Below are 144,179 nucleotides of genomic sequence, written 5' to 3'. Positions count from 1 at the left end.
TCTTCTTTGAATGCTGTGCGAAGACCAAGCAAGACTAGGGGTAAGGCTTCTGTCCAGTGTGTGCCACTGTGGCACTTCAGACCTTGTTTGAGAGATCGGTGAAAGCGTTCCACCATGCCATTTCCAGATGGATGGTATGGTGTTGTGCGAATATGGCGAATGCCAAGAAAAGAGGTGAGGGATGCGAACAAGTGACATTGAAATTGTCGGCCTTGGTCAGTAATGATGGTGGTAGGCATGCCAAATCTTGAAAGCCACTGGGCGATGAATGCTCGAGCTACAGCTTCAGCGGATATATTTTCAATAGGAATGGCTTCAGGCCATCTTGTGTACCGATCAATACAAGTGAGGAGGTAAGTGTAACCATTTGAAGGAGGCAATGGGCCAACCAAGTCCAAGTGTACATGATCAAAGCGTCTTGCTGGAAGGTTAAATTGTTGAATGGGGCTGTGAGTGTGACGGGATACTTTACACCGTTGACATCTAATACATGAACGAGTCCATTCTGTGATGTCTTGATTCATCGCTGGCCAGACAAATCTGTCTGCGATCAGCTTTTTGGTGGCACGGATTCCAGGATGTGCCAAATTGTGCAAGGCATTAAACACTTCACGTCTAAAATTGACAGGAATATAGGGACGTATTCTATTGTTCTCTATGTCACAGTAAATTTTAAGCGTTGGATCAATGTGCAGCGGTTGTAACTGAAGGGAGGTTTGTGGATTTGAGATTAGGTTATTGAGTTCCTCATCATGCAATTGAGCTTTTGCAATTTCAGAGAAATCTGGGGTAGTGAGGTTGATATTGTTTACCCGAGACAAGGCATCAGCGACACAATTATCAGTACCAGAGACATATCTGATATCTGTACTAAACTGGGCGACGAAATCCAGATGTCGAAGCTGACGAGGAGAACATGAGTCAGAGTTTTTTCTAAAAGCGAAGGTTAATGGTCGATGATCGGTGAAAATGATGAAGTCGTGTCCTTCCAAGTTGTGCCGGAAGTATTTAACAGCACAGTACACAGCAAGTAGCTCTCTGTCATATGTGCTGTATTTCCTTTCTGCAGTAGTAAGTTTTCTGGATAAGAATGCCATTGGGGAAAGTCCTTTAGTGGTATGGGCTTGAAGCACTGCTCCTATGGCCGTGTCAGATGCATCTACCATTATAGAGAGCTGATCACTAGATGAGTGATAAGAAAGTGTGGCTGCATTTGCCAGATCGTGTTTGCATTGCACGAATGCTGCAGATGCAGATTCAGTCCAAGGGACAACTCGTTGATCGTTTTTTTGCTATTCTTCAGAAACTCATGTAGGCAGGCTTGTGTTTTTGCGGCATTTGGCAGAAAGCGTCGGTAGATATTTAACATTGCTAGAAAACGCTTCAGTTCAGAGATGGTTTTGGGCTGAGGTAGGTCGTTAATTGCTTTGACTCTTTCCGGTAAAGGTTTAACTCCGTTCTGGGTGATAAGACATCCAAGAAAGGAAACTGAGGGTTGACCAAGTACACATTTGGATGGATTTAGTTTTAATCCATGATCTTTAAGGCGAGTGAAAATCTGACGCAGATGTTTAAAATGTTCTTCCGCATCTGTAGATGCAACCAGGATATCATGAAAATATGGGATGCAGAAATCGAGACCAGACAGTACTTGGTGTATGAAACGCTGAAATGTTTGGCCAGCATTGCGAAGGCCAAATGGCATATATAAGTACTCAAAGAGACCAAATGCTGTAGTCACTGCGGTCTTGGGCACATCTTCAGCATGCACTGGGATCTGATGATATGCTCTGGCAAGATCGAGGGTAGAAAATATGTTTGTTCCATGAAAAAGATGGGTACAGTCTTGGATATGTGGGACTGGATACCTGTCAGGGACTGTGACGGCATTAAGTCGACGATAATCTCCACAAGGCCGCCAGTCACCATTAGACTTTTTAACCATGTGAAGTGGACTGGCCCATGGACTTTTAGATGGGCGAATGGTTCCCTGTGCTAGCATGAATTCAAATTCTTTGCGAGCAGCTTTTAGCATCTCTGGAGAAAGACGACGAGGCTTGGAAAATACAGGTGGGCCATGTGTTTCAATGTGATGATACACTTCTGGCTGATGAGTATGCTGCCCTGATTTGGATGGGTTTAAAATGTCAGGGAATTCTGCTAATAACCGATGAAACCGTGTGCTGCCCGATAAAACACTTATGTTGGTAGGTACGTTTGATACGTGAGAAGCTTGGCCCTGTGATGTCAGCTGAGTTGTAGCATCAATTAAGCAATTATTCTTGACATCAACTAGAAGGTGGAAATGTGTCAAGAAGTCGACACCAATAATTGCTTGAGTTACATCAGCAATAATAAAAGGCCAGTTGAAAGTCCGGCGCAAGTTTAAATCAAGTGTCAATAGTTTGGTGCCGTAGGTTGCAATTTGGGTACCATTGGCTGCATACAGTACAAGTTTATTAAGTTGGTGAGCATTTGTTTTAGTTCTCGGGAGCACTGATATGTCAGCTCCAGTATCTACTAGAAAACATAACTGAGTTGAACGATCAGCCAGTACTATTCTGTCGATGTGGCGGACATTTGTTGGCCAGCAGAAGACCGCCCATTTAGTTTCCCGCTTGTACAAAAGTGCATGGAGGGGCACACTTGCGAGCTTGAGAGCCGAAATTCATATGATAAAAACATATGCCACTTGTGGGTTCTTGGTACTGCGTTCGAGTATTATGACGAGATTGACTCCTGCTTCGGGCACGAAATTTATTACGTGGGCCCTGATTTGATCGATTGTATCTCCGTGAAGCATGAAGACTTGTAGAGAGTTCAGATACTTTTTTGGTCAATTCAGCCACTTGTTGTTCGAGGGATGAACTGGAAGGTGCAGCATTAGCAGCACTGATATAAGCTGGAGTAACAAGTTCCTTAATTTGTCAGCCATTGCTGCTAAACAGGTTAGATCTTCATTGGAAGCAGCAAGAATTATTTGTATGTTATTAGGGAGACGCGAAAGCCATAGTGACTTCAACAAGTCGTCACTAAAATGGCTTCCTGCCAGATCACGCATTCGTGACAGCAAGTATGAAGGTCGCTGATCTCCAAGTTCAAGTCCTTGTAGTAAAGTACGTATTTTTGAAGATTCACTTTCTGAATAGATTTCAATGAGCCGCTGTTTCAGTTTGGAGTATTTATCACAATCAGGTGGTTTGAGAATTAAGTCATGCACTGAATTCAGAATATCAGACTCAATTGCTGCAACTACATGGTTGAATTTTGTAGAATCCTCACTAATGCGAGCGATAGAAAATTGTGCTTCGATCTGAGCGAACCACAATGAAGGATTATTTTTCCAGAAAGGCGGTGGCTTCACCGCAACGCGTGTGATTTGTGGCTCTGGTGGAATATCGTCGGGCATACTGATAGATAATTTTCACTTTAATTAATAAACACTTATCAGCACAAATATTGTAGCATGAGGATACACTATTGATGTTTTACCATGATAACAATAAATATTTTAACCATGCAGAAAAAATTTACGTAACGATACACACACAAATAATACAGGGTCAGCAATTACACACACAAATAATATTTTACCGAAATGCGTTTGAAAAGAAACCCTTATTTGAGAAAAAATGATGCGTTAATTTTGTATTGCGCACGCACAAAATCACCACTTCACACTGCTAAGGCACTTTCGAAGGAAAAGGAAATCACTCCTGTAGCACATGGGGAAAAAAATCACTACTTTCGAACACTGAGGGAAGAATTTTGCCGTAGCACGTTGCAGAAAAATTACTGATGTAGCACATTTAGCGAAAATCACTATTGTATCACATTTATCACAAAAGTTGAATGATCGAAGAATTATTGCACGACTGGCGAAGTCAGCGGAACGGAACAGATCACATTGATGATTTGCTGAAGCTCCTTGCGATGATATGCACGACTTTGAAAAAAAAAACACAAGCAATATATATCAATACATCTAGAAATAATTGAAGGGGTACGTTGTAGGATACGTTTAATGTCCATATTCGTTGTTATTTTTAGTCAGTGCTTCAGAATGCCTTGGATGCACGTGGCTTAGGGTCGTTGAAAATCCATTGTCAGTAGCGTGCTCAGTCAAAAGGTCACCACTTTTGGTGGTCGTGTGTGCTTAATGCATGATATAACTAAAGGAAATAAGAGTAGACAATCTCCTATAACAAAAGAATATATTAAATACTAAATTACAATTTAAATTACATTGCAGAGATCAACACAGAGCTCGGAACACAGTTCGTGCTAGCGTCGCGTACCTTGTCCGACGAGAAGTCTGAGTGAGTAAAGATGTCGCTTTGCTGCTCCGATTAAGAACTGGATTTTACACGTGGCGCCATCTCGTGAATAGAAGTTGAAGTATCTGTCGGAACGCCACAACCTCGACTGGAACTCTGCGCAGCTGTACTGCTAGCACAGCTTGTTGCAAAGGTGGTGCCTTTATTGAAATTGGACATCAGTAAAATATGTCTGTGGTGTGACTCAACCATAGTGTTAGCATGGCTTCAGAATCCTCCGCATGTACTAAAACTTTTGTTGCTAATCGAGTGTTGCAGATCCAAGAGCTAACACATACATGCCAGTGGAATTATGTGCGTTCAGAGGAGAACCCAGCAGACCTTATTTCCCGAGGACTGAATTTTGACAAGCTGCATGATGCTGATCTGTGGTGGAAAGGTCCTCCATTCTTGAGTGAGGGTGTCATACCTAACAAGAACATTGACTTTGAACAATTAGAAAAAACAGAGACATTTTCTAATGAACTGAGAAAAAGAACTGACATTGCTTGTTTATGCACTTTGCCTTCAAAATTTATTGATAATGTCCTAGATATCACTAACAATTATTTAAAATTATTACGTGTTGTTAGTTATATTTTCAGGTTCATTTGGAACTCTAGGTGTGCAAAACAGAAAGGAGCACAGAGAAGAACAGGAGGAATAAGTTCAAAGGAGTTAAATGAGGCAGAATCCTTTTTAGTAAGAGAGGTTCAAAAATGTAGTTTTTATTCAGATTACAACTCCCTCAAACAAGGTAAACCCATTAATAATAAAAGTAATTTACTTTCTTTGAACCCTTTTTTGGATGCAAATAATGTAATGAGAGTAGGAGGCCGATTACAAGGGGCCAATGTAATGTTTTCACAAAAACATCAAATAATTTTGCCTGTTAAATGCAAACTAACTAAGCTGATTGCTGAGCATTATCATCGGAAATATTTACACGTAGGTGGTTCGCAAGCATTATTGTGTTTTATGAGACAGAAATTTTGGCCATTACAAGGTAGGAATTTAACTAGAAAGATTACCCATGAATGTATAATTTGTAGTAAAAATAAACCAGTCACTATCGAACAAATTATGGGGTCATTACCTGCAGAGCGCGTAAATCCAAGCTCACCCTTTAATCATGTCGGCACCGATTTTTGTGGTCCATTTTTTATTAGGTACAAGGGACAGAGGAAAGGAACTCTTCATAAGGTATATTTAGCTCTTTTCATTTGCCTTATAACAAAGGCAGTGCATTTCGAACTAGTGAGTGAACTCACCACTGACGCATTTATTGCCACCTTAAAGAGATTTATTGCTAGGCGCGGAAAATGCTCAATCATTTTCTCAGACAATGCAAAAAACTTCGTTGGCGCAAATGCCGAATTGCAAAGAATTAACAATTTAATTAGAAATTCTGACAAAAAATTAGCAGATTATTTAGGTGAAGAAGGAATAGTATGGAAGTTTATTCCCCCACGGACACCTAATTTTGGTGGACTATGGGAATCTGGAATAAAATCCGCGAAATATCACTTAAAGCGGATTGTAGGTAATGCAAGGTTGACTTTCGAGGAGTTATTAACTGTAGTAACTCAGATAGAGTCTGTTTTAAATTCTCGCCCTATTACTCCCTTATCTTCCGATGTAAATGATTTAGAGGCATTAACACCAGGTCATTTTCTCATTGGAAGACCCTTGAATGCTATAGTAGAACCCGAATTAATTGATATACCTGAAAACAGACTCTCAAGATGGAAACGAACTACCAGATTTGTCCAGTTGATATGGAATCGTTGGCATAGGGACTATTTAAACACACCACAACAGCGTTCAAAATGGAAGGTAGAACAAACGAATATTAAAATAGGTCTGCTAGTACTAGTTAAGGAGGATGAGCTTCCTGTCTGTAGATGGATGTTAGGGCGCATTACAAGAATTTTTCCTGGAGTTGACGGTAAGGTTAGAGTAGTAGAAATACAAACAGCAAAGGGCATCATTAAGCGTGGAATTACAAAAATTGCAATTTTACCCCAAGAAGAAGCTTCCTAAGTTAGTTAAGTGTTAGCTTATTATTATAAAACTTGTATTGTACATTGTATTGTGTATAAAATTTTTATTGAAAATTGAATATTATTATATTGAATTAAGAGATGTTATTCGTATTGCATTATTGTATAAGGTAGTAATTGTACAATTTTGTAGGTTATTATGAGTATTATTGCACGAAATTATTGAAGTAACCCTTCAATGCCGGGGGGTATGTTAAGTCATTAAGACTATTTAACTGTAAGATTACGTCATTTTTCCTCTTCTTGGCGCCTTGCATGGCGCAGATGTTCATTACAGCAACCCTGTAAACGCTTACTCAGTTTTTTTTTTTTTATTGCTGCTGTTGTTAGTAGTAAGTCATCGCTTGAAAGATGACACGCATTTGATTAAAGTTGTCGAATAAAATATTTAGTACAGTCCACTTCTAGTTAATTTGAAATTGTTGTATAACAACGCACGCATCGCATAATCACCCCTCTTGGCCTCTTCATGATGAAAGAAAAAGAACGAAGATGAAAAGAACGGAGAAATAGTGCAGAGCAAAAAGACATCTGTGGCTGGTAATTCTTGTTTTATATTAACTTTATTTTCACTAGAAATGCTTGAATGTTATAATTTGTAGGTCACTTTTCACATGTTGCTTTATATTGGAGTTTTACTACTTATTTATTTTACGTGAACGCTTCACATTATGTTTTAATGTTTAGGGTAGCGTCTATGCATTAATTTCTTAGGTTTTGAATTCCATATTGAAGTGTCTGAATTGGTTCTTTCTTTATATTGTATTGTAATATTCAAAGTGAGGTTGAACTGTTAATCACACGATAATTATCAGAAGTCTGAGATTTGTTAGAGTTCTGTTGCTTCTTAGTGGTTTCAAAATTACTGCTGTAGTGTAATTTTTTCCCAAGTGGCCTCCTTTCGCATTACTATAAAATTATGAGGGTACACTTTTAGCTTTTAGAAACTATTTATTTACAATCTTAGAATGTATAATCACAGAGAACTGAAATACCAGCATAGTTCTATTTTTCAAATCTGTATCCAAAGTGTTGCCAATTACAAGTTACTAAATATTAAATGTTACCATTTACAAATTATTAAATATTACATCTTCCGTTTTTTTAAAGAGTTCAAAAGTTTTAACAGTCTAAAATCAGTCCAAATACCTGGCCGGCTTTCTAATCAGTCTCCCACTGCTAGTTCTTACCTCACCGTTCCTTGTTTCTGAGTTAGCAGAGTTTGGTAGTTGATCTTCTAAACTTTGTCCTTGAGAATATCTGGAATCATATCCTTTTACATCTGTTTTCTGTGTATTAACTCTTTGTTCTGTTCCTCTGATATTCTCATCAACAGCTGAACTGTTTTCTCTAATATCTTTTCTATTTCTTCTCAATACTGATCCACCTGATCTAAGTATATATGATGTAGGCGTCTTATGCACTTCTTCTACAACTGCTGGTTTCCAGCGATTATCGTGATATATCCAAACACAATCTCCTTTATTTAGTGATGGTAATGTTTTTGTATGACGATAATAATATGACTTCTGTTTAGTTCTTTCTTGGTTGATTTTTTCTTTTACATTTCTCACAACTTGAGGTTTAAGTAATTCTTCAGATGTAGGAAGAATTGTTCTTGTTCTACTCATAAGTCGTTGAGCTGGTGATCCTAGCATCTCATTTGTAGGAGTGTTCCTATGAGCTAACAAAACTAAATAAGGATCAGCATGATCTGCTTGAGCTTTCTTTAACAATTTCTTCGCCCTTTATTACTGAACGCTCTGCTAATCCGTTCGACTATGGATGGTATGGACTGCTTGTTATATGTTTAAATTGGTATTTCTTTGCAAATTCTGAAAATTCTTTACTTGCAAACTGAGGTCCATTATCAGATATCACTATTAATGGTATACCGTATCTTGCAAAATGAGATTTCATGTAACTGATCACTGTGTGACTTCGAGTATCCGGTAGTTTGGAGATTTCAAAAAAGTTGGAATAGTAATCTACAATTAATAAATATACATCTTTGTTAATCTCAAATAAATCTGTCGCAACTAAGGTAAATTGGGAATTTCATGTGGTATCATAGGCTCTCTTATGTTTTTGTTCTGGTATTCATTACATATAGAACATTTTGAAATTTTATCTTCTATCTGCTTGTTCATAAGTGGCCAAAACGAAACATCTCTAGCTCTTTTCTTACATTTTTCTATACCAAAATGACCCTCATGAATTAAATTTAACATTTCCTTTTGCATAGATAAAGGAATAATTATCCTTCCTCCTTTGAAAAATAAGTCATTTTCCATTGTCAACTCATCTCTGTAGTCCCAAAATACTTTGACTTGAGGTTCTACCTGATGTTTCCTTTCTGGCCAGCCTCTCAGAATATATTTCTTTAAGCACTGTAGTGTAGCATCACATTCACTTTCTTTCTTCAATGCATAAATTTTGTCATCAGATGCTGGAATCAGTGTACAAATTTCTGTATCTTCATCATTATCTTCTGTTGTATTCAAATTTGCTCTACTCAAAGTATCTGCTATTAATAAGTCTTTGCCCTTTTTGTATCGTACATCTAGATCATATTTTTGTAAATTTAACGGCATTCTTTGCAATCGCTGTGGTGCTTTAAAAAGAGGTTTCTTAGTTATGCTTTCTAATGGTCGATGATCAGTTTCAACTGTAATACGTTTGCCATATATATATTGATGAAATTTAGAACATCCAAAAGTAATAGCTAAAAGCTCTTTTTCTATCTGAGCATAATTTTTTTGTTTTTTTGTTAGAGCTCTGGAAGCATAAGCAATTGGCTGGTTTTCTTGTAGTAAAACAGCACCTAATCCTTCAGAACTTGCACCTACTGAAAGAGTTACATCCTTATTAACATCATAGAATTTTAATACGGGTGCTTTTGCAATCAATTCTTTAAGTGTTTCGAAAGCTTTTTGATGCTTTTCAGTCCAGTGCCAGAGGACATTTTTCTCAAGTAACTGTCTTAATGGTGCAGTAATAGTACTTAAGTTAGGAATAAATTTGGCTAAATAATTAATCATTCCCAAAAGTCTTTGTAGCGAAGGCACATCTGTAGGTTCTGGCATTTTAACAATTGCTTCCACTTTAGAAAAATCAGGTTTTAGTCCATTTTCACCTAACTCGTGCCCTATATAATTCACACGATTAACTTTTATTTTACATTTAGCCTTATTGAACTTTAAATTATTTTCTCATGCTCTCTGGAGTACTTTTTTAAGTCGTAGCTCATGTTCCTTTTCATTAGATCCCCATATTATGATATCATGTATAATACATTCAACGCCTTCTAGACCTTCTATTATTTGGCTTAATTTTCTTTGGCAAATTTCTGTTGCTGAGCATATGCCAAAAGGTAATCTTTTAAATTTGTATCTGCCAAAAGGTGTATTGAATGTACACAAATTACTACTTTCTTCGTCAAGCTGGATTTGCCAAAAAGCACTATTAGCATCTAAAACAGGAAATATTTTTGCATTAGGCATTCTAGTGACAACTTCGTCAATGGTTAACATCGGATAATGTTCTCGTTTTATAGCTTTATTTAAATCTAGGATCTAAACATATTCTTATTTTGTTTGGTTTGACAACTGTGACCATTGAATTTACCCATTCAGTTGGTTCTCTTACTTTCTCAATAACATTTAAATTTTCCATTCTTTGTAATTCTTTCTTAACTTTATCACGTATAGCTATGGGTATTTTTCTTGGAGGATGAATGACTGGTGTTACATCTTGTTTTAACTGGATTTTATATTTTCTATTCAAACAACCTAAGCGTTCAAATACATCTTTGTATTCCTCCAGTAAGTCTTCAGTGTAAACAGACATTACTTTCTGAATCAAACCTAGTTGCAAACATGATTTTAATCCTAATATAGAAGGCACTTCTTTGTCAATAACTTGGAATTCCACAACATAATTATTTTTTCCATATTGGCAGTTAAGTACTACTTTTCCTAAAGTATCCATTTTATTCCCACAGAATGTAACTAATCTTTTCATTTCAGACTTCTGTATCGGAACATTTAGCAATTTCACTTTGGTTTTATAAATAACATTGCGCATTGCTCCAGTATCTAACTGCAAATTTAGTTTACTTTTATTTACATTAACGTCAACAGTCCATTTCTCTTCCTTGTTATCTGAATTAAGGTTTAATGTGCGAACATAAAATTCTAACTCTTCCTCAGAGTCATGATTTATTAATTTAATTTGTCTATCTTTTTTGTTTACCTTGACTGCTTCATTTTTTATTATATTGCTTTTACACTGACTCGCGAAATGATTTGCCTTTTTACATTTATGACAGATTTTTCCATATGCTGGACACATTCGATACTCATGAGATGTTCCACATTTAGAACAAATTTTTGTCTATTGTTTATCGGTATTTACCTCTTTGTAAGTATTCTTATTATGTTTACTTAGTTTCTTTTTCACTAAGTTTACAGCAGTTTCCTCATCTTTTATGATTTTCATTTGATGTGCACTTATTTCAGCAGATCTGCATATATCAAGAGCTTTTTCTAATGTTAATTCTGTTTCATGTAACAATCTTGCTGTCACTGTATCATCTTTAGTAACACAAACAATTTTATCCTTTATTAAACTATCCGTTAATTGTGCAAACTCGCATGTTCTAGCTTTATTTCGTAGGTCAGTTACGTATTCATCTATGGTTTCTGACGCGGTTTGATTTCTAGTAAAGAATAAATGTCTTTCATATGTAATATTTTTCGGTTGATCTTTACATTATGGTAACTTGGCGATTTTTTGCTGAAAATTTGGCAACCAATTCTCCTACAGCAACCCTCTATTTTTTTTCCCCGCCGCCATTTTGTCTTCACGAAGTAAAGACATGTTTCTTTTCTTTTTATCTACTGAACACTTCTTCCAACAATCTACTAGCCGAATTACACTTATGCTAGAAATTTTATCAAACAAAACTGCTTAATCATGACAAATATTCACTGCAAAATTGGGAAAAAGTGCACAATACCATACTCCTTATGCGTTTTTCAAAATAACACATACACATAAACCATGTACACGCCGACTTATTTTTACTTAAAAAAAATCCCAGAATTGCACAAAAATGGCATTGCGCACACTCTTCACTATATCCATGTACACTGCTTTTTTCTCATAAATTAGAAAAATTTCACGAAAATACATGACAATTTTCTCAATCTTTAAACCCGGTAAAAAGAACATATATGAAATTACATGATCGCGAAAAAGTATTTACCCTTTACAAATATGAACATTTCCTCATATAAAATAAATGAAATATCCAGAAACTTTTACCTCTAAATCATCTATTACATTATACACGTCACCAACGAATTCATACCGCACGCGTTACAAATACTTAGTATCAAATATTTAAATTATTTCCATGCACGTTTATTTCAACTTAAACGTATACCAAATTCCTACAAACATAAAATTCACAAAATAACTATCATTTAATTAAAATATCACTAAACCATGTACACGTCGACTTATTTTTACTTAAAAAAACATCCCAGAATTGCACAAAAATGGCATTGTGCACACTCTTTACTATATCCATGTACACTGCTTTTTTCTCATAAATTAGAAAAATTTCACGAAAATACATGACAATTTTCAAAATCTTTAAACCCAGTAAAAAGAACATATATGAAATTACCTGATCGCGAAAAAGTATTTACCCTTTACAAATATGAACATTTCCACATATAAAATAAATAAAATATCCAAAAACTTTTACCTCTAGATCATCTATTACATTATACACGTCACCAACGAATTCATACCGCAAGCATTACAAATACTTAGTATCAAATATTTAAATTATTTCCAACGTGTACCAAATTCCTACAAACATAAAATTCACAAAATAACTATCATTTCATTAAAATATAATTAAATTCAAAAACACTACTTAAAATATAAATGAGCACATACATTAAATTAATAAAAATTACCTTACAATCCTAATTACTTTAAACTAAATCATTGCTAATAACAATTTTCCCAATAATACCAAATTCCTTTCCAACTTACATTTAGAACAATGCATAAAAATAATATCCTCAAATAATTAAAAATACTAACTTACCTAATCTTCTTCAGAATCTTGATTATGTAGCGGATACACTTTTCTAATTCATTCAATAAAATTATTGAAAGATTTTTTCTGTGAATTTTTCCTCCATACTTCCTCCGCTAAATAAAAAGCAAACTTCTCTTTATCACAATGCCTAAATACCCATTTCGAATTCACTTTAGTTAGGGCCATGGGATCCAAAAATTAACAAACACTGTTTCACACAACACAGAATAAAGCCAAATACAAAATTTCCAGATTTTTTCCCGATTTCCCCCCTTTCCCAATTAAAGAACCGTAATTCGTCCATTAATATCACATGACATATCCCATGATCTCTCATTTCCCTCACACAAAATAATGCGTAATTGGAACTGAGTACTGCTCACATTATTACCAAAGTCCCAGGTAGTAACCTTTATCGCCTCCAAAATGTCGCCAAACTACCAGTTACCATATTGTAAAGATCAAACTATTTTTCTTAGGAATACAATATTCCGTAAATTTTGTTTTAATTTCACTTAATTTAATTTCTTTACCCTCTTCTATAGGAAATGTATTATATATTTCAAGACTACAAATTCCTATTACATGAAGAAAAGTATTAACTCTTACCTTCTCTTCATTATTATGTAATTCACTAGCTACTTCATATATTTCAAATGATTGCAGCCATCTCTGCCAATTCCAAGCTAGATTTCCATCAAATTTCATCGGCTCTGGTGGTTTTAAACTTTCCATTTTGAAAGCAAAACACTCTTGACACCATATAAAATTATGAGGGTACACTTTTAGCTTTTAGAAACTATTTATTTACAATCTTAGAATGTATAATCACAGAGAACTGCAATACCAGCATAGTTCTATTTTTCAAATCTGTATCCAAAGTGTTGTTAATTACAAGTTACTAAATATTAAATGTTACCATTTACAAATTATTAAATATTACAATTACGAGGAGGAGGCTAAGCATTTTCCTCTCTGTCTCGCCTAATATTTTCCTTGCCTAATGGGGTCTTCTCTTCCCAACAGGTCAGTGTAATTGCACTGCCTGTGTATAAACCAATTTTGTTTCAGTTTTTTCCGAATTTAGAGTCTGTCTATGGAGTGCTGTTTCTCTTAAAACCATTGAAAGTTAAATGTTGAACAAAAAAGAAATGTAAATAAAAATTTAATGAGTACTCATAAAGAAAGTTAGTGGGGCCAAATTGTCTTCTGTTAAGGCTGCTCAGAATGTGTTTTTATTAGTTGTTTTAAGCATACTTTATTATATTTTCCCCTTAATATCAACTATTTTGGCATATTGTGAAATTTTATGAACCTATTTGCGAAGATCTATTTAAAATTGATACCACAAATAAAAATTCGTTTTGAAATCAAATCAGAGATGTTTTATTATTATCGAAGTAAAATTCTGCAGGTTAACTTTCAACTTTGTTTTGCAAAGCACTCTGAAAGTTTCTTTTGGACTTATATTCCGTTGTCTTGGCAAATGCATGACAGAATTATTTTTTGAGAAAGCTGATGTCTTTTGCTTATAAGAATGATTGATGCAACTGTATGCGTGTCGCTGTAAAGAGCACATGTTTCCCAGTGTCCTGTTTCTTCCTTAATTGGGTCATTCTCCGCTAGATCAGACATTGCTTTTGTGTTATTTAACAATTCCTTCATCTTATCTTCAGTTAAAAGCTCTTCTTCATAATGAGCACTTTTATTATCAAGGGGTTTTATAAGACCCCAATACTTCTTTTGTAATTTTCTGATTCATTGTTTGAATTCTCTGTCTTCCATATGTGAAAATTCTTTGGCATCGTTTCCTTTTGAGATTTGTAAGAATTTTGGGACTTCATTTTCAGTCGATGGAAATTGTTTAAAGTAGCAGATAAATTCTTTCCGGTGTTGATGGATGAATGTAGCACCACGTATGAATGAAATTCTAGCTGTGGATAAATTAAATGGGATCCTTTAAGGTACTGCTATACGCGAAATGACGCTTTACAATTCTGCGCTCAGTAAGTACCGGCGGTATTAAAAATGATAGACTACGAAACATGAGTTGAAGAATCGTATGAGTTATGTGGAATGCAGATTGGGAGTTTAGTCGTGATAGGTAAACAGTCTATATAGATGACCAGAAATAATAAAAATTTAGATGGGTGTACTATAATGTATATTACTCCTGGACCATGGATTAGTCATAAACAGTACTTGTGTAAAAACAGATTAAAGTATATGAATTCCCTGTTTAAGAAGGGAATTTCTCTATGACAGTATGCAGTCTGTATCATAGCTGGAATAGCGAGGTGTTGTGTCTTCAGGGAAACAAAATCTGTTATTCTGTAATTTTTCCTGAAAATGTGTGTTTAAATTTTGTTACCTAGGTAACCTATTTTTAACTCATTCTATATGAAAATGAAACCAAATACAGACAAAGAAATAAAATTGCATTCCTTCCCTTGGTGCAGTTATTAACAACTTTAACTGAATGGGAGCCAATTTTAAGTTTATAAAATTTTGGCTAGCTGCAATTATATATTGCACTTTTAATATTTCAGTTATAAGTGCATTACACAAAGTATAAAAATGTGTGGTATAATATCTTAAAGAAAAGGTATACTCTTTGTATTATTTACAAAAAAATTCAGCAAGATGAAAATTAAATACAGGGAAATCATATTTTAATGTGAAATTTAACATTGCATTTCTTCTGAGAGGTTTTTTTTTCTCCCTCTGGTACATGCGATGTTATTGCTAAATCCATGCAGTCGTCCGGATGTTTGTTTGTTATTCTGTATCTGAACATTGATTTTAACAAGTTTGTTGTTGAAAATCCTCTTTCACATTTTTAAGTAGATCGAAAGCAGAAATTTATCTTTTTAAAAGTTTAACAGTTCATGATTTTTCTGATCTAGGACTATTCAAATGGCTTTTTGTGATATTCTTCATCTTAATTAGGATGAAAACCAGTTATTTCTATTTCTAGATCAGTAGAATTGTTAACATATTTGCAATCTTTTACCATTTTTCTTAAACACTAGTCTTATGTAATGGGTTTGAAGTTAACGTAGTAGTTGGCCTAATTTTAAATACACACAAAACATCTAATTTAGAAACTAATTTAAGCTCGATGAGATTTTCCAAATGTTTGTTTCAGTTTTCTTATATTTCATGCTTTAGTTCTCCAGATTTTCAAAGTGGCCAAATGTATATTGCATTATGGTAAAAATGTATATTCCTTATATTTGTGTAATATTTTTACAAAATTAATTCTGATTTAAAATTAATTTAAAATACCCTTAAATTCAAAAACTTTAGTTTAGTTCTCCCCCCCCCTCAAGTTTAAGATTTTAGTTATTATGTCTGTAAGAATGACTAAATCATGGAACCAATAATGGACAATAATTTCTTCATAAGTTTCGTTTCTAGATTTTTAAAATTGTTCTATGAAACTTTTGTAACAGAAGTTGGGATGGAACCCAGGCAGCCAGACAGAATGTCCCTTCCCTGAGTGAAAATTTCTATCATTTCACTGACATTATAATATTTCAGAATAAACCCTAGTAACACTAATAAATGTATGTAGATTTTTTTTTTTTTAATGTTTATATAATGCGTGTTTGGTTCTTACAACATTTTGAGCTATTATATTACTAATTCTGTATGTGAGCTAAGACAGTTTAATATAGAACATCTGCTTCAAGACTAAAAGTAAAGTATTTGAATTGTGTTTTACCTTTCGTGTGTTTTGAGAGGTATGTTCTAATCTACAATTTATGGAATTTCTCGGTATTGGACATCTCACATAGCTGACAAAATTTTATTCCTATGTTTAGGTTTTATAGTACAATAAGTTGAGCATCCCTCCATTAGTATATCACTTTGATTCCTTCGAAAGAAAAAAAGAGTATCTTAGTTTTGTTGAATTTTTGGTCAAAATTTTAGTATATAGGTAATTGCAATAGCTCATTCACGAAATTTTATTTAAATTTTTTGCAACATTTAAAAATGGTATATCATTCAATGGCATTTGATGTGTTTTGGCTTGCTGTATTAAAGCTGGGCTCGAACCCGGGCAGCTGGACAATATGTTCTTTAACTGAGTGAAATATTGCTATAATTTCATTAAAGTGACGTGGTAATATTACAGGATAATTTCTTGTACATTGGACTAAGCTGTCCTCTCTCATGGATGAGTGTACCTAAGTAAAGAACTTAAAATTAGAAACGGTTCTTGCGTTAAAATTCTGAATGAAATATTTATTTTATGGTTTATGACTTTTGTTTCCAAGATGTTTTTCGAAATCTAATTTTAGAATGGTGTTTTTGGAGCCCTTTCTAAAAAAAAAAAAAAAAAAAAAAAAAAAAAAAGCTATAAAAGTATATATGTATAGCTCTTTTAATGTCAATATATTGCGAGTTTGATTCTTACTCTTTTTTGATCTGTTATGTCACTAATTCTGTGTGTGAATTAAGATAGTTTTATATATAACACCTGCTTCAAAGCTAACAGTAAAATTTATTTTGTTTATTTGTCATTTAAAATTACCTGCTTATTGACTTTCGGTGCCATTTTTGTACCTGCGCTAAAATTATTTACTTTTCTCAAAGATCATTTTCCCTTTTATTCTGTGTATCTGTAATAACTGTATAATTTTTTTTTTCTTTCATTGTTCATGTTGTACCCATACATTAAAAACCTCTTTCGCTTACTGTACTTCTGTCGTATAAGGAAAATCATTTGCTTTTCTATCGACTGCAATCATGATTTTAGTAACAATGTAGCACATTGCTGGAATTTAAAACAAAGAAGGCTACTTTCGAAGTTTTATATATTAAGAAACAATATTAGATATTTCTCTTTGTGTATAGATATTCTTTAATTTCAAAGTAGTTAAAATCTAATGATTCCTTCCCCCATCCTTGGCCTCTTCTAGTGTAATTTGTCATCATTTTTGTGCACTCTTGGATTGCAGAACATATCATGAAAGAAAAAGAATGGAGAAATAGTGCAGAGCAAAAAGACATCTGTGTCTGGTAATTCTTGTTTTATATTAACTTTATTTTCACTACAAATGCTTGAATGTTATAATTTGTAGGTCCCTTTTCGCATGTTGCTTTATATTGGAGTTTTACTACTTATTTATTTTACGTGAACGCTTCACATTATGTTTTAATGTTTAGGGTAGCGTCTATGCATTAATTTCTTAGGTTTTGATTTCCATATTGAAGTGTCTGAATTGGTTCTTTCTTTATATTGTATTGTAATATTCGAAGTGAGGTTGAACTGTGAATCACACTATAATTATCAGAAGTCTGAAATTTGTTAAGAGTTCTGTTGCTTCTTAGTGGTTTGAAAATTACTGCTGTAGTGTAATTTTTTCCCAAGTGGCCTCCTTTCGCATTACGAGGAGGAGGCTAAGCATTTTCCTCTCTGTCTGGCCTAATATTTTCCTTGTCCAACGGGGTCTGCTCTTCCCAACAGGTCAGCATAATTACTCTGCCTGTGTATAAACCAATTTTGTTTCAGTTTTTTCCGAATTTAGAGTCTGTCTATCAAGTGCCGTTTCTCTTAAAACCATTGAAAGTTAAATGTTGAACAAAAAAGAAATGTAAATAAAAATTTAATGAGTATTCGTAATGAAAGTTAGTGGGGCCAAATTGTCTTCTGTTAAGGCTGCTCAAAATGTGCTTTTTATTAGTTGTTTCAAGCATACATTATTATATTTTTCCCTTAATCTGAACTATTTTGGCATATTGTGAAGTTTTATGAACCTATTTGCGAAGATCTACAGATTAAAGTATATGCATTCCCTGTGTAAGAAAGAACTTTCTCTATGACTGTATGCAGTCTGTATAATAGCTGGAATAGTGAGGTGTTGCGTCTTCAGGGAAACAAAATCAGTTATTCTGTAATTTTTACTGAAAATGTGTGTTTAAATTTTGTTGCCTAGATAACCTATTTTAACTCTTTCTATATGAAATTGAAACCAAATACAGGCAAAGAAATAAAATTGCATTCCTTCCCTTGGTGCAGTTATGCGCAATTTTAACTTAATGGGAGCCAATTTTAAGTTTATAAAATTTTGGTAAGCTTCAGTTATATATTGCACTTTTAATATTTCATTTATGAGTGCATTACACAATGCATAAAAATGTGTGGTATAATATGTTAAAGAAAATGTATACTCTTTGTATTATTAACAGAACATTCAGCAAAATGAAAAATAAATACCTGAACGAAAGCAGGAATTTATCTTTTTAAAAGTTTAACATTTCAATGATTTTTCTGATCTAGGACTATTCAAATGCCTTTTTGTGATATTCTTGATCTTAATTAAGGTGAAAATGAGTAATTTCCATTTCTAGATCAGTAAAATTGTTAACATGTTTGCAATCTTTTACCATTTTTCTTAAATACTAGTCTTATGTAATGGGTTTGAAGTGAAGGAAGTTCTTTGGCTTAATTTTAAACACACTCAAAACATCTAATTGAGAAACTAATTTAAGCTCGATGAGATTTTCCAATGTGTGTTGTAGTTTTCTTTTATTTCGCGCTTTAGTTTTCCACATTTTCAAAGTGACAAATCGAAGATTAGACTATAGTAAAAATGTATATTCCTTCAATTTGTGTAATATTTTCACAAAATTAATTTTGTTTTAAAATGAGTTTATAATACCCTTTACCCCGTTCAGTACAGGCGTGTGATCATATGTGCATCAGCAGCAAACATTACCTCAATGCCGGGTATGTTATATTTGAATCGCCATTTAATTCACTGTATCGACCGGGTGTACCACATTTGATATTTAGCCGCTAGATGTAGCTGTATGCCTGTTATGGGGAAATATATGGAAAGTTAAGTATGGTTACCTTCATTCCTATGCAATGATTTTTATTTTTGGTATTTTGTTTCCGAATGCGAGTGAGATTTGTGGGTGGGTGTTGAGCAATGTAATGTCTCTTAAACAGGCTTTCCCTGGATTGAGGTACCATTTTTATTTTTGGGATATAGTGAGGTAGAGGTTCTATCATTAGAGTATTTTTTTATTATTATTACTCTGATATTTTTCCTCCCTTGTTTTTATTTATTTTATTACTCTTAGATTTTTGGTGCTTTGTGATGAATATTTTTAATCCTCAGCGAAACATACAGGGGTTGGACAAAAATATGGAAACACCTTTAAGAAAACATGTTTCTTTGCTTAATATGGTGTAGGAAACTCGTTGGCATCAAAAACAGCTTGCAGTCTTCTCGGAATGGATAAATACAGTTCCTGTATGTTTGCCAAGGGAATATTATACCATTCTTCCTGCAAAACGGTCGCAAGTTCAGATAACGATGTTGGCGGTGGATAACGAGAACGCACTTTCCGTTCCAATGTAGACCACAAAGGTTTGATAATATTCAGGTCTGGTGACTGTGGTGGCCAGGGGAGATGGGACAACTCATCCTCGTGCTCAGAAAACCAGTCCTGGACAATGTGAGCTGTGTGAACAGGGGCTTTGTCGTCTTGGAAGACACCATCACCATCGGGAAACAAAGTTTGTACCATGGAATGAACTTGATCGGCCAAAATGTTCACATATGTCTTGGCAGTCATGTGCCCTGACACAGTTATCATGGGGCAAGCAGAGAACCACGATATGACTGCGCAAACCATAACAGAACCCTGCCATGCTTCACTCTTGGCAACAAGCAGTCTGTATTTTAGGCTTGAGATGGCGTTCTTCAAACGTAAACTCGGCCAGAAGTGGGAAACAATGTGAAAGAAAACTCGTCAGACCATATTACTCGCTTCCACTGCTCTATAGTCCAGGCTTAATGACTTAAACACCACCTTTTCATGTTACGGGCATTAGCATCACCGATGAGTGGCTTCTCAATCGCAGCACGGCCAGCAATTCCCTGTTTATGAAGCTCCCTTCTAATTGTTTTGGTATCACAGGGTTCAGTAACACAACATTCATTTCAGCAGTAACTTTTGCAGCTGTGGTCTTCTTATTTTTCGTCACAATTGCCCTTAATGATCGTCTGTCACGATCACTCAGGACACACTTTCGTCTGCGCTGTGATTTAGCAGATGATGTTTTTCAGCTTTTCAAATATGCGGAATAAATCTTCGATACAGTACCTCTTGAAACACTAAACACCTCGGCTACCTTGCTTACGGAAGCACCTACCATACGTGCTCCAACAATTTGCCCACGTTCGAAGTCTGTTAACTCTGACATAATGCAATGACAACCTCACATAACAGTACTTCGACAACAACTGAACTGTTTAGCACATTTACGAAGTTGTATAGGTGGCGTCAGTAGTGAAAAACGCCAGCGCCACCTACATATTTCATTAAAATCAATCTTTCTTTTCAAACATGCATTTCACAAGGTGTTTCCATATTTTTGTCCATCCACTGTATATCTTTTTTTAATGGCAAACGAAAGCAATCTAAACTAAATGTGTAGAATATACACAATCACTAACTGTTGAGTAATGTAATGGGTCATTTTATATAAACAAATGAATGTAGAATTTATTTTCAAAACATGAGGAGAGCACGGATATTGCATTATTAAAAGCTTTATTTTACTAATAAGAAATATATAAAAGTAATAAAGGTAAGTCAAGTAAAAATTAATATTGCAGGTGATGTCATGATAGTTAAACTCAGTCCTCAGGATTCATGTAATGATGAACATTTCAGTCCTATACACACGCAACATCCACAGCTATTTTATATAATATGATCAGCTTGGCTACATGGAACTTAAACATCAAAGGAAACCGTCTGTTTCCACCAACTCTTGGAGAATTTACAAGCCATCTGATTGCCTCCGCTCGTCCCCCCGTCTAGACGCTATCTCGCATTGGTCTCGACTGCTCCGCACTGTGCTAAGCTGGGATGACGTCACCTCCCTAGGTATTCTAAGTCCGCATTGGTCGTCGATGATTTCTACATGAATATGTTCTGGATGCTCTGGAATACTTTTAATTTAATTTATTAATTTGTCTTATTTTTATTATCGGTTATAGTAAAGTAGATGTTCAATTATTAAAGACATTTTTATTACTCTTTGAGTTTTCCGGCATTGAGAGGAATATTTTGTATCGCTTAGTGAAAGTTTTTTTTAATGGCGATATGAAAGCTCTATCTGACCGTATAACATATACAAATGCTAAATGAGTCAAATTGCTGAGTAAAATATCAGCAGATATTATATTCCTGTGACTAATGCAAGGTTGGACTTTGTGTACACCTATGTTTCAAAGAATATCATACACTGTCTCATTTTGAAACATTGCTTACTTTTCGTTGTTTGCTCATTGAATTTTTATGAAACATGGTTTTAATATTTTTTAATTGTGTGTTGTGTTAAATAAAATTTGCGATTGTTTGGATATTTTTCCATGTATATTTATTTGTGGGAAAAGGGCAAAATTATATTATTTTAGAAGGAGTATTTTATAAAATCTTTAAGGAAAATATAATAATAAAGGTTTAGAATTAATTCTGACGACTACCTGAATGCTCTTCTCATAATGTAACTAAAATTAGAAGACGAATTTCATTTATCCTTTTTTTTTTTTTTTTAAGTTAGGCTTAGCATAGTAAATTGCCCATCGTGAACGGGTTAATTCAAAGACTTTAGTTCTCCCCCTTCCTTGAAGTTTAAGATTTAGTTATTATGTCTGTAAGAATGGCTAAATCATAGAACCAGGTATGTTCAATAATTTCTTCGTAAGTTTCTTTCCTAGAATTTTAAAATTCTACTATGACTATATTTTTTAAAGACTAAATTCTACTATGAAACTTATGTTACAGAAGCTGGGATGGAACACGGGCAGCCAGAGAGAATGTCCCTTCCCCGAGTGAAATGTTTCTATCATTTCTTTGAAAGTGACCGTATAATATTTCAGGATCAATCCTCGTACACTAATAAATGTATATAGATTTTTTTAATGTTAATCCGGAATGATTTATAATCCGGACCTCAAAGCTACAAACTTTCTGCGCATGTGTTGTGCGTACGGCAACGCAATTGATAAACAGACGGCGCGCAATGAACTGTAAGTTTATCTGTCAGCATAATCCTTATCTTCAGGGCAGATGTTTTTATTTTATTCGGCTTATAATGTAGATTTCATCTCGATGTACTCAGTCTTTGATATGATTTAAATCAAATTCCTCGTCATTATAAATATCACGAATACAAATCAAATAGTTTTCTGGTTGCAATTTTCTACTTTCGACTATGCGTAATGTATGCTTTACGCATGCGCGCGTTGAAAGAAATGTTTAATAAAGTAAACAAATAAATATTAAGCTTTTTTTTTTTTTTTTTTTTTTTTTGTAAATTTTGATACCCTTTAGATCATAATTGCTCTTTATTTCATAAATTACGGTTACATATTTTTCATTTTATAATTTCTGCATGCCATCTTACCAGATTTAAACTGATGATCTATAATCCGTAAAAATCGATAATTCGGAATCGCCGAAGTCCCGACGAGTCCGGATTAAAGACTTTAGACTGTATAATGCGTGTTTGATTCTTACAATATTTTGAGCTATTATATCACTAATTCTGTATGTGACAGTTTAATATAGAACACCTGCTTCCAGGCTAAAAGTAAAGTATTTGAATTTTGTTTTACCTGTCGTCTGTTTTCAGACGCAGGTTCTATTCTACAATATATAGAATTTCTAGGTATTGGACATCTCAGATAGCTGACATAATTTCATTCTTATGTTTAGGTTTTATAGTACAATAAGTTGAGCATCCCTATATTAGTATACGACTTTTGTTCATTGGAAAGAAAAGGGGGTATCTTTGTTTTCTTGAATTTTTGGTCAAAGTTTTAGTAGGTAGGTAATTGCAATAGCTCTTCCACAAAATTGCATTTAAAATTTTTGCAACATTTTAAAATGCTGTATCATTCAATTGTATTTGATGTGTTTTGGCTTTCTGTATTAAAGCTGGGCTGAAACCCGGGCAGCTAGACAACATGTTCTTTCCCTGAGTAAAAATTAATTCTGTTAAAAATACATTTATGTCATTAAATGAAGAGGTTAGATGAAATATTCAAATCGTCTAGCTTCTACATTTAGTTTGACAGTAAAAAGTCTGAAAATAATATTAATTCTTTGGTGAAAAATATCTTTATTTATACCAAGTGTTGCAAATCAATCTTAGGTTATTTCTCAGAATAATATATAAAAACTGTTACCCTCTAGCTACATTCCTGAAAGTAAGCATTAAGTATTTAACAAATAGATTTGATCATATTTTATGCATCATGCAGACTATATTTCCAGCTCTTTCATTAAAGTGCAATTTATTTTCAGTGTATGAACATGAAATATCTTCTGAAATACTGTACAAGCCCAGTCACTTATTCGAAATTTAATTCAGTTTTCATATAAGAATTAAAATTTGCCAGACAATTGTTTTGTTAACAGTTGTAATTTAATGTTTCAGAAATTTGCTAAATCGAGTTTATCTTTGTGTGACCTTGCATCAAAGGCACCGATAATAAATTTGTTTTGGCATTCACTGGTTAAATTTTTAAAGAAAACTTATCGATGTAAAAGAAGGAACAAATAATACTTATCTTGGTAGTATGTCTTATGATATTGTCTTAAGTTATCGCGTCTTATGGTTATTTATGGTGTCTCATGATATTGCAGTAACTTAAAGTGCATTTCATAGAACTTGTTGTTTCTTAAGTTGCATAACCTATTTTCATAACTTCTTGTGATCTTTATGTTTTACTGTTCCATGTTATCAAATATATATAAAAGGTAAATTTCTAATTAAATATTCTTCCATTCACAGCACAGTGATATAATGTGTGTTCGCATTTATTATACAGTTATGATCATTATTCATTATAGAGTTTTATATATTTATTATATGTATTTAATTTATATCATTATATATTATATAATTTTGCTTTTAGAATACAGTAAGACCCCGCTTAACGTTGTTTCGGTTTAGTGCTCTTTTATTTCAACCCGGGGATTCCACGAAATCGCTCGCAACATACGGGGATTCCCGGAAATATTATGCAGCGATAGGTTTCAAATACATATCCGAAAGAGTGTACTTGTATTTCTTGTTTGGTGCGGTATTGTACAGACATATTTTGAAGGGGTAAATGTGGAAGATGTCGAAGAAATAATTCAAGAAGCAGCGGCTAGTCTTTCTAATGATGAGCTCAAGGAATTAACTGAACAAGAAGAAAACAAAAATGTTGACAGCAGTGATTCAGAAGAAGAGCGAAAAGAACTTTCGATGGCATTTGTAAAATGGACTTTGTCTACCATAACTGAAATAATGGATCAATTCATTGAAAATGATCCGAATTTTGACAGGAGCTCAAAAGTAAGGCGTGGTGTTAGAGATGCTCTATCCGTTTATGAAGAACTTTTAAGAGAACAACGCAAAAGAAAAAGGCAAACAACATTAGATGCTTTTGTCACAAAAAGGCAGAACACTGAAAACGCGGAAGGCTAACTAAATATGACTGACTTAGAAATTTATTTGTTTTTTTTTTAAGAATATTCGTTTTGTTTTTATTTTTGCAAGAAATAATAATGTGGTATTAATTTGGGCTTTAAGAAATAAATGTTTGGTTTTATTTTTATTAAAAAAACATACTTTTTAAATTTAATACCTAACCAATTTCCTAGCCATCTTCCCCTAACCCCAATATTTACATGTAAAGATAGCCTCGTTTAGCGCTGTTTCGCATAAGCTCTATTTTGATGGAACGTATTCCCTGCGTTAAGCGGGGTCTTACTGTATATCACAATATATAATTTGAATTGCTTATAGAACTATTATGTTTTTCATGTGTTAATGAGATCTGTGTGTCTTTTAGGTTAATTATTTTCATAAAGGAATTAAAATAAAATCATACCCTTTTAATTCAATTCACATTTTACTATAAAAAAAAAAGAATTTTTTAAAGTCACATTTGATAACAATATAAAAAATGTTGACAGAAACTTTAAAATTATTCCTATTTTTATTGGCAAGTTTAAATATTCTTCACAAAATTCCATTTCTCAGCACACACCATCACAATTAATTTAATCAGTTCACAAATAAAAATTAAATTCAGTATGTCGCAGAGTAAGTACCAGAAGTAGAACTGCATGAAACACACAAGAACATATCCATATTTAGCCAATCACTATTCATTTCTAACTGTTAATGATTCAATAAAAGAAAATACAAGTATAAAATTCTATGAATAAAAGAACAGTTACACTAAAGAAATTTTTTTTAATATATATTACATCTTAATTCTATATAATTATTCTTTTGTTTTTCACTTGCTCTTGACATTAGTTGATGACAGCTGATTCGTGTCAGAAATATTGTTCCTTATAAAAAAATACACACATAAATTTTATGTTTTATTATATAGAAAAATCTATGTACTCTTCTGTTATAGGGACTGGATTCAGAAATGTATGTATGTGTGTATGCACTTTTATATGTGTGTTTATATACAAACATACATGCATACGTACATATATACGTGCATATGTGAACGCATTCATACATACATTTCTGAATTCGGTCCTGATAACAGAAGTGTACCAAATTTTGCCGCAGTTGTTAAATGAATAGTCTAAGGTAAAATGGTTATGGTTTATTTGATTACAGTAAAGCTTGCTCAGGCTCATCTATACCTAAGGGTGTAGATGATGCCCTTGTATAGTGCTTTCGATTGAAAACTGGCACACATTAATATTACATGTGTATAATCAGCTATGAAATATGCACCAAGAAACTGAAATTGTCAACAGTAATTTAGTATACTTTATTCTGTGTTACATACGAATAGTACATTGTTTTTGGACAAAGCTATATAAAGCATTCAAATACTAAATATTTAAGTCCAACCCCTAGTTTCAGTATTTTATAAAAGTGTTAGGTTTTTTTTTTTTTATGCATTCCTGCTACACATGCGACCAAAGACAGTGCATACAAATGGTTATATTATACAAATGGTTATGATTTTATAGTTAACCGTTATTTTGCTGGCAAATGCCTTTTTTATTATAATTATTAGAATTCTGGAGTCTATGTACTTAAAAGAAAGAAAGCGTTGTCTTTCTTTAAAAATACAATGTTTTCCGTAAGAATAAAGAATAAAAAATGTGCATTATATGAAATTGTACTTTTTAAATGATCAAATTTCTACCAAAGTGCTTTTAATATTCTGTGATGAATGGAATTCTCTTATGAAAATTATGTTATGGTACTTGAAATGGTTTCTTGTTTGCTTAAGAATTTTAACCAGATAATGAAGCTCTTACAACAAATTTTATCTGATTAATGTAATTTATGCCTTTTTTTTAAATGAAATGGCTGTTGTATATAATGATTGTAGTTGTTTATCTAAGAGGTGTGTTATATTTTCCCATGAAACTGTTATGGCATACTAAAATTCATTTGATAATTTTTTTTTTTTTTTTTGTTTGTTGGGTATTATATTTCTGTTGCAAAGATATTAAGGTATATTGATGATTATCTTCAAACTCCTAATATTTTTACTCAACCTTCGACCATTTTGGGCAAACATAAACTGATAACAATGTATGTTAGCCTCAATAATGGATAAACATGATATCGAAACATACTCATAAATTCTCGTTGGTTTCTTATAGCACTGAGAAATTTTTAATAAACCACTTTTACCTCTTGATTATCGAACCAAATAAATTTCCCTAAATTTCCACAAGTTTCAATATATAATTTTTCAAAGTTTTTTATACGCTATAGCTGTATAGTTTCTGTTGATCATGTAACTCAAAAAGAAATATATGTTTCTCCAAATATATGTCAGAATAATTTTTGTAAGAACAATATTTCCATCAATCTTCTTGACTGACAGGAAAACACATGTGTAGATAATGTGTGAAGTTATTATAGCATAAAGACATGGCACCAATTTTACAACAAATCTGAAATTGTTTTTTGTGTGTCTTTGGTTACTCTAAATGCTATAATTTATTCAGGAAATTTAAATAATTCTTTGGCATAATGTAATTTATATCATCTATGTTGCTACAATTCTGTTTCAGTACAAGACCATTATGTCAGTGTAAGATTTCGTAAGTGGAGACTTGGTTTCTAATCTTTGTGTAATATAATATGGAGAAGCTCTTACTGTGAATTTTGATATGTATAATTTATTCTTGTATTAGATTGAAATGGACTCGGTGTTTTCATTTAGGATGTTTCATATTCAAAGAGTTAGTTCAGTGTTTCATATTCAAAGATGATGAAGTTCATACAATGTTATTAATTAATAGACTTATCACACAGACCTTTTTAATAGACTTATTCTTAAATTTTTTGTTCAGACATAATGTTACTAATTAAAAACAGCATAAGAAAAGCAAATCTGGTTAAAAGAAAGCTTCAGTTATTTTTAAAATTGATATTTTATATTTAAATGCTTTTGTTAATATAAAAACAACAATAAATGCATTTCTAAATAATAAGGTTATTAAGAATCCTTAAGAAAATTTGGAACATTTATAAAGGTTTGCAAGGTGAAAACATCGATTTTGTTATCAATCACATGGATTTGACGTTTTGAGTATGCTCCTGCTGGATTGGTAGAAGCTTGGTGATCCTGTTATGAACAAATCTTAACAGATAAAGATATAACATGTGAATATGGAATCTAAAGGAAAGGTAAGGTTAGATTAGGGTCTTTGAATATGACTAAGCACATTGGTTATCAGCCTGAAGAAGAATTCTTTATGAAGAATATTATAGGGGAAACTCGCTTGTATTCGAAAAAAAAAAAAAACTGCACTGCTTGTTCACCCGGATTTGAGCTGAGATTGAACTATCAGTTTTAACCACTCGTAGGACAAATCTAATGTAATATTATGCAATCAAAAATTAACTACACGTTATATGGCAGGATTGCTTTATAGTACTGAGTACTGAGGTAGAAAATACTTAATCTGCTTTTTTTTTTTTTTTTTTTTTTTTTTTTGAAGTGTTTGGTAATGGTATTATTCATTTCATGTATTTTCTATAATACATATAGAACACTAATATTTCTTTTACAAGTGTCTTTTTTTCATTTTTAAGTGCTTTGCTTGTTGATATTCTCAAAATTGCATCTGATAAGTAGTGCTATTATGTATATAATAGCCAGTGCTTAAATTGCATCAGAGCCCAGCTCCGGTACTTCTCAATTTTTAAAATAAATTACAATTCTAGCTGGAGCGCACCGGAGCCCTAACTAAGATGAGGTCCGGTACTTCATTTTACAAAACTGAACTACAATTTCAAGGGGAAAAAAGTAGAATTCCTAACGTTTTAGTTTAACAATAAGCAGATCTTGCAATACTCAATTTTCCTAGAAATGCGAACTAATGAGAACATGAGACGTTCAAATAAAGTCCCCTCACTGATATTCGGAAACCTTTCCCTTTAGGAATGGCAATAAATTTGGGGGACTTGAGTAGGAACGCGTAAATTTCTCGCCATGCTATCGTATCTAGTGTATTGTTATCGATGGTTAGAGTTAGTTATCCTCGCAGGAAGGAAAATTTGTGTTCTTAAATGTGCGTAAAGTGACAACGAGTACAATAAGAGTGAAATACTGCAATAAATGGCTCATTGCTTCTATACATCGTCTTGTCACAGTATCCACAAGTGTAACCAAATACGGGGAGCGAAAATGGTAACCAGTAACTTTACATTCATCCTTAGGATTCAGATTGAGGACTCATTTTACCCGTGACATACATCCGTTTAATGGCTATAATTATATCAACAAAGAGCCGCGGTCAAAGAAAACATTCTCTCTCACCAAGATTTCCCTCATTTTTTGTTTCCACCCTCTCATACTGCACATAAGGATGCTGCACTTGTAATTGAATATTGTAATTGCAGCTTTTATGTAATTGAATAACAATTTCAGTAGGAATTCTATCTTGAAAATTTTATTTTCAGCAATAAATTTATATTAAAAATCGCTTATTAAATTGAAATTTATCTGTTTACATTTAATTTAATTTTAAATATTTAATTACTTTAATCTTTAATTATTAAATCTTTCAATAAATAATTAACTAATTATCTAAAAGCTATCAATTAAATTGTAATCAATTATATATAATTATTGATTAAATAGCATTTAATATACAATAATTAAGTAGATATTAATTAATTTGATAATAATTGACTATTGAATTTTAAAATTATTAATTAGTTTAATAGTCGTTTTATTTATTTACTCTTGTTCCCTATTTGCTGGCGGTCTTCCATAGGGCTCCGGCACTTCTAATTTTAGAAATTAAGCTAAATAGCTATATATTATGTATAAATTATAATATAATGTATAACATATAATGCTATGTATTATGTGTGCTATTATGTATGTATAAATACAATAAACGCATATATAGATCAATATATTTTTAGTATATAATGATTCAAAATAAATTTTATGGAAAAAAAACACACTTTTAACAGCAAAGAATTTCTGGACATCCAAAGTTAAATACATATGAAATCATTTGCTTACATTCAGTGAACGTTAAAATCAAAACAGCGACACAATGCTTACAACAGCCAGCAATTCCTCGTTTACATGAACAAGAAATGTTTTTTAAAAAAAATTAATTATTTTTCCTTTTCCAACAATGAAATGTCCGTCGATTTCATGCGATTATTACACTATAGAACTTACCCTTCAATAGGAAGTCAAAATTTGTACATTGGGTTTTTCAAGTAAAATTCCGTGCTTTACCAAATGATGCGCTTTTTAAAATTCTCTCTGCTTCAGTAATATAGCGAGAATTTACGCCTCCTTGAACAAAATCAAACATTTCGCAAAAGCTAAGCAACTCCATTTTTGGATGGACGAAGTCAGATCACAAATCAAAATACCGGTTTTTATCCGCCATACCTAGATGCGAATTTAATCGCGGATAAAAAGATAAGGAAAAGTAGTAGAAAATATCATATCTAGAGCTTTAGCAACTTTCCACACAGAATGGTCTGTGTGCGAAAGACTTTCAATGAAGTTATCCCAGCAATTGTTTCTGTACTCTTGGATAAGTTTTCTGAGGTTCCGATTGGCAGCATTAAATCTTCTTTTGTTTTGGGTGGAGTGAGAACGTTGATAAATTTTTCTTAGTCTATTTTTCTCTGTAATTTTCTGTCTAATATTCTGTGGGACCGTATAATTAGTCTGTTTTGGAATAAATTTGGCGTGGTTGATGGCTTCGTTGATTTTACTGCTAAGATAGACTGTGGCATCATGAATTTCGCTTTTATTAGTCATTTACGTGGTAGCAGATATGTTTTCTTCAAGGTGTTAAGCATAGTTTTCCCAATTAATGCGGCACCTTTATAGGCGGAAGACCATGCTTTAAGCCATACAAAGTGAAGCGTACTGGTAGGTGATCTGAAGAAAGTTCATTATCCACTTGGAGAAAAGTTATTTGAGGAACATTGAAGGTAATTAAGATGTCTAATACATCAGAAGTATTTGAGATTTGATGAAGATGCGTAGGTTCATCTGGACCATAAATGTTGATATCAGGGTTGTTGATGATGTAATTATTAAGAATAATTCCGTCTGGATTATTTCGCCTGGAGTTCGAGTTACCGTCCTTACAATTTAGGTCCCCCGCAATAATAGTTGGATAACTTGAGAATATAGTCAAGATCTTGAGTGTTGAGGCTATTGTTGGGTGGCTTATAAACAGCAATGATGAGATATTCTTTATTATCACTGTTCAAAATAGATACACTTGCTTCAAAGCTCATAAGGGGAAGAGGAAAGATGGTACTGTTCAGACATTTTTTCATGAGAATAGCTGTACCGCCACCACGATTATGAAGACGGTCAGATCTATAGATGTTGTAGTTGGGAATTTTAAATTTGTCATTTGATTTGAGGTGGGTTTCACTTCATAAAATTACATCCAGACTGTGCTGGTTGATGTAGTTTTGAATTTCAATTTTTTGATTTTTAATACCATTACTATTATAAAACATAAACTTGGCATAATTAATATGTTGCATGGTATTTGGATTAGCCGTATGGGCGTAATTATTGGCCGGTGCTATTCGCACCACCGGTGCGATTAGCGGCTTAAGCTATCCGCACCAACATTAACCCCGCATGCGCATTGAGTTGTAAAAGGCACGTTTCTACCATGGCGTAGTTTATCATTTTTTAAGCGTTGGCGACTTTCAAACGTTTAGAATGGAAAATGGGTTCCTTTTCTTATAAAAAGAAGGAACACATTTCCTTTTATTAAAGTATATATAAAAAAGGCAGATTTTTATGTTCGCAATGTATATCCTTTTCCTGAACGGTTTGAATAGTTTAAATGACTGATTTAAAGGGGGGGGAAATCGTGCTGACATTTTTTATACTTCTTAGAATACATTTAGCTTTAAAGATGTGTTTTGCTCAATCAAGCCTTTAATTCATTCAACTTTCAAAAATTTCGTCCGATAAAAGATACTAAAAATTAGACAGCGGATTTCTGTGTAAAATATTTAGACATGAAATAAGTTAAAAGCGATTATATGAAATATTAAATGAATTATTCTGTATGCCTGCTTATTTTTTTTATGGAATTCCTTGGCATTTTCAGGACACAAAAAGCACTTCAAAGAACTTTGAAATATTAGTACAAACACATTAATGAATTAAATTGAAATAAATAATGGGATGTAATTTAAAAGACAGAAAAAAATTGTAAGTAAATGTAAGAGATTTAGATTTAAATATTTGCACACAGAAATGATTTATCAGATTGTATAAGGTTTTATTTCATAAATAACTTTGATTTTGAAATATGGCATTTGAACCTATAAACATCAGTGGATACTGAAAAAATGATGAATATATAAGAATATTATCATCTTCAGTCAGTTTTCTTATTGAATAATAAATTTTGACAGTCCTATGCTATAAGAATAGGTCTAAGTTTGCATAAAAATTCCTCTGTTAAATAAAAGAATTTAAGTAATTTTTGTAGCCTTTTTGTCAAGACACTAAAGACTTTTTTAACTAATTACTTGTCCTCGCTTGCAATCAGAACCATCATTAAATCCCTATTTTATCTAATCATTTCCTGAACATTATTATGTATATAGATTGACTTCGTCTTTGTAACTGATAATTATTACTTGCAAATTATTCTCTTGCTGGTGAACTACTAACAAACCTTTCTATTGCTGAGTTAGGGTTAACAACCTTCGCTCTCACTACCGCCTGCTTTACGGAAATCGGCGTAAAATGCGGCCGATGCTATCCGCACCAGCGGCGCGTTTAGCTGCTTAAGCTATTCGCACCACCATTGACCACGCATGTGCATTGAACTGTTAGATCCATAACGGATTCGACGTACGCGAACTGCCTAAGAGTTGTAGTGAGCCTTTTTTTTTTTTTTTTTTTTTTTTTTGAAGGCGGGTTACTACCTTATCGTAGTTTATCATTTTTTAAGCGTTGGAGACTCTAAACTTTTAGAACCATTTTGCTTTCTAAAATGGGTTTCTTTTCTTATAAAAAGAAGGAACACACATTTCCTTTTATTAAAGTACATATAAAAAAGGGTAGATTGTTCGCAATGTTTATCGTTTTCCTGAACGGTTGAAATAGTTTAAATGACTGATTGGGGGGGGCAAAATCTTGTTGACATTTTTTTGATTTTCTTAGAATACATTTAGCTTCAAAGATGTGTTTTGCGCAATCAAGACTTTAATTCATTCCTCTTTGAAAATCTTCGTCCGTGGAAAGATAATAAAAATTAGACAGAGGTTTTCTGTGTAGAAAATTTAGACATGAAATAAGCGATTAAATCAACTATTAAATGACTAATTAATCACATAATACTGGTTAATAACAAATCTGTATGCCTGTTTATTTTTTTATGGAAATATTTGGCATTTTCATGACACATAAAGTACTTCAAAGAACTTTGAAGTATTAGTTCAAGCACATTAATAAACTAAATTGAAATAAATAATGGGATGTAATTTAAAAGACAGAAAAAATTAATGTAAGTGATTTAGATTTAAAAATTTGCACACAGAAATGATTTATCAGATTGTATAAGTTTTTATTTCATAAATAACTTTGATTTTGAAATATGGCATTTGAACTTATAAACATGAGTGGATACTGAAAAAATGATGAATATATAAGAATATTATAATTTTTAGTAAGTTTTCTTATTGAATAATAAATTCTGACAGTCCTATGCTATAAGACGTCTAAGTTTGCATAAAAATTCCTCTCTTAAGGGGACTCATACACCTTAAAACCCATAAAATGTTCGAATAGGTGACTGTTGCAAGAATCTGGATAACTTATTTATTTTACAAGCAATTACTACCAACGTTTTACAGCTGACTACATAATATAGCTGCTTTCTGAAACAGTAATAATCAGAAAGTTTGTGTTGCCACAAATATTTTTATAATTTATTCCGCTTTGTGACTACATTTTTCGTCATGTTTCCGCCATACCTACATGCGAATTTAATCGCGGATAAAAACATAAGGAAAAGTAGTAGATAATATCCTAAAAATATTATTGTGTCCATGGGTGTAGTCAAAAGGAGAGAAAGCTGTGTTCTTATTGAATAATAAATTCTGACAGTCCTATGCTATAAGACGTCAAAGTTTGCATAAAAATTCCTCTCTTAAGGGGACTCATACACCTTAAAACCCATAAAATGTTCGAATAGGTGACTGTTGCAAGAATCTGCATAACTTATTTATTTTACAAGCAATTACTACCAACGTTTTACAGCTGACTACATAATATAGCTGCTTTCTGAAACAGTAATAATCAGAAAGTTTGTGTTGCCACAAATATTTTTATAATTTATTCCGCTTTGTGACTACATTTTTCGTCATGTTTCCGCCATACCTACATGCGAATTTAATCGCGGATAAAAAGATAAGGAAAAGTAGTAGATAATATCCTAAAAATATTATTGTGTCCATGGGTGTAGTCAAAAGGAGAGGAAGCTGTGATCATTTGCAATAAATAGTGTCTCACACTGAGTATGTTTGCTAAGGCTGAATAGATGTGATGATGGGGGGGAAAGGTTAGTGTTGAGATGCTTCGTATTCATGGTATTGAACATGGAATACAAGGCAATATGTATGCTTTCATCCTGAGACACACAGCAAAAGACCCATAACATCAGACAAAAATATATATTACTGTAACTAAAATAACTAAAGACAATAAACATAGATCGGTGGTATTTATTAATATATTTATCATAATTTATTACAAGTTTATTTATTGTCAGTTTGCTATTATAATTTATTACTTGTTAATTAATGCTAGTTTAACACATTGAAGAAAACAGTATTTATAATATCTCATAATTCTAAGAATTTATTTAAGGCAATGAAGAAAAAGACATTAAACAGATAGCAAACAACAGGTTGAGAAAAAAAAATCGATGAGGTATAATATTTAAAGGCAAAAAAATATTTAAGCGATATCAGGAAAAAAAAAAAAAAAAAAAAAAAAAAAAAAAAAAAAAAAAAGGAGATCGGAGAGCGAAGTAGCGCATAGCGCAACCTAATATACACGTCGCTCCGCAAAACCTCCATTTTCCCTCTCTGGAAACTGGAAATACCTCAAAACAAGACAGGACTAAGGCCTTATACTAGTAGATAGGACTTAACCTATATAGTAGGGCGGGCTCAGAAGGCAGAATTGTTGACAAACGAGAACTGATAACGAAGTTAGCGCCTGTTTGGAATTGTTACCACAAAAAGAGACGCAAGCAATGAGCAATTTCAAGCATTATTTAACGCTAAAAACTGGTGAACAATTATATTAATAAATTTAAATACACTTAGATTTGATTTAGTTTAGATGAAAGAAGGATACTTATCTATAAATTCCATGGTTTCTTCGTGTATTCTCCCAGTGTCCACTCTATCACTCTCATTAACATCGGAGCTAAATTAGGGAAAGAAGAGTTTAAAGCTTTCGTTGCGGAGTTAGATCTAACCGTTGCGAAAGATGTGAAAATTGTTATTTTAAAAACTTTTATAAAGAAATAATAAAGTTTTGAAAACTTATCAAGAGTTGGTAAAAGCGTAGTTGATTACGCGCTTAAGCAAGGGGAAAAAACTCAAAGCCAAAAACAAGTCACAAATTGCGTTACAAAAACTTGAAAACGAAACAAAGGTAGAGTTAGATCAAATCAAACTAGCGCAGTTGGAGAAAGAACTTCAAATCGCGAATATCAAATCGAGTTGTCCCAAAATACGCCGTCTTCCACAGTAAAGCCATCAAAAGACAGCCATCAAAGACCTAATCCCTGATATCTTAGTTGATGAATTTGAGAATGCTGAAAAGACACTTTGTAGGTTTGGAACAGAAAGAATCATTTACATGCATAAAAGACTCTACTGTTCGTGCTTTGAGACTAATCGTAGACGAAATGGAATTTTCAGAGCGAAAACGGACGTCCTACAGCGTTAAGATGAAGAAAATTTCCAATATCCTCTCATTTTACCTTTAAAACACCCTCTTGTTTAGAGACTAATTTATGAGACACATGTAGAACTCCAGCATGCTGTTGTCAGCATTTTAATGGCAAATTTTAGAGAAAAATTTTGGATATAAAATCCAGAAAAACTGTTCAAAATATTATCAAATATTATCAGGAAATGTGTAAGATGTAAAAGATTTGCTACACAAAGAGTAGTAGTCGAGCCAGGATTTCCACCCGAATTCAAACTTAGAGAAAGGGCCGTTTTTGAAGTCGTCGATGTAGATCTAGCAGATCCTCTCTATCTCCATGATGGATCTAAAGCTTGGATAGTCTAGATTCATTGCTAGAAGAGGTAGACCTTATGCAATATATTCCAACAACGGAACTAATTTGGTACGGACTAACAGTGTTCTTAAGAAAGTGAAGTAGAACGCCATATGTTCAGCTGTTTCTATTTAAAGGACACGATGAAAATTCAAACCTCCGACTGCTACCTGGCGGGAGAGGCTTGTGCGAATGATGAAAGAAAATTTTTAAGAAGAATATAAGGCCGAACTTTCTTAAATTACGAAGAGTTATATATTATATTATGTGACTGTGAACAAATGATTAATACACGACATATCACATACGTATCAGAAGATAATCAAGATCCTTCACCGTTGACCCCTGTGATGTTCCTCCATGAATTGGCGTCATCAGGAGTTCCTGATATTGACTGCGTAGACTACCAAGAACTAAACCGCTGATCCAAATATCGACAGAGAATAAGACGTGGTCTAAGAAACAGATTTCGTAGTGAATATCTTGGTCAGTTGAGACAACATGCGATAAAGAGGGGAAAATATCAACAGTGTCAAGTAGGCGATGTCGTTCTGTTGGAAGATAGCCAGAGACGCCGCACTCATTAGTGTTTAGCCAACATAATCGAGCTTTTTCCCAGTATAGACGGAAAAGTTAGACTAACGAGGGTCAAGATAAGAAATGAACTCTGCTTCCTCCAGTGGCCCGGCTTTCCCCGTCGGAGATCTCTATTCCCGAATCTGCTGGTCCTCTGTTCCACGGCAGAACATCTCGAGATAGAAACAACCCTACGACTGGTCAGGCTGATTGTGTTTCAGAACCTGCTTCAAGTCCTCACGTGATAACCAGAGCTGGAAGAGTTGTTGGTCTCCCTCATCGACTGGACCTGTGTGTATTGAGTTCCTCCGTACCGTCGGACCTCAATGGTGGGAGGAGATGTTACATCTAAACTCTGGACTGTCAGCGCCGTTACATCTAAAATCTAGAATAATCAAAACAAAAACGTACATAGAACTCTGATTTGCATTTAGCTAGAACCAGAACAAGAACTAGAAAGATTGTATGAAGGAAAGAGCGTAATGTTCATCTAAACGTAGTCTATTAATTGTGTATAAATATAATCTATTTATGTTTCACAGAAGTCTAAGTGTTAATATTTTGAAGAATCTTTGAATTTAGATAGTTCAACGATCAGTGTTAAGTTTAGGATTATATATCTTTAGATTGCCAATGTTCGTCTTTGGTGTTCGTGAATAAACGTTGTGTAGTATAACGCTCCTCTGTTTATTAGATATTTACACATATTTTGTTTATGGTGCCTGCAAACCGGGATTATTACGAATCAGAAAATCGACAGACTGAATAGTTCGAAAATGGAGGGCGTTCTTGAAAATTTGAAAAAGAAACGATCGGTTATAAGACAATTAACTACGAAACTGATAACCAAAGTCGAAACGAATTTAGGAAATAATATTCCGCTAAATGAGAAAATTGAGATAATCGAGGATTTATATGAACAGTTAATTGAGAAAATCAACGAACTGAAAAGTTTAGATTAAGAAATCGAAACGAAAGTAACTTCGGAGGAGATTGAAAATGAAGTTACCTTAAGCCAAGAATACCAGGATAAAACTGTTATATGGAGAGGAAGAATGCAAAGATTTTTGAAGAAGAATTCGGAATCTTCTAGAACAGTTCATCAGAACGAAACGGCTAATGTTGCACTTCCAGTTGAAGCGAAAACAGTGAAGTTGCCACGTCTGCAAATCGGAACTTATTACGGAGATTCGTGTAAATGGTTAGACTTTTGGAACCAATTCGAAAATACAATTCATAATCATAGTGGATTGAGAAAAACTGAAAAATTTGCGTACCTAAAATCCTTACTTGGAGGTAATGCTTTAGCTGCCATTTCCGGTTTCGCTTTAAGTGACCAGAATTATGATTCCGCAGTAGAAATATTGAAAGAACGTTTTGGAAGACAAGATGTTGTTATCACCTCGCATATGAATAAATTATTATCCCTTGAACCAGTGGGAAACATTTCAAATGTTAAAGCACTGCATAAGCTGTACGATGAATGCGAAGTCAACATTCGAAGTTTAGGATCGTTAAACGTTACTTCTGGAAGTTATGGAAATATTCTCTGTCCTATCATTTTGCAGAAATTTCCAGAGGAATTAAATTTGGAATTTAATCGAAGTCGAAATATGGAAGCAGGATTTGATATAAAGGAACTTATAGAATTCTTAAAAAAAGAAGTTAACTGTCAAGAAGCTGCAAGTTTAATGAACTCTGCGAAAACGAATCAGAAACCATACTTTCGTCAAAATGAACAACGCACGAAAGTTTATCCGAATTATAAACCGAAAGTTCCGACTGCTTCAGCTTTATCAACAATTGGATACAAATGTATATTTTGTGATAAAGAAGACCATACGAGATATAAATGTACTGAGGTGAACTCTGAAGAGAAACGCAACATTTTGAAACGTACAGGAAAATGTTTTCTGTGTTTTGGATGTAAACATTTAGCTATCAACTGTAAGAACAAACAGTTTTCCTGCAAAAAGTGCCGCGGTAAACATCATGAAAGTGTGTGTGTAAATCCCACATCAGCTGTCTCCAGTGTAAAAAATAAGGAAACCGAAACATCGGCAGAAATTGTTGAAAATTCTTCTGCCAAAACTGGATCCAATATTATGCTTCAAACGGAGTATGCTGTGGCTGAGGGCAGAAATAAGAATTGTATTGTGAGATGTCTTCTTGACGGCGGTAGCCAAATCTCTGCAATTCGAGATTTATCAAGAAAATTACAGTTACCAGTGAAAGGAGAAACTGTTTTAAATCTGCATACCTTCGGTGAAAAGAACGGAAAATATTGGCGTCGAAAGAAAGTTGAACTTACTCTCCGCAATATTAATGACCCTGAAAAATCCATAAATCTCGAAGTCACTGAAGTACCAGTCATAACAAATGCCGATATACGGGTACCAGATGTAGAAATGAAATCCAAACTCCAGGCATTCGGCGTCACTTTGACAGACTGCGGCGGCGCCGATGGAATGAGTCATATTTCTGTTTTAATCGGCGTGGACATTATGTGGAAAATAGCAAGCGAAGAAATAAAAAGGATAAACAGAAATGCCGTAGCGATGAAAACCTTGTTTGGGTGGTGTATACAAGGCAGATTTTCTTCATCAGACTTTGAAATCCATGATGCGTGTTTAAACGTAATTGTAGAAGAGAAACTTCTAAAAAGCGTCGAATCGTTTTGGGATATTGAATCTATAGGAATTAAAAATATTTCTGACGAAGAAAAAAATGAAATGGCCTTGCAAATATTTAACAACTCGATTACAGAAAAGGGTGATAGATACGAAGTTAGACTTCCATGGAAAGATCAGAATGTGACTGTAAGAGACAATTTTAAGAATGCTGAAAGACGATTTTTAAATCTGATCGAACAATTTAAATCAAACTTGAACTTTTATGCGCAATATAAAGAAGTGATTGACTATCAGCTTAAGGAAGAAATCATAGAAAAGGTCGATCTTGGTACTCCATCTGGGAGACGAACTTGCTACATACCTCACCGTGCTGTCATCCGTGAAGATAATAATTCTACAAAACTTCGCATTGTTTATGATGCTTTTTCAAAGGAAAAAAAATCATGAATCTCTAAATGATAATTTACTACAAGGACCAAATCTTCTTCCTGAACTTTTGAAAGTTCTAATAAATTTTCGACTTCATCGAATTGCATTTACGTCAGATATTGAAAAAGCGTTTTGCAAATTTCTGTTGCACCTGAAGATCGGGATTCAATGCGATTTTTGTGGATTGATGAGAATTCAAGTTTGAGCAATCCGAGAATTCAAGTTTATCGGATGTGTCGTGTAATGTTTGGAGCAAAATCAAGTCCATTTTTGCTGGGTGCTTGCATTAAGCATCATTTAAAGAAATTTGATGACATACATCCCAGAACTGTAGAAATGTTAGAAAACTTCATGTATGTTGACGATTTTATTTGTGGATCAGATACGGAGGAAGCTATACAGATATATTACGAAGCCAATGATATAATGAAAAAGGCATCAATGACTTTGACCAAATGGAATTCTAATTCGGATACTGTAAAAAACCAGTATAAATCAAGTGACAACTTCGTTAGCTTTAAATTGCTTGACTGTGATTCCCCCTCAAAGATTCTTGGACTTCAATGGGATACAATTAAGGATATCTTCTGTTTTAATGCACAAGACGTTATTGATTTCATCCAGTCAAATGACCAAACAAAACGTTGTGTTTTAAAAGCTGCTTCAAAAATCTTCGATCCTATTGGGTTTCTTGCTCCATATGTTATTCAAGCAAAAGTTCTGTTTCAGGATTTATGGCTGAAAGGTGTTGATTGGGATGAAATTATCCCACCAGAATTGCAAGACTAGTGGAGCAAATGGTACAGGCAACTATGTGATCTACCTAATATCCAGATACCTCGGTGGTATTTTCGTGATGCTGATGAAACACCTGAAACTCTAGAACTACATTGTTTTTGTGATTCATCTCAAAGTGCTTACGGAGCAGCAGTGTACGTGAAATTCCGTAGCTTAAAATATTGTGGAACAAGTTTAGTGATAGCCAAGAGCAGAGTGACACCCCTGAAAAAATTATCTTTACCAAGACTCGAGCTCATGGCAGCAGTGTTAGGTGCAAGACTTGTAACTACAGTCCGTGTGTATTTTCCTCAAGCTAAGATTCATTTATGGACAGATTCTCTTATTGTGCTTCCTTCGATAAAGAACTCACCAAGGCGATGGAAAACATTCGTACAAAATCGAGTGTCTGAAATTCAAGACAAAACATCCCCGAGCATGTGGCATCATTGTCCTGGCTCAGATAATCCGGCCGATAAAATCACACGTGGTGTTAAAGTGAGTGATCTTGTAGTAGATCAAGTGTGGTGGCATGGACCTCCATGTCTTCATCAAGATGAAATAAATTGGCCTAAAGTGAACAAGCATTGTAACATAGTAGATAGTGTTGAAGAAAGAGTTGTGACTCAAGTTACTAGCAGTGTTCAACCTTTACAACCTGTGTTAAAAATGGAAAACTTTAGTGACTTAGGTAAACTTTTAAGAGTCACGTCATATGTATTTAGATTCATTAATAATTTAAAGTCACAGAATAGAAATATGTAATGCTATGTGTTATTGGATTATCTTATCACAAGGTGAGTATTTTTTTGAAGAGTTGAATGATGTTAAATGTAAAAAACCATTGTCTCATAATTCCAAATTGTTTGGGTTAAATCCAGTAATGGATGAAAAGAGTTGTTTAAGAGTTGGAAGTAGATTAGTGAAACCATCATTAGATGTCGATGAAATTCAGCCTATAATATTACCATATAATTATTTTTCTCGTTTAATTATTTTGAATTGTCCCGAAAAGGTACTTCATAGTGGTGTAAATGAAACTTTAGTGCAAGTAAGAGGGAAATTTTGGATTTTAAAAGCTAGACGTTTTGTAAAATCTGTGTTACATGATTGCAGATTTTGTAAAAAGTATAATGCTAAAGCTGGACACGAGATATCGGCTCCTCTTCCAGCTGACCGAGTGGAGAAAGCTCAACCATTTGAGAAAAGTTGCATAGATTTCGCTGGCCCTTTGTATTTAAAGGATGGTACAAAAGTGTATATTTCATTGTTTACCTGTGCAGTGACTCGAGGAGTCCATTTAGAATTGTTATCAAATTTAAGTGCAGAGTGTTTCATTCAAGCCTTACGTAGATTTTTTGCACGTAGGGGTATTTGTAGAGTTATATATTCTAATAATGCTAAAACCTTTAAAACTGCTGATCGTGAATTAAAATATTTGTATAAATTATGTAAAGATGAAAAGGTTCTAAATTTCCTTGGTAAAAATGGGTTTGAATGGAAATTTATTGTAGAAGATGCTCCTTGGTGGGGCGGATTCTGGGAACGTTTGGTAAGATCTTTAAAAACTTGTTTAAAACATATCCTAGGTAAAGCTTCTTTATATTATGAAGAACTGTATACTGTCTTAGTTGAAGTTGAAGCTGTTATTAATTCTAGACCTATAAAGTATGTATACAATGAACCAAATGAACCTGATCCTCTTTCACCATCTCATTTTATAACTAGATCTAGATTAACTGTTTTACCTTCACCTGAATATAAACTAGAATCTACAAGATCTCAGTTGATTAAAAAATGGAAGCATAGGCAATTAATATTAGAGCATTTTTGGAAAAGGTTTTATAAAGAATATTTGTTAGAATTAAGATAAGTCATGTTTCCAAAAACTCCAAAGAATTCTCCCGTGTTTAAAATTAATGATGTTGTACTTGTACGAGAAGATAATGTGAAACGCTGTAACTGGAAGATAGGTAGGATTAAGGAATTATTTCACGGAAGAGGTGATAGAATTAGATCTTGTGATATTCAGTTAGATAAGGGTGTTGTTAGAAGACCAAATGAAAGACTTTATAATCTTGAAGTTCAATAAAATTGATGCATTCGTTTACGGATACATGGCCGGGGGAGTGTTAAGTTTAGGATTATATATCTTTAGATGGCGGTAGTGTTTGTTTGTAAAAAGAAACTGTGATGTCAATTATGTATATGTTTCTGTTCGTCTTTGGTGTTCGTGAATAAACGTTGTGTGGTATAACGCTCCTCTGTTTATTAGAGATTTACACATATTTTGTTTAATCAGAATGGATGTTTCCTCGGCCATCCGGAAAATAGAAAAGATAAGATCATTTTTTTTTTGCCTTTATAGAGAATTTAGAAATATTAATTTTGAGTGAGAATCTAGAATTTCGTTTCCACTAGAAGGTTTCATAAATACATTATATTTACTTTTACATTTACCCTTTGAAGTTAAATAAATATCACAATCTGGACCTAGTTTTTGCGGTTTAAAACATGATTCTTCTTGTTTAATTGCAATATGTGTCATCAATTCTCAATCAAATAAACCGAATATTTCATCTGATGCAATTAATTCACATAATAATTTAAAATCACTCACTTAGCGCATCTGACAATAATACTCAAATGTAGCATTTCATCTTGACGCAAATTAAACATAGCTTTCTGTAATCTTTTTTTTTTTTTGTAATCTTTTACTTCTTTTTGTAATTTTTACGCTTTTTGAAAACTGTATAACACTCTTGTGGCGTTGTCTGAAATTCTTTCAACACTATTGTTCTAAGCTTATCATAATTCCGCATGTCTTCTTCAGTCAAATAAACTATTAAATTATTCGCTCTCACCCAGAATATTCAAAATAATTTCCGATTTTAGCTCATCTGGTTTAAACGCTTTCTCAAGGGACTGGAAAAAACGATTAAATGACTTTACTCTCGAAGGTACTGGCAAAGAATATGTATTATTAAGAACAAGGTGGTTAGAAATGAACAAGAAGGAGGCTATTCTAACCTCCTTGGTTAAGAAGGAAAACTTCTTCGTAGCAAAAGTGGCTCGGTTGCCCATGAGCGAAATATCTGTCTCCACAGCGCAAAAGTTCGAAGCCGGCGTCGAAGTTCGAAGGTCACGTTTATCAAGAGTCCATAAAACGAATATCGTTATAATTTTCTTTAACCTTTGAAGGAAAAGAAAATATTTTTTCGCGCAAGTAAATTAAATTTATAGGTTAGTTATTTTGAGTCCACCCCCCCCCCAAAGAAAAAGTGCAAGAATCTGAGTCTAAATTATTACAAAAAGTAAAAGAAGAAACGTTTTGTCGGAGAGATCGGAGATCATCATTCGTTAAGTGGTGTTTGATTAACATGAAATTTGAATGTTAACTTCTGGTCGAGATTAACACCTAGATATTTTACTTGGTGGTCACGTGACACGATTTGTCCGTCCATCGTAATTTCTTCTCAGTCTTGAGGGATATTTCCTTTTTTAAAGTAAATCACTTTTGATTTTTCGGGGTTAATTTTAATTTTCCATCCTTTAAACCAGGATGAAATGTAATTAATGGCATTCTGTAGTTTATTTCTTGCATGATACGGATTAAGTGAGTGACATAAAAGTGCCGTGTCATCGGCATAGCATGCAGTGAGAATATTTTTAATATTAGGAAGATCATTAGTATATAAATTATAGAGAAGCGGGGAAATTACCGACCCCTGTGGTAAACCCGCGTGAATTTTTCTTGTGGTGGAATAGTTATCTTGAATCTTAACTTGAAAAGTTCTGTTCTTTAAAAAATCAGCGATTAGATGGATGATGGCAGGTGGGAAATTATAGTTCATCAGCTTAATCATAAGACCGTGATACCAAATTTTATTGAAGGCTTTCTCTATCTATTAAAATTTTCACCTATGAATTCTACGATTCGGGCGATCTGCTGAGTCGTTGAGAATCCCTGGCGAAATCCAATTTGATGGTCTTTGATGATGTTATTTTCATTAATAAAAGTGGTGAGTCGATACTCGATAAGCTTTTCGAAAGGTTTGGCAATTGCAGGCAGAAGACTGATCGATCTAAAGTTACTTGTGAGATTTCCAGCTTTGCCAGGCATTTTAATGACAGTTAGAATGGTGTGTTTCCAATTTTTTTGGGAATATATTAAGTCTTAAACATGCGTTAAAAATATTCGTAATAAGGATGATGCCTTTCCTTGGGAGGTATTGCAGGGCCTTATTAGTGATATTGTCATATCCAGATGCTTTCTTTGGATTAAGTTTCTTTATAATTTTCTGTATTTCTTTGGGAGAAGTCGGGTTGTTTTGATTTTCAGGATCTTTGCAGAGGAAATTGGTCACGTGATTTATAATATTAATATCATTCGGGTGTGGGGAACTATTTATATTAAACTGTTGTTCATAGTTATCAGCGAAAAGGTTGACAATTTTCTTATGATCGTAAATTTTGGTATTATTATCATCCAGAATCGGTCCAATATTGGAGGGAGTGCTTCGGAGAGCTTTAGCAACTTTCCACACAGAATGGTCGGTGTGCGAAAGACTTTCAATGAAGTTATCCCAGCAATTGTTTCTGTACTCTTGGATAAGTTTTCTGAGGTTTCGATTGGCAGCATTAAATCTTCTTTTGTCTTGGGTGGAGTGAGAACGTTGATAAATTTTTCTTAGTCTATTTTTCTCTGTAATTTTCTGTCTAATATTCTGTGGGACCGTATAATTAGTCTGTTTTGGAATAAATTTGGGGTGGTTGATGGCTTCGTTGATTTTACTGCTAAGATAGACTGTGGCATCATGAATTTCGCTTTTATTAGTCATTTTAGTGGTAGCAGATATGTTTTCTTCAAGGTGTTAAGCATAGTTTATCAGGTTCAATATTCCTTCTTTACCTTCTTCGGGAACATACAAGGACCTGACTAGGAACAGAGAGCTTACTAAAGCTATGTTCACTAATTTGTAGTAAGTAGACAGGATACAGACGAAGGGTACACAAAAACCCTTTATTTTTCTCTATATACAATAACTTCCGTACTTCGGAATACAATGACCCGCCACTCGGGGTCTAACGTAAAAGTATAAAAATAAAACTAAACTCTAATTTAACTCTAGAATAATACACGTGGAAGATTGGCCTTATAATAACAGGAAGCGTATGTAGCACAGAGACTGTGAACACTACAATACTTTTAATTTATCAAGAGGATTAAAACCTCTGGCCTGGAAGGCAAACAGCAACTGCGTAACTTCTAAGGTAAGCGGCCTGCGTTGACTCACTGCTTCCTCTCTCTCTTGCTTGGCAAAAAGGCCACACTTAAATACTTGGCGTTCGCCAGACAAACTTTGCATAAAAACCTTCACGCTTATAATTCTGGCCGGAAGTAGAAAATAAGAAGTGATAGTAAAGATTTAAAATAAAATAAACGTTAGTAAAACTTAAGATCCTTACATACTTCCCGCCAGAGTTAATTAGTTTGAAACTGAGGTCTAAAACGACCTTGTTGAAAACTTTTAGCTCTAGAATCTAACGCGAGGCCAACCTTTTACAAACACACTTCGCTAGAAACTAGAAATTTAAAAGAAAGAAATTTGTTACAATAGCAGCTCCCAGGATATACAACAATCTTTTTTTCATCTGTACTGCATCTAAACAGGAGCTTTTATTCAATTCTGGTTCCTTCCAGAGATCTGGAAGGAAAACTAGTTTAATGAAATGTTACACAATGACATGGCAAGTAACATATACAATTATACTGCTCTTTAACATTCTTATTTCATTCATGACTATTTTAATTATCTCTCCCCGTGCTCTCTGACATGTGTTGTAAAAGAACACCAAACACGAATGTGTTTCTGTCTACGTGTGCCACACTTCCTCCTACAATCAAAACACTAACGTGTTAAAATTCAACATAACGAGACCTCTTAACACACCCTAATTTCAACTCTAAACCCTGAGGTACTATTCTAAAAGTGGCTAACTCTAAAGTGTAGCGTCAGAGAGCCTAACTACATCATTCAACCTTTAACACATATTCGCCATGATTTAGTCTTTACAGTCACACAAATAAAAAAAAATTTTAACATTACTTTCACTTTTACCATATTACGGTATTTCTTAACATTTAAAATAACAGTTCACATTGTATATAAGAACATATTAACATGCCGTTAATTTTACACATTTGAAAACATACATTAGTAGTACATTGTTAACTTCTATTCTTTTCAAAGCAAGTGCCAATTCTTTCTACATTGAAATAATACATTTCAAAAAGTCTTTCAGACTGAAACTTCTCTCTTGTATAGAATGTTTAAATAAAATTTATACAATAACTTTTTACAATATTTAAGTTTTTACACAACGCTATTATACATCAACTTTAGTTTTACGCGCGAGTAATTGAAAACATAATAAGAAAATCGGTCACAACTCATTTCTCGCCCTTTTGGCGATAAAGGTAGACCTCGCATGAGGTAAAACTTCTTGAAATCTGCCACTTGCAGTAAGAATGAAAGATTAACTTAAGTTTGTAAAGTAACATAAAATTTTACTTATCTTTGTAATATTCGGACATCCTTTTCTGGGCCCAGTCTTTAAAGGTACTGCAGATAGTAGCTTGATTTATCCTCCTTCTTGTACGGGCTCGCCCTTCAGTGCTTTCCTCTGGAAGCTTCCGTTTTTCACCAGTTCGGCCACCCTTGAACACCTTCCTTTTCTCCTCTGCTTGTGGTCTTGGCCGTTTGAAGGCAGCTGGTCTTGGCGGAACCGGGAAACTTCTGTCGTGATCCTGCTTGGACCTCGTTGTTGGCCGTTCAAATTTTCCTTATACTTTTTCCTCCGCCGCTGATGGCCCTTCCGCAGTTCGGCGACTTTTGCTGCGGAGAGTTCTGTCGGATGAGTAGATCTTCCGTTTTAAAGCCGGGTTATAGTTGCCGTCATTTCTCCTGGTCCTCTTCACATACGTCGTCCTTCTCCCTTCTTCATTCTGGGGGTGTTCGTGAACTCTGTTTTCTGGACGGTGGAACGGCTTCTTTTTCTTGTTACCTTCAATTTTTCCGCGGGGCAATTTTCTTTTCACTGGCTCCTGCCTCTTATTGGCTTGCCTTTGTACTTGTCGTTTTCCCACCTCTGGAACTTGTACCTGCGGTGTCTGCCGTGCCGGATCCTGCAAAAGATCTGAAAAGATTTGCATTTTATTACGATCGAAGTAGGGCTTAATTTGATCAATGTTTGCGGAAAAGGTTTCACCATTTCTGGCTTTTAACACTACAATAGCGTGAGTTATTTTTTCTATAACATATGGTCCTTCAAATCGTGGAAAAAATTTGGCAGTTTTATCTTCTGGTGCTGAAGAAAGTAAATGCTTAATTTTTAAAACTTCATCCCCTACTTTATAAGTTACTCCCCGTCGTTTCAAATCATAATATAGCTTCTGGTTTCTTTGTGCTACTTCCGTATTCTTTTTTGCTTCTTTTATTAGTTTTTCTATATCACTCATTTAAATTCTGGGGCTCTTTGTTGCACATAAAATAATTTATCTAACGGTGTTATAATCTTTCTGCCTAGAAATAACTCAGCAGGAGTTTTTCCCGTTGTATCATGTTTTGCGAAAGGGCGAAAGCAAATTCATTGACATAGTTATCCCAGCTTTTATGAAAATTTTTAACATAACTACGGATAATTTTCACTATATTTCTGTTGACCCGTTCCGCTATATTTGATTGCGGCCGATACGGGACCATTTTTAAATGACGTATGCCCAGTTTTTGGCACATGTCTTCAAATACATTACTTACAAATTGAGGACCATTATCCGATATAACTTTTAGGGGCGCCCCGTATTTTAAAATATATTTATTTAAAATAGAATCGGTAACTAATTTCGCGGAGGCTCGTTTTAAGGGAACAATTTCGGTCCATTTACTAAAATGATCAACCATAACAAGGAGATAGCGACTTTTATTTAACTGACTTTTTGGGAAAGGGCCCAATAAATCGATGCCAATTATTTCATTTGGAAATTCGGATTTAATACTATTTAGAAACCCGGCCGGGCGGAAATTAATATAATTAACTGCTTGACATGTTGGGCAGGACTGGACATACGCCCTTGTTAACTTTTGCAGTTCAGGAAAGTAGACTGCCTCGCGTACGCGTTGGATAGTTTTTCGAATACCAGCATGAGAAGCTAAAGGGCTGTCATGGAGCTCCTGCAGGATATTTAATCTAAGACGAGCTGGGATAACAGGTCGAAATTCGTTGTTGGAATTCGTAGTTTTTGTATAGAATAATAGACCATCTATTAGTTCGTAATGGGCCGCCCTATTTCTTATCGCCACAATATCTTGGTGGCTAAAATTTTCAGGATCCTTCAAATACTCATAAATACTTCCAAACTCAGGATCCTTACCCAGTTCGGTTATTACAGTTTCTCGGGAATTTATTGTACACGCTGTAAGCATTGCCATCTTTACGGTATTGCCTTGTTCGTCTATTTTAATCCTTGATAGGGCATCTGCTACGATATTTTCCTTTCCAGGGGTATGCTTGATTACCAGATTATATTCTTGCAGCTTGAGTGCCCATCTTATTAACCTTGGGGATAAATTTTTCCCTGAGTACAATCTAGTTACCGCCGCATGATCAGAGTACACTGTTATCGGCGCCTTTCCAAAATAGACTCGAAACTTTTGCACTGCTAACAGAACTGCAAGTGCCTCTCTCTCGGTCGCGGAATAGTTTCTTTGTGTTTGATTTAAAGTTCGGCTAAAAAATGCCACGGGCTGCTGATTTTGCGAAAGTACCGCTCCTACCGCATAATCTGAAGCATCCGCTGAAATTTCTAAATTCTCATCCTTTTCAGGAAATTTCAACACAGGGGCTTGCGTTAATGCTTGTTTTAATTTTTCGAAAGCACTATTGGCTTCGGCCGTCCACGAGAATCTTGCCTTTTTTCTTTTTAATTTTAACAATGGCTCCGCGATAGCCGCAAAATCTTTTATAAAGGACCTATAATATGAACAAAGTCCTAGAAAAGAAGAGAGCTTCTTTGCCGTGTTTGGAGTCGGATACTTTTGTACAGCGATTATTTTTGATTCATCTGTCTCGATCCCTTTTTGAGATATTTTGTAACCTAAATATTTTAATTCAGGGGCTGCAAATTTTCACTTTTCGACATTAACTTTTAGACCGGCCTCATTTAATAAAGAAAACACCTGTCTTAAATCCTGTACATGTTGGTCCAGATTATCACTAGTAATAATGATATCGTCTAAATAGATAAATGTGGAGTTTCCAAGAACAGGTCTTAACACAATGTCCATGCATCGCTGAAATGTTGCTGGGGCCCCTGAAAGGCCAAATGGCATACGCAAAAATGCATAAGTGCCAGACTTGGTTATAAAAGCAGTCTTAGGCACGTCCTCAGGCCTCACCCCTATTTGAAAATAACCAGTCGTTAAGTCTAAAGTGGTCATAAATTTGGTTGATTTTATGTTCCTTAAAATTTCTTCTATGATCGGTAACGGATATACCGGATATTTCGTTATGGAATTTAATTTACGGTAATCAATAGCGAATCTCCACCTTTTTGGATGCTGCAAAGGATAATCATTATTTTTCTTACATAAAACCACCGGGCTAGCATAACTACTTGAGATGGGCGTTATGATCTTTTTACGTAGCATATCGGTAATATGCCATTCTATAATTTTTTCCTTATTCTTATCATACCGGTATGGTTTTTGACGAACTGGCAATGCATCTCCGGTGTCAATACTATGGTTAGTAACCTGAGTAAATCCTGGAATATCACTAAATAACGAAGCAAATTCACTTACCACTTGTCGGATTCTATCTTGCTCGTCATTAGGCAGGTGGTCAAGATTTAACCTTGGCGGTTCAGCCTTTTCTACACGCACTGGTTTCATTGTCAGCTTAAGGGACGCTTCATTAAAATCCAGTGTAGCTTGTGCGTCTGAAAGAAAATCTATCCCCAAGATTAAATGTGCTTGCAGATTCTTTACTATAAAAAACATCACCTTTATTTGTTCGTCCTTGATATATACAAAGGTACTTTACCTACGCACTTACATTTTTCTCCTTGCGCCGCTAATACTGTCGTATTATCCGCATTATATATGCGGTATTTGCGAAAATACTTCCTAAAAAACTGTTCTGCCACACAGGAACACTGCGCGCCGGTATCCAGGAGTGCGGTGGCTGGGATATTATTCACCAAGACTTCAATCTTCGGAAGAGTCAAATTTTTCACCATTACTGTATTTAACTTGTAGGAAGAGGGGTTTTCGTGGCCTTCGGATTTCCGCACCCTCTCGTCAGCAGAAATCCGTTTTAGTTTAAATTATTTTTCCTTTCCGTGCTTTCCTTCTTTTTCCCCTGGCCTTGAGACTTTTTTCCTGGGTTGCTATTGAACTGTCGACGTTCGCCGGCTGTTTTTGAATGCTCGGGTTTCCTTGCCCACTGATTCGCTTTTTCTCCGTAGCCATGTGCTTGAGTTTGCTGTAGTCTTGGCGTACCAAATTGGTTTCGCTGTTGATATTGGCGTCTTCTTTCGACGTCCGCCGTTCTTCTACTTTCAAACTGGATTGCTAGCTCAAATAACTTTTCCAGGGTAGTCGGATTTCTTAATTCAATAAAGTCTTGCACTTGGGGCAGTAACCTCGGCAAAATCACTTGAATTATTTCAGGATCCGGACGGTTTCCATACAAGAGCTTGAAAACGTGAATTTTTCTTAAAATAAAGCTCGAGAGGTTTTCGATTCTTTGTTGATATATACTGAAAAGTTCCGTTTCTAATTTCGCACGATCCCTTACAACAGGGAAGGCTTTTAGTAGGGCAGTCTTGAAATTTTCGTAAGTATAGGTGGGATTTCCTGCTTGACCCAGGAGACTTCTGCCTATACATTTGAACCAGTTAAGCGCTTGGCCCCTCAAAGCGCTGGTAGCTAAGGTAACTTTTTGAAACTCGTGCACGGGGTAGAGCATGAAGTGGTCATCCAATTTTTCCAAAAATCTGGTTACCGGTGATTTTCCATTAAACGTTGCTTCTGGTTTCATCGAAGCGCGCATGGTCTGGACGATGTAACCGAATCCTTCCAGGGCGGCAGCTGGCATTTCTGGATTCTGAGCCGTTTCTGCAGGCAGCACAGGTTCTTCTTGAAACTCCGCCATGGTTATTCTTCTTCGTTGGGCGCCACTATCAGGTTCAATATTCCTTCTTTACCTTCTTCGGGAACATACAAGGACCTGACTAGGAACAGAGAGCTTACTAAAGCTATGTTCACTAATTTGTAGTAAGTATACAGGATACAGACGAAGGGTATACAAAAACCCTTTATTTTTCTCTATATACAATAACTTCCGTACTTCGGAATACAATGACCCGCCACTCGGGGTCTAACGTAAAAGTATAAAAATAAAACTAAACTCTAATTTAACTCTAGAATAATACACGTGGAAGATTGGCCTTATAATAACAGGAAGCGTATGTAGCACAGAGACTGTGAACACTACAATACTTTTAATTTATCAAGAGGATTAAAACCTCTGGCCTGGAAGGCAAACAGCAACTGCGTAACTTCTAAGGTAAGCGGCCTGCGTTGACTCACTGCTTCCTCTCTCTCTTGCTTGGCAAAAAGGCCACACTTAAATACTTGGCGTTCGCCAGACAAACTTTGCATAAAAACCTTCACGCCTATAATTCTGGCCGGAAGTAGAAAATAAGAAGTGATAGTAAAGATTTAAAATAAAATAAACGTTAGTAAAACTTAAGATCCTTACAAGCTCATTCTTTAAAAAAATTCTTCAGATTTATTTACTTAATCTTTATGTTTAGTTTCTGAGGTACTTTTCAGTTTCACTGGCACAAATCTCGCCAAGCAGACTTTGTTGACGACAACACACAATATACAAATAAAAAATGTTAACAGACGTTAGTTCTAAGAATTTTTTATTTTGAAGGCACAAACATTTTAATATCTTTTAAAATTTTATAAAAAGCCAATAAATAGAGATAATAAATTTGTTAAAATACATTAAGAATTTACTATGTTTTCATGGTTCAACATCCTGATTCTCCGGTTCGTATCACGTAACATCATGTGATCTCATCTCACGTAAACTACGCTACAAAGATCTAATTCTCTCAGTAATTATCTACATTAATTTCAAGTTAAATCTTAATTTGGAATACAAGTTTAAATGCAAGAATTATTTCAATTCGTACAAATAGTACAAATAGTACAGTATTCGTACAAATCCCTGTGGTGGCACTTGTATCTATGTGAAGCGTTCGTTAAAGCACCACATGATACCGTCCCCTGATTTAAATTTTTTGGAAGCGACAATCATCAAAATTTTCCTTCAAAATTCCTCCCCGCTGACAATAGTCTCAGCTTATCTACCTCCACTGTCTAGAGCACGTGGAAGGCCAGCTTTTCCTGTCAATGATTTTGATAAACTTTTGAATATTTCAAATCACCTAATAATTGCTGGTGATCTAAATTCACGCCATACCGCATGGTTTTGTTCTAATAGGAACAGGTATGGTATTAGTCTAAATTCAGAGTGCCAGAGTAACCATGTACAGATCATAGCTCCTACCCTCCCGACTTTTTACCGTGTTAGAGGGTCCCCTGCAGTTCTTGATCTGGCTGCCTTTTATAATATATTTTTTCGGCATGAGATAAAAGTCATTCAGGAATTGGACTCTTATCACTACCCCGTTTTGATAACCCTAGATATTCAAAATCGATACTCAAAATTAGAGGAGCAAGTCTCAACAAATTGGGACGACTTTAGATTTATTTTGGAAATAACTTCACTCCCTCCCATCAAAATTTCCAGCAATTCGGACTTTGACAGGTATATCAAAAGTCTGGAGTCTTTACTGAAAGAAGCGAGAGCTGCGGCTTCAAAACCACGCAAACACTCAGGTGCTAGGCTCCCACCTGAGACTAAATTCAAAATTAAACAGCGAAATTACTTGGGAAGAATTTGGCAAAGGTCACGAGATCCCAATATCCGTGCCCAATTTCGCAAGATACAGAACGAGATAAGGACCGAAACCCGCTTATTAAAACAAGCGGAGTGGAAAACATACATTGAGTCCCTAACGACTGAAGACAAATCGATTTGGCGCGCAGCCGCCCGATTACGCAAACATAAAACACACATTCCGCCCCTTCAAACGGCCGATGGCGCACAGATGGCCTACACTGACTCAGAAAAGGCGATTATTTTTTATTTTGCCTGCATTATTGTGCATAATGCAATCGCGCAGTGCATACCAACCATTATGCTACATAAATTTAATTATATTTGAGAGGAAAAAAAAAACAAGAAACGAATGAGTTTCCACAGTCGCGCACAAGCTTACATTCAGCTTAAATCAATGCAAAAATCTATGTTGATCTGAGGAGAGAAAACTTCAATGACGTCACAGCCAATAGGCAGCGAGAACGCATTTTCGTTTGTTTACCCCAAGTGAGCTAACCTGTTCTTTCTACGGACCTTGGGTGCGATTAGCCACTGCGGTAAAATGCTGGTACCTGGGCTGCTTGTGCGCATGCGCGAAAGTAGGTGGTGTGAATAGCCTGTTAGCTATTAGCACCTTCGGTGCAATTAGCCACTGCGGTAATTATTCATGCTCGTTCTGGATGAATATCTTTAGTGCGCGCCATTGCAATCTTGAGCCTGGAGTCGGGGTTAGAAGCCTGCTTGTATTGCTGGTAAATTTGGTAAATTTCAGTAATGAACTCGGTGAATTCTTCAAAGGATTGTTTTTCTATGTCTCTGTTTACTGATTTTCGTTTATTTTTGGAGGATTGGTCTTCTTTATAGTTATTATAGATTTCTTATTCATAGATTTCTTGAGGAATTTCCTGTAGTTAACCGTGTTTGGATTGCTCTTGGTAATCGCCCCATATGATTGGTTGTACGGGGCAGTGCCCAAATTACGTGATTGGCTGAGAGTAGAGTGAGTCTGTTGATTTTGCATATTTGGGGAATTTTTTGGTGTATCTTCATTAATTTTTTCAATATCTATATTTCCTCGTGTTTTGGGGCATTCCTTACTACAAGATGCATGTCCTCCTCCACAGAGGATACATTTCGCAGAAATTCTTTACCTGTTTGATGTCGCTGGAAGGATTTGAGATTCTCGGCGCATCTGACGTTTTGTCAACGAACGTTTCTTCTTAATACGTGACATAGCTAAAGCCTTTGACAGGGTTTGGCATGACGGACTTATTTACAAGCTCATGCGACTTGGGTTTCCGGCTCACATCATTAAAATTATTAGCTCGTACTTAGCCGGACGAAGCTTCCGCGTACGAGTTAACCACGAACTCTCCACTCCCCGCCCGATCCATGCTGGATGTCCTCAGGGCAGTCTTGTCTCACCTCTGCTCTTCAATATCTATATCAACGCAGTGCCTAAGGCACCTAGTATCGATTTAGCTTTATATGCAGACGATACGGCCATCCTAACTCAACATAACAACATCACCACGGTAATCTCTACATTACAGAGTTACCTTTCAGCCTTAGAACTCTGGCTCGGACTGTATAAAATCAAAATTAATGTCGCTAAATTTGATGCCACTTTATTCATCCGAAGAAACACCTCTCGTTTAGATAATCTAATTTTCTTCGGTGAACCTATTCCCTGGGTTACTACTTACAAATACCTTGGTGTTTTACTAGACTCAAAATTAACTTGGCAACTTCACATTCAAAAAATTATTGCGAATGCGGAAGCTGTCAAAGCCAACCTGCGCCCCTTTTTCGCTAAAAATAGCGACCTGTCACTTGATAACAAGATCTTGCTTTAGAAATCTATCATAAGGCCTATTCTCACTTACGCGAGTCCCATCTGGGGCTCAGCTGCTCTGACTAACCGTAAACACGTCCAAAGTTTTCAATCAAAATTTTTACGGCAGATATTAAACGCTCCATGGTTCATAAGGAACGGTGACATTCATAACGACCTCAAAATTATGCCCATTAATCGCTTTATACAGCGACTTTCGGAAAGATTGTTCAAAAACATCCATCTTGTTGGAAATCCAGTATTACATACCCTGCCGTTATATGATCCTGCGGTTGCCTCTTCTAAAAAGCGACCCAGAGCAATCTTACAAGCTGATTATGCTCAACTACCTTTTAAACGGCGTCGGTATTGGAATACAGACGCCCAAGTGGATGCTTTCCTCTCGTTCCTAAACCCCAACCGCCCCCGCGTTAACAATGCGTAAGGGCATTGACCGGGGGAACCTTGTTCTTTAACTCTTTAAGAAGAGTCTTCTAACGTTTCTTTAACAAGGGACAACTTATCTCCGCAGCCGCACGCGACTGCACTTAATTTCTCAATAGCTTCTTAAAAGCTTCTTTTCCACCCGCTAAACGGGTTGCTTTCGACCCCCTAAGGGGACCTTTTAACGTCGCACTAAATAGCGACCAATAATTTTCTTCTCCTGCTTCAGTGTATCACACTGAACTGCTACTAGAACCCGCCCAACGGGTTTCGCCCCCAGCCCTTTTTGCCCAACTCTCCGGATTGTCCTAAGGATTTTATTTTGCTGTTGATATCAAGAATCAAGGAAATGTATTGCACCTTTTTATTCTTTTCAAAACTTTTTGAATGTTGACTCCTCTTTCAAAATTTATTCCTGGCCCTTTTTAAACACAAAATTTAATTTAAAGACTTTCTAAGAGTTTTCCTTTTTTCTCATGCGGAAGGCATTATCTGAAAAGCTTTTATTTTTATAATTAGGCTTCAAAATTTTCCCTTATTAGATGAACCCCTCTTTTGATGTAATTATTCTATCTCTGATGATGCGGAGTTAAAGGCCTAGCCTAGCGCATTCCGTAAATTAACTTCCTTGATCTTTGATTACGTGATTGGCTGAGAGTAGAGTGAGTCTGGTGATTTTGCATATTTGGGGAATTGTTTGGTGTTTCTTCATTAATTTTTTCAATATCTATATTTCCTGGTCTTTTGGGGCATTCCTTACTACAAGATGCATGTCCTCCTCCACAGAGGACACATTTCGCAGGAAATTCTTTACCTGTTTGAGGGCACTGGAAGGATTTGAGATTCCAGAGGATGAGAAAGACTGAAAAATGGTCACTATCTCTCTTTGAATTGGGACGCCATTTTGAGAAAAGCGGACGACATCACCTTGGAGAACGGATATGACCCAAGGAGGTTAGAATATAAGGAGGAGGGTTCGCAGTTTCCTCCACTATCGGGAAATGAAACTCCACTGAACAAGCGGCGTCCATGTTTGTAACTTCAAAAAATTGCATTGCGTCAGTGAAAAGTACGTGTTTTTAAGCTGTTCCGTGCATGTATTTTCCACTAAATATATGTAAAATTTATAATGAAATTTTACATATTTTATATATGATATCTTATAAAGATGATAATACCCGTAATTTACTACGTACAGAAAATCATTAAGAAATAGTTCGAAATCTAAATGCATGTGCATAACATTAAAGCCTTTAAAAATAGAATTTGTTTAGGTTTTATTAGCAACTTGTGGGTGTACTTTCCAGTTTTTCCTTTAAGAAATGATATTTCTGATTTATTCACAGTATTGTAAAATTTTAAAGAATCATTTAAAATATATTTAACCTGAAATTAATAGCAGATAATTATCTAAAAAAATAGTCACAGGTTGCATTTTTTTTTAAATGAAAGTTTTAAACTCTTTTCACAACTAACAATCTTATAACAACAAGAATATAAATATTAATAAAATAAAACAGATTCATGTGAATTATGTGATTTCAGTTTATACGCGTTTCATATTTAAGAATCTGAAAGAAATTGCCTTGAATTAAGCTAAATTAGAGAAATATACCTATACTTTTGGATACATCTTTACACATGTTCAGTTGTGTAAATATTTTACTTACTTTTATTGCTATACTGCCCACAAATTTGTAAATTTATGCAAAAACATTTTAACAACAGAAAAGTTAGTTTATCTTGATCAAATGCACAAATTATATTCTTAACAGTTCAAAAATTTTAAATTGAATAATAATTAATACATAAAGAAAAGCATTACTTTATTTAATACCTTTAAAAACCATAAAACTAGTAACAATTGGTGTCTAATTTTTAATGAAAATTATCAAACGAATTACCTAAAACGTTCAAATTATACAGTTTAAATCCTAGCATACATCATTGTGTGTTAAGGAACAAAGATTCCAGCTATAAACAGAAACATTAAAATGTATTTAACATATTTTGATTATTATTAAGTCCCTTTTTTACATCTGGAAAAAAAAAACAACATGACATTGTGATATTTTTTTACCATAGTTATCAAATTACATAAAAAAAAAAGAAAATCAATACTTACGCGTGAAAAGTAATCCCAGGAATCTTTTTCAAAAATCTTTTTGTGCATCCATATACAACACAAGATGACATGCTTCAAAAAGAAAAGAAAAGAAAAAAATATTCCAATTACAGACTTCCTTGCACAAGTCACAGCGATAACAGGAACATGGCCGCCAAGCCTCACCGTTTGAGTTGAACCTTCCCTCCTTCTATTCTAACCTCCTTGATATGACCAAAGAATATGTATTGTTTTTGCATAGACATTCTTTGATATGACCGCTCACTACGCCCAAAGAATCTCCATATGTATTCTTCTGTGAAATAGTTGTTAAAAGCACCGCAGTTCTTTCGAATTTGGCAAATTTCTGTTGCTGAGCATATGCCAAAAGGTAATCTTTTAAATTTGTATCTGCCAAAAGGTGTATTGAATGTACACAAATTACTACTTTCTTCGTCAAGCTGGATTTGCCAAAAAGCACTATTAGCATCTAAAACAGGAAATATTTTTGCATTAGGCATTCTAGTGACAACTTCGTCAATGGTTAACATCGGATAATGTTCTCGTTTTATAGCTTTATTTAAATCTCTAGGATCTAAACATATTCTTATTTTGTTCGGTTTGACAACTGTGACCATTGAATTTACCCATTCAGTTGGTTCTCTTACTTTCTCAATAACATTTAAATTTTCCATTCTTTGTAATTCTTTCTTAACTTTATCACGTATAGCTATGGGTATTTTTCTTGGAGGATGAATGACTGGTGTTACATCTTGTTTTAACTGGATTTTATATTTTCTATTCAAACAACCTAAGCGTTCAAATACATCTTTGTATTCCTCCAGTAAGTCTTCAGTGTAAACAGACATTACTTTCTGAATCAAACCTAGTTGCAAACATGATTTTAATCCTAATATAGAAGGCACTTCTTTGTCAATAACTTGGAATTCCACAACATAATTATTTTTTCCATATTGGCAGTTAAGTACTACTTTTCCTAAAGTATCCATTTTATTCCCACAGAATGTAACTAATCTTTTCATTTCAGACTTCTGTATCGGAACATTTAGCAATTTCACTTTGGTTTTTTAAATAACATTGCGCATTGCTCCAGTATCTAACTGCAAATTTAGTTTACTTTTATTTACATTAACGTCAACAGTCCATTTCTCTTCCTTGTTATCTGAATTAAGGTTTAATGTGCCAACATAAAATTCTAACTCTTCCTCAGAGTCATGATTTATTAATTTAATTTGTCTATCTTTTTTGTTTACCTTGACTGCTTCATTTTTTAATATATTGCTTTTACACTGACTCGCGAAATGATTTGCCTTTTTACATTTATGACAGATTTTTCCATATGCTGGACACATTCGATACTCATGAGATGTTCCACATTTAGAACAAATTTTTGTCTATTGTTTATCGGTATTTACCTCTTTGTAAGTATTCTTATTATGTTTACTTAGTTTCTTTTTCACTAAGTTTACAGCAGTTTCCTCATCTTTTATGATTTTCATTTGATGTGCATTTATTTTAGCAGATCTGCATATATCAAGAGCTTTTTCTAATGTTAATTCTGTTTCATGTAACAATCTTGCTCTCACTATATCATCTTTAATACCACAAACAATTTTATCCTTTATTAAACTATCCGTTAATTGTGCAAACTCGCATGTTCTAGCTTTATTTCGAAGGTCAGTTACGTATTCATCTATGGTTTCTGACGCGGTTTGATTTCTAGTAAAGAATAAATGTCTTTCATATGTAATATTTTTCTTAGGAATACAATATTCCATAAATTTTGTTTTAATTTCACTTAATTTAATTTCTTTACCCTCTTCTATAGGAAATGTATTATATATTTAGAGACTACAAATTCCTATTACATGAAGAAAAGTATCAACTCTTACCTTCTCTTCATTATTATGTAATTCACTAGCTACTTCATATATTTCAAATGATTGCAGCCATCTCTGCCAATTCCAAGCTAGATTTCCATCAAATTTCATCGGCTCTGGTGGTTTTAAACTTTCCATTTTGAAAGCAAAACACTCCTGACACCATATAAAATTAATCAATTAAAGGGTACACTTTTAGCTTTTAGAAACTATTTATTTACAATCTTAGAATGTATATCACAGAGAACTGCAATACCAGCATAGTTCTATTTTTCAAATCTGTATCCAAAGTGTTGTTAATTACAAGTTACTAAATATTAAATGTTACCATTTACAAATTATTAAATATTACAATTACGAGGAGGAGGCTAAGCATTTTCCTCTCTGTCTGGCCTAATATTTTCCTTGCCTAATGGGGTCTTCTCTTCCCAACAGGTCAGTGTAATTGCACTTCCTGTGTATAAACCAATTTTGTTTCAGTTTTTTCCGAATTTAGATTCTCTCTATGAAGTGCTGTTTCTCTTAAAACCATTGAAAGTTAAATGTTGAACAAAAAAGAAATGTAAATAAAAATTTAATGAGTACTCATAAAGAAAGTTAGTGGGGCCAAATTGTCTTCTGTTAAGGCTGCTCAAAATGTGTTTTTATTAGTTGTTTTAAGCATACTTTATTATATTTTTCCCTTAATCTCAACTATTTTGGCATATTGGGAAGTTTTATGAACCTATTTGCGAAGATCTATTTAAAATTGATTCCACAAATAAAAATTCGTTTTGAAATAAAATCAGAGATGTTTTATTATTATCGAAGTAAAATTCTGCAGATTAACTTTCCACTTTGTTTTGCAAAGCATTCTCAAAGTTTCTTTTGGACTTCTTTCCGTTCTCTTGGCATATGCATGACAGAATTATTTTTTGAGAAAGCTGATGTCTTTTGCTTATAAGAATGATTGATGCAACTGTATGCGTGCCGCTGTAAAGAGCACATGTTTTTTCTTTAAGTGGGTAATTCTTCGTTAGAAGATCAGACATTGCGTTTTGTGTTATTTAACAATTTCTTCATCTTATCTTCAGTTAAAAGCTCTTCTTCATAATGAGCACTTTTATTATCAAGGGGTTTTATAAGACCCCAATTCTTCTTTTGTAATTTTCTGATTCATTGTTTGACTTCTCTGTCTTCCATATGTGAAAATTCTTTGGCATCGTTTCCTTTTGAGATTTGTAAGAATTTTTGGACTTCATTTTCAGTCGATGGAAATTGTTTAAAGTAGCAGATAAATTCTTTCCGGTGTTGATGGATGAATGTAGCACCACGTATGAATGAAATTCTAGCAGTGGACAAATTAAATGGGATCCTTTAAGGTACTGCTATACGCGAAATGACGCTTTACAATTCTGCACTCAGTAAGTACCGGCGGTATTAAAAATGATAGACTACGAAACATGAGTTGAAGAATCGTATGAGTTATGTGGAATGCAGATTGGGAGTTTAGTCATGATAGGTAAACAGTCTATATAGATGACCAGAAATAATAAAAATTTAGATGGGTGTACTATAATGTATATTACTCCTGGACCATGGATTAGTCATAAACAGTACTTGTGTAAAAACAGATTAAAGTATATGAATTCCCTGTTTAAGAAGGGAATTTCTCTATGACAGTATGCAGTCTGTATCATAGCTGGAATAGCGAGGTGTTGTGTCTTCAGGGAAACAAAATCTGTTATTCTGTAATTTTTCCTGAAAATGTGTGTTTAAATTTTGTTACCTAGGTAACCTATTTTTAACTCTTTCTATATGAAAATGAAACCAAATACAGACAAAGAAATAAAATTGCATTCCTTCCCTTGGTGCAGTTATTAACAACTTTAACTGAATGGGAGCCAATTTTAAGTTTATAAAATTTTGGCTAGCTGCAATTATATATTGCACTTTTAATATTTCAGTTATAAGTGCATTACACAAAGTATAAAAATGTGTGGTATAATATCTTAAAGAAAAGGTATACTCTTTGTATTATTTACAAAAAAATTCAGCAAGATGAAAACTAAATACAGGGAAATCATATTTTAATGTGAAATTTAACATTGCATTTCTACTGAGTTTTTTTTTTTTCTCCCTCTGGTACATGCGATGTTATTGCTAAATCCATGCAGTCGTCCAGATGTTTGTTTGTTATTCTGTATCTGAACATTGATTTTAACAAGATTGTTGTTGAAAATCCTCTTTCACATTTTTAGGTAGATCGAAAGCAGGAATTTATCTTTTTAAAAGTTTAACAGTTCATGATTTTTCTGATCTAGGACTATTCAAATGGCTTTTTGTGATATTCTTCATCTTAATTAGGATGAAAACCAGTTATTTCTATTTCTAGATCAGTAGAATTGTTAACATATTTGCAATCTTTTACCATTTTTCTTAAACACTAGTCTTATGTAATGGGTTTGAAGTGAACGTAGTAGTTGGCCTAATTTTAAATACACTCAAAACATCTAATTTAGAAACTAATTTAAGCTCGATGAGATTTTCGAAATGTTTGTTTCAGTTTTCTTGTATTTCACGCTTTAGTTCTCCAGATTTTCAAAGTGGCAAAACGACATTGCACTATGGTAAAAATGTATATTCCTTATATTTGTGTAATATTTTTACAAAATTAATTTTGATTTAAAATGAATTTAAAATAACATTAAATTCAAACACTTTAGTTCTCTTCCCTGCTCAAGTTTAAGATATTAGTTATTATGTCTGTAAGAATGACTAAATCGTAGAACCAATTATGGTCAATAATTTCTTGATGAGTTTCGTTTCTGGATTCTTAAAATTCTTCTATCAAACTTTTGTAACAGAAGCTGGAATGGAACCCAGGCAGCCAGACAGAATGTCCCTTCCCTGAGTGAAAATTTCTATCATTTCACTGAAAGTGACATTATAATATTTCAGAATAAACCCTCGTAACACTAATAAATATATGTAGATTTTTTTTTAATGTTGATATAATGCATGTTTGGTTCTTACAATTATTTGAGCTATTATATTACTAATTCTGTATGTGAGTTAAAACAGTTTAATATAGAACACCTGCTTCAAGCCTAAAAGTAAAGTATTTGAATAGTGTTTTACCTTTCGTGTGTTTTGAGACGTGCGTTCTATTCTACAATATACGGAATTTCTCGGTACTGGACATCTCACATAGCTGACAAAATTTCATTCCTATGTTTCGGTTTCATAGTACAATAAGTTGAGCATCCCTCCATTAGTATATGACTTTGATTCCTTCGAAAGAAAAAAAGAGTATCTTAGTTTTGTTGAATTTTTGGTCAAAATTTTAGTATATAGGTAATTGCAATAGCTCATTCACGAAATTTTATTTAAATTTTTTTGCAACATTTCAAAATGGTATATCATTCAATGGCGTTTGATGTGTTTTGGCTTGCTGTATTAAAGCTGGGCTCAAACCCGGGCAGCTAGACAATATGTTTTTTTCCTGAGTGAAATATTGCTATAATTTCATTAAAGTGACGTGGTAATATTACAGGATAATTTCTTGTACATTGGACTGAGCTGTCCTCTCTCATGGATGAGTGTACCTAAGTAAAGAACTTAAAATTAGAAAGGGTTCTTGCGTTAAAATTCTGAATGAAATATTTATTTTATGGTTTATGACTTTTGTTTCCAAGATGTTTTTCGAAATCTGTTTTTAGAATGGTGTTTTTGAGCCCTTTCTAAAAAAAAAAAAAAAAAAAAAAAAAAAAGCTATAAAAGTATATATGTATAGCTCTTTTAATGTCAATATATTGCGAGTTTGATTCTTACTCTTTTTTGATCTGTTATGTCACTAATTCTGTGTGTGAATTAAGATAGTTTTATATATAACACCTGCTTCAAAGCTAACAGTAAAGTTTATTTTGTTTATTTGTCATTTAAAATTACCTGCTTATTGACTTTCGGTGCCATTTTTGTACCTGCGCTAAAATTATTTACTTTTCTCAAAGATCATTTTCCCTTTTATTCTGTGTATCTGTAATAACTGTATAATTTTTTTTTTCTTTCATTGTTCATGTTGTACCCATACATTAAAAACCTCTTTCGCTTACTGTACTTCTGTCGTATAAGGAAAATCATTTGCTTTTCTATCGACTGCAATCATGATTTTAGTAACAATGGAGCACATTGCTGGAATTTAAAACAAAGAAGGCTACTTTCGAAATTTTATATATTAAGAAACAATATTAGATATTTCTCTTTGTGTATAGATATTCTTTAATTTCAAAGTAGTTAAAATCTAATGATTCCTTCCCCCATCCTTGGCCTCTTCTAGTGTAATTTGTCATCATTTTTGTGCACTCTTGGATTGCAGAACATATCATGAAAGAAAAAGAATGGAGAAATAGGGCAGAGCAAAAAGACATGTGTGGGTGGTAATTCTTGTTTTATATTAACTTTATTTTCACTAGAAATGCTTGAATGTTATAATTTGTAGGTCCCTTTTCACATGTTGCTTTATATTGGAGTTTTACTACTTGTTTATTTTACGTGAACGCTTCACATTATGTTTTAATGTTTAGGGTAGCGTCTATGCATTAATTTCTTAGGTTTTGAATTCCATATTGAAGTGTCTGAATTGGTTCTTTCTTTATATTGTATTGTAATATTCGAAGTGAGGTTGAACTGTTAATCACACTATAATTATCAGAAGTCTGAGATTTGTTAGAGTTCTGTTGCTTCTTAGTGGTTTCAAAATTACTGCTGTAGTGTAATTTTTTCCCAAGTGGCCTCCTTGCGCATTACGAGGAGGAGGCTAAGCATTTTCCTCTCTGTCGGGCCTAATATTTTCCTTGTCCAACGGGGTCTTCTCTTCCCAACAGGTCAGCGTAATTACTCTGCCTGTGTATAAACCAATTTTGTTTCAGTTTTTTCCGAATTTAGAGTCTGTCTATCAAGTGCCGTTTCTCTTAAAACCATTGAAAGTTAAATGTTGAACAAAAAAGAAATGTAAATAAAAATTTAATGAGTATTCGTAATGAAAGTTAGTGGGGCCAAATTGTCTTCTGTTAAGGCTGCTCAAAATGTGCTTTTTATTAGTTGTTTCAAGCATACATTATTATATTTTCCCCTTAATCTGAACTATTTTGGCATATTGTGAAGTTTTATGAACCTATTTGCGAAGATCTACAGATTAAAGTATATGCATTCCCTGTGTAAGAAAGAACTTTCTCTATGACTGTATGCAGTCTGTATAATAGCTGGAATAGTGAGGTGTTGCGTCTTCAGGGAAACAAAATCAGTTATTCTGTAATTTTTACTGAAAATGTGTGTTTAAATTTTGTTACCTAGGTAACCTATTTTTAACTCTTTCTATATGAAAATGAAACCAAATACAGACAAAGAAATAAAATTGCATTCCTTCCCTTGGTGCAGTTATTAACAACTTTAACTGAATGGGAGCCAATTTTAAGTTTATAAAATTTTGGCTAGCTGCAATTATATATTGCACTTTTAATATTTCAGTTATAAGTGCATTACACAAAGTATAAAAATGTGTGGTATAATATCTTAAAGAAAAGGTATACTCTTTGTATTATTTACAAAAAAATTCAGCAGGATGAAAATTAAATACAGGGAAATCATATTTTAATGTGAAATTTAACATTGCATTTCTACTGAGTTTTTTTTTTTTCTCCCTCTGGTACATGCGATGTTATTGCTAAATCCATGCAGTCGTCCAGATGTTTGTTTGTTATTCTGTATCTGAACATTGATTTTAACAAGATTGTTGTTGAAAATCCTCTTTCACATTTTTAGGTAGATCGAAAGCAGGAATTTATCTTTTTAAAAGTTTAACAGTTCATGATTTTTCTGATCTAGGACTATTCAAATGGCTTTTTGTGATATTCTTCATCTTAATTAGGATGAAAACCAGTTATTTCTATTTCTAGATCAGTAGAATTGTTAACATATTTGCAATCTTTTACCATTTTTCTTAAACACTAGTCTTATGTAATGGGTTTGAAGTGAACGTAGTAGTTGGCCTAATTTTAAATACACTCAAAACATCTAATTTAGAAACTAATTTAAGCTCGATGAGATTTTCGAAATGTTTGTTTCAGTTTTCTTGTATTTCACGCTTTAGTTCTCCAGATTTTCAAAGTGGCAAAACGACATTGCACTATGGTAAAAATGTATATTCCTTATATTTGTGTAATATTTTTACAAAATTAATTTTGATTTAAAATGAATTTAAAATAACATTAAATTCAAACACTTTAGTTCTCTTCCCTGCTCAAGTTTAAGATATTAGTTATTATGTCTGTAAGAATGACTAAATCGTAGAACCAATTATGGTCAATAATTTCTTGATGAGTTTCGTTTCTGGATTCTTAAAATTCTTCTATCAAACTTTTGTAACAGAAGCTGGAATGGAACCCAGGCAGCCAGACAGAATGTCCCTTCCCTGAGTGAAAATTTCTATCATTTCACTGAAAGTGACATTATAATATTTCAGAATAAACCCTCGTAACACTAATAAATATATGTAGATTTTTTTTTAATGTTGATATAATGCATGTTTGGTTCTTACAATTATTTGAGCTATTATATTACTAATTCTGTATGTGAGTTAAAACAGTTTAATATAGAACACCTGCTTCAAGCCTAAAAGTAAAGTATTTGAATAGTGTTTTACCTTTCGTGTGTTTTGAGACGTGCGTTCTATTCTACAATATACGGAATTTCTCGGTACTGGACATCTCACATAGCTGACAAAATTTCATTCCTATGTTTCGGTTTCATAGTACAATAAGTTGAGCATCCCTCCATTAGTATATGACTTTGATTCCTTCGAAAGAAAAAAAGAGTATCTTAGTTTTGTTGAATTTTTGGTCAAAATTTTAGTATATAGGTAATTGCAATAGCTCATTCACGAAATTTTATTTAAATTTTTTTGCAACATTTCAAAATGGTATATCATTCAATGGCATTTGATGTGTTTTGGCTTGCTGTATTAAAGCTGGGCTCAAACCCGGGCAGCTAGACAATATGTTTTTTTCCTGAGTGAAATATTGCTATAATTTCATTAAAGTGACGTGGTAATATTACAGGATAATTTCTTGTACATTGGACTAAGCTGTCCTCTCTCATGGATGAGTGTACCTAAGTAAAGAACTTAAAATTAGAAAGGGTTCTTGCGTTAAAATTCTGAATGAAATATTTATTTTATGGTTTATGACTTTTGTTTCCAAGATGTTTTTCGAAATCTGTTTTTAGAATGGTGTTTTTGAGCCCTTTCTAAAAAAAAAAAAAAGCTATAAAAGTATATATGTATAGCTCTTTTAATGTCAATATATTGCGAGTTTGATTCTTACTCTTTTTTGATCTGTTATGTCACTAATTCTGTGTGTGAATTAAGATAGTTTTATATATAACACCTGCTTCAAAGCTAACAGTAAAGTTTATTTTGTTTATTTGTCATTTAAAATTACCTGCTTATTGACTTTCGGTGCCATTTTTGTACCTGCGCTAAAATTATTTACTTTTCTCAAAGATCATTTTCCCTTTTATTCTGTGTATCTGTAATAACTGTATAATTTTTTTTTTCTTTCATTGTTCATGTTGTACCCATACATTAAAAACCTCTTTCGCTTACTGTACTTCTGTCGTATAAGGAAAATCATTTGCTTTTCTATCGACTGCAATCATGATTTTAGTAACAATGGAGCACATTGCTGGAATTTAAAACAAAGAAGGCTACTTTCGAAATTTTATATATTAAGAAACAATATTAGATATTTCTCTTTGTGTATAGATATTCTTTAATTTCAAAGTAGTTAAAATCTAATGATTCCTTCCCCCATCCTTGGCCTCTTCTAGTGTAATTTGTCATCATTTTTGTGCACTCTTGGATTGCAGAACATATCATGAAAGAAAAAGAATGGAGAAATAGGGCAGAGCAAAAAGACATGTGTGGGTGGTAATTCTTGTTTTATATTAACTTTATTTTCACTAGAAATGCTTGAATGTTATAATTTGTAGGTCCCTTTTCACATGTTGCTTTATATTGGAGTTTTACTACTTGTTTATTTTACGTGAACGCTTCACATTATGTTTTAATGTTTAGGGTAGCGTCTATGCATTAATTTCTTAGGTTTTGAATTCCATATTGAAGTGTCTGAATTGGTTCTTTCTTTATATTGTATTGTAATATTCGAAGTGAGGTTGAACTGTTAATCACACTATAATTATCAGAAGTCTGAGATTTGTTAGAGTTCTGTTGCTTCTTAGTGGTTTCAAAATTACTGCTGTAGTGTAATTTTTTCCCAAGTGGCCTCCTTTCGCATTACGAGGAGGAGGCTAAGCATTTTCCTCTCTGTCTGGCCTAATACTTTCCTTGTCTAACGGGGTCTTCTCTTCCCAACAGGTCAGTGTAATTACTCTGCCTGTGTATAAACCAATTTTGTTTCAGTTTTTTCCGAATTTAGAGTCTGTCTATCAAGTGCTGTTTCTCTTAAAACCATTGAAAGTTAAATGTTGAACAAAAAAGAAATGTAAATAAAAATTTAATGAGTACTCGTAATGAAAGTTAGTGGGGCCAAATTGTCTTCTGTTAAGGCTGCTCAAAATGTGCTTTTTATTAGTTGTTTTAAGCATACTTTATTAAATTTTTCCCTTAATCTGAACTATTTTGGCATATTGGGAGGTTTTATGAACCTATTTGCGAAGATCTATTTAAAATTGATTTCACAAATAAAAATTCGTTTTGAAATCAAATCAGAGATGTTTTATTATTATCGAAGTAAAATTCTGCAGAATAACTTTCCACTTTGTTTTGCAAAGCACTCTGAAAGTTTCTTTTGGACTTCTTTCCGTTCTCTTGTGGCAAATGCATGACAGAAATATTTTTTGAGAAAGCTGATGTCTTTTGCTTATAAGAATGATTGATGCAACTGTATGCGTGCCGCTGTAAAGAGCACATGTTTTTTCTTTAATTGGGTAATTCTTCGCTAGAAGATCAGACATTGCTTTTTGTGTTATTTAACAATTTCTTCATCTTATCTTCAGTTAAAAGCTCTTCTTCATAATGAGCGCTTTTATTATCAAGGGGTTTTATAAGACCCCAATTCTTCTTTTGTAATTTTCTGATTCATTGTTTGACTTCTCTGTATTTCATATGTGAAAATTCTTCGGCATCGATTGCTTTTGAAATTTGTAAGATGTTTCGGACTTCATTTTCAGTCGATGGAAATTGTTTAATGTAGCAGATAAATTCTTTCCGGTGTTGATGGATGAATGTTGCACCACGTATGAATGAAATTCTAGCAGTGGACAAATAAAATGGGATCTTTTAAGGTACTGCTATACGCGAAATCATGCTTTACAAGTCTGCGCTCAGCAAGTACCTGCGGTATTAAAAATGATAGACTATGAAATATGACTTGAAGAATTGTATGAGTTATTTGGAATGCAGATTGGGAGTTTAGTCGTGATAGGTAAACAGTCTATACAGATGACCGGAAATAAGAAAAATTTAGATGGGTGTACTATAAAGTATTTTACTCCTGGACCATGGATTAGTCATAAACAGTACTTGTGTAAAAACAGATTAAAGTATATGAATTCCCTGTTTAAGAAAGGAATTTCTCTATGACAGTATGCAGTCTGTATCATAGCTGGAATAGCGAGGTGTTGTGTCTTCAGGGAAACAAAATCTGTTATTCTGTAATTTTTCCTGAAAATGTGTGTTTAAATTTTGTTACCTAGGTAACCTATTTTTAACTCTTTCTATATGAAAATGAAACCAAATACAGACAAAGAAATAAAATTGCATTCCTTCCCTTGGTGCAGTTATTAACAACTTTAACTTAATGGGAGCCAATTTTAAGTTTATTAAATTTTGGCTAGCTGCAATTATATATTGCACTTTTAATATTTCAGTTATAAGTGCATTACACAAAGTATAAAAATGTGTGGTATAATATCTTAAAGAAAAGGTATACTCTTTGTATTATTTACAAAAAAATTCTGCAAGATGAAAATTAAATACAGGGAAATCATATTTTAATGTGAAATTTAACATTGCATTTCTTCTGAGAGTTTTTTTTTTCTCCCTCTGGTACATGCGATGTTATTGCTAAATCCATGCAGTCGTCCAGATGTTTGTTTGGTATTCTGTATCTGAACATTGATTTTAACAATATTGTTGTTGAAAATCCTCTTTCACATTTTTAGGTAGATCGAAAGCAGGAATTTATCTTTTTAAAAGTTTAACAGTTCATGATTTTTCTGATCTAGGACTATTCAAATGGCTTTTTGTGATATTCTTCATCTTAATTAGGATGAAAACCAGTTATTTCTATTTCTAGATCAGTAGAATTGTTAACATATTTGCAATCTTTTACCATTTTTCTTAAACACTAGTCTTATGTAATGGGTTTGAAGTGAACGTAGTAGTTGGCCTAATTTTAAATACACTCAAAACATCTAATTTAGAAACTAATTTAAGCTCGATGAGATTTTCCAAATGTTTGTTTCAGTTTTCTTATATTTCACGCTTTAGTTCTCCAGATTTTCAAAGTGGCAAAATGTACATTGCATTATGGTAAAAATGTATATTCCTTATATTTGTGTAATATTTTTACAAAATTAATTCTGATTTAAAATTAATTTAAAATACCCTTAAATTCAAAAACTTTAGTTTAGTTCTCCCTCCCCCCTCAAGTTTAAGATTTTAGTTATTATGTCTGTAAGAATGACTAAATCATAGAACCAATTATGGTCAATAATTTCTTCGTAAGTTTCGTTTCTAGATTTTTAAAATTCTTCTATGAAACTTTTGTAACAGAAGCTGGGATGGAACCCAGGCAGCCAGACAGAATGTCCCTTCCCTGAGTGAAAATTTCTATCATTTCACTGCAAGTGATATTATAATATTTCAGAATAAACCCTCGTAACACTAATAAATGTATGTAGATTTTTTTTTTTTAATGTTTATATAATGCGTGTTTGGTTCTTACAACATTTTGAGCTATTATATTACTAATTCTGTATGTGAGCTAAGACAGTTTAATATAGAATATCTGCTTCAAGACTAAAAGTAAAGTATTTGAATTGTGTTTTACCTTTCGTGTGTTTTGAGAGGTACGTTCTAATCTACAATTTATGGAATTTCTCGGTATTGGACATCTCACATAGCTGACAAAATTTCATTCCTATGTTTAGGTTTTATAGTACAATAAGTTGAGCATCCCTACATTAGTATATGACTTTGATTCCTTCGAAAGAAAAAAAGAGTATCTTAGTTTTGTTGAATTTTTGGTCAAAATTTTAGTATATAGGTAATTGCATTAGCTCATTCACGAAATTTTATTTAAATTTTTTGCAACATTTCAAAATGGTATATCATTCAATGGCATTTGATGTGTTTTGGCTTGCTGTATTAAAGCGGGGCTCGATCCCGGGCAGCTAGACAATATGTTCTTTCCCTGAGTGAAATATTGCTATAATTTCATTAAAGTGACGTGGTTAATATTACAGGATAATTTCTTGTACATTGGACTAAGCTGTCCTCTCTCATGGATGAGTGTACCTAAGTAAAGAACTTAAAATTAGAAAGGGTTCTTGCGTTAAAATTCTGAATGAAATATTTATTTTATGGTTTATGACTTTTGTTTCCAAGATGTTTTTCGAAATCTGTTTTTAGAATGGTATTTTTGAGCCCTTTCTAAAAAAAAAAAAAAAAAAAAAAAAAAGCCATAAATGTATATATGTATAGCTCTTTTAATGTCAATATATTGCGAGTTTGATTCTTACTCTTTTTTGATCTGTTATGTCACTAATTCTGTGTGTGAATTAAGATAGTTTTATATATAACACCTGCTTCAAAGCTAACAGTAAAGTTTATTTTGTTTATTTGTCATTTAAAATTACCTGCTTATTGACTTTCGGTGCCATTTTTGTACCTGCGCTAAAATTATTTACTTTTCTCGAAGATCATTTTCCCTTTTATTCTGTGTATCTGTAATAACTGTATAATTTTTTTTTTTCTTTCATTGTTCATGTTGTACCCATACATTAAAAACCTCTTTCGCTTACTGTACTTCTGTTGTATAAGGAAAATCATTTGCTTTTCTATCGACTGCAATCATGATTTTAGTAACAATGTAGCACATTGCTGGAATTTAAAACAAAGAAGGCTACTTTCGAAGTTTTATATATTAAGAAACAATATTAGATATTTCTCTTTGTGTATAGATATTCTTTAATTTCAAAGTAGTTAAAATCTAATGATTCCTTCCCCCATCCTTGGCCTCTTCTAGTGTAATTTGTCATCATTTTTGTGCACTCTTGGATTGCAGAACATATCATGAAAGAAAAAGAATGGAGAAATAGTGCAGAGCAAAAAGACATCTGTGGCTGGTAATTCTTGTTTTATATTAACTTTATTTTCACTAGAAATGCTTGAATGTTATAATTTGTAGGTCCCTTTTCACATGTTGCTTTATATTGGAGTTTTACTACTTGTTTATTTTACGTGAACGCTTCACATTATGTTTTAATGTTTAGGGTAGCGTCTATGCATTAATTTCTTAGGTTTTGAATTCCATATTGAAGTGTCTGAATTGGTTCTTTCTTTATATTGTATTGTAATATTCGAAGTGAGGTTGAACTGTTAATCACACTATAATTATCAGAAGTCTGAGATTTGTTAGAGTTCTGTTGCTTCTTAGTGATTTCAAAATTACTGCTGTAGTGTAATTTTTTCCCAAGTGGCCTCCTTTCGCATTACGAGGAGGAGGCTAAGCATTTTCCTCTCTGTCTGGCCTAATATTTTCCTTGTCTAACGGGGTCTTCTCTTCCCAACAGGTCAGTGTAATTACTCTGCCTGTGTATAAACCAATTTTGTTTCAGTTTTTTTCCGAATTTAGAGTGCGTCTATCAAGTGCTGTTTCTCTTAAAACCATTGAAAGTTAAATGTTGAACAAAAAAGAAATGTAAATAAAAATTTAATGAGTACTCGTAATGAAAGTTAGTGGGGCCAAATTGTCTTCTGTTAAGGCTGCTCAAAATGTGCTTTTTATTAGTTGTTTTAAGCATACTTTATTAAATTTTTCCCTTAATCTGAACTATTTTGGCATATTGGGAGGTTTTATGAACCTATTTGCGAAGATCTATTTAAAATTGATTTCACAAATAAAAATTTGTTTTGAAATCAAATCAGAGATGTTTTATTATTATCGAAGTAAAATTCTGCAGAATAACTTTCCACTTTGTTTTGCAAAGCACTCTGAAAGTTTCTTTTGGACTTCTTTCCGTTCTCTTGTGGCAAATGCATGACAGAAATATTTTTTGAGAAAGCTGATGTCTTTTGCTTATAAGAATGATTGATGCAACTGTATGCGTGCCGCTGTAAAGAGCACATGTTTTTTCCTTAATTGGGTAATTCTTCGCTAGAAGATCAGACATTGCTTTTTGTGTTATTTAACAATTTCTTCATCTTATCTTCAGTTAAAAGCTCTTCTTCATAATGAGCGCTTTTATTATCAAGGGGTTTTATAAGACCCCAATTCTTCTTTTGTAATTTTCTGATTCATTGTTTGACTTCTCTGTATTTCATATGTGAAAATTCTTCGGCATCGATTGCTTTTGAAATTTGTAAGATTTTTCGGACTTCATTTTCAGTCGATGGAAATTGTTTAATGTAGCAGATAAATTCTTTCCGGTGTTGATGGATGAATGTTGCACCACGTATGAATGAAATTCTAGCAGTGGACAAATAAAATGGGATCTTTTAAGGTACTGCTATACGCGAAATCATGCTTTACAAGTCTGCGCTCAGCAAGTACCTGCGGTATTAAAAATGATAGACTATGAAATATGACTTTAAGAATTGTATGAGTTATTTGGAATGCAGATTGGGAGTTTAGTCGTGGTAGGTAAACAGTCTATACAGATGACCGGAAATAAGAAAAATTTAGATGGGTGTACTATAAAGTATTTTACTCCTGGACCATGGATTAGTCATAAACAGTACTTGTGTAAAAACAGATTAAAGTATATGAATTCCCTGTTTAAGAAAGGAATTTCTCTATGACAGTATGCAGTCTGTATCATAGCTGGAATAGCGAGGTGTTGTGTCTTCAGGGAAACAAAATCTGTTATTCTGTAATTTTTCCTGAAAATGTGTGTTTAAATTTTGTTACCTAGGTAACCTATTTTTAACTCTTTCTATATGAAAATGAAACCAAATACAGACAAAGAAATAAAATTGCATTCCTTCCCTTGGTGCAGTTATTAACAACTTTAACTTAATGGGAGCCAATTTTAAGTTTATAAAATTTTGGCTAGCTGCAATTATATATTGCACTTTTAATATTTCAGTTATAAGTGCATTACACAAAGTATAAAAATGTGTGGTATAATATCTTAAAGAAAAGGTATACTCTTTGTATTATTTACAAAAAAATTCTGCAAGATGAAAATTAAATACAGGGAAATCATATTTTAATGTGAAATTTAACATTGCATTTCTTCTGAGAGTTTTTTTTTTCTCCCTCTGGTACATGCGATGTTATTGCTAAATCCATGCAGTCGTCCAGATGTTTGTTTGGTATTCTGTATCTGAACATTGATTTTAACAATATTGTTGTTGAAAATCCTCTTTCACATTTTTAGGTAGATCGAAAGCAGGAATTTATCTTTTTAAAAGTTTAACAGTTCATGATTTTTCTGATCTAGGACTATTCAAATGGCTTTTTGTGATATTCTTCATCTTAATTAGGATGAAAACCAGTTATTTCTATTTCTAGATCAGTAGAATTGTTAACATATTTGCAATCTTTTACCATTTTTCTTAAACACTAGTCTTATGTAATGGGTTTGAAGTGAACGTAGTAGTTGGCCTAATTTTAAATACACTCAAAACATCTAATTTAGAAACTAATTTAAGCTCGATGAGATTTTCCAAATGTTTGTTTCAGTTTTCTTATATTTCACGCTTTAGTTCTCCAGATTTTCAAAGTGGCAAAATGTACATTGCATTATGGTAAAATTGTATATTCCTTATATTTGTGTAATATTTTTACAAAATTAATTCTGATTTAAAATTAATTTAAAATACCCTTAAATTCAAAAACTTTAGTTTAGTTCTCCCTCCCCCCTCAAGTTTAAGATTTTAGTTATTATGTCTGTAAGAATGACTAAATCATAGAACCAATTATGGTCAATAATTTCTTCGTAAGTTTCGTTTCTAGATTTTTAAAATTCTTCTATGAAACTTTTGTAACAGAAGCTGGGATGGAACCCAGGCAGCCAGACAGAATGTCCCTTCCCTGAGTGAAAATTTCTATCATTTCACTGCAAGTGATATTATAATATTTCAGAATAAACCCTCGTAACACTAATAAATGTATGTAGATTTTTTTTTTTTTAATGTTTATATAATGCGTGTTTGGTTCTTACAACATTTTGAGCTATTATATTACTAATTCTGTATGTGAGCTAAGACAGTTTAATATAGAATATCTGCTTCAAGACTAAAAGTAAAGTATTTGAATTGTGTTTTACCTTTCGTGTGTTTTGAGAGGTACGTTCTAATCTACAATTTATGGAATTTCTCGGTATTGGACATCTCACATAGCTGACAAAATTTCATTCCTATGTTTAGGTTTTATAGTACAATAAGTTGAGCATCCCTACATTAGTATATGACTTTGATTCCTTCGAAAGAAAAAAAGAGTATCTTAGTTTTGTTGAATTTTTGGTCAAAATTTTAGTATATAGGTAATTGCATTAGCTCATTCACGAAATTTTATTTAAATTTTTTGCAACATTTCAAAATGGTATATCATTCAATGGCATTTGATGTGTTTTGGCTTGCTGTATTAAAGCGGGGCTCGATCCCGGGCAGCTAGACAATATGTTCTTTCCCTGAGTGAAATATTGCTATAATTTCATTAAAGTGACGTGGTTAATATTACAGGATAATTTCTTGTACATTGGACTAAGCTGTCCTCTCTCATGGATGAGTGTACCTAAGTAAAGAACTTAAAATTAGAAAGGGTTCTTGCGTTAAAATTCTGAATGAAATATTTATTTTATGGTTTATGACTTTTGTTTCCAAGATGTTTTTCGAAATCTGTTTTTAGAATGGTGTTTTTGAGCCCTTTCTAAAAAAAAAAAAAAAAAAAAAAGCCGTAAATGTATATATGTATAGCTCTTTTAATGTCAATATATTGCGAGTTTGATTCTTACTCTTTTTTGATCTGTTATGTCAGTAATTCTGTGTGTGAATTAAGATAGTTTTATATATAACACCTGCTTCAAAGCTAACAGTAAAGTTTATTTTGTTTATTTGTCATTTAAAATTACCTGCTTATTGACTTTCGGTGCCATTTTTGTACCTGCGCTAAAATTATTTACTTTTCTCGAAGATCATTTTCCCTTTTATTCTGTGTATCTGTAATAACTGTATAATTTTTTTTTTCTTTCATTGTTCATGTTGTACCCATACATTAAAAACCTCTTTCGCTTACTGTACTTCTGTCGTATAAGGAAAATCATTTGCTTTTCTATCGACTGCAATCATGATTTTAGTAACAATGTAGCACATTGCTGGAATTTAAAACAAAGAAGGCTACTTTCGAAATTTTATATATTAAGAAACAATATTAGATATTTCTCTTTGTGTATAGATATTCTTTAATTTCAAAGTAGTTAAAATCTCATGATTCCTTCCCCCATCTTTGGCCTCTTCTAGTGTAATTTGTCATCATTTTTGTGCACTCTTGGATTGCGGAACATATCATGAAAGAAAAAGAATGGAGAAATAGTGCAGAGCAAAAAGACATCTGTGGCTGGTAATTCTTGTTTTATATTAACTTTATTTTCACTAGAAATGCTTGAATGTTATAATTTGTAGGTCCCTTTTCACATGTTGCTTTATATTGGAGTTTTACTACTTATTTATTTTACGTGAACGCTTCACATTATGTTTTAATGTTTAGGGTAGCGTCTATGCATTAATTTCTTAGGTTTTGAATTCCATATTGAAGTGTCTGAATTGGTTCTTTCTTTATATTGTATTGTAATATTCGAAGTGAGGTTGAACTGTTAATCACACTATAATTATCAGAAGTCTGAGATTTGTTAGAGTTCTGTTGCTTCTTAGTGGTTTCAAAATTACTGCTGTAGTGTAATTTTTTCCCAAGTGGCCTCCTTTCGCATTACGAGGAGGAGGCTAAGCATTTTCCTCTCTGTCTGGCCTAATATTTTCCTTGTCTAACGGGGTCTTCTCTTCCCAACAGGTCAGTGTAATTACTCTGCCTGTGTATAAACCAATTTTGTTTCAGTTTTTTTCCGAATTTAGAGTGCGTCTATCAAGTGCTGTTTCTCTTAAAACCATTGAAAGTTAAATGTTGAACAAAAAAGAAATGTAAATAAAAATTTAATGAGTACTCGTAATGAAAGTTAGTGGGGCCAAATTGTCTTCTGTTAAGGCTGCTCAAAATGTGCTTTTTATTAGTTGTTTTAAGCATACTTTATTAAATTTTTCCCTTAATCTGAACTATTTTGGCATATTGGGAGGTTTTATGAACCTATTTGCGAAGATCTATTTAAAATTGATTTCACAAATAAAAATTTGTTTTGAAATCAAATCAGAGATGTTTTATTATTATCGAAGTAAAATTCTGCAGAATAACTTTCCACTTTGTTTTGCAAAGCACTCTGAAAGTTTCTTTTGGACTTCTTTCCGTTCTCTTGTGGCAAATGCATGACAGAAATATTTTTTGAGAAAGCTGATGTCTTTTGCTTATAAGAATGATTGATGCAACTGTATGCGTGCCGCTGTAAAGAGCACATGTTTTTTCTTTAATTGGGTAATTCTTCGCTAGAAGATCAGACATTGCTTTTTGTGTTATTTAACAATTTCTTCATCTTATCTTCAGTTAAAAGCTCTTCTTCATAATGAGCGCTTTTATTATCAAGGGGTTTTATAAGACCCCAATTCTTCTTTTGTAATTTTCTGATTCATTGTTTGACTTCTCTGTCTTTCATATGTGAAAATTCTTCGGCATCGATTGCTTTTGAAATTTGTAAGATTTTTCGGATTTCATTTTCAGTCGATGGAAATTGTTTAATGTAGCAGATAAATTCTTTCCGGTGTTGATGGATGAATGTTGCACCACGTATGAATGAAATTCTAGCAGTGGACAAATAAAATGGGATCTTTTAAGGTACTGCTATACGCGAAATCATGCTTTACAAGTCTGCGCTCAGCAAGTACCTGCGGTATTAAAAATGTTAGACTATGAAATATGACTTGAAGAATTGTATGAGTTATTTGGAATGCAGATTGGGAGTTTAGTCGTGATAGGTAAACAGTCTATACAGATGACCGGAAATAATAAAAATTTAGATGGGTGTACTATAAAGTATTTTACTCCTGGATCATGGATTAGTCATAAACAGTACTTGTGTAAAAACAGATTAAAGTATATGAATTCCCTGTTTAAGAAAGGAATTTCTCTATGACAGTATGCAGTCTGTATCATAGCTGGAATAGCGAGGTGTTGTGTCTTCAGGGAAACAAAATCTGTTATTCTGTAATTTTTCCTGAAAATGTGTGTTAAAATTTTGTTACCTAGGTAACCTATTTTTAACTCTTTCTATATGAAAATGAAACTAAATACAGACAAAGAAATAAAATTGCATTCCTTCCCTTGGTGCAGTTATTAACAACTTTAACTTAATGGGAGCCAATTTTAAGTTTATAAAATTTTGGCTAGCTGCAATTATATATTGCACTTTTAATATTTCAGTTATAAGTGCATTACACAAAGTATAAAAATGTGTGGTATAATATCTTAAAGAAAAGGTATACTCTTTGTATTATTTACAAAAAAATTCAGCAAGATGAAAATTAAATACAGGGAAATCATATTTTAATGTGAAATTTAACATTGCATTTCTTCTGAGAGTTTTTTTTCTCCCTCTGGTACATGCGATGTTATTGCTAAATCCATGCAGTCGTCCAGATGTTTGTTTGTTATTCTGTATCTGAACATTGATTTTAACAAGATTGTTGTTGAAAATCCTCTTTCACATTTTTAGGTAGATCAAAAGCAGGAATTTATCTTTTTAAAAGTTTAACAGTTCATGATTTTTCTGATCTAGGACTATTCAAATGGCTTTTTGTGATATTCTTCATCTTAATTAGGATGAAAACCAGTTATTTCTATTTCTAGATCAGTAGAATTGTTAACATATTTGCAATCTTTTACCATTTTTCTTAAACACTAGTCTTATGTAATGGGTTTGAAGTGAACGTAGTAGTTGGCCTAATTTTAAATACACTCAAAACATCTAATTTAGAAACTAATTTAAGCTCGATGAGATTTTCCAAATGTTTGTTTCAGTTTTCTTATATTTCACGCTTTAGTTCTCCAGATTTTCAAAGTGGCAAAATGTACATTGCATTATGGTAAAAATGTATATTCCTTATATTTGTGTAATATTTTTACAAAATTAATTCTGATTTAAAATTAATTTAAAATACCCTTAAATTCAAAAACTTTAGTTTAGTTCTCCCTCCCCCCTCAAGTTTAAGATTTTAGTTATTATGTCTGTAAGAATGACTAAATCATAGAACCAATTATGGTCAATAATTTCTTCGTAAGTTTCGTTTCTAGATTTTTAAAATTCTTCTATGAAACTTTTGTAACAGAAGCTGGGATGGAACCCAGGCAGCCAGACAGAATGTCCCTTCCCTGAGTGAAAATTTCTATCATTTCACTGCAAGTGATATTATAATATTTCAGAATAAACCCTCGTAACACTAATAAATGTATGTAGATTTTTTTTTTTTAATGTTTATATAATGCGTGTTTGGTTCTTACAACATTTTGAGCTATTATATTACTAATTCTGTATGTGAGCTAAGACAGTTTAATATAGAATATCTGCTTCAAGACTAAAAGTAAAGTATTTGAATTGTGTTTTACCTTTCGTGTGTTTTGAGAGGTACGTTCTAATCTACAATTTATGGAATTTCTCGGTATTGGACATCTCACATAGCTGACAAAATTTCATTCCTATGTTTAGGTTTTATAGTACAATAAGTTGAGCATCCCTACATTAGTATATGACTTTGATTCCTTCGAAAGAAAAAAAGAGTATCTTAGTTTTGTTGAATTTTTGGTCAAAATTTTAGTATATAGGTAATTGCATTAGCTCATTCACGAAATTTTATTTAAATTTTTTGCAACATTTCAAAATGGTATATCATTCAATGGCATTTGATGTGTTTTGGCTTGCTGTATTAAAGCGGGGCTCGATCCCGGGCAGCTAGACAATATGTTCTTTCCCTGAGTGAAATATTGCTATAATTTCATTAAAGTGACGTGGTTAATATTACAGGATAATTTCTTGTACATTGGACTAAGCTGTCCTCTCTCATGGATGAGAGTACCTAAGTAAAGAACTTAAAATTAGAAAGGGTTCTTGCGTTAAAATTCTGAATGAAATATTTATTTTATGGTTTATGACTTTTGTTTCCAAGATGTTTTTCGAAATCTGTTTTTAGAATGGTGTTTTTGAGCCCTTTCTAAAAAAAAAAAAAAGCCATAAAAGTATATATGTATAGCTCTTTTAATGTCAATATATTGCGAGTTTGATTCTTACTCTTTTTTGATCTGTTATGTCACTAATTCTGTGTGTGAATTAAGATAGTTTTATATATAACACCTGCTTCAAAGCTAACAGTAAAGTTTATTTTGTTTATTTGTCATTTAAAATTACCTGCTTATTGACTTTCGGTGCCATTTTTGTACCTGCGCTAAAATTATTTACTTTTCTCAAAGATCATTTTCCCTTTTATTCTGTGTATCTGTAATAACTGTATAATTTTTTTTTTCTTTCATTGTTCATGTTGTACCCATACATTAAAAACCTCTTTCGCTTACTGTACTTCTGTCGTATAAGGAAAATCATTTGCTTTTCTATCGACTGCAATCATGATTTTAGTAACAATGTAGCACATTGCTGGAATTTAAAACAAAGAAGGCTACTTTCGAAGTTTTATATATTAAGAAACAATATTAGATATTTCTCTTTGTGTATAGATATTCTTTAATTTCAAAGTAGTTAAAATCTAATGATTCCTTCCCCCATCCTTGGCCTCTTCTAGTGTAATTTGTCATCATTTTTGTGCACTCTTGGATTGCAGAACATATCATGAAAGAAAAAGAATGGAGAAATAGTGCAGACCAAAAAGACATCTGTGGCTGGTAATTCTTGTTTTATATTAACTTTATTTTCACCAGAAATGCTTGAATGTTATAATTTGTAGGTCCCTTTTCACATGTTGCTTTATATTGGAGTTTTACTACTTATTTATTTTACGTGAACGCTTCACATTATGTTTTAATGTTTAGGGTAGCGTCTATGCATTAATTTCTTAGGTTTTGAATTCCATATTGAAGTGTCTGAATTGGTTCTTTCTTTATATTGTATTGTAATATTCGAAGTGAGGTTGAACTGTTAATCACACTATAATTATCAGAAGTCTGAGATTTGTTAGAGTTCTGTTGCTTCTTAGTGGTTTCAAAATTACTGCTGTAGTGTAATTTTTTCCCAAGTGGCCTCCTTTCGCATTACGAGGAGGAAGCTAAGCATTTTCCTCTCTGTCTGGCCTAATATTTTCCTTGTCTAACGGGGTCTTCTCTTCCCAACAGGTCAGTGTAATTACTCTGCCTGTGTATAAACCAATTTTGTTTCAGTTTTTTTCCGAATTTAGAGTCTATCAAGTGCTGTTTCTCTTAAAACCATTGAAAGTTAAATGTTGAACAAAAAAGAAATGTAAATAAAAATTTAATGAGTACTCGTAATGAAAGTTAGTGGGGCCAAATTGTCTTCTGTTAAGGCTGCTCAAAATGTGCTTTTTATTAGTTGTTTTAAGCATACTTTATTAAATTTTTCCCTTAATCTGAACTATTTTGGCATATTGGGAGGTTTTATGAACCTATTTGCGAAGATCTATTTAAAATTGATTTCACAAATAAAAATTCGTTTTGAAATCAAATCAGAGATGTTTTATTATTATCGAAGTAAAATTCTGCAGAATAACTTTCCACTTTGTTTTGCAAAGCACTCTGAAAGTTTCTTTTGGACTTCTTTCCGTTCTCTTGTGGCAAATGCATGACAGAAATATTTTTTGAGAAAGCTGATGTCTTTTGCTTATAAGAATGATTGATGCAACTGTATGCGTGCCGCTGTAAAGAGCACATGTTTTTTCTTTAATTGGGTAATTCTTCGCTAGAAGATCAGACATTGCTTTTTGTGTTATTTAACAATTTCTTCATCTTATCTTCAGTTAAAAGCTCTTCTTCATAATGAGCGCTTTTATTATCAAGGGGTTTTATAAGACCCCAATTCTTCTTTTGTAATTTTCTGATTCATTGTTTGACTTCTCTGTATTTCATATGTGAAAATTCTTCGGCATCGATTGCTTTTGAAATTTGTAAGATTTTTCGGACTTCATTTTCAGTCGATGGAAATTGTTTAATGTAGCAGATAAATTCTTTCCGGTGTTGATGGATGAATGTTGCACCACGTATGAATGAAATTCTAGCAGTGGACAAATAAAATGGGATCTTTTAAGGTACTGCTATACGCGAAATCATGCTTTACAAGTCTGCGCTCAGCAAGTACCTGCGGTATTAAAAATGATAGACTATGAAATATGACTTTGAAGAATTGTATGAGTTATTTGGAATGCAGATTGGGAGTTTAGTCGTGATAGGTAAACAGTCTATACAGATGACCGGAAATAAGAAAAATTTAGATGGGTGTACTATAAAGTATTTTACTCCTGGACCATGGATTAGTCATAAACAGTACTTGTGTAAAAACAGATTAAAGTATATGAATTCCCTGTTTAAGAAAGGAATTTCTCTATGACAGTATGCAGTCTGTATCATAGCTGGAATAGCGAGGTGTTGTGTCTTCAGGGAAACAAAATCTGTTATTCTGTAATTTTTCCTGAAAATGTGTGTTTAAATTTTGTTACCTAGGTAACCTATTTTTAACTCTTTCTATATGAAAATGAAACTAAATACAGACAAAGAAATAAAATTGCATTCCTTCCCTTGGTGCAGTTATTAACAACTTTAACTTAATGGGAGCCAATTTTAAGTTTATAAAATTTTGGCTAGCTGCAATTATATATTGCACTTTTAATATTTCAGTTATAAGTGCATTACACAAAGTATAAAAATGTGTGGTATAATATCTTAAAGAAAAGGTATACTCTTTGTATTATTTACAAAAAAATTCAGCAAGATGAAAATTAAATACAGGGAAATCATATTTTAATGTGAAATTTAACATTGCATTTCTTCTGAGAGTTTTTTTTCTCCCTCTGGTACATGCGATGTTATTGCTAAATCCATGCAGTCGTCCAGATGTTTGTTTGTTATTCTGTATCTGAACATTGATTTTAACAAGATTGTTGTTGAAAATGCTCTTTCACATTTTTAGGTAGATCAAAAGCAGGAATTTATCTTTTTAAAAGTTTAACAGTTCATGATTTTTCTGATCTAGGACTATTCAAATGGCTTTTTGTGATATTCTTCATCTTAATTAGGATGAAAACCAGTTATTTCTATTTCTAGATCAGTAGAATTGTTAACATATTTGCAATCTTTTACCATTTTTCTTAAACACTAGTCTTATGTAATGGGTTTGAAGTGAACGTAGTAGTTGGCCTAATTTTAAATACACTCAAAACATCTAATTTAGAAACTAATTTAAGCTCGATGAGATTTTCCAAATGTTTGTTTCAGTTTTCTTATATTTCACGCTTTAGTTCTCCAGATTTTCAAAGTGGCAAAATGTACATTGCATTATGGTAAAAATGTATATTCCTTATATTTGTGTAATATTTTTACAAAATTAATTCTGATTTAAAATTAATTTAAAATACCCTTAAATTCAAAAACTTTAGTTTAGTTCTCCCTCCCCCCTCAAGTTTAAGATTTTAGTTATTATGTCTGTAAGAATGACTAAATCATAGAACCAATTATGGTCAATAATTTCTTCGTAAGTTTCGTTTCTAGATTTTTAAAATTCTTCTATGAAACTTTTGTAACAGAAGCTGGGATGGAACCCAGGCAGCCAGACAGAATGTCCCTTCCCTGAGTGAAAATTTCTATCATTTCACTGCAAGTGACATTATAATATTTCAGAATAAACCCTCGTAACACTAATAAATGTATGTAGATTTTTTTTTAATGTTTATATAATGCGTGTTTGGTTCTTACAACATTTTGAGCTATTATATTACTAATTCTGTATGTGAGCTAAGACAGTTTAATATAGAACATTTGCTTCAAGACTAAAAGTAAAGTATTTGAATTGTGTTTTACCTTTCGTGTGTTTTGAGAGGTACGTTCTAATCTACAATTTATGGAATTTCTCGGTATTGGACATCTCACATAGCTGACAAAATTTCATTCCTATGTTTAGGTTTTATAGTACAATAAGTTGAGCATCCCTACATTAGTATATGACTTTGATTCCTTCGAAAGAAAAAAAGAGTATCTTAGTTTTGTTGAATTTTTGGTCAAAATTTTAGTATATAGGTAATTGCATTAGCTCATTCACGAAATTTTATTTAAATTTTTTGCAACATTTCAAAATGGTATATCATTCAATGGCATTTGATGTGTTTTGGCTTGCTGTATTAAAGCGGGGCTCGATCCCGGGCAGCTAGACAATATGTTCTTTCCCTGAGTGAAATATTGCTATAATTTCATTAAAGTGACGTGGTTAATATTACAGGATAATTTCTTGTACATTGGACTAAGCTGTCCTCTCTCATGGATGAGTGTACCTAAGTAAAGAACTTAAAATTAGAAAGAGTTCTTGCATTAAAATTCTGAATGAAATATTTATTTTATGGTTTATGACTTTTGTTTCCAAGATGTTTTTCGAAATCTGTTTTTAGAATGGTGTTTTTGAGCCCTTTCTAAAAAAAAAAAAAAAAAAAAAAAAAAAAAAAAAAAAAAAAGCCATAAAAGTATATATGTATAGCTCTTTTAATGTCAATATATTGCGAGTTTGATTCTTACTCTTTTTTGATCTGTTATGTCACTAATTCTGTGTGTGAATTAAGATAGTTTTATATATAACACCTGCTTCAAAGCTAACAGTAAAGTTTATTTTGTTTATTTGTCATTTAAAATTACCTGCTTATTGACTTTCGGTGCCATTTTTGTACCTGCGCTAAAATTATTTACTTTTCTCGAAGATCATTTTCCCTTTTATTCTGTGTATCTGTAATAACTGTATAATTTTTTTTTTCTTTCATTGTTCATGTTGTACCCATACATTAAAAACCTCTTTCGCTTACTGTACTTCTGTCGTATAAGGAAAATCATTTGCTTTTCTATCGACTGCAATCATGATTTTAGTAACAATGTAGCACATTGCTGGAATTTAGAACAAAGAAGGCTACTTTCGAAGTTTTATATATTAAGAAACAATATTAGATATTTCTCTTTGTGTATAGATATTCTTTAATTTCAAAGTAGTTAAAATCTAATGATTCCTTCCCCCATCCTTGGCCTCTTCTAGTGTAATTTGTCATCATTTTTGTGCACTCTTGGATTGCAGAACATATCATGAAAGAAAAAGAATGGAGAAATAGTGCAGAGCGAAAAGACATCTGTGGCTGGTAATTCTTGTTTTATATTAACTTTATTTTCACTAGAAATGCTTGAATGTTATAATTTGTAGGTCCCTTTTCACATGTTGCTTTATATTGGAGTTTTACTACTTATTTATTTTACGTGAACGCTTCACATTATGTTTTAATGTTTAGGGTAGCGTCTATGCATTAATTTCTTAGGTTTTGAATTCCATATTGAAGTGTCTGAATTGGTTCTTTCTTTATATTGTATTGTAATATTCGAAGTGAGGTTGAACTGTTAATCACACTATAATTATCAGAAGTCTGAGATTTGTTAGAGTTCTGTTGCTTCTTAGTGGTTTCAAAATTACTGCTGTAGTGTAATTTTTTCCCAAGTGGCCTCCTTTCGCATTACGAGGAGGAAGCTAAGCATTTTCCTCTCTGTCTGGCCTAATATTTTCCTTGTCTAACGGGGTCTTCTCTTCCCAACAGGTCAGTGTAATTACTCTGCCTGTGTATAAACCAATTTTGTTTCAGTTTTTTTCCGAATTTAGAGTCTATCAAGTGCTGTTTCTCTTAAAACCATTGAAAGTTAAATGTTGAACAAAAAAGAAATGTAAATAAAAATTTAATGAGTACTCGTAATGAAAGTTAGTGGGGCCAAATTGTCTTCTGTTAAGGCTGCTCAAAATGTGCTTTTTATTAGTTGTTTTAAGCATACTTTATTAAATTTTTCCCTTAATCTGAACTATTTTGGCATATTGGGAGGTTTTATGAACCTATTTGCGAAGATCTATTTAAAATTGATTTCACAAATAAAAATTCGTTTTGAAATCAAATCAGAGATGTTTTATTATTATCGAAGTAAAATTCTGCAGAATAACTTTCCACTTTGTTTTGCAAAGCACTCTGAAAGTTTCTTTTGGACTTCTTTCCGTTCTCTTGTGGCAAATGCATGACAGAAATATTTTTTGAGAAAGCTGATGTCTTTTGCTTATAAGAATGATTGATGCAACTGTATGCGTGCCGCTGTAAAGAGCACATGTTTTTTCTTTAATTGGGTAATTCTTCGCTAGAAGATCAGACATTGCTTTTTGTGTTATTTAACAATTTCTTCATCTTATCTTCAGTTAAAAGCTCTTCTTCATAATGAGCGCTTTTATTATCAAGGGGTTTTATAAGACCCCAATTCTTCTTTTGTAATTTTCTGATTCATTGTTTGACTTCTCTGTCTTTCATATGTGAAAATTCTTCGGCATCGATTGCTTTTGAAATTTGTAAGATTTTTCGGACTTCATTTTCAGTCGATGGAAATTGTTTAAAGTAGCAGATAAATTCTTTCCGGTGTTGATGGATGAATGTTGCACCACGTATGAATGAAATTCTAGCAGTGGACAAATAAAATGGGATCTTTTAAGGTACTGCTATACGCGAAATCATGCTTTACAAGTCTGCGCTCAGCAAGTACCTGCGGTATTAAAAATGATAGACTATGAAATATGACTTGAAGAATTGTATGAGTTATTTGGAATGCAGATTGGGAGTTTAGTCGTGATAGGTAAACAGTCTATACAGATGACCGGAAATAATAAAAATTTAGATGGGTGTACTATAAAGTATTTTACTCCTGGACCATGGATTAGTCATAAACAGTACTTGTGTAAAAACAGATTAAAGTATATGAATTCCCTGTTTAAGAAAGGAATTTCTCTATGACAGTATGCAGTCTGTATCATAGCTGGAATAGCGAGGTGTTGTGTCTTCAGGGAAACAAAATCTGTTATTCTGTAATTTTTCCTGAAAATGTGTGTTTAAATTTTGTTACCTAGGTAACCTATTTTTAACTCTTTCTATATGAAAATGAAACCAAATACAGACAAAGAAATAAAATTGCATTCCTTCCCTTGGTGCAGTTATTAACAACTTTAACTTAATGGGAGCCAATTTTAAGTTTATAAAATTTTGGCTAGCTGCAATTATATATTGCACTTTTAATATTTCAGTTATAAGTGCATTACACAAAGTTTAAAAATGTGTGGTATAATATCTTAAAGAAAAGGTGTACTCTTTGTATTATTTACAAAAAAATTCAGCAAGATGAAAATTAAATACAGGGAAATCATATTTTAATGTGAAATTTAACATTGCATTTCTTCTGAGAGTTTTTTTTCTCCCTCTGGTACATGCGATGTTATTGCTAAATCCATGCAGTCGTCCAGATGTTTGTTTGTTATTCTGTATCTGAACATTGATTTTAACAAGATTGTTGTTGAAAATCCTCTTTCACATTTTTAGGTAGATCAAAAGCAGGAATTTATCTTTTTAAAAGTTTAACAGTTCATGATTTTTCTGATCTAGGACTATTCAAATGGCTTTTTGTGATATTCTTCATCTTAATTAGGATGAAAACCAGTTATTTCTATTTCTAGATCAGTAGAATTGTTAACATATTTGCAATCTTTTACCATTTTTCTTAAACACTAGTCTTATGTAATGGGTTTGAAGTGAACGTAGTAGTTGGCCTAATTTTAAATACACTCAAAACATCTAATTTAGAAACTAATTTAAGCTCGATGAGATTTTCCAAATGTTTGTTTCAGTTTTCTTATATTTCACGCTTTAGTTCTCCAGATTTTCAAAGTGGCAAAATGTACATTGCATTATGGTAAAAATGTATATTCCTTATATTTGTGTAATATTTTTACAAAATTAATTTAAAATACCCTTAAATTCAAAAACTTTAGTTTAGTTCTCCCTCCCCCCTCAAGTTTAAGATTTTAGTTATTATGTCTGTAAGAATGACTAAATCATAGAACCAATTATGGTCAATAATTTCTTCATAAGTTTTGTTTCTAGATTTTTAAAATTCTTCTATGAAACTTTTGTAACAGAAGCTGGGATGGAACCCAGGCAGCCAGACAGAATGTCCCTTCCCTGAGTGAAAATTTCTATCATTTCACTGCAAGTGACATTATAATATTTCAGAATAAACCCTCGTAACACTAATAAATGTATGTAGATTTTTTTTTTTTTTTTAATGTTTATATAATGCGTGTTTGGTTCTTACAACATTTTGAGCTATTATATTACTAATTCTGTATGTGAGCTAAGACAGTTTAATATAGAACATCTGCTTCAAGACTAAAAGTAAAGTATTTGAATTGTGTTTTGAGAGGTACGTTCTAATCTACAATTTATGGAATTTCTCGGTATTGGACATCTCACATAGCTGACAAAATTTCATTCCTATGTTTAGGTTTTATAGTACAATAAGTTGAGCATCCCTACATTAGTATATGACTTTGATTCCTTCGAAAGAAAAAAGGAGTATCTTAGTTTTGTTGAATTTTTGGTCAAAATTTTAGTATATAGGTAATTGCATTAGCTCATTCACGAAATTTTATTTAAATTTTTTGCAACATTTCAAAATGGTATATCATTCAATGGCATTTGATGTGTTTTGGCTTGCTGTATTAAAGCGGGGCTCGATCCCGGGCAGCTAGACAATATGTTCTTTCCCTGAGTGAAATATTGCTATAATTTCATTAAAGTGACGTGGTAATATTACAGGATAATTTCTTGTACATTAGACTAAGCTGTCCTCTCTCATGGATGAGTGTACCTAAGTAAAGAACTTAAAATTAGAAAGGGTTCTTGCATTAAAATTCTGAATGAAATATTTGTTTCCAAGATGTTTTTCGAAATCTGTTTTTAGAATGGTGTTTTTGAGCCCTTTCTTAAAAAAAAAAAAAAAAAAAAAAAAAAAAAAAGCTATAAAAATATATATGTATAGCTCTTTTAATGTCAATATATTGCGAGTTTGATTCTTACTCTTCTTTGATCTGTTATGTCACTAATTCTGTGTGTGAATTAAGATAGTTTTATATATAACACCTGCTTCAAAGCTAACAGTAAAGTTTATTTTGTTTATTTGTCATTTAAAATTACTTGCTTATTGACTTTCGGTGCCATTTTTGTACCTGCTCTAAAATTATTTACTTTTCTCGAAGATCATTTTCCCTTTTTATTCTGTGTATCTGTAATAACTGTATAATTTTTTTTTTCTTTCATTGTTCATGTTGTACCCATACATTAAAAACCTCTTTCGCTTACTGTACTTCTGTCGTAAAACGAAAATCATTTGCTTTTCTATCGACTGTAATCATGATTTTAGTAACAATGTAGCACATTGCTGGAATTTAAAACAAAGAAGGCTACTTTCGAAATTTTATATATTAAGAAACAATATTAGATATTTCTCTTTGTGTATAGATATTCTTTAATTTCAAAGTAGTTAAAATCTAATGATTCCTTCCCCCATCCTTGGCCTCTTCTAGTGTAATTTGTCATCATTTTTGTGCACTCTTGGATTGCAGAACATATCATGAAAGAAAAAGAATGGAGAAATAGTGCAGAGCAAAAAGACAATGGCTGGTAATTCTTGTTTTATATTAACTTTATTTTCACTAGAAATGCTTGAATGTTATAATTTGTAGGTCCCTTTTCACATGTTGCTTTATATTGGAGTTTTACTACTTATTTATTTTACGTGAACGCTTCACATTATGTTTTAATGTTTAGGGTAGCGTCTATGCATTAATTTCTTAGGTTTTGAATTCCATATTGAAGTGTCTGAATTGGTTCTTTCTTTATATTGTATTGTAATATTCGAAGTGAGGTTGAACTGTTAATCACACTATAATTATCAGAAGTCTGAGATTTGTTAGAGTTCTGTTGCTTCTTAGTGGTTTCAAAATTACTGCTGTAGTGTAATTTTTTCCCAAGTGGCCTCCTTTCGCATTACGAGGAGGAAGCTAAGCATTTTCCTCTCTGTCTGGCCTAATATTTTCCTTGTCTAACGGGGTCTTCTCTTCCCAACAGGTCAGTGTAATTACTCTGCCTGTGTATAAACCAATTTTGTTTCAGTTTTTTTCCGAATTTAGAGTCTATCAAGTGCTGTTTCTCTTAAAACCATTGAAAGTTAAATGTTGAACAAAAAAGAAATGTAAATAAAAATTTAATGAGTACTCGTAATGAAAGTTAGTGGGGCCAAATTGTCTTCTGTTAAGGCTGCTCAAAATGTGCTTTTTATTAGTTGTTTTAAGCATACTTTATTAAATTTTTCCCTTAATCTGAACTATTTTGGCATATTGGGAGGTTTTATGAACCTATTTGCGAAGATCTATTTAAAATTGATTTCACAAATAAAAATTCGTTTTGAAATCAAATCAGAGATGTTTTATTATTATCGAAGTAAAATTCTGCAGAATAACTTTCCACTTTGTTTTGCAAAGCACTCTGAAAGTTTCTTTTGGACTTCTTTCCGTTCTCTTGTGGCAAATGCATGACAGAAATATTTTTTGAGAAAGCTGATGTCTTTTGCTTATAAGAATGATTGATGCAACTGTATGCGTGCCGCTGTAAAGAGCACATGTTTTTTCCTTAATTGGGTAATTCTTCGCTAGAAGATCAGACATTGCTTTTTGTGTTATTTAACAATTTCTTCATCTTATCTTCAGTTAAAAGCTCTTCTTCATAATGAGCGCTTTTATTATCAAGGGGTTTTATAAGACCCCAATTCTTCTTTTGTAATTTTCAGATTCATTGTTTGACTTCTCTGTCTTTCATATGTGAAAATTCTTCGGCATCGATTGCTTTTGAAATTTGTAAGATTTTTCGGACTTCATTTTCAGTCGATGGAAATTGTTTAAAGTAGCAGATAAATTCTTTCCGGTGTTGATGGATGAATGTTGCACCACGTATGAATGAAATTCTAGCAGTGGACAAATAAAATGGGATCTTTTAAGGTACTGCTATACGCGAAATCATGCTTTACAAGTCTGCGCTCAGCAAGTACCTGCGGTATTAAAAATGATAGACTATGAAATATGACTTGAAGAATTGTATGAGTTATTTGGAATGCAGATTGGGAGTTTAGTCGTGATAGGTAAACAGTCTATACAGATGACCGGAAATAAGAAAAATTTAGATGGGTGTACTATAAAGTATTTTACTCCTGGACCATGGATTAGTCATAAACAGTACTTGTGTAAAAACAGATTAAAGTATATGAATTCCCTGTTTAAGAAAGGAATTTCTCTATGACAGTATGCAGTCTGTATCATAGCTGGAATAGCGAGGTGTTGTGTCTTCAGGGAAACAAAATCTGTTATTCTGTAATTTTTCCTGAAAATGTGTGTTTAAATTTTGTTACCTAGATAACCTATTTTTAAATCTTTCTATATGAAAATGAAACCAAATACAGACAAAGAAATAAAATTGCATTCCTTCCCTTGGTGCAGTTATTAACAACTTTAACTTAATGGGAGCCAATTTTAAGTTTATAAAATTTTGGCTAGCTGCAATTATATATTGCACTTTTAATATTTCAGTTATAAGTGCATTACACAAAGTATAAAAATGTGTGGTATAATATCTTAAAGAAAAGGTATACTCTTTGTATTATTTACAAAAAAATTCAGCAAGATGAAAATTAAATACAGGGAAATCATATTTTAATGTGAAATTTAACATTGCATTTCTTCTGAGAGTTTTTTTTCTCCCTCTGGTACATGCGATGTTATTGCTAAATCCATGCAGTCGTCCAGATGTTTGTTTGTTATTCTGTATCTGAACATTGATTTTAACAAGATTGTTGTTGAAAATCCTCTTTCAAATTTTTAGGTAGATCAAAAGCAGGAATTTATCTTTTTAAAAGTTTAACAGTTCATGATTTTTCTGATCTAGGACTATTCAAATGGCTTTTTGTGATATTCTTCATCTTAATTAGGATGAAAACCAGTTATTTCTATTTCTAGATCAGTAGAATTGTTAACATATTTGCAATCTTTTACCATTTTTCTTAAATACTAGTCTTATGTAATGGGTTTGAAGTGAACGTAGTAGTTGGCCTAATTTTAAATACACTCAAAACATCTAATTTAGAAACTAATTTAAGCTCGATGAGATTTTCCAAATGTTTGTTTCAGTTTTCTTATATTTCACGCTTTAGTTCTCCAGATTTTCAAAGTGGCAAAATGTACATTGCATTATGGTAAAAATGTATATTCCTTATATTTGTGTAATATTTTTACAAAATTAATTCTGATTTAAAATTAATTTAAAATACCCTTAAATTCAAAAACTTTAGTTTAGTTCTCCCTCCCCCCTCAAGTTTAAGATTTTAGTTATTATGTCTGTAAGAATGACTAAATCATAGAACCAATTATGGTCAATAATTTCTTCATAAGTTTCGTTTCTAGATTTTTAAAATTCTTCTATGAAACTTTTGTAACAGAAGCTGGGATGAAACCCAGGCAGCCAGACAGAATGTCCCTTCCCTGAGTGAAAATTTCTATCATTTCACTGCAAGTGACATTATAATATTTCAGAATAAACCCTCGTAACACTAATAAATGTATGTAGATTTTTTTTTTTTTTAATGTTTATATAATGCGTGTTTGGTTCTTACAACATTTTGAGCTATTATATTACTAATTCTGTATGTGAGCTAAGACAGTTTAATATAGAACATCTGCTTCAAGACTAAAAGTAAAGTATTTGAATTGTGTTTTGAGAGGTACGTTCTAATCTACAATTTATGGAATTTCTCGGTATTGGACATCTCACATAGGTGACAAAATTTCATTCCTATGTTTAGGTTTTATAGTACAATAAGTTGAGCATCCCTACATTAGTATATGACTTTGATTCCTTCGAAAGAAAAAAAGAGTATCTTAGTTTTGTTGAATTTTTGGTCAAAATTTTAGTATATAGGTAATTGCATTAGCTCATTCACGAAATTTTATTTAAATTTTTTGCAACATTTCAAAATGGTATATCATTCAATGGCATTTGATGTGTTTTGGCTTGCTGTATTAAAGCGGGGCTCGATCCCGGGCAGCTAGACAATATGTTCTTTCCCTGAGTGAAATATTGCTATAATTTCATTAAAGTGACGTGGTAATATTACAGGATAATTTCTTGTACATTAGACTAAGCTGTCCTCTCTCATGGATGAGTGTACCTAAGTAAAGAACTTAAAATTAGAAAGGGTTCTTGCATTAAAATTCTGAATGAAATATTTATTTGATGGTTTATGACTTTTGTTTCCAAGATGTTTTTCGAAATCTGTTTTTAGAATGGTGTTTTTGAGCCCTTTCTTAAAAAAAAAAAAAAAAAGCTATAAAAGTATATATGTATAGCTCTTTTAATGTCAATATATTGCGAGTTTGATTCTTACTCTTTTTTGATCTGTTATGTCACTAATTCTGTGTGTGAATTAAGATAGTTTTATATATAACACCTGCTTCAAAGCTAACAGTAAAGTTTATTTTGTTTATTTGTCATTTAAAATTACCTGCTTATTGACTTTCGGTGCCATTTTTGTACCTGCTCTAAAATTATTTACTTTTCTCGAAGATCATTTTCCCTTTTTATTCTGTGTATCTGTAATAACTGTATAATTTTTTTTTTCTTTCATTGTTCATGTTGTACCCATACATTAAAAACCTCTTTCGCTTACTGTACTTCTGTCGTAGAACGAAAATCATTTGCTTTTCTATCGACTGCAATCATGATTTTAGTAACAATGTAGCACATTGCTGGAATTTAAAACAAAGAAGGCTACTTTCGAAATTTTATATATTAAGAAACAATATTAGATATTTCTCTTTGTGTATAGATATTCTTTAATTTCAAAGTAGTTAAAATCTAATGATTTCTTCCCCCATCCTTGGCCTCTTCTAGTGTAATTTGTCATCATTTTTGTGCACTCTTGGATTGCAGAACATATCATGAAAGAAAAAGAATGGAGAAATAGTGCAGAGCAAAAAGACATCTGTGGCTGGTAATTCTTGTTTTATATTCACTTTATTTTCACTAGAAATGCTTGAATGTTATAATTTGTAGGTCCCTTTTCACATGTTGCTTTATATTGGAGTTTTACTACTTATTTATTTTACGTGAACGCTTCACATTATGTTTTAATGTTTAGGGTAGCGTCTATGCATTAATTTCTTAGGTTTTGAATTCCATATTGAAGTGTCTGAATTGGTTCTTTCTTTATATTGTATTGTAATATTCGAAGTGAGGTTGAACTGTTAATCACACTATAATTATCAGAAGTCTGAGATTTGTTAGAGTTCTGTTGCTTCTTAGTGGTTTCAAAATTACTGCTGTAGTGTAATTTTTTCCCAAGTGGCCTCCTTTCGCATTACGAGGAGGAGGCTAAGCATTTTCCTCTCTGTCTGGCCTAATATTTTCCTTGTCTAACGGGGTCTTCTCTTCCCAACAGGTCAGTGTAATTACTCTGCCTGTGTATAAACCAATTTTGTTTCAGTTTTTTTCCGAATTTAGAGTCTGTCTATCAAGTGCTGTTTCTCTTAAAACCATTGAAAGTTAAATGTTGAACAAAAAAGAAATGTAAATAAAAATTTAATGAGTACTCGTAATGAAAGTTAGTGGGGCCAAATTGTCTTCTGTTAAGGCTGCTCAAAATGTGCTTTTTATTAGTTGTTTTAAGCATACTTTATTAAATTTTTCCCTTAATCTGAACTATTTTGCCATATTGAGAGGTTTTATGAGCCTATTTGCGAATATCTATTTAAAATTGATTTCACAAATAAAAATTCGTTTTGAAATCAAATCAGAGATGTTTTATTATTATCGAAGTAAAATTCTGCAGAATAACTTTCCAAAGCACTCTGAAAGTTTCTTTTGGACTTCTTTCCGTTCTCTTGTGGCAAATGCATGACAGAAATATTTTTTGAGAAAGCTGATGTCTTTTGCTTATAAGAATGATTGATGCAACTGTATGCGTGCCGCTGTAAAGAGCACATGTTTTTTCTTTAATTGGGTAATTCTTCGCTAGAAGATCAGACATTGCTTTTTGTGTTATTTAACAATTTCTTCATCTTATCTTCAGTTAAAAGCTCTTCTTCATAATGAGCGCTTTTATTATCAAGGGGTTTTATAAAACCCCAATTCTTCTTTTGTAATTTTCTGATTCATTGTTTGACTTCTCTGTCTTTCATATGTGAAAATTCTTCGGCATCGATTGCTTTTGAAATTTGTAAGATTTTTCGGACTTCATTTTCAGTCGATGGAAATTGTTTAAAGTAGCAGATAAATTCTTTCCGGTGTTGATGGATGAATGTTGCACCACGTATGAATGAAATTCTAGCAGTGGACAAATAAAATGGGATCTTTTAAGGTACTGCTATACACGAAATCATGCTTTACAAGTCTGCGCTCAGCAAGTACCTGCGGTATTAAAAATGATAGACTATGAAATATGACTTGAAGAATTGTATGAGTTATTTGGAATGCAGATTGGGAGTTTAGTCGGGATAGGTAAACAGTCTATACAGATGACCGGAAATAAGAAAAATTTAGATGGGTGTACTATAAAGTATTTTACTCCTGGACCATGGATTAGTCATAAACAGTACTTGTGTAAAAACAGATTAAAGTATATGAATTCCCTGTTTAAGAAAGGAATTTCTCTATGACAGTATGCAGTCTGTATCATAGCTGGAATAGCGAGGTGTTGTGTCTTCAGGGAAACAAAATCTGTTATTCTGTAATTTTTCCTGAAAATGTGTGTTTAAATTTTGTTACCTAGATAACCTATTTTTAAATCTTTCTATATGAAAATGAAACCAAATACAGACAAAGAAATAAAATTGCATTCCTTCCCTTGGTGCAGTTATTAACAACTTTAACTTAATGGGAGCCAATTTTAAGTTTATAAAATTTTGGCTAGCTGCAATTATATATTGCACTTTTAATATTTCAGTTATAAGTGCATTACACAAAGTATAAAAATGTGTGGTATAATATCTTAAAGAAAAGGTATACTCTTTGTATTATTTACAAAAAAATTCAGCAAGATGAAAATTAAATACAGGGAAATCATATTTTAATGTGAAATTTAACATTGCATTTCTTCTGAGAGTTTTTTTTCTCCCTCTGGTACATGCGATGTTATTGCTAAATCCATGCAGTCGTCCAGATGTTTGTTTGTTATTCTGTATCTGAACATTGATTTTAACAAGATTGTTGTTGAAAATCCTCTTTCAAATTTTTAGGTAGATCAAAAGCAGGAATTTATCTTTTTAAAAGTTTAACAGTTCATGATTTTTCTGATCTAGGACTATTCAAATGGCTTTTTGTGATATTCTTCATCTTAATTAGGATGAAAACCAGTTATTTCTATTTCTAGATCAGTAGAATTGTTAACATATTTGCAATCTTTTACCATTTTTCTTAAATACTAGTCTTATGTAATGGGTTTGAAGTGAACGTAGTAGTTGGCCTAATTTTAAATACACTCAAAACATCTAATTTAGAAACTAATTTAAGCTCGATGAGATTTTCCAAATGTTTGTTTCAGTTTTCTTATATTTCACGCTTTAGTTCTCCAGATTTTCAAAGTGGCAAAATGTACATTGCATTATGGTAAAAATGTATATTCCTTATATTTGTGTAATATTTTTACAAAATTAATTCTGATTTAAAATTAATTTAAAATACCCTTAAATTCAAAAACTTTAGTTTAGTTCTCCCTCCCCCCTCAAGTTTAAGATTTTAGTTATTATGTCTGTAAGAATGACTAAATCATAGAACCAATTATGGTCAATAATTTCTTCATAAGTTTCGTTTCTAGATTTTTAAAATTCTTCTATGAAACTTTTGTAACAGAAGCTGGGATGGAACCCAGGCAGCCAGACAGAATGTCCCTTCCCTGAGTGAAAATTTCTATCATTTCACTGCAAGTGACATTATAATATTTCAGAATAAACCCTCGTAACACTAATAAATGTATGTAGATTTTTTTTTTTTTTTTAATGTTTATATAATGCGTGTTTGGTTCTTACAACATTTTGAGCTATTATATTACTAATTCTGTATGTGAGCTAAGACAATTTAATATAGAACATCTGCTTCAAGACTAAAAGTAAAGTATTTGAATTGTGTTTTGAGAGGTACGTTCTAATCTACAATTTATGGAATTTCTCGGTATTGGACATCTCACATAGCTGACAAAATTTCATTCCTATGTTTAGGTTTTATAGTACAATAAGTTGAGCATCCCTACATTAGTATATGACTTTGATTCCTTCGAAAGAAAAAAAGAGTATCTTAGTTTTGTTGAATTTTTGGTCAAAATTTTAGTATATAGGTAATTGCATTAGCTCATTCACGAAATTTTATTTAAATTTTTTGCAACATTTCAAAATGGTATATCATTCAATGGCATTTGATGTGTTTTGGCTTGCTGTATTAAAGCGGGGCTCGATCCCGGGCAGCTAGACAATATGTTCTTTCCCTGAGTGAAATATTGCTATAATTTCATTAAAGTGACGTGGTAATATTACAGGATAATTTCTTGTACATTAGACTAAGCTGTCCTCTCTCGTGGATGAGTGTACCTAAGTAAAGAACTTAAAATTAGAAAGGGTTCTTGCATTAAAATTCTGAATGAAATATTTATTTGATGGTTTATGACTTTTGTTTCCAAGATGTTTTTCGAAATCTGTTTTTAGAATGGTGTTTTTGAGCCCTTTCTTAAAAAAAAAAAAAAAAAGCTATAAAAGTATATATGTATAGCTCTTTTAATGTCAATATATTGCGAGTTTGATTCTTACTCTTTTTTGATCTGTTATGTCACTAATTCTATGTGTGAATTAAGATAGTTTTATATATAACACCTGCTTCAAAGCTAACAGTAAAGTTTATTTTGTTTATTTGTCATTTAAAAATACCTGCTTATTGACTTTCGGTGCCATTTTTGTACCTGCTCTAAAATTATTTACTTTTCTCGAAGATCATTTTCCCTTTTTATTCTGTGTATCTGTAATAACTGTATAATTTTTTTTTTCTTTCATTGTTCATGTTGTACCCATACATTAAAAACCTCTTTCGCTTACTGTACTTCTGTCGTAGAACGAAAATCATTTGCTTTTCTATCGACTGCAATCATGATTTTAGTAACAATGTAGCACATTGCTGGAATTTAAAACAAAGAAGGCTACTTTCGAAGTTTTATATATTAAGAAACAATATTAGATATTTCTCTTTGTGTATAGATATTCTTTAATTTCAAAGTAGTTAAAATCTAATGATTCCTTCCCCCATCCTTGGCCTCTTCTAGTGTAATTTGTCATCATTTTTGTGCACTCTTGGATTGCAGAACATATCATGAAAGAAAAAGAATGGAGAAATAGTGCAGAGCAAAAAGACATCTGTGGCTGGTAATTCTTGTTTTATATTCACTTTATTTTCACTAGAAATGCTTGAATGTTATAATTTGTAGGTCCCTTTTCACATGTTGCTTTATATTGGAGTTTTACTACTTATTTATTTTACGTGAACGCTTCACATTATGTTTTAATGTTTAGGGTAGCGTCTATGCATTAATTTCTTAGGTTTTGAATTCCATATTGAAGTGTCTGAATTGGTTCTTTCTTTATATTGTATTGTAATATTCGAAGTGAGGTTGAACTGTTAATCACACTATAATTATCAGAAGTCTGAGATTTGTTAGAGTTCTGTTGCTTCTTAGTGGTTTCAAAATTACTGCTGTAGTGTAATTTTTTCCCAAGTGGCCTCCTTTCGCATTACGAGGAGGAGGCTAAGCATTTTCCTCTCTGTCTGGCCTAATATTTTCCTTGTCTAACGGGGTCTTCTCTTCCCAACAGGTCAGTGTAATTACTCTGCCTGTGTATAAACCAATTTTGTTTCAGTTTTTTTCCGAATTTAGAGTCTGTCTATCAAGTGCTGTTTCTCTTAAAACCATTGAAAGTTAAATGTTGAACAAAAAAGAAATGTAAATAAAAATTTAATGAGTACTCGTAATGAAAGTTAGTGGGACCAAATTGTCTTCTGTTAAGGCTGCTCAAAATGTGCTTTTTATTAGTTGTTTTAAGCATACTTTATTAAATTTTTCCCTTAATCTGAACTATTTTGCCATATTGAGAGGTTTTATGAGCCTATTTGCGAATATCTATTTAAAATTGATTTCACAAATAAAAATTCGTTTTGAAATCAAATCAGAGATGTTTTATTATTATCGAAGTAAAATTCTGCAGAATAACTTTCCAAAGCACTCTGAAAGTTTCTTTTGGACTTCTTTCCGTTCTCTTGTGGCAAATGCATGACAGAAATATTTTTTGAGAAAGCTGATGTCTTTTGCTTATAAGAATGATTGATGCAACTGTATGCGTGCCGCTGTAAAGAGCACATGTTTTTTCTTTAATTGGGTAATTCTTCGCTAGAAGATCAGACATTGCTTTTTGTGTTATTTAACAATTTCTTCATCTTATCTTCAGTTAAAAGCTCTTCTTCATAATGAGCGCTTTTATTATCAAGGGGTTTTATAAAACCCCAATTCTTCTTTTGTAATTTTCTGATTCATTGTTTGACTTCTCTGTCTTTCATATGTGAAAATTCTTCGGCATCGATTGCTTTTGAAATTTGTAAGATTTTTCGGACTTCATTTTCAGTCGATGGAAATTGTTTAAAGTAGCAGATAAATTCTTTCCGGTGTTGATGGATGAATGTTGCACCACGTATGAATGAAATTCTAGCAGTGGACAAATAAAATGGGATCTTTTAAGGTACTGCTATACGCGAAATCATGCTTTACAAGTCTGCGCTCAGCAAGTACCTGCGGTATTAAAAATGATAGACTATGAAATATGACTTGAAGAATTGTATGAGTTATTTGGAATGCAGATTGGGAGTTTAGTCGTGATAGGTAAACAGTCTATACAGATGACCGGAAATAAGAAAAATTTAGATGGGTGTACTATAAAGTATTTTACTCCTGGGCCATGGATTAGTCATAAACAGTACTTGTGTAAAAACAGATTAAAGTATATGAATTCCCTGTTTAAGAAAGGAATTTCTCTATGACAGTATGCAGTCTGTATCATAGCTGGAATAGCGAGGTGTTGTGTCTTCAGGGAAACAAAATCTGTTATTCTGTAATTTTTCCTGAAAATGTGTGTTTAAATTTTGTTACCTAGATAACCTATTTTTAAATCTTTCTATATGAAAATGAAACCAAATACAGACAAAGAAATAAAATTGCATTCCTTCCCTTGGTGCAGTTATTAACAACTTTAACTTAATGGGAGCCAATTTTAAGTTTATAAAATTTTGGCTAGCTGCAATTATATATTGCACTTTTAATATTTCAGTTATAAGTGCATTACACAAAGTATAAAAATGTGTGGTATAATATCTTAAAGAAAAGGTATACTCTTTGTATTATTTACAAAAAAATTCAGCAAGATGAAAATTAAATACAGGGAAATCATATTTTAATGTGAAATTTAACATTGCATTTCTTCTGAGAGTTTTTTTTCTCCCTCTGGTACATGCGATGTTATTGCTAAATCCATGCAGTCGTCCAGATGTTTGTTTGTTATTCTGTATCTGAACATTGATTTTAACAAGATTGTTGTTGAAAATCCTCTTTCAAATTTTTAGGTAGATCAAAAGCAGGAATTTATCTTTTTAAAAGTTTAACAGTTCATGATTTTTCTGATCTAGGACTATTCAAATGGCTTTTTGTGATATTCTTCATCTTAATTAGGATGAAAACCAGTTATTTCTATTTCTAGATCAGTAGAATTGTTAACATATTTGCAATCTTTTACCATTTTTCTTAAATACTAGTCTTATGTAATGGGTTTGAAGTGAACGTAGTAGTTGGCCTAATTTTAAATACACTCAAAACATCTAATTTAGAAACTAATTTAAGCTCGATGAGATTTTCCAAATGTTTGTTTCAGTTTTCTTATATTTCACGCTTTAGTTCTCCAGATTTTCAAAGTGGCAAAATGTACATTGCATTATGGTAAAAATGTATATTCCTTATATTTGTGTAATATTTTTACAAAATTAATTCTGATTTAAAATTAATTTAAAATACCCTTAAATTCAAAAACTTTAGTTTAGTTCTCCCTCCCCCCTCAAGTTTAAGATTTTAGTTATTATGTCTGTAAGAATGACTAAATCATAGAACCAATTATGGTCAATAATTTCTTCATAAGTTTCGTTTCTAGATTTTTAAAATTCTTCTATGAAACTTTTGTAACAGAAGCTGGGATGGAACCCAGGCAGCCAGACAGAATGTCCCTTCCCTGAGTGAAAATTTCTATCATTTCACTGCAAGTGACATTATAATATTTCAGAATAAACCCTCGTAACACTAATAAATGTATGTAGATTTTTTTTTTTTTTTTAATGTTTATATAATGCGTGTTTGGTTCTTACAACATTTTGAGCTATTATATTACTAATTCTGTATGTGAGCTAAGACAGTTTAATATAGAACATCTGCTTCAAGACTAAAAGTAAAGTATTTGAATTGTGTTTTGAGAGGTACGTTCTAATCTACAATTTATGGAATTTCTCGGTATTGGACATCTCACATAGCTGACAAAATTTCATTCCTATGTTTAGGTTTTATAGTACAATAAGTTGAGCATCCCTACATTAGTATATGACTTTGATTCCTTCGAAAGAAAAAAAGAGTATCTTAGTTTTGTTGAATTTTTGGTCAAAATTTTAGTATATAGGTAATTGCATTAGCTCATTCACGAAATTTTATTTAAATTTTTTGCAACATTTCAAAATGGTATATCATTCAATGGCATTTGATGTGTTTTGGCTTGCTGTATTAAAGCGGGGCTCGATCCCGGGCAGCTAGACAATATGTTCTTTCCCTGAGTGAAATATTGCTATAATTTCATTAAAGTGACGTGGTAATATTACAGGATAATTTCTTGTACATTAGACTAAGCTGTCCTCTCTCGTGGATGAGTGTACCTAAGTAAAGAACTTAAAATTAGAAAGGGTTCTTGCATTAAAATTCTGAATGAAATATTTATTTGATGGTTTATGACTTTTGTTTCCAAGATGTTTTTCGAAATCTGTTTTTAGAATGGTGTTTTTGAGCCCTTTCTTAAAAAAAAAAAAAAAAAAAGCTATAAAAGTATATATGTATAGCTCTTTTAATGTCAATATATTGCGAGTTTGATTCTTACTCTTTTTTGATCTGTTATGTCACTAATTCTATGTGTGAATTAAGATAGTTTTATATATAACACCTGCTTCAAAGCTAACAGTAAAGTTTATTTTGTTTATTTGTCATTTAAAATTACCTGCTTATTGACTTTCGGTGCCATTTTTGTACCTGCTCTAAAATTATTTACTTTTCTCGAAGATCATTTTCCCTTTTTATTCTGTGTATCTGTAATAACTGTATAATTTTTTTTTTCTTTCATTGTTCATGTTGTACCCATACATTAAAAACCTCTTTCGCTTACTGTACTTCTGTCGTAGAACGAAAATCATTTGCTTTTCTATCGACTGCAATCATGATTTTAGTAACAATGTAGCACATTGCTGGAATTTAAAACAAAGAAGGCTACTTTCGAAGTTTTATATATTAAGAAACAATATTAGATATTTCTCTTTGTGTATAGATATTCTTTAATTTCAAAGTAGTTAAAATCTAATGATTCCTTCCCCCATCCTTGGCCTCTTCTAGTGTAATTTGTCATCATTTTTGTGCACTCTTGGATTGCAGAACATATCATGAAAGAAAAAGAATGGAGAAATAGTGCAGAGCAAAAAGACATCTGTGGCTGGTAATTCTTGTTTTATATTCACTTTATTTTCACTAGAAATGCTTGAATGTTATAATTTGTAGGTCCCTTTTCACATGTTGCTTTATATTGGAGTTTTACTACTTATTTATTTTACGTGAACGCTTCACATTATGTTTGAATGTTTAGGGTAGCGTCTATGCATTAATTTCTTAGGTTTTGAATTCCATATTGAAGTGTCTGAATTGGTTCTTTCTTTATATTGTATTGTAATATTCGAAGTGAGGTTGAACTGTTAATCACACTATAATTATCAGAAGTCTGAGATTTGTTAGAGTTCTGTTGCTTCTTAGTGGTTTCAAAATTACTGCTGTAGTGTAATTTTTTCCCAAGTGGCCTCCTTTCGCATTACGAGGAGGAGGCTAAGCATTTTCCTCTCTGTCTGGCCTAATATTTTCCTTGTCTAACGGGGTCTTCTCTTCCCAACAGGTCAGTGTAATTACTCTGCCTGTGTATAAACCAATTTTGTTTCAGTTTTTTTCCGAATTTAGAGTCTGTCTATCAAGTGCTGTTTCTCTTAAAACCATTGAAAGTTAAATGTTGAACAAAAAAGAAATGTAAATAAAAATTTAATGAGTACTCGTAATGAAAGTTAGTGGGGCCAAATTGTCTTCTGTTAAGGCTGCTCAAAATGTGCTTTTTATTAGTTGTTTTAAGCATACTTTATTAAATTTTTCCCTTAATCTGAACTATTTTGCCATATTGAGAGGTTTTATGAGCCTATTTGCGAATATCTATTTAAAATTGATTTCACAAATAAAAATTCGTTTTGAAATCAAATCAGAGATGTTTTATTATTATCGAAGTAAAATTCTGCAGAATAACTTTCCAAAGCACTCTGAAAGTTTCTTTTGGACTTCTTTCCGTTCTCTTGTGGCAAATGCATGACAGAAATATTTTTTGAGAAAGCTGATGTCTTTTGCTTATAAGAATGATTGATGCAACTGTATGCGTGCCGCTGTAAAGAGCACATGTTTTTTCTTTAATTGGGTAATTCTTCGCTAGAAGATCAGACATTGCTTTTTGTGTTATTTAACAATTTCTTCATCTTATCTTCAGTTAAAAGCTCTTCTTCATAATGAGCGCTTTTATTATCAAGGGGTTTTATAAAACCCCAATTCTTCTTTTGTAATTTTCTGATTCATTGTTTGACTTCTCTGTCTTTCATATGTGAAAATTCTTCGGCATCGATTGCTTTTGAAATTTGTAAGATTTTTCGGACTTCATTTTCAGTCGATGGAAATTGTTTAAAGTAGCAGATAAATTCTTTCCGGTGTTGATGGATGAATGTTGCACCACGTATGAATGAAATTCTAGCAGTGGACAAATAAAATGGGATCTTTTAAGGTACTGCTATACGCGAAATCATGCTTTACAAGTCTGCGCTCAGCAAGTACCTGCGGTATTAAAAATGATAGACTATGAAATATGACTTGAAGAATTGTATGAGTTATTTGGAATGCAGATTGGGAGTTTAGTCGTGATAGGTAAACAGTCTATACAGATGACCGGAAATAAGAAAAATTTAGATGGGTGTACTATAAAGTATTTTACTCCTGGACCATGGATTAGTCATAAACAGTACTTGTGTAAAAACAGATTAAAGTATATGAATTCCCTGTTTAAGAAAGGAATTTCTCTATGACAGTATGCAGTCTGTATCATAGCTGGAATAGCGAGGTGTTGTGTCTTCAGGGAAACAAAATCTGTTATTCTGTAATTTTTCCTGAAAATGTGTGTTTAAATTTTGTAACCTAGATAACCTATTTTTAAATCTTTCTATATGAAAATGAAACCAAATACAGACAAAGAAATAAAATTGCATTCCTTCCCTTGGTGCAGTTATTAACAACTTTAACTTAATGGGAGCCAATTTTAAGTTTATAAAATTTTGGCTAGCTGCAATTATATATTGCACTTTTAATATTTCAGTTATAAGTGCATTACACAAAGTATAAAAATGTGTGGTATAATATCTTAAAGAAAAGGTATACTCTTTGTATTATTTACAAAAAAATTCAGCAAGATGAAAATTAAATACAGGGAAATCATATTTTAATGTGAAATTTAACATTGCATTTCTTCTGAGAGTTTTTTTTCTCCCTCTGGTACATGCGATGTTATTGCTAAATCCATGCAGTCGTCCAGATGTTTGTTTGTTATTCTGTATCTGAACATTGATTTTAACAAGATTGTTGTTGAAAATCCTCTTTCACATTTTTAGGTAGATCAAAAGCAGGAATTTATCTTTTTAAAAGTTTAACAGTTCATGATTTTTCTGATCTAGGACTATTCAAATGGCTTTTTGTGATATTCTTCATCTTAATTAGGATGAAAACCAGTTATTTCTATTTCTAGATCAGTAGAATTGTTAACATATTTGCAATCTTTTACCATTTTTCTTAAATACTAGTCTTATGTAATGGGTTTGAAGTGAACGTAGTAGTTGGCCTAATTTTAAATACACTCAAAACATCTAATTTAGAAACTAATTTAAGCTCGATGAGATTTTCCAAATGTTTGTTTCAGTTTTCTTATATTTCACGCTTTAGTTCTCCAGATTTTCAAAGTGGCAAAATGTACATTGCATTATGGTAAAAATGTATATTCCTTATATTTGTGTAATATTTTTACAAAATTAATTCTGATTTAAAATTAATTTAAAATACCCTTAAATTCAAAAACTTTAGTTTAGTTCTCCCTCCCCCCTCAAGTTTAAGATTTTAGTTATTATGTCTGTAAGAATGACTAAATCATAGAACCAATTATGGTCAATAATTTCTTCATAAGTTTCGTTTCTAGATTTTTAAAATTCTTCTATGAAACTTTTGTAACAGAAGCTGGGATGGAACCCAGGCAGCCAGACAGAATGTCCCTTCCCTGAGTGAAAATTTCTATCATTTCACTGCAAGTGACATTATAATATTTCAGAATAAACTCTCGTAACACTAATAAATGTATGTAGATTTTTTTTTTTTTTTTAATGTTTATATAATGCGTGTTTGGTTCTTACAACATTTTGAGCTATTATATTACTAATTCTGTATGTGAGCTAAGACAGTTTAATATAGAACATCTGCTTCAAGACTAAAAGTAAAGTATTTGAATTGTGTTTTGAGAGGTACGTTCTAATCTACAATTTATGGAATTTCTCGGTATTGGACATCTCACATAGCTGACAAAATTTCATTCCTATGTTTAGGTTTTATAGTACAATAAGTTGAGCATCCCTACATTAGTATATGACTTTGATTCCTTCGAAAGAAAAAAAGAGTATCTTAGTTTTGTTGAATTTTTGGTCAAAATTTTAGTATATAGGTAATTGCATTAGCTCATTCACGAAATTTTATTTAAATTTTTTGCAACATTTCAAAATGGTATATCATTCAATGGCATTTGATGTGTTTTGGCTTGCTGTATTAAAGCGGGGCTCGATCCCGGGCAGCTAGACAATATGTTCTTTCCCTGAGTGAAATATTGCTATAATTTCATTAAAGTGACGTGGTAATATTACAGGATAATTTCTTGTACATTAGACTAAGCTGTCCTCTCTCGTGGATGAGTGTACCTAAGTAAAGAACTTAAAATTAGAAAGGGTTCTTGCATTAAAATTCTGAATGAAATATTTATTTGATGGTTTATGACTTTTGTTTCCAAGATGTTTTTCGAAATCTGTTTTTAGAATGGTGTTTTTGAGCCCTTTCTTAAAAAAAAAAAAAAAAAAAAAAAAAAAAAAGCTATAAAAGTATATATGTATAGCTCTTTTAATGTCAATATATTGCGAGTTTGATTCTTACTCTTTTTTGATCTGTTATGTCACTAATTCTATGTGTGAATTAAGATAGTTTTATATATAACACCTGCTTCAAAGCTAACAGTAAAGTTTATTTTGTTTATTTGTCATTTAAAATTACCTGCTTATTGACTTTCGGTGCCATTTTTGTACCTGCTCTAAAATTATTTACTTTTCTCGAAGATCATTTTCCCTTTTTATTCTGTGTATCTGTAATAACTGTATAATTTTTTTTTTCTTTCATTGTTCATGTTGTACCCATACATTAAAAACCTCTTTCGCTTACTGTACTTCTGTCGTAGAACGAAAATCATTTGCTTTTCTATCGACTGCAATCATGATTTTAGTAACAATGTAGCACATTGCTGGAGTTTAAAACAAAGAAGGCTACTTTCGAAGTTTTATATATTAAGAAACAATATTAGATATTTCTCTTTGTGTATAGATATTCTTTAATTTCAAAGTAGTTAAAATCTAATGATTCCTTCCCCCATCCTTGGCCTCTTCTAGTGTAATTTGTCATCATTTTTGTGCACTCTTGGATTGCAGAACATATCATGAAAGAAAAAGAATGGAGAAATAGTGCAGAGCAAAAAGACATCTGTGGCTGGTAATTCTTGTTTTATATTCACTTTATTTTCACTAGAAATGCTTGAATGTTATAATTTGTAGGTCCCTTTTCACATGTTGCTTTATATTGGAGTTTTACTACTTATTTATTTTACGTGAACGCTTCACATTATGTTTGAATGTTTAGGGTAGCGTCTATGCATTAATTTCTTAGGTTTTGAATTCCATATTGAAGTGTCTGAATTGGTTCTTTCTTTATATTGTATTGTAATATTCGAAGTGAGGTTGAACTGTTAATCACACTATAATTATCAGAAGTCTGAGATTTGTTAGAGTTCTGTTGCTTCTTAGTGGTTTCAAAATTACTGCTGTAGTGTAATTTTTTCCCAAGTGGCCTCCTTTCGCATTACGAGGAGGAGGCTAAGCATTTTCCTCTCTGTCTGGCCTAATATTTTCCTTGTCTAACGGGGTCTTCTCTTCCCAACAGGTCAGTGTAATTACTCTGCCTGTGTATAAACCAATTTTGTTTCAGTTTTTTTCCGAATTTAGAGTCTGTCTATCAAGTGCTGTTTCTCTTAAAACCATTGAAAGTTAAATGTTGAACAAAAAAGAAATGTAAATAAAAATTTAATGAGTACTCGTAATGAAAGTTAGTGGGGCCAAATTGTCTTCTGTTAAGGCTGCTCAAAATGTGCTTTTTATTAGTTGTTTTAAGCATACTTTATTAAATTTTTCCCTTAATCTGAACTATTTTGCCATATTGAGAGGTTTTATGAGCCTATTTGCGAATATCTATTTAAAATTGATTTCACAAATAAAAATTCGTTTTGAAATCAAATCAGAGATGTTTTATTATTATCGAAGTAAAATTCTGCAGAATAACTTTCCAAAGCACTCTGAAAGTTTCTTTTGGACTTCTTTCCGTTCTCTTGTGGCAAATGCATGACAGAAATATTTTTTGAGAAAGCTGATGTCTTTTGCTTATAAGAATGATTGATGCAACTGTATGCGTGCCGCTGTAAAGAGCACATGTTTTTTCTTTAATTGGGTAATTCTTCGCTAGAAGATCAGACATTGCTTTTTGTGTTATTTAACAATTTCTTCATCTTATCTTCAGTTAAAAGCTCTTCTTCATAATGAGCGCTTTTATTATCAAGGGGTTTTATAAAACCCCAATTCTTCTTTTGTAATTTTCTGATTCATTGTTTGACTTCTCTGTCTTTCATATGTGAAAATTCTTCGGCATCGATTGCTTTTGAAATTTGTTAGATTTTTCGGACTTCATTTTCAGTCGATGGAAATTGTTTAAAGTAGCAGATAAATTCTTTCCGGTGTTGATGGATGAATGTTGCACCACGTATGAATGAAATTCTAGCAGTGGACAAATAAAATGGGATCTTTTAAGGTACTGCTATACGCGAAATCATGCTTTACAAGTCTGCGCTCAGCAAGTACCTGCGGTATTAAAAATGATAGACTATGAAATATGACTTGAAGAATTGTATGAGTTATTTGGAATGCAGATTGGGAGTTTAGTCGTGATAGGTAAACAGTCTATACAGATGACCGGAAATAAGAAAAATTTAGATGGGTGTACTATAAAGTATTTTACTCCTGGACCATGGATTAGTCATAAACAGTACTTGTGTAAAAACAGATTAAAGTATATGAATTCCCTGTTTAAGAAAGGAATTTCTCTATGACAGTATGCAGTCTGTATCATAGCTGGAATAGCGAGGTGTTGTGTCTTCAGGGAAACAAAATCTGTTATTCTGTAATTTTTCCTGAAAATGTGTGTTTAAATTTTGTTACCTAGATAACCTATTTTTAAATCTTTCTATATGAAAATGAAACCAAATACAGACAAAGAAATAAAATTGCATTCCTTCCCTTGGTGCAGTTATTAACAACTTTAACTTAATGGGAGCCAATTTTAAGTTTATAAAATTTTGGCTAGCTGCAATTATATATTGCACTTTTAATATTTCAGTTATAAGTGCATTACACAAAGTATAAAAATGTGTGGTATAATATCTTAAAGAAAAGGTATACTCTTTGTATTATTTACAAAAAAATTCAGCAAGATGAAAATTAAATACAGGGAAATCATATTTTAATGTGAAATTTAACATTGCATTTCTTCTGAGAGTTTTTTTTCTCCCTCTGGTACATGCGATGTTATTGCTAAATCCATGCAGTCGTCCAGATGTTTGTTTGTTATTCTGTATCTGAACATTGATTTTAACAAGATTGTTGTTGAAAATCCTCTTTCAAATTTTTAGGTAGATCAAAAGCAGGAATTTATCTTTTTAAAAGTTTAACAGTTCATGATTTTTCTGATCTAGGACTATTCAAATGGCTTTTTGTGATATTCTTCATCTTAATTAGGATGAAAACCAGTTATTTCTATTTCTAGATCAGTAGAATTGTTAACATATTTGCAATCTTTTACCATTTTTCTTAAACACTAGTCTTATGTAATGGGTTTGAAGTGAACGTAGTAGTTGGCCTAATTTTAAATACACTCAAAACATCTAATTTAGAAACTAATTTAAGCTCGATGAGATTTTCCAAATGTTTGTTTCAGTTTTCTTATATTTCACGCTTTAGTTCTCCAGATTTTCAAAGTGGCAAAATGTACATTGCATTATGGTAAAAATGTATATTCCTTATATTTGTGTAATATTTTTACAAAATTAATTCTGATTTAAAATTAATTTAAAATACCCTTAAATTCAAAAACTTTAGTTTAGTTCTCCCTCCCCCCTCAAGTTTAAGATTTTAGTTATTATGTCTGTAAGAATGACTAAATCATAGAACCAATTATGGTCAATAATTTCTTCATAAGTTTCGTTTCTAGATTTTTAAAATTCTTCTATGAAACTTTTGTAACAGAAGCTGGGATGGAACCCAGGCAGCCAGACAGAATATCCCTTCCCTGAGTGAAAATTTCTATCATTTCACTGCAAGTGACATTATAATATTTCAGAATAAACCCTCGTAACACTAATAAATGTATGTAGATTTTTTTTTTTTTTTAATGTTTATATAATGCGTGTTTGGTTCTTACAACATTTTGAGCTATTATATTACTAATTCTGTATGTGAGCTAAGACAGTTTAATATAGAACATCTGCTTCAAGACTAAAAGTAAAGTATTTGAATTGTGTTTTGAGAGGTACGTTCTAATCTACAATTTATGGAATTTCTCGGTATTGGACATCTCACATAGCTGACAAAATTTCATTCCTATGTTTAGGTTTTATAGTACAATAAGTTGAGCATCCCTACATTAGTATATGACTTTGATTCCTTCGAAAGAAAAACAGAGTATCTTAGTTTTGTTGAATTTTTGGTCAAAATTTTAGTATATAGGTAATTGCATTAGCTCATTCACGAAATTTTATTTAAATTTTTTGCAACATTTCAAAATGGTATATCATTCAATGGCATTTGATGTGTTTTGGCTTGCTGTATTAAAGCGGGGCTCGATCCCGGGCAGCTAGACAATATGTTCTTTCCCTGAGTGAAATATTGCTATAATTTCATTAAAGTGACGTGGTAATATTACAGGATAATTTCTTGTACATTAGACTAAGCTGTCCTCTCTCGTGGATGAGTGTACCTAAGTAAAGAACTTAAAATTAGAAAGGGTTCTTGCATTAAAATTCTGAATGAAATATTTATTTGATGGTTTATGACTTTTGTTTCCAAGATGTTTTTCGAAATCTGTTTTTAGAATGGTGTTTTTGAGCCCTTTCTTAAAAAAAAAAAAAAAAAAAAGCTATAATAGTATATATGTATAGCTCTTTTAATGTCAATATATTGCGAGTTTGATTCTTACTCTTTTTTGATCTGTTATGTCACTAATTCTGTGTGTGAATTAAGATAGTTTTATATATAACACCTGCTTCAAAGCTAACAGTAAAGTTTATTTTGTTTATTTGTCATTTAAAATTACCTGCTTATTGACTTTCGGTGCCATTTTTGTACCTGCTCTAAAATTATTTACTTTTCTCGAAGATCATTTTCCCTTTTTATTCTGTGTATCTGTAATAACTGTATAATTTTTTTTTTCTTTCATTGTTCATGTTGTACCCATACATTAAAAACCTCTTTCGCTTACTGTACTTCTGTCGTAGAACGAAAATCATTTGCTTTTCTATCGACTGCAATCATGATTTTAGTAACAATGTAGCACATTGCTGGAATTTAAAACAAAGAAGGCTACTTTCGAAGTTTTATATATTAAGAAACAATATTAGATATTTCTCTTTGTGTATAGATATTCTTTAATTTCAAAGTAGTTAAAATCTAATGATTCCTTCCCCCATCCTTGGCCTCTTCTAGTGTAATTTGTCATCATTTTTGTGCACTCTTGGATTGCAGAACATATCATGAAAGAAAAAGAATGGAGAAATAGTGCAGAGCAAAAAGACATCTGTGGCTGGTAATTCTTGTTTTATATTCACTTTATTTTCACTAGAAATGCTTGAATGTTATAATTTGTAGGTCCCTTTTCACATGTTGCTTTATATTGGAGTTTTACTACTTATTTATTTTACGTGAACGCTTCACATTATGTTTGAATGTTTAGGGTAGCGTCTATGCATTAATTTCTTAGGTTTTGAATTCCATATTGAAGTGTCTGAATTGGTTCTTTCTTTATATTGTATTGTAATATTCGAAGTGAGGTTGAACTGTTAATCACACTATAATTATCAGAAGTCTGAGATTTGTTAGAGTTCTGTTGCTTCTTAGTGGTTTCAAAATTACTGCTGTAGTGTAATTTTTTCCCAAGTGGCCTCCTTTCGCATTACGAGGAGGAGGCTAAGCATTTTCCTCTCTGTCTGGCCTAATATTTTCCTTGTCTAACGGGGTCTTCTCTTCCCAACAGGTCAGTGTAATTACTCTGCCTGTGTATAAACCAATTTTGTTTCAGTTTTTTTCCGAATTTAGAGTCTGTCTATCAAGTGCTGTTTCTCTTAAAACCATTGAAAGTTAAATGTTGAACAAAAAAGAAATGTAAATAAAAATTTAATGAGTACTCGTAATGAAAGTTAGTGGGGCCAAATTGTCTTCTGTTAAGGCTGCTCAAAATGTGCTTTTTATTAGTTGTTTTAAGCATACTTTATTAAATTTTTCCCTTAATCTGAACTATTTTGCCATATTGAGAGGTTTTATGAGCCTATTTGCGAATATCTATTTAAAATTGATTTCACAAATAAAAATTCGTTTTGAAATCAAATCAGAGATGTTTTATTATTATCGAAGTAAAATTCTGCAGAATAACTTTCCACTTTGTTTTGCAAAGCACTCTGAAAGTTTCTTTTGGACTTCTTTCCGTTCTCTTGTGGCAAATGCATGACAGAAATATTTTTTGAGAAAGCTGATGTCTTTTGCTTATAAGAATGATTGATGCAACTGTATGCGTGCCGCTGTAAAGAGCACATGTTTTTTCTTTAATTGGGTAATTCTTCGCTAGAAGATCAGACATTGCTTTTTGTGTTATTTAACAATTTCTTCATCTTATCTTCAGTTAAAAGCTCTTCTTCATAATGAGCGCTTTTATTATCAAGGGGTTTTATAAAACCCCAATTCTTCTTTTGTAATTTTCTGATTCATTGTTTGACTTCTCTGTCTTTCATATGTGAAAATTCTTCGGCATCGATTGCTTTTGAAATTTGTAAGATTTTTCGGACTTCATTTTCAGTCGATGGAAATTGTTTAAAGTAGCAGATAAATTCTTTCCGGTGTTGATGGATGAATGTTGCACCACGTATGAATGAAATTCTAGCAGTGGACAAATAAAATGGGATCTTTTAAGGTACTGCTATACGCGAAATCATGCTTTACAAGTCTGCGCTCAGCAAGTACCTGCGGTATTAAAAATGATAGACTATGAAATATGACTTGAAGAATTGTATGAGTTATTTGGAATGCAGATTGGGAGTTTAGTCGCGATAGGTAAACAGTCTATACAGATGACCGGAAATAAGAAAAATTTAGATGGGTGTACTATAAAGTATTTTACTCCTGGACCATGGATTAGTCATAAACAGTACTTGTGTAAAAACAGATTAAAGTATATGAATTCCCTGTTTAAGAAAGGAATTTCTCTATGACAGTATGCAGTCTGTATCATAGCTGGAATAGCGAGGTGTTGTGTCTTCAGGGAAACAAAATCTGTTATTCTGTAATTTTTCCTGAAAATGTGTGTTTAAATTTTGTTACCTAGATAACCTATTTTTAAATCTTTCTATATGAAAATGAAACCAAATACAGACAAAGAAATAAAATTGCATTCCTTCCCTTGGTGCAGTTATTAACAACTTTAACTTAATGGGAGCCAATTTTAAGTTTATAAAATTTTGGCTAGCTGCAATTATATATTGCACTTTTAATATTTCAGTTATAAGTGCATTACACAAAGTATAAAAATGTGTGGTATAATATCTTAAAGAAAAGGTATACTCTTTGTATTATTTACAAAAAAATTCAGCAAGATGAAAATTAAATACAGGGAAATCATATTTTAATGTGAAATTTAACATTGCATTTCTTCTGAGAGTTTTTTTTCTCCCTCTGGTACATGCGATGTTATTGCTAAATCCATGCAGTCGTCCAGATGTTTGTTCGTTATTCTGTATCTGAACATTGATTTTAACAAGATTGTTGTTGAAAATCCTCTTTCACATTTTTAGGTAGATCAAAAGCAGGAATTTATCTTTTTAAAAGTTTAACAGTTCATGATTTTTCTGATCTAGGACTATTCAAATGGCTTTTTGTGATATTCTTCATCTTAATTAGGATGAAAACCAGTTATTTCTATTTCTAGATCAGTAGAATTGTTAACATATTTGCAATCTTTTACCATTTTTCTTAAACACTAGTCTTATGTAATGGGTTTGAAGTGAATGTAGTAGTTGGCCTAATTTTAAATACACTCAAAACGTCTAATTTAGAAACTAATTTAAGCTCGATGAGATTTTCCAAATGTTTGTTTCAGTTTTCTTATATTTCACGCTTTAGTTCTCCAGATTTTCAAAGTGGCAAAATGTACATTGCATTATGGTAAAATTGTATATTCCTTATATTTGTGTAATATTTTTACAAAATTAATTCTGATTTAAAATTAATTTAAAATACCCTTAAATTCAAAAACTTTAGTTTAGTTCTCCCTCCCCCCTCAAGTTTAAGATTTTAGTTATTATGTCTGTAAGAATGACTAAATCATAGAACCAATTATGGTCAATAATTTCTTCATAAGTTTTGTTTCTAGATTTTTAAAATTCTTCTATGAAACTTTTGTAACAGAAGCTGGGATGGAACCCAGGCAGCCAGACAGAATGTCCCTTCCCTGAGTGAAAATTTCTATCATTTCACTGCAAGTGACATTATAATATTTCAGAATAAACCCTCGTAACACTAATAAATGTATGTAGATTTTTTTTTTTAATGTTTATATAATGCGTGTTTGGTTCTTACAACATTTTGAGCTATTATATTACTAATTCTGTATGTGAGCTAAGACAGTTTAATATAGAACATCTGCTTCAAGACTAAAAGTAAAGTATTTGAATTGTGTTTTGAGAGGTACGTTCTAATCTACAATTTATGGAATTTCTCGGTATTGGACATCTCACATAGCTGACAAAATTTCATTCCTATGTTAAGGTTTTATAGTACAATAAGTTGAGCATCCCTACATTAGTATATGACTTTGATTCCTTCGAAAGAAAAAAAGAGTATCTTAGTTTTGTTGAATTTTTGGTCAAAATTTTAGTATATAGGTAATTGCATTAGCTCATTCACGAAATTTTATTTAAATTTTTTGCAACATTTCAAAATGGTATATCATTCAATGGCATTTGATGTGTTTTGGCTTGCTGTATTAAAGCGGGGCTCGATCCCAGGCAGCTAGACAATATGTTCTTTCCCTGAGTGAAATATTGCTATAATTTCATTAAAGTGACGTGGTAATATTACAGGATAATTTCTTGTACATTAGACTAAGCTGTCCTCTCTCGTGGATGAGTGTACCTAAGTAAAGAACTTAAAATTAGAAAGGGTTCTTGCATTAAAATTCTGAATGAAATATTTATTTGATGGTTTATGACTTTTGTTTCCAAGATGTTTTTCGAAATCTGTTTTTAAAATGGTGTTTTTGAGCCCTTTCATAAAAAAAAAAAAAAAAAAAGCCATAAAAGTATATATGTATAGCTCTTTTAATGTCAATATATTGCGAGTTTGTTCTTACTCTTTTTTGATCTGTTATGTCACTAATTCTGTGTGTGAATTAAGATAGTTTTATATATAACACCTGCTTCAAAGCTAACAGTAAAGTTTATTTTGTTTATTTGTCATTTAAAATTACCTGCTTATTGACTTTCGGTGCCATTTTTGTACCTGCGCTAAAATTATTTACTTTTCTCGAAGATTATTTTCCCTTTTGTTCTGTGTATCTGTAATAACTGTATAATTTTTTTTTCTTTCATTGTTCATGTTGTACCCATACATTAAAAACCTCTTTCGCTTACTGTACTTCTGTCGTATAAGGAAAATCATTTGCTTTTCTATCGACTGCAATCATGATTTTAGTAACAATGTAGCACATTGCTGGAATTTGAAACAAAGAAGGCTACTTTCGAAGTTTTATATATTAAGAAACAATATTAGATATTTCTCTTTGTATATAGATATTCTTTAATTTCAAAGTAGTTAAAATCTAATGATTCCTTCCCCCATCCTTGGCCTCTTCTAGTGTAATTTGTCATCATTTTTGTGCACTCTTGGATTGCAGAACATATCATGAAAGAAAAAGAATGGAGAAATAGTGCAGAGCAAAAAGACATCTGTGGCTGGTAATTCTTGTTTTATATTAACTTTATTTTCACTAGAAATGCTTGAATGTTATAATTTGTAGGTCCCTTTTCACATGTTGCTTTATATTGGAGTTTTACTACTTATTTATTTTACGTGAACGCTTCACATTATGTTTGAATGTTTAGGGTAGCGTCTATGCATTAATTTCTTAGGTTTTGAATTCCATATTGAAGTGTCTGAATTGGTTCTTTCTTTATATTGTATTGTAATATTCGAAGTGAGGTTGAACTGTTAATCACACTATAATTATCAGAAGTCTGAGATTTGTTAGAGTTCTGTTGCTTCTTAGTGGTTTCAAAATTACTGCTGTAGTGTAATTTTTTCCCAAGTGGCCTCCTTTCGCATTACGAGGAGGAGGCTAAGCATTTTCCTCTCTGTCTGGCCTAATATTTTCCTTGTCTAACGGGGTCTTCTCTTCCCAACAGGTCAGTGTAATTACTCTGCCTGTGTATAAACCAATTTTGTTTCAGTTTTTTTCCGAATTTAGAGTCTGTCTATCAAGTGCTGTTTCTCTTAAAACCATTGAAAGTTAAATGTTGAACAAAAAAGAAATGTAAATAAAAATTTAATGAGTACTCGTAATGAAAGTTAGTGGGGCCAAATTGTCTTCTGTTAAGGCTGCTCAAAATGTGCTTTTTATTAGTTGTTTTAAGCATACTTTATTAAATTTTTCCCTTAATCTGAACTATTTTGCCATATTGAGAGGTTTTATGAGCCTATTTGCGAATATCTATTTAAAATTGATTTCACAAATAAAAATTCGTTTTGAAATCAAATCAGAGATGTTTTATTATTATCGAAGTAAAATTCTGCAGAATAACTTTCCACTTTGTTTTGCAAAGCACTCTGAAAGTTTCTTTTGGACTTCTTTCCGTTCTCTTGTGGCAAATGCATGACAGAAATATTTTTTGAGAAAGCTGATGTCTTTTGCTTATAAGAATGATTGATGCAACTGTATGCGTGCCGCTGTAAAGAGCACATGTTTTTTCTTTAATTGGGTAATTCTTCGCTAGAAGATCAGACATTGCTTTTTGTGTTATTTAACAATTTCTTCATCTTATCTTCAGTTAAAAGCTCTTCTTCATAATGAGCGCTTTTATTATCAAGGGGTTTTATAAAACCCCAATTCTTCTTTTGTAATTTTCTGATTCATTGTTTGACTTCTCTGTCTTTCATATGTGAAAATTCTTCGGCATCGATTGCTTTTGAAATTTGTAAGATTTTTCGGACTTCATTTTCAGTCGATGGAAATTGTTTAAAGTAGCAGATAAATTCTTTCTGGTGTTGATGGATGAATGTTGCACCACGTATGAATGAAATTCTAGCAGTGGACAAATAAAATGGGATCTTTTAAGGTACTGCTATACGCGAAATCATGCTTTACAAGTCTGCGCTCAGCAAGTACCTGCGGTATTAAAAATGATAGACTATGAAATATGACTTGAAGAATTGTATGAGTTATTTGGAATGCAGATTGGGAGTTTAGTCGTGATAGGTAAACAGTCTATACAGATGACCGGAAATAAGAAAAATTTAGATGGGTGTACTATAAAGTATTTTACTCCTGGACCATGGATTAGTCATAAACAGTACTTGTGTAAAAACAGATTAAAGTATATGAATTCCCTGTTTAAGAAAGGAATTTCTCTATGACAGTATGCAGTCTGTATCATAGCTGGAATAGCGAGGTGTTGTGTCTTCAGGGAAACAAAATCTGTTATTCTGTAATTTTTCCTGAAAATGTGTGTTTAAATTTTGTTACCTAGATAACCTATTTTTAAATCTTTCTATATGAAAATGAAACCAAATACAGACAAAGAAATAAAATTGCATTCCTTCCCTTGGTGCAGTTATTAACAACTTTAACTTAATGGGAGCCAATTTTAAGTTTATAAAATTTTGGCTAGCTGCAATTATATATTGCACTTTTAATATTTCAGTTATAAGTGTATTACACAAAGTATAAAAATGTGTGGTATAATATCTTAAAGAAAAGGTATACTCTTTGTATTATTTACAAAAAAATTCAGCAAGATGAAAATTAAATACAGGGAAATCATATTTTAATGTGAAATTTAACATTGCATTTCTTCTGAGAGTTTTTTTTCTCCCTCTGGTACATGCGATGTTATTGCTAAATCCATGCAGTCGTCCAGATGTTTGTTTGTTATTCTGTATCTGAACATTGATTTTAACAAGATTGTTGTTGAAAATCCTCTTTCACATTTTTAGGTAGATCAAAAGCAGGAATTTATCTTTTTAAAAGTTTAACAGTTCATGATTTTTCTGATCTAGGACTATTCAAATGGCTTTTTGTGATATTCTTCATCTTAATTAGGATGAAAACCAGTTATTTCTATTTCTAGATCAGTAGAATTGTTAACATATTTGCAATCTTTTACCATTTTTCTTAAACACTAGTCTTATGTAATGGGTTTGAAGTGAACGTAGTAGTTGGCCTAATTTTAAATACACTCAAAACATCTAATTTAGAAACTAATTTAAGCTCGATGAGATTTTCCAAATGTTTGTTTCAGTTTTCTTATATTTCACGCTTTAGTTCTCCAGATTTTCAAAGTGGCAAAATGTACATTGCATTATGGTAAAAATGTATATTCCTTATATTTGTGTAATATTTTTACAAAATTAATTCTGATTTAAAATTAATTTAAAATACCCTTAAATTCAAAAACTTTAGTTTAGTTCTCCCTCCCCCCTCAAGTTTAAGATTTTAGTTATTATGTCTGTAAGAATGACTAAATCATAGAACCAATTATGGTCAATAATTTCTTCATAAGTTTCGTTTCTAGATTTTTAAAATTCTTCTATGAAACTTTTGTAACAGAAGCTGGGATGGAACCCAGGCAGCCAGACAGAATGTCCCTTCCCTGAGTGAAAATTTCTATCATTTCACTGCAAGTGACATTATAATATTTCAGAATAAACCCTCGTAACACTAATAAATGTATGTAGATTTTTTTTTTTTTTTAATGTTTATATAATGCGTGTTTGGTTCTTACAACATTTTGAGCTATTATATTACTAATTCTGTATGTGAGCTAAGACAGTTTAATATAGAACATCTGCTTCAAGACTAAAAGTAAAGTATTTGAATTGTGTTTTGAGAGGTACGTTCTAATCTACAATTTATGGAATTTCTCGGTATTGGACATCTCACATAGCTGACAAAATTTCATTCCTATGTTTAGGTTTTATAGTACAATAAGTTGAGCATCCCTACATTAGTATATGACTTTGATTCCTTCGAAAGAAAAAAAGAGTATCTTAGTTTTGTTGAATTTTTGGTCAAAATTTTAGTATATAGGTAATTGCATTAGCTCATTCACGAAATTTTATTTAAATTTTTTGCAACATTTCAAAATGGTATATCATTCAATGGCATTTGATGTGTTTTGGCTTGCTGTATTAAAGCGGGGCTCGATCCCGGGCAGCTAGACAATATGTTCTTTCCCTGAGTGAAATATTGCTATAATTTCATTAAAGTGACGTGGTAATATTACAGGATAATTTCTTGTACATTAGACTAAGCTGTCCTCTCTCGTGGATGAGTGTACCTAAGTAAAGAACTTAAAATTAGAAAGGGTTCTTGCATTAAAATTCTGAATGAAATATTTATTTGATGGTTTAGGACTTTTGTTTCCAAGATGTTTTTCGAAATCTGTTTTTAAAATGGTGTTTTTGAGCCCTTTCATAAAAAAAAAAAAAAAAAAAAAAAAAGCCATAAAAGTATATATGTATAGCTCTTTTAATGTCAATATATTGCGAGTTTGATTCTTACTCTTTTTTGATCTGTTATGTCACTAATTCTGTGTGTGAATTAAGATAGTTTTATATATAACACCTGCTTCAAAGCTAACAGTAAAGTTTATTTTGTTTATTTGTCATTTAAAATTACCTGCTTATTGACTTTCGGTGCCATTTTTGTACCTGCGCTAAAATTATTTACTTTTCTCGAAGATTATTTTCCCTTTTGTTCTGTGTATCTGTAATAACTGTATAATTTTTTTTTCTTTCATTGTTCATGTTGTACCCATACATTAAAAACCTCTTTCGCTTACTGTACTTCTGTCGTATAAGGAAAATCATTTGCTTTTCTATCGACTGCAATCATGATTTTAGTAACAATGTAGCACATTGCTGGAATTTGAAACAAAGAAGGCTACTTTCGAAGTTTTATATATTAAGAAACAATATTAGATATTTCTCTTTGTATATAGATATTCTTTAATTTCAAAGTAGTTAAAATCTAATGATTCCTTCCCCCATCCTTGGCCTCTTCTAGTGTAATTTGTCATCATTTTTGTGCACTCTTGGATTGCAGAACATATCATGAAAGAAAAAGAATGGAGAAATAGTGCAGAGCAAAAAGACATCTGTGGCTGGTAATTCTTGTTTTATATTAACTTTATTTTCACTAGAAATGCTTGAATGTTATAATTTGTAGGTCCCTTTTCACATGTTGCTTTATATTGGAGTTTTACTACTTATTTATTTTACGTGAACGCTTCACATTATGTTTGAATGTTTAGGGTAGCGTCTATGCATTAATTTCTTAGGTTTTGAATTCCATATTGAAGTGTCTGAATTGGTTCTTTCTTTATATTGTATTGTAATATTCGAAGTGAGGTTGAACTGTTAATCACACTATAATTATCAGAAGTCTGAGATTTGTTAGAGTTCTGTTGCTTCTTAGTGGTTTCAAAATTACTGCTGTAGTGTAATTTTTTCCCAAGTGGCCTCCTTTCGCATTACGAGGAGGAGGCTAAGCATTTTCCTCTCTGTCTGGCCTAATATTTTCCTTGTCTAACGGGGTCTTCTCTTCCCAACAGGTCAGTGTAATTACTCTGCCTGTGTATAAACCAATTTTGTTTCAGTTTTTTTCCGAATTTAGAGTCTGTCTATCAAGTGCTGTTTCTCTTAAAACCATTGAAAGTTAAATGTTGAACAAAAAAGAAATGTAAATAAAAATTTAATGAGTACTCGTAATGAAAGTTAGTGGGGCCAAATTGTCTTCTGTTAAGGCTGCTCAAAATGTGCTTTTTATTAGTTGTTTTAAGCATACTTTATTAAATTTTTCCCTTAATCTGAACTATTTTGCCATATTGAGAGGTTTTATGAGCCTATTTGCGAATATCTATTTAAAATTGATTTCACAAATAAAAATTCGTTTTGAAATCAAATCAGAGATGTTTTATTATTATCGAAGTAAAATTCTGCAGAATAACTTTCCACTTTGTTTTGCAAAGCACTCTGAAAGTTTCTTTTGGACTTCTTTCCGTTCTCTTGTGGCAAATGCATGACAGAAATATTTTTTGAGAAAGCTGATGTCTTTTGCTTATAAGAATGATTGATGCAACTGTATGCGTGCCGCTGTAAAGAGCACATGTTTTTTCTTTAATTGGGTAATTCTTCGCTAGAAGATCAGACATTGCTTTTTGTGTTATTTAACAATTTCTTCATCTTATCTTCAGTTAAAAGCTCTTCTTCATAATGAGCGCTTTTATTATCAAGGGGTTTTATAAAACCCCAATTCTTCTTTTGTAATTTTCTGATTCATTGTTTGACTTCTCTGTCTTTCATATGTGAAAATTCTTCGGCATCGATTGCTTTTGAAATTTGTAAGATTTTTCGGACTTCATTTTCAGTCGATGGAAATTGTTTAAAGTAGCAGATAAATTCTTTCCGGTGTTGATGGATGAATGTTGCACCACGTATGAATGAAATTCTAGCAGTGGACAAATAAAATGGGATCTTTTAAGGTACTGCTATACGCGAAATCATGCTTTACAAGTCTGCGCTCAGCAAGTACCTGCGGTATTAAAAATGATAGACTATGAAATATGACTTGAAGAATTGTATGAGTTATTTGGAATGCAGATTGGGAGTTTAGTCGTGATAGGTAAACAGTCTATACAGATGACCGGAAATAAGAAAAATTTAGATGGGTGTACTATAAAGTATTTTACTCCTGGACCATGGATTAGTCATAAACAGTACTTGTGTAAAAACAGATTAAAGTATATGAATTCCCTGTTTAAGAAAGGAATTTCTCTATGACAGTATGCAGTCTGTATCATAGATGGAATAGCGAGGTGTTGTGTCTTCAGGGAAACAAAATCTGTTATTCTGTAATTTTTCCTGAAAATGTGTGTTTAAATTTTACCTAGATAACCTATTTTTAAATCTTTCTATATGAAAATGAAACCAAATACAGACAAAGAAATAAAATTGCATTCCTTCCCTTGGTGCAGTTATTAACAACTTTAACTTAATGGGAGCCAATTTTAAGTTTATAAAATTTTGGCTAGCTGCAATTATATATTGCACTTTTAATATTTCAGTTATAAGTGCATTACACAAAGTATAAAAATGTGTGGTATAATATCTTAAAGAAAAGGTATACTCTTTGTATTATTTACAAAAAAATTCAGCAAGATGAAAATTAAATACAGGGAAATCATATTTTAATGTGAAATTTAACATTGCATTTCTTCTGAGAGTTTTTTTTCTCCCTCTGGTACATGCGATGTTATTGCTAAATCCATGCAGTCGTCCAGATGTTTGTTTGTTATTCTGTATCTGAACATTGATTTTAACAAGATTGTTGTTGAAAATCCTCTTTCACATTTTTAGGTAGATCAAAAGCAACAATTTATCTTTTTAAAAGTTTAACAGTTCATGATTTTTCTGATCTAGGACTATTCAAATGGCTTTTTGTGATATTCTTCATCTTAATTAGGATGAAAACCAGTTATTTCTATTTCTAGATCAGTAGAATTGTTAACATATTTGCAATCTTTTACCATTTTTCTTAAACACTAGTCTTATGTAATGGGTTTGAAGTGAACGTAGTAGTTGGCCTAATTTTAAATACACTCAAAACATCTAATTTAGAAACTAATTTAAGCTCGATGAGATTTTCCAAATGTTTGTTTCAGTTTTCTTATATTTCACGCTTTAGTTCTCCAGATTTTCAAAGTGGCAAAATGTACATTGCATTATGGTAAAAATGTATATTCCTTATATTTGTGTAATATTTTTACAAAATTAATTCTGATTTAAAATTAATTTAAAATACCCTTAAATTCAAAAACTTTAGTTTAGTTCTCCCTCCCCCCTCAAGTTTAAGATTTTAGTTATTATGTCTGTAAGAATGACTAAATCATAGAACCAATTATGGTCAATAATTTCTTCATAAGTTTCGTTTCTAGATTTTTAAAATTCTTCTATGAAACTTTTGTAACAGAAGCTGGGATGGAACCCAGGCAGCCAGACAGAATGTCCCTTCCCTGAGTGAAAATTTCTATCATTTCACTGCAAGTGACATTATAATATTTCAGAATAAACCCTCGTAACACTAATAAATGTATGTAGATTTTTTTTTTTTTTTAATGTTTATATAATGCGTGTTTGGTTCTTACAACATTTTGAGCTATTATATTACTAATTCTGTATGTGAGCTAAGACAGTTTAATATAGAACATCTGCTTCAAGACTAAAAGTAAAGTATTTGAATTGTGTTTTGAGAGGTACGTTCTAATCTACAATTTATGGAATTTCTCGGTATTGGACATCTCACATAGCTGACAAAATTTCATTCCTATGTTTAGGTTTTATAGTACAATAAGTTGAGCATCCCTACATTAGTATATGACTTTGATTCCTTCGAAAGAAAAAAAGAGTATCTTAGTTTTGTTGAATTTTTGGTCAAAATTTTAGTATATAGGTAATTGCATTAGCTCATTCACGAAATTTTATTTAAATTTTTTGCAACATTTCAAAATGGTATATCATTCAATGGCGTTTGATGTGTTTTGGCTTGCTGTATTAAAGCGGGGCTCGATCCCGGGCAGCTAGACAATATGTTCTTTCCCTGAGTGAAATATTGCTATAATTTCATTAAAGTGACGTGGTAATATTACAGGATAATTTCTTGTACATTAGACTAAGCTGTCCTCTCTCGTGGATGAGTGTACCTAAGTAAAGAACTTAAAATTAGAAAGGGTTCTTGCATTAAAATTCTGAATGAAATATTTATTTGATGGTTTATGACTTTTGTTTCCAAGATGTTTTTCGAAATCTGTTTTTAAAATGGTGTTTTTGAGCCCTTTCATAAAAAAAAAAAAAAAAAAAAAAAAAAAAGCCATAAAAGTATATATGTATAGCTCTTTTAATGTCAATATATTGCGAGTTTGATTCTTACTCTTTTTTGATCTGTTATGTCACTAATTCTGTGTGTGAATTAAGATAGTTTTATATATAACACCTGCTTCAAAGCTAACAGTAAAGTTTATTTTGTTTATTTGTCATTTAAAATTACCTGCTTATTGACTTTCGGTGCCATTTTTGTACCTGCGCTAAAATTATTTACTTTTCTCGAAGATTATTTTCCCTTTTGTTCTGTGTATCTGTAATAACTGTATAATTTTTTTTTCTTTCATTGTTCATGTTGTACCCATACATTAAAAACCTCTTTCGCTTACTGTACTTCTGTCGTATAAGGAAAATCATTTGCTTTTCTATCGACTGCAATCATGATTTTAGTAACAATGTAGCACATTGCTGGAATTTGAAACAAAGAAGGCTACTTTCGAAGTTTTATATATTAAGAAACAATATTAGATATTTCTCTTTGTATATAGATATTCTTTAATTTCAAAGTAGTTAAAATCTAATGATTCCTTCCCCCATCCTTGGCCTCTTCTAGTGTAATTTGTCATCATTTTTGTGCACTCTTGGATTGCAGAACATATCATGAAAGAAAAAGAATGGAGAAATAGTGCAGAGCAAAAAGACATCTGTGGCTGGTAATTCTTGTTTTATATTAACTTTATTTTCACTAGAAATGCTTGAATGTTATAATTTGTAGGTCCCTTTTCACATGTTGCTTTATATTGGAGTTTTACTACTTATTTATTTTACGTGAACGCTTCACATTATGTTTGAATGTTTAGGGTAGCGTCTATGCATTAATTTCTTAGGTTTTGAATTCCATATTGAAGTGTCTGAATTGGTTCTTTCTTTATATTGTATTGTAATATTCGAAGTGAGGTTGAACTGTTAATCACACTATAATTATCAGAAGTCTGAGATTTGTTAGAGTTCTGTTGCTTCTTAGTGGTTTCAAAATTACTGCTGTAGTGTAATTTTTTCCCAAGTGGCCTCCTTTCGCATTACGAGGAGGAGGCTAAGCATTTTCCTCTCTGTCTGGCCTAATATTTTCCTTGTCTAACGGGGTCTTCTCTTCCCAACAGGTCAGTGTAATTACTCTGCCTGTGTATAAACCAATTTTGTTTCAGTTTTTTTCCGAATTTAGAGTCTGTCTATCAAGTGCTGTTTCTCTTAAAACCATTGAAAGTTAAATGTTGAACAAAAAAGAAATGTAAATAAAAATTTAATGAGTACTCGTAATGAAAGTTAGTGGGGCCAAATTGTCTTCTGTTAAGGCTGCTCAAAATGTGCTTTTTATTAGTTGTTTTAAGCATACTTTATTAAATTTTTCCCTTAATCTGAACTATTTTGCCATATTGAGAGGTTTTATGAGCCTATTTGCGAATATCTATTTAAAATTGATTTCACAAATAAAAATTCGTTTTGAAATCAAATCAGAGATGTTTTATTATTATCGAAGTAAAATTCTGCAGAATAACTTTCCACTTTGTTTTGCAAAGCACTCTGAAAGTTTCTTTTGGACTTCTTTCCGTTCTCTTGTGGCAAATGCATGACAGAAATATTTTTTGAGAAAGCTGATGTCTTTTGCTTATAAGAATGATTGATGCAACTGTATGCGTGCCGCTGTAAAGAGCACATGTTTTTTCTTTAATTGGGTAATTCTTCGCTAGAAGATCAGACATTGCTTTTTGTGTTATTTAACAATTTCTTCATCTTATCTTCAGTTAAAAGCTCTTCTTCATAATGAGCGCTTTTATTATCAAGGGGTTTTATAAAACCCCAATTCTTCTTTTGTAATTTTCTGATTCATTGTTTGACTTCTCTGTCTTTCATATGTGAAAATTCTTCGGCATCGATTGCTTTTGAAATTTGTAAGATTTTTCGGACTTCATTTTCAGTCGATGGAAATTGTTTAAAGTAGCAGATAAATTCTTTCCGGTGTTGATGGATGAATGTTGCACCACGTATGAATGAAATTCTAGCAGTGGACAAATAAAATGGGATCTTTTAAGGTACTGCTATACGCGAAATCATGCTTTACAAGTCTGCGCTCAGCAAGTACCTGCGGTATTAAAAATGATAGACTATGAAATATGACTTGAAGAATTGTATGAGTTATTTGGAATGCAGATTGGGAGTTTAGTCGTGATAGGTAAACAGTCTATACAGATGACCGGAAATAAGAAAAATTTAGATGGGTGTACTATAAAGTATTTTACTCCTGGACCATGGATTAGTCATAAACAGTACTTGTGTAAAAACAGATTAAAGTATATGAATTCCCTGTTTAAGAAAGGAATTTCTCTATGACAGTATGCAGTCTGTATCATAGCTGGAATAGCGAGGTGTTGTGTCTTCAGGGAAACAAAATCTGTTATTCTGTAATTTTTCCTGAAAATGTGTCTTTAAATTTTACCTAGATAACCTATTTTTAAATCTTTCTATATGAAAATGAAACCAAATACAGACAAAGAAATAAAATTGCATTCCTTCCCTTGGTGCAGTTATTAACAACTTTAACTTAATGGGAGCCAATTTTAAGTTTATAAAATTTTGGCTAGCTGCAATTATATATTGCACTTTTAATATTTCAGTTATAAGTGCATTACACAAAGTATAAAAATGTGTGGTATAATATCTTAAAGAAAAGGTATACTCTTTGTATTATTTACAAAAAAATTCAGCAAGATGAAAATTAAATACAGGGAAATCATATTTTAATGTGAAATTTAACATTGCATTTCTTCTGAGAGTTTTTTTTCTCCCTCTGGTACATGCGATGTTATTGCTAAATCCATGCAGTCGTCCAGATGTTTGTTTGTTATTCTGTATCTGAACATTGATTTTAACAAGATTGTTGTTGAAAATCCTCTTTCACATTTTTAGGTAGATCAAAAGCAACAATTTATCTTTTTAAAAGTTTAACAGTTCATGATTTTTCTGATCTAGGACTATTCAAATGGCTTTTTGTGATATTCTTCATCTTAATTAGGATGAAAACCAGTTATTTCTATTTCTAGATCAGTAGAATTGTTAACATATTTGCAATCTTTTACCATTTTTCTTAAACACTAGTCTTATGTAATGGGTTTGAAGTGAACGTAGTAGTTGGCCTAATTTTAAATACACTCAAAACATCTAATTTAGAAACTAATTTAAGCTCGATGAGATTTTCCAAATGTTTGTTTCAGTTTTCTTATATTTCACGCTTTAGTTCTCCAGATTTTCAAAGTGGCAAAATGTACATTGCATTATGGTAAAAATGTATATTCCTTATATTTGTGTAATATTTTTACAAAATTAATTCTGATTTAAAATTAATTTAAAATACCCTTAAATTCAAAAACTTTAGTTTAGTTCTCCCTCCCCCCTCAAGTTTAAGATTTTAGTTATTATGTCTGTAAGAATGACTAAATCATAGAACCAATTATGGTCAATAATTTCTTCATAAGTTTGGTTTCTAGATTTTTAAAATTCTTCTATGAAACTTTTGTAACAGAAGCTGGGATGGAACCCAGGCAGCCAGACAGAATGTCCCTTCCCTGAGTGAAAATTTCTATCATTTCACTGCAAGTGACATTATAATATTTCAGAATAAACCCTCGTAACACTAATAAATGTATGTAGATTTTTTTTTTTTAATGTTTATATAATGCGTGTTTGGTTCTTACAACATTTTGAGCTATTATATTACTAATTCTGTATGTGAGCTAAGACAGTTTAATATAGAACATCTGCTTCAAGACTAAAAGTAAAGTATTTGAATTGTGTTTTGAGAGGTACGTTCTAATCTACAATTTATGGAATTTCTCGGTATTGGACATCTCACATAGCTGACAAAATTTCATTCCTATGTTAAGGTTTTATAGTACAATAAGTTGAGCATCCCTACATTAGTATATGACTTTGATTCCTTCGAAAGAAAAAAAGAGTATCTTAGTTTTGTTGAATTTTTGGTCAAAATTTTAGTATATAGGTAATTGCATTAGCTCATTCACGAAATTTTATTTAAATTTTTTGCAACATTTCAAAATGGTATATCATTCAATGGCATTTGATGTGTTTTGGCTTGCTGTATTAAAGCGGGGCTCGATCCCGGGCAGCTAGACAATATGTTCTTTCCCTGAGTGAAATATTGCTATAATTTCATTAAAGTGACGTGGTAATATTACAGGATAATTTCTTGTACATTAGACTAAGCTGTCCTCTCTCGTGGATGAGTGTACCTAAGTAAAGAACTTAAAATTAGAAAGGGTTCTTGCATTAAAATTCTGAATGAAATATTTATTTGATGGTTTATGACTTTTGTTTCCAAGATGTTTTTCGAAATCTGTTTTTAGAATGGTGTTTTTGAGCCCTTTCTTAAAAAAAAAAAAAAAAAAAAAAAAAAAAAAAAAAAAAAGCCATAAAAGTATATATGTATAGCTCTTTTAATGTCAATATATTGCGAGTTTGATTCTTACTCTTTTTTGATCTGTTATGTCACTAATTCTGTGTGTGAATTAAGATAGTTTTATATATAACACCTGCTTCAAAGCTAACAGTAAAGTTTATTTTGTTTATTTGTCATTTAAAATTACCTGCTTATTGACTTTCGGTGCCATTTTTGTACCTGCGCTAAAATTATTTACTTTTCTCGAAGATTATTTTCCCTTTTGTTCTGTGTATCTGTAATAACTGTATAATTTTTTTTTCTTTCATTGTTCATGTTGTACCCATACATTAAAAACCTCTTTCGCTTACTGTACTTCTGTCGTATAAGGAAAATCATTTGCTTTTCTATTGACTGCAATCATGATTTTAGTAACAATGTAGCACATTGCTGGAATTTGAAACAAAGAAGGCTACTTTCGAAGTTTTATATATTAAGAAACAATATTAGATATTTCTCTTTGTGTATAGATATTCTTTAATTTCAAAGTAGTTAAAATCTAATGATTCCTTCCCCCATCCTTGGCCTCTTCTAGTGTAATTTGTCATCATTTTTGTGCACTCTTGGATTGCAGAACATATCATGAAAGAAAAAGAATGGAGAAATAGTGCAGAGCAAAAAGACATCTGTGGCTGGTAATTCTTGTTTTATATTAACTTTATTTTCACTAGAAATGCTTGAATGTTATAATTTGTAGGTCCCTTTTCACATGTTGCTTTATATTGGAGTTTTACTACTTATTTATTTTACGTGAACGCTTCACATTATGTTTGAATGTTTAGGGTAGCGTCTATGCATTAATTTCTTAGGTTTTGAATTCCATATTGAAGTGTCTGAATTGGTTCTTTCTTTATATTGTATTGTAATATTCGAAGTGAGGTTGAACTGTTAATCACACTATAATTATCAGAAGTCTGAGATTTGTTAGAGTTCTGTTGCTTCTTAGTGGTTTCAAAATTACTGCTGTAGTGTAATTTTTTCCCAAGTGGCCTCCTTTCGCATTACGAGGAGGAGGCTAAGCATTTTCCTCTCTGTCTGGCCTAATATTTTCCTTGTCTAACGGGGTCTTCTCTTCCCAACAGGTCAGTGTAATTACTCTGCCTGTGTATAAACCAATTTTGTTTCAGTTTTTTTCCGAATTTAGAGTCTGTCTATCAAGTGCTGTTTCTCTTAAAACCATTGAAAGTTAAATGTTGAACAAAAAAGAAATGTAAATAAAAATTTAATGAGTACTCGTAATGAAAGTTAGTGGGGCCAAATTGTCTTCTGTTAAGGCTGCTCAAAATGTGCTTTTTATTAGTTGTTTTAAGCATACTTTATTAAATTTTTCCCTTAATCTGAACTATTTTGCCATATTGAGAGGTTTTATGAGCCTATTTGCGAATATCTATTTAAAATTGATTTCACAAATAAAAATTCGTTTTGAAATCAAATCAGAGATGTTTTATTATTATCGAAGTAAAATTCTGCAGAATAACTTTCCACTTTGTTTTGCAAAGCACTCTGAAAGTTTCTTTTGGACTTCTTTCCGTTCTCTTGTGGCAAATGCATGACAGAAATATTTTTTGAGAAAGCTGATGTCTTTTGCTTATAAGAATGATTGATGCAACTGTATGCGTGCCGCTGTAAAGAGCACATGTTTTTTCTTTAATTGGGTAATTCTTCGCTAGAAGATCAGACATTGCTTTTTGTGTTATTTAACAATTTCTTCATCTTATCTTCAGTTAAAAGCTCTTCTTCATAATGAGCGCTTTTATTATCAAGGGGTTTTATAAAACCCCAATTCTTCTTTTGTAATTTTCTGATTCATTGTTTGACTTCTCTGTCTTTCATATGTGAAAATTCTTCGGCATCGATTGCTTTTGAAATTTGTAAGATTTTTCGGACTTCATTTTCAGTCGATGGAAATTGTTTAAAGTAGCAGATAAATTCTTTCTGGTGTTGATGGATGAATGTTGCACCACGTATGAATGAAATTCTAGCAGTGGACAAATAAAATGGGATCTTTTAAGGTACTGCTATACGCGAAATCATTCTTTACAAGTCTGCGCTCAGCAAGTACCTGCGGTATTAAAAATGATAGACTATGAAATATGACTTGAAGAATTGTATGAGTTATTTGGAATGCAGATTGGGAGTTTAGTCGTGATAGGTAAACAGTCTATACAGATGACCGGAAATAAGAAAAATTTAGATGGGTGTACTATAAAGTATTTTACTCCTGGACCATGGATTAGTCATAAACAGTACTTGTGTAAAAACAGATTAAAGTATATGAATTCCCTGTTTAAGAAAGGAATTTCTCTATGACAGTATGCAGTCTGTATCATAGCTGGAATAGCGAGGTGTTGTGTCTTCAGGGAAACAAAATCTGTTATTCTGTAATTTTTCCTGAAAATGTGTGTTTAAATTTTGTTACCTAGATAACCTATTTTTAAATCTTTCTATATGAAAATGAAACCAAATACAGACAAAGAAATAAAATTGCATTCCTTCCCTTGGTGCAGTTATTAACAACTTTAACTTAATGGGAGCCAATTTTAAGTTTATAAAATTTTGGCTAGCTGCAATTATATATTGCACTTTTAATATTTCAGTTATAAGTGCATTACACAAAGTATAAAAATGTGTGGTATAATATCTTAAAGAAAAGGTATACTCTTTGTATTATTTACAAAAAAATTCAGCAAGATGAAAATTAAATACAGGGAAATCATATTTTAATGTGAAATTTAACATTGCATTTCTTCTGAGAGTTTTTTTTCTCCCTCTGGTACATGCGATGTTATTGCTAAATCCATGCAGTCGTCCAGATGTTTGTTTGTTATTCTGTATCTGAACATTGATTTTAACAAGATTGTTGTTGAAAATCCTCTTTCACATTTTTAGGTAGATCAAAAGCAGGAATTTATCTTTTTAAAAGTTTAACAGTTCATGATTTTTCTGATCTAGGACTATTCAAATGGCTTTTTGTGATATTCTTCATCTTAATTAGGATGAAAACCAGTTATTTCTATTTCTAGATCAGTAGAATTGTTAACATATTTGCAATCTTTTACCATTTTTCTTAAACACTAGTCTTATGTAATGGGTTTGAAGTGAACGTAGTAGTTGGCCTAATTTTAAATACACTCAAAACATCTAATTTAGAAACTAATTTAAGCTCGATGAGATTTTCCAAATGTTTGTTTCAGTTTTCTTATATTTCACGCTTTAGTTCTCCAGATTTTCAAAGTGGCAAAATGTACATTGCATTATGGTAAAAATGTATATTCCTTATATTTGTGTAATACTTTTACAAAATTTATTCTGATTTAAAATTAATTTAAAATACCCTTAAATTCAAAAACTTTAGTTTAGTTCTCCCTCCCCCCTCAAGTTTAAGATTTTAGTTATTATGTCTGTAAGAATGACTAAATCATAGAACCAATTATGGTCAATAATTTCTTCATAAGTTTGGTTTCTAGATTTTTAAAATTCTTCTATGAAACTTTTGTAACAGAAGCTGGGATGGAACCCAGGCAGCCAGACAGAATGTCCCTTCCCTGAGTGAAAATTTCTATCATTTCACTGCAAGTGACATTATAATATTTCAGAATAAACCCTCGTAACACTAATAAATGTATGTAGTTTTTTTTTTTTTTTTTTAATGTTTATATAATGCGTGTTTGGTTCTTACAACATTTTGAGCTATTATATTACTAATTCTGTATGTGAGCTAAGACAGTTTAATATAGAACATCTGCTTCAAGACTAAAAGTAAAGTATTTGAATTGTGTTTTGAGAGGTACGTTCTAATCTACAATTTATGGAATTTCTCGGTATTGGACATCTCACATAGCTGACAAAATTTCATTCCTATGTTTAGGTTTTATAGTACAATAAGTTGAGCATCCCTACATTAGTATATGACTTTGATTCCTTCGAAAGAAAAAAAGAGTATCTTAGTTTTGTTGAATTTTTGGTCAAAATTTTAGTATATAGGTAATTGCATTAGCTCATTCACGAAATTTTATTTAAATTTTTTGCAACATTTCAAAATGGTATATCATTCAATGGCATTTGATGTGTTTTGGCTTGCTGTATTAAAGCGGGGCTCGATCCCGGGCAGCTAGACAATATGTTCTTTCCCTGAGTGAAATATTGCTATAATTTCATTAAAGTGACGTGGTAATATTACAGGATAATTTCTTGTACATTAGACTAAGCTGTCCTCTCTCGTGGATGAGTGTACCTAAGTAAAGAACTTAAAATTAGAAAGGGTTCTTGCATTAAAATTCTGAATGAAATATTTATTTGATGGTTTATGACTTTTGTTTCCAAGATGTTTTTCGAAATCTGTTTTTAGAATGGTGTTTTTGAGCCCTTTCTTAAAAAAAAAAAAAAAAAAAAAAAAGCCATAAAAGTATATATGTATAGTTCTTTTAATGTCAATATATTGCGAGTTTGATTCTTACTCTTTTTTGATCAGTTATGTCACTAATTCTGTGTGTGAATTAAGATAGTTTTATATATAACACCTGCTTCAAAGCTAACAGTAAAGTTTATTTTGTTTATTTGTCATTTAAAATTACCTGCTTATTGACTTTCGGTGCCATTTTTGTACCTGCGCTAAAATTATTTACTTTTCTCGTAGATTATTTTCCCTTTTTATTCTGTGTATCTGTAATAACTGTATAATTTTTTTTTCTTTCATTGTTCATGTTGTACCCATACATTAAAAACCTCTTTCGCTTACTGTACTTCTGTCGTATAAGGAAAATCATTTGCTTTTCTATCGACTGCAATCATGATTTTAGTAACAATGTAGCACATTGCTGGAATTTAAAACAAAGAAGGCTACTTTCGAAGTTTTATATATTAAGAAACAATATTAGATATTTCTCTTTGTGTATAGATATTCTTTAATTTCAAAGTAGTTAAAATCTAATGATTCCTTCCCCCATCCTTGGCCTCTTCTAGTGTAATTTGTCATCATTTTTGTGCACTCTTGGATTGCAGAACATATCATGAAAGAAAAAGAATGGAGAAATAGTGCAGAGCAAAAAGACATCTGTGGCTGGTAATTCTTGTTTTATATTAACTTTATTTTCACTAGAAATGCTTGAATGTTATAATTTGTAGGTCCCTTTTCACATGTTGCTTTATATTGGAGTTTTACTACTTATTTATTTTACGTGAACGCTTCACATTATGTTTGAATGTTTAGGGTAGCGTCTATGCATTAATTTCTTAGGTTTTGAATTCCATATTGAAGTGTCTGAATTGGTTCTTTCTTTATATTGTATTGTAATATTCGAAGTGAGGTTGAACTGTTAATCACACTATAATTATCAGAAGTCTGAGATTTGTTAGAGTTCTGTTGCTTCTTAGTGGTTTCAAAATTACTGCTGTAGTGTAATTTTTTCCCAAGTGGCCTCCTTTCGCATTACGAGGAGGAGGCTAAGCATTTTCCTCTCTGTCTGGCCTAATATTTTCCTTGTCTAACGGGGTCTTCTCTTCCCAACAGGTCAGTGTAATTACTCTGCCTGTGTATAAACCAATTTTGTTTCAGTTTTTTTCCGAATTTAGAGTCTGTCTATCAAGTGCTGTTTCTCTTAAAACCATTGAAAGTTAAATGTTGAACAAAAAAGAAATGTAAATAAAAATTTAATGAGTACTCGTAATGAAAGTTAGTGGGGCCAAATTGTCTTCTGTTAAGGCTGCTCAAAATGTGCTTTTTATTAGTTGTTTTAAGCATACTTTATTAAATTTTTCCCTTAATCTGAACTATTTTGCCATATTGAGAGGTTTTATGAGCCTATTTGCGAATATCTATTTAAAATTGATTTCACAAATAAAAATTCGTTTTGAAATCAAATCAGAGATGTTTTATTATTATCGAAGTAAAATTCTGCAGAATAACTTTCCAAAGCACTCTGAAAGTTTCTTTTGGACTTCTTTCCGTTCTCTTGTGGCAAATGCATGACAGAAATATTTTTTGAGAAAGCTGATGTCTTTTGCTTATAAGAATGATTGATGCAACTGTATGCGTGCCGCTGTAAAGAGCACATGTTTTTTCTTTAATTGGGTAATTCTTCGCTAGAAGATCAGACATTGCTTTTTGTGTTATTTAACAATTTCTTCATCTTATCTTCAGTTAAAAGCTCTTCTTCATAATGAGCGCTTTTATTATCAAGGGGTTTTATAAAACCCCAATTCTTCTTTTGTAATTTTCTGATTCATTGTTTGACTTCTCTGTCTTTCATATGTGAAAATTCTTCGGCATCGATTGCTTTTGAAATTTGTAAGATTTTTCGGACTTCATTTTCAGTCGATGGAAATTGTTTAAAGTAGCAGATAAATTCTTTCCGGTGTTGATGGATGAATGTTGCACCACGTATGAATGAAATTCTAGCAGTGGACAAATAAAATGGGATCTTTTAAGGTACTGCTATACGCGAAATCATGCTTTACAAGTCTGCGCTCAGCAAGTACCTGCGGTATTAAAAATGATAGACTATGAAATATGACTTGAAGAATTGTATGAGTTATTTGGAATGCAGATTGGGAGTTTAGTCGTGATAGGTAAACAGTCTATACAGATGACCGGAAATAAGAAAAATTTAGATGGGTGTACTATAAAGTATTTTACTCCTGGACCATGGATTAGTCATAAACAGTACTTGTGTAAAAACAGATTAAAGTATATGAATTCCCTGTTTAAGAAAGGAATTTCTCTATGACAGTATGCAGTCTGTATCATAGCTGGAATAGCGAGGTGTTGTGTCTTCAGGGAAACAAAATCTGTTATTCTGTAATTTTTCCTGAAAATGTGTGTTTAAATTTTGTTACCTAGATAACCTATTTTTAAATCTTTCTATATGAAAATGAAACCAAATACAGACAAAGAAATAAAATTGCATTCCTTCCCTTGGTGCAGTTATTAACAACTTTAACTTAATGGGAGCCAATTTTAAGTTTATAAAATTTTGGCTAGCTGCAATTATATATTGCACTTTTAATATTTCAGTTATAAGTGCATTACACAAAGTATAAAAATGTGTGGTATAATATCTTAAAGAAAAGGTATACTCTTTGTATTATTTACAAAAAAATTCAGCAAGATGAAAATTAAATACAGGGAAATCATATTTTAATGTGAAATTTAACATTGCATTTCTTCTGAGAGTTTTTTTTCTCCCTCTGGTACATGCGATGTTATTGCTAAATCCATGCAGTCGTCCAGATGTTTGTTTGTTATTCTGTATCTGAACATTGATTTTAACAAGATTGTTGTTGAAAATCCTCTTTCACATTTTTAGGTTGATCAAAAGCAGGAATTTATCTTTTTAAAAGTTTAACAGTTCATGATTTTTCTGATCTAGGACTATTCAAATGGCTTTTTGTGATATTCTTCATCTTAATTAGGATGAAAACCAGTTATTTCTATTTCTAGATCAGTAGAATTGTTAACATATTTGCAATCTTTTACCATTTTTCTTAAACACTAGTCTTATGTAATGGGTTTGAAGTGAACGTAGTAGTTGGCCTAATTTTAAATACACTCAAAACATCTAAGTTAGAAACTAATTTAAGCTCGATGAGATTTTCCAAATGTTTGTTTCAGTTTTCTTATATTTCACGCTTTAGTTCTCCAGATTTTCAAAGTGGCAAAATGTACATTGCATTATGGTAAAAATGTATATTCCTTATATTTGTGTAATATTTTTACAAAATTAATTCTGATTTAAAATTAATTTAAAATACCCTTAAATTCAAAAACTTTAGTTTAGTTCTCCCTCCCCCCTCAAGTTTAAGATTTTAGTTATTATGTCTGTAAGAATGACTAAATCATAGAACCAATTATGGTCAATAATTTCTTCATAAGTTTCGTTTCTAGATTTTTAAAATTCTTCTATGAAACTTTTGTAACAGAAGCTGGGATGGAACCCAGGCAGCCAGACAGAATGTCCCTTCCCTGAGTGAAAATTTCTATCATTTCACTGCAAGTGACATTATAATATTTCAGAATAAACCCTCGTAACACTAATAAATGTATGTAGTTTTTTTTTTTTTTTTAATGTTTATATAATGCGTGTTTGGTTCTTACAACATTTTGAGCTATTATATTACTAATTCTGTATGTGAGCTAAGACAGTTTAATATAGAACATCTGCTTCAAGACTAAAAGTAAAGTATTTGAATTGTGTTTTGAGAGGTACGTTCTAATCTACAATTTATGGAATTTCTCGGTATTGGACATCTCACATAGCTGACAAAATTTCATTCCTATGTTTAGGTTTTATAGTACAATAAGTTGAGCATCCCTACATTAGTATATGACTTTGATTCCTTCGAAAGAAAAAAAGAGTATCTTAGTTTTGTTGAATTTTTGGTCAAAATTTTAGTATATAGGTAATTGCATTAGCTCATTCACGAAATTTTATTTAAATTTTTTGCAACATTTCAAAATGGTATATCATTCAATGGCATTTGATGTGTTTTGGCTTGCTGTATTAAAGCGGGGCTCGATCCCGGGCAACTAGACAATATGTTCTTTCCCTGAGTGAAATATTGCTATAATTTCATTAAAGTGACGTGGTAATATTACAGGATAATTTCTTGTACATTAGACTAAGCTGTCCTCTCTCGTGGATGAGTGTACCTAAGTAAAGAACTTAAAATTAGAAAGGGTTCTTGCATTAAAATTCTGAATGAAATATTTATTTGATGGTTTATGACTTTTGTTTCCAAGATGTTTTTAGAATGGTGTTTTTGAGCCCTTTCTAAAAAAAAAAAAAAAAAAAAGCCATAAAAGCATATATGTATAGCTCTTTTAATGTCAATATATTGCGAGTTTGATTCTTACTCTTTTTTGATCTGTTATGTCACTAATTCTGTGTGTGAATTAAGATAGTTTTATATATAACACCTGCTTCAAAGCTAACAGTAAAGTTTATTTTGTTTATTTGTCATTTAAAATTACCTGCTTATTGACTTTCGGTGCCATTTTTGTACCTGCGCTAAAATTATTTACTTTTCTCGTAGATTATTTTCCCTTTTTATTCTGTGTATCTGTAATAACTGTATAATTTTTTTTTCTTTCATTGTTCATGTTGTACCCATACATTAAAAACCTCTTTCGCTTACTGTACTTCTGTCGTATAAGGAAAATCATTTGCTTTTCTATCGACTGCAATCATGATTTTAGTAACAATGTAGCACATTGCTGGAATTTAAAACAAAGAAGGCTACTTTCGAAGTTTTATATATTAAGAAACAATATTAGATATTTCTCTTTGTGTATAGATATTCTTTAATTTCAAAGTAGTTAAAATCTAATGATTCCTTCCCCTCCCCCCCTTGGCCTCTTCTAGTGTAATTTGTCATCATTTTTGTGCACTCTTGGATTGCAGTACATGATATCATGAAAGAAAAGGAACGGAGAAATAGTGCAGAGCAAAAAGACATCTGTGGCTGGTAATTCTTGTTTTATATTAAACTTTATTTTCACTAGAAATGCTTGAATGTTATAATTTGTAGGTTTCTTTTCACATGTTGCTTTATATTGAAGTTTTACTACTTATTTATTTTACGTGAACGCTTCACATTATGTTTGAATGTTTAGGGTAGCGTCTATGCATTAATTTCTTACGTTTTGAATTCCATATTGAAGTGTCTGAATTGGTTCTTTCTTTATATTGTATTGTAATATTCGAAGTGAGGTTGAACTGTTAATCACACTATAATTATCAGAAGTCTGAGATTTGTTAGAGTTCTGTTGCTTCTTAGTGGTTTCAAAATTACTGCTGTAGTGTAATTTTTTCCCAAGTGGCCTCCTTTCGCATTATGAGGAGGAGGCTAAGCATTTTCCTCTCTGTCTGGCCTAATATTTTCCTTGTCTAACGGGGTCTTCTCTTCCCAACAGGTCAGTGTAATTACTCTGCCTGTGTATAAACCAATTTTGTTTCAGTTTTTTTCCGAATTTAGAGTCTGTCTATCAAGTGCTGTTTCTCTTAAAACCATTGAAAGTTAAATGTTGAACAAAAAAGAAATGTAAATAAAAATTTAATGAGTACTCGTAATGAAAGTTAGTGGGGCCAAATTGTCTTCTGTTAAGGCTGCTCAAAATGTGCTTTTTATTAGTTGTTTTAAGCATACTTTATTAAATTTTTCCCTTAATCTGAACTATTTTGGCATGTTGGGAGGTTTTATGAACCTATTTGCGAAGATCTATTTAAAATTGATTTCACAAATAAAAATTCGTTTTGAAATCAAATCAGAGATGTTTTATTATTATCGAAGTAAAATTCTGCAGAATAACTTTCCACTTTGTTTTGCAAAGCACTCTGAAAGTTTCTTTTGGACTTCTTTCCGTTCTCTTGTGGCAAATGCATGACAGAAATATTTTTTGAGAAAGCTGATGTCTTTTGCTTATAAGAATGATTGATGCAACTGTATGCGTGCCGCTGTAAAGAGCACATGTTTTTTCTTTAATTGGGTAATTCTTCGCTAGAAGATCAGACATTGCTTTTTGTGTTATTTAACAATTTCTTCATCTTATCTTCAGTTAAAAGCTCTTCTTCATAATGAGCGCTTTTATTATCAAGGGGTTTTATAAAACCCCAATTCTTCTTTTGTAATTTTCTGATTCATTGTTTGACTTCTCTGTCTTTCATATGTGAAAATTCTTCGGCATCGATTGCTTTTGAAATTTGTAAGATTTTTCGGACTTCATTTTCAGTCGATGGAAATTGTTTAAAGTAGCAGATAAATTCTTTCTGGTGTTGATGGATGAATGTTGCACCACGTATGAATGAAATTCTAGCAGTGGACAAATAAAATGGGATCTTTTAAGGTACTGCTATACGCGAAATCATGCTTTACAAGTCTGCGCTCAGCAAGTACCTGCGGTATTAAAAATGATAGACTATGAAATATGACTTGAAGAATTGTATGAGTTATTTGGAATGCAGATTGGGAGTTTAGTCGTGATAGGTAAACAGTCTATACAGATGACCGGAAATAATAAAAATTTAGATGGGTGTACTATAAAGTATTTTACTCCTGGACCATGGATTAGTCATAAACAGTACTTGTGTAAAAACAGATTAAAGTATATGAATTCCCTGTTTAAGAAAGGAATTTCTCTATGACAGTATGCAGTCTGTATCATAGCTGGAATAGCGAGGTGTTGTGTCTTCAGGGAAACAAAATCTGTTATTCTGTAATTTTTCCTGAAAATGTGTGTTTAAATTTTGTTACCTAGGTAACCTATTTTTAACTCTTTCTATATGAAAATGAAACCAAATACAGACAAAGAAATAAAATTGCATTCCTTCCCTTGGTGCAGTTATTAACAACTTTAACTTAATGGGAGCCAATTTTAAGTTTATAAAATTTTGGCTAGCTGCAATTATATATTGCACTTTTAATATTTCAGTTATAAGTGCATTACACAAAGTTTAAAAATGTGTGGTATAATATCTTAAAGAAAAGGTGTACTCTTTGTATTATTTACAAAAAAATTCAGCAAGATGAAAATTAAATACAGGGAAATCATATTTTAATGTGAAATTTAACATTGCATTTCTTCTGAGAGTTTTTTTTCTCCCTCTGGTACATGCGATGTTATTGCTAAATCCATGCAGTCGTCCAGATGTTTGTTTGTTATTCTGTATCTGAACATTGATTTTAACAAGATTGTTGTTGAAAATCCTCTTTCACATTTTTAGGTAGATCAAAAGCAGGAATTTATCTTTTTAAAAGTTTAACAGTTCATGATTTTTCTGATCTAGGACTATTCAAATGGCTTTTTGTGATATTCTTCATCTTAATTAGGATGAAAACCAGTTATTTCTATTTCTAGATCAGTAGAATTGTTAACATATTTGCAATCTTTTACCATTTTTCTTAAACACTAGTCTTATGTAATGGGTTTGAAGTGAACGTAGTAGTTGGCCTAATTTTAAATACACTCAAAACATCTAATTTAGAAACTAATTTAAGCTCGATGAGATTTTCCAAATGTTTGTTTCAGTTTTCTTATATTTCACGCTTTAGTTCTCCAGATTTTCAAAGTGGCAAAATGTACATTGCATTATGGTAAAAATGTATATTCCTTATATTTGTGTAATATTTTTACAAAATTAATTCTGATTTAAAATTAATTTAAAATACCCTTAAATTCAAAAACTTTAGTTTAGTTCTCCCTCCCCCCTCAAGTTTAAGATTTTAGTTATTATGTCTGTAAGAATGACTAAATCATAGAACCAATTATGGTCAATAATTTCTTCGTAAGTTTCGTTTCTAGATTTTTAAAATTCTTCTATGAAACTTTTGTAACAGAAGCTGGGATGGAACCCAGGCAGCCAGACAGAATGTCCCTTCCCTGAGTGAAAATTTCTATCATTTCACTGCAAGTGACATTATAATATTTCAGAATAAACCCTCGTAACACTAATAAATGTATGTAGTTTTTTTTTTTTTTTTTTAATGTTTATATAATGCGTGTTTGGTTCTTACAACATTTTGAGCTATTATATTACTAATTCTGTATGTGAGCTAAGACAGTTTAATATAGAACATCTGCTTCAAGACTAAAAGTAAAGTATTTGAATTGTGTTTTGAGAGGTACGTTCTAATCTACAATTTATGGAATTTCTCGGTATTGGACATCTCACATAGCTGACAAAATTTCATTCCTATGTTTAGGTTTTATAGTACAATAAGTTGAGCATCCCTACATTAGTATATGACTTTGATTCCTTCGAAAGAAAAAAAGAGTATCTTAGTTTTGTTGAATTTTTGGTCAAAATTTTAGTATATAGGTAATTGCATTAGCTCATTCACGAAATTTTATTTAAATTTTTTGCAACATTTCAAAATGGTATATCATTCAATGGCATTTGATGTGTTTTGGCTTGCTGTATTAAAGCGGGGCTCGATCCCGGGCAGCTAGACAATGTGTTCTTTCCCTGAGTGAAATATTGCTATAATTTCATTAAAGTGACGTGGTAATATTACAGGATAATTTCTTGTACATTAGACTAAGCTGTCCTCTCTCGTGGATGAGTGTACCTAAGTAAAGAACTTAAAATTAGAAAGGGTTCTTGCATTAAAATTCTGAATGAAATATTTATTTGATGGTTTATGACTTTTGTTTCCAAGATGTTTTTCGAAATCTGTTTTTAGAATGGTGTTTTTGAGCCCTTTCTTAAAAAAAAAAAAAAAAAGCCATAAAAGTATATATGTATAGCTCTTTTTTGATCTGTTATGTCACTAATTCTGTGTGTGAATTAAGATAGTTTTATATATAACACCTGCTTCAAAGCTAACAGTAAAGTTTATTTTGTTTATTTGTCATTTAAAATTACCTGCTTATTGACTTTCGGTGCCATTTTTGTACCTGCTCTAAAATTATTTACTTTTCTCGAAGATCATTTTCCCTTTTTATTCTGTGTATCTGTAATAACTGTATAATTTTTTTTTTCTTTCATTGTTCATGTTGTACCCATACATTAAAAACCTCTTTCGCTTACTGTACTTCTGTCGTATAAGGAAAATCATTTGCTTTTCTATCGACTGCAATCATGATTTTAGTAACAATGTTGCACATTGCTGGAATTTAAAACAAAGAAGGCTACTTTCGAAGTTTTATATATTAAGAAACAATATTAGATATTTCTCTTTGTGTATAGATATTCTTTAATTTCAAAGTAGTTAAAATCTAATGATTCCTTCCCCCATCCTTGGCCTCTTCTAGTGTAATTTGTCATCATTTTTGTGCACTCTTGGATTGCAGAACATATCATGAAAGAAAAAGAATGGAGAAATAGTGCAGAGCAAAAAGACATCTGTGGCTGGTAATTCTTGTTTTATATTAACTTTATTTTCACTAGAAATGCTTGAATGTTATAATTTGTAGGTCCCTTTTCACATGTTGCTTTATATTGGAGTTTTACTACTTATTTATTTTACGTGAACGCTTCACATTATGTTTGAATGTTTAGGGTAGCGTCTATGCATTAATTTCTTAGGTTTTGAATTCCATATTGAAGTGTCTGAATTGGTTCTTTCTTTATATTGTATTGTAATATTCGAAGTGAGGTTGAACTGTTAATCACACTATAATTATCAGAAGTCTGAGATTTGTCAGAGTTCTGTTGCTTCTTAGTGGTTTCAAAATTACTGCTGTAGTGTAATTTTTTCCCAAGTGGCCTCCTTTCGCATTACGAGGAGGAGGCTAAGCATTTTCCTCTCTGTCTGGCCTAATATTTTCCTTGTCTAACGGGGTCTTCTCTTCCCAACAGGTCAGTGTAATTACTCTGCCTGTGTATAAACCAATTTTGTTTCAGTTTTTTTCCGAATTTAGAGTCTGTCTATCAAGTGCTGTTTCTCTTAAAACCATTGAAAGTTAAATGTTGAACAAAAAAGAAATGTAAATAAAAATTTAATGAGTACTCGTAATGAAAGTTAGTGGGGCCAAATTGTCTTCTGTTAAGGCTGCTCAAAATGTGCTTTTTATTAGTTGTTTTAAGCATACTTTATTAAATTTTTCCCTTAATCTGAACTATTTTGGCATGTTGGGAGGTTTTATGAACCTATTTGCGAAGATCTATTTAAAATTGATTTCACAAATAAAAATTCGTTTTGAAATCAAATCAGAGATGTTTTATTATTATCGAAGTAAAATTCTGCAGAATAACTTTCCACTTTGTTTTGCAAAGCACTCTGAAAGTTTCTTTTGGACTTCTTTCCGTTCTCTTGTGGCAAATGCATGACAGAAATATTTTTTGAGAAAGCTGATGTCTTTTGCTTATAAGAATGATTGATGCAACTGTATGCGTGCCGCTGTAAAGAGCACATGTTTTTT

Source organism: Stegodyphus dumicola, chromosome X1 (assembly GCF_044657685.1).
Source record: "Stegodyphus dumicola isolate Sdum_Otavi_A_Nest chromosome X1, ASM4465768v1".
In the NCBI taxonomy this organism is placed as follows: domain Eukaryota; kingdom Metazoa; phylum Arthropoda; class Arachnida; order Araneae; family Eresidae; genus Stegodyphus; species Stegodyphus dumicola.
This window is presented reverse-complemented; position numbering follows the sequence as displayed.